The 103239-nt window shown below is 38.6% G+C and overlaps 7 protein-coding genes across 9 annotated transcripts; 1 reads left to right on the forward strand and 6 right to left on the reverse strand.

The window, feature by feature from the left end:
* Positions 1–8990: 8990 nt before the first annotated feature.
* Positions 8991–10106, reverse strand: s100w (S100 calcium binding protein W). Of its 2 annotated transcripts, none has more exons than XM_030158333.1 (3): positions 9970–10106; positions 9499–9640; positions 8991–9370 (listed from the first exon to the last, which is right to left on the reverse strand). In XM_030158333.1, the coding sequence occupies exons 2-3, from the start codon at positions 9637–9639 to the stop codon at positions 9191–9193; spliced, it is 321 nt and encodes a 106-aa protein (XP_030014193.1). In that variant the 5' UTR covers position 9640; positions 9970–10106; the 3' UTR covers positions 8991–9190. The 2 variants fall into 2 exon arrangements, with proteins under 2 accessions (XP_030014193.1, XP_030014194.1); XM_030158334.1 differs by having other exon boundaries at positions 9499–9674; positions 9970–10046.
* A 9910-nt stretch (positions 10107–20016) lies between these two features.
* s100a10b (S100 calcium binding protein A10b) lies at positions 20017–21681 on the reverse strand. Its single transcript, XM_030158335.1, has 3 exons — positions 21556–21681; positions 20519–20673; positions 20017–20401 (listed from the first exon to the last, which is right to left on the reverse strand). Exons 2-3 carry the CDS (start codon positions 20654–20656, stop codon positions 20243–20245), a joined length of 297 nt encoding a protein of 98 aa, XP_030014195.1. The 5' UTR covers positions 20657–20673; positions 21556–21681; the 3' UTR covers positions 20017–20242.
* A 1437-nt stretch (positions 21682–23118) lies between these two features.
* Positions 23119–25760, reverse strand: krtcap2 (keratinocyte associated protein 2). The gene is made up of 5 exons (XM_030158332.1): positions 25607–25760; positions 24191–24345; positions 23912–23975; positions 23746–23812; positions 23119–23616 (listed from the first exon to the last, which is right to left on the reverse strand). Exons 1-5 carry the CDS (start codon positions 25608–25610, stop codon positions 23496–23498), a joined length of 411 nt encoding a protein of 136 aa, XP_030014192.1. The 5' UTR covers positions 25611–25760; the 3' UTR covers positions 23119–23495.
* Positions 25761–26173: 413 nt separating this feature from the next.
* On the reverse strand, positions 26174–28647 carry tmem107l (transmembrane protein 107 like). 2 transcript variants are annotated; one of them, XM_030158331.1, is made up of 5 exons: positions 28141–28647; positions 27885–27952; positions 27706–27806; positions 26697–26793; positions 26174–26532 (listed from the first exon to the last, which is right to left on the reverse strand). In XM_030158331.1, exons 1-5 carry the CDS (start codon positions 28225–28227, stop codon positions 26463–26465), a joined length of 423 nt encoding a protein of 140 aa, XP_030014191.1. In that variant the 5' UTR covers positions 28228–28647; the 3' UTR covers positions 26174–26462. The 2 variants fall into 2 exon arrangements, with proteins under 2 accessions (XP_030014191.1, XP_030014190.1); XM_030158330.1 differs by lacking the exon at positions 26697–26793 and adding an exon at positions 26862–26958.
* A 316-nt stretch (positions 28648–28963) lies between these two features.
* Positions 28964–40203, forward strand: trim46a (tripartite motif containing 46a). The gene is made up of 12 exons (XM_030158586.1): positions 28964–29295; positions 30091–30349; positions 31339–31489; positions 32340–32538; positions 32614–32760; positions 32842–32937; positions 34520–34773; positions 35669–35790; positions 35876–36205; positions 36957–37186; positions 37298–37365; positions 38250–40203. Exons 1-12 carry the CDS (start codon positions 29236–29238, stop codon positions 38695–38697), a joined length of 2364 nt encoding a protein of 787 aa, XP_030014446.1. The 5' UTR covers positions 28964–29235; the 3' UTR covers positions 38698–40203.
* An 8335-nt stretch (positions 40204–48538) lies between these two features.
* On the reverse strand, positions 48539–53382 carry slc50a1 (solute carrier family 50 member 1). Its single transcript, XM_030157720.1, has 6 exons — positions 53170–53382; positions 52826–52903; positions 52516–52639; positions 52263–52424; positions 49792–49911; positions 48539–49675 (listed from the first exon to the last, which is right to left on the reverse strand). The coding sequence occupies exons 1-6, from the start codon at positions 53235–53237 to the stop codon at positions 49568–49570; spliced, it is 660 nt and encodes a 219-aa protein (XP_030013580.1). The 5' UTR covers positions 53238–53382; the 3' UTR covers positions 48539–49567.
* Positions 53383–56842: 3460 nt separating this feature from the next.
* efna1b (ephrin-A1b) lies at positions 56843–67043 on the reverse strand. Its single transcript, XM_030157719.1, has 4 exons — positions 66790–67043; positions 58393–58688; positions 58109–58297; positions 56843–57969 (listed from the first exon to the last, which is right to left on the reverse strand). Exons 1-4 carry the CDS (start codon positions 66885–66887, stop codon positions 57848–57850), a joined length of 705 nt encoding a protein of 234 aa, XP_030013579.1. The 5' UTR covers positions 66888–67043; the 3' UTR covers positions 56843–57847.
* Between the last annotated feature and the right edge of the window lie 36196 nt (positions 67044–103239).

Below are 103239 nucleotides of genomic sequence, written 5' to 3' on the forward strand. Positions count from 1 at the left end.
AAGAAAGAAAGAAAGAAAGAAAGAAAGAAAGAAAGAAAGAAAGAAAGAAAGAAGCAAACTGAATATTGATTGAGGACTGAAGGAGGATCGAGAAAACAATAAGCTTGGTCAATGGGACTGCATCTAAATTATTGAAATCATTATTGAACTTGTCATTTGTTAATCTTTTTTCTATTGTATGTAAGCAGATAATATTTGTATTTATTTGTGATGCATGAAAGCTGTTTGTTTTGTCTTGATATATTTTTTGTAGCAGTGTCAGTGTTGTTAAGGAGATTTTCAAAGTCAATGTGGATTTCACCCGATTAAATAAAGCAAGTGAAAGTATTTTTGTTTACTGTGAGGCTTTTGGCACACTAGTTAAATAAACCTGAACAACCTGTTTTGTCTCTACTGCGTGTTATGTTCCCGCCTGGGAACAACACTCAGTGGTGACACCAAGGGGGGGGTACGGGGGGCAAATGCCCCCCTAGTCACAACCTTTGCTCCCCAGCTGCCCCCCCACCCAGATTTGGGCAAATCTTTGGGAAAATTCGGGCAACGAAGAAATATGAAAAATCCTTCAATGAAAGCGTACATAACACATTTTGATACACTTATAATACAACCAGGCAGACATGCAGAGGTTGTTTCTTATGAATAATATAGTTATGGGTTCATAATGATATGTGTGCCTTCAGTTCTGGAATGCATTAATACCTCCACTTGTATTGCATTCATCTTTCTTCTACATAAGAATTGTAAAGTAAAGAATTAGCACAAGTAGCATAAGGACTAGTTTTTTATGTTTTGAACCCATCTATTAATTACAAATAGTTCTGTTAACTGTTCAGGTCTGTTTTATCGCTCAATTTAAATTTCTGCTAGAAGATTATACCGGTCGGTATGAAAGTGGACGTAAGCCTACAGATGTTGTCAGTGATCATATACACGTGCATGTAGTGAAAGCCATTGTATACATACATTTTGTTTGATTAGTTGGTTAGGCTATTAGTTTTAACTTGTTTTTATAACATTTATTAACTTGCATACATTGGCATTGCCGTTTGTTTGCTGCATGTTTTTCTGATGTGTTTAGAGAAATATATGAAAGTAGGTTGTACCTATTAAATAATCATAACAGAAAGTCTGAGTTGTTCATGCTGTAGTTTTTAACAAATACCTTGAATACATTAAGTATTATCTGATTTTACCTAAAATTGCCCTCTATATGAAGTGTAATGGATAATACAGGATATATATATATATATATATATATATATATATATATATATATATATATATATATATATATATATATATACACACACATATATATATATATATATATATATATATATATATGTGTGTGTATATATATATATATATATATGCCGCTAAAACGCAAAGCGTTAATTTTTTTGTCTGCTCCCCTAACATATTCTTTGCCCTCCAGTTGCCCCCCCACTTTTAAAATCCTGGTGCCGCCACTGACAACACTGACAACAATACGTCAAATTGTGTGAGAGACAGAGTTGTTTCATTCATTCTTGTCCACAGGTCAGATGAAAGTGCAGAATGCAAAATTTTTCAACAAATAAAAGAAAAAGATACATAATTATTTTCTATAGTGTCAGTTCTTTCAGTTGTATATACATCTTTACAGATCTAGACATGATACTGGAGATGAATTATCCTGGCACAGAGTTCATCAGCCGTTGGTTGTGGTTGATAGTGATAAGGTGGGGGCCTTTTCACATGCCTTAGGAACTTGTGTAACATGTTTATATGCAAAGTTGAAATGTATTTGTAGTTGCAATGCAAATTATAAAAGACAGCAGTGTTAATAAAATTCACTTTGAGTTTTATTTCATAATGGACAGTATGAGCACAGCATATTTTAACCTTATTTAATTTGTACATGTAAATCTGTGCCTGACATTCAGGTTGCAACACATTTAGCTATTTGTTCAAGAAATAGTTACCTGATGTTAAAACCTGCACTTAAGTTTTTTGGTGTGCAACAGCACAGGGTCTTTGTTGTTGCATCATATTCGCTCCACCACCTGCAACCTCTTCTTCCTTACCCAGGGCTTTGTCATATGTGCAGAATGTGGTTCTACATTGTTTTGATGAAATACACATGGGTGTTCCTGCAAAGGTTGTCACTTTAGAAAGCAACATGTGCCGCTCCAAATGCTAAACATACAGTGGTGGAAAAAAGTTTCTGGACATCCCATGTTTTTGTGATCTATTGCTTAAAGAATCACTCTTAACCCATAAAGACTGAGTGCTCATTTTGTGGCAGTTCCCAAATGAATTTGTCTCTCTATTGACCTTTCTTAAATGATTCATCACCAATTATTAAAATATTATCCTCTGTATTTGACATTTTCATTGTAAATCATGTATTTCCCTATATTTGATTGCCTATACTTAATTTAGAGGCTGATGAAAGCTCAGAGTAAATTCAAAGGTTATTAAATCAGAAACAGAGAAAACTGACCCCACTGTCATTGATCCAACTCCATGGGTTTTACTGGTGAATCAGTGTTGTAGAAGATGACAGTGTTTCCACATTCACTACGGAGCCTCTGAACGTCCAAATGAGCCATATCTGATGACCAAGAAAAGATGACAAACTGCATTTACACCACTTATTTACATGTACTGTTAGGATTAGTGGATCAACAGTTATTAAACATATTAGATCAGTAGATGGTTTTGGTCGTGTGGATGTTTGGGTCTTTATGGGTTAAGTTATTGAACTCTGCCAAGTATTGTTCCATTCTCCAAACACACACGTTCCCTGTGCATGTGCAGTGTTCTGTTGAGGTTAAAACTGGATGTTTCATTAGATGATACCCTTTGAAGCACAGCCAAGGCATGACATGTTGAAACTGTCAAGAATGTAGTTTTGTCACTTTTGCAGCCACACCTTTTGAAATGCAAAAAGATTTGTCCCCCAAATATTTCATGATAATATTTGAGACTGTGTAACATTTTAACTGCGTCCAAAAACTTTTTCTACCACTCTACTTTAATTCATGCAATTCTTCATCCCTGTCTTAGATGGATACCAATTAATCTTTTTGTGTTTTGAGCCAGTGCAGCACTCATTATTGATGGTTTTCTTCAGTAACAAGTATTTTAATTTATTTTAGTTACAGAGCGGTCAGCCAAGCCTTTAGTTGATGCTCCTTTTGTGCCCAGTTACCATCCCCTCAACTGTTAACAATGAATCTGCTGGTAATGGGCTCTTACAGAACAGTGTTGACTCTCCTTTCTAAACTTTACTGTCTTGTTTTATCTCTGCCTCAGCTTTTTTTGTGTGTTGCAGGCATCAGAATTTAAAATTTACAGTATGAATATTTACAATTTACTATTAAGGTAGCTACTGGAAATAATTTATCTTGTCTTAGTACTTTTGTAGTTAAACAGAGCTGTTAAATAGTGGTCTACATAAATGTGCAATTGATGAACTTTAGTTTTAATAGTATTTTAGAAAATGTACCAGCTCATAATCAGGTTTGTACTGGCTTCACCTCTTAGCACGTGGAAAATGCAACACCAGTGTGTGAAGACACGTGATTATTTTTACTTGCTTTCACATATCCACGTGTCAAGGATGGAGGAAAAAAAGGCTAACCACACTGCAACATGTCAGCATTTTTTTTTAGTTTACCTGAGGCAAAGAAGAGAGAAAAGTAGGAAGTTGAGTAACAAACAAAAGGGGTCAAGTGTCGCCCTCTACTTGACAAGGTGATGCACGTTCACTGAGTTCTGTCTCCACTGACTTTTCATAGATATCATACATATTTATTTTGCTTAGAATTTGTGTGTTGCCAGTGGATTTTTAATTGTTTGTAGGTGATACGTGTGATCTTTAATTTTGCACATTTTGCAGATATGCTTTGAAAGATGATAAGTCTCAATCTGGTATTTGATAAGAGAGCATAAGTATAGCAGTGTCCTGGAAAGTGTAAACATACACAACAAAGAGACAGCCGAAAGCAAGGGTCTCAGACTTCCAGTCCAGTGAGCACTCTGGACTTTACATTAGTGGAGAGGAAGTAGAGAGGGTGGACTGCTTCAGGTACCTGGGAGTTTACATCACAGCTGATCTTACCTGGTCAGCACATATTGCTCATCAGGTGGGAAAAGCTCAGCAGAGACAATACTTTCTATATACTGTACTGAAGCAGGCTCACCTCCCTTAAAACCTACTGATTAGGTTCTATCAGGCCACTGTTGAGAGTCTCCTGTCCAATTACGGCACCGTGTGGTTTGCTAGTTGCACAGTAGCGGATATGACAACCATACAATGATGGTGAGAACAGAGGTGATGACTGGAGGCATATTACATCCTCTACCTGAAATTTAGGATGGCTGATGTCACAGGAAAGCCAGCTGCATCTCAAAGGACCCTATACACCCTGGACACCAACTGTTCACTCCACTTCCCCCTGGAAATACATCCAGGACATTGAGGGTACACACAAACAGACTGTGGAGAATTTTCAATCAACAGGTAGTGAAAGTTGTGGGGCCGCCACTATATGGAGAAAATACTGCATGTCCCAAGCACCTTACCCCAGGAACATATTTTAGTTGGTTTTTATTAGTCTATTTATTTCATATGCACTGCATTCTATTGGAATATTTTTCTTTTTTAATGATGCTGCTAAATTGTTTTTCATTGTACTATAACAATGACAATAAAGTTCTATTCTATTCTATTCTATTCTATTCTATTCTATTCTATTCTATTCTATTCTATTCTATTCTAAACATTGGCCAAGATTAGCAGTATTTTGATACTGCTGCTCCACCTGGATGGCAATAAGGAGAGTGCAGTTACGCAGAAATACCCTCAGGTATCACTGTCACTGTGAGCTCAAGAGGAGGAGAGGGCAGATGCCCTAGATTTTCTGTTATAATTTACAAGTAAATATAATATTGCAACTAATTTACTACTGTCACAAATGTCACAACATTGGATCAAATAAAGTTGCTAAATTAAGAGATAGATCATATCTACCACGCAGAATAATTCCGGTAGTTTGTTATAACAGGAGAATAAATACAAATTATGTTATAAATCAGCTCCTTGAGTCTTTCAACATCCTCCCAAGGTTTGGATTCATGTTCATTCCTTAATAGATTTGGATGTGATTTCAATGTCTCCCCTATTATCAGAGTATTTTTACACTCGGCCTATGGGATACCGAGGTGCAGACATGAAGTGAGACTCGCCTCCTTCCATGTCCCTTAACAAAAGGGAGCACATTAAAAAGAATCGACCAGCAATCAACCAAGCTGTGATATGAATTACTTATTTATACAGAAGTAAAGAAAAAGTGATATCAGGAAGGGAATCAAAGTAAAGAAAATAACAAACAACACAATATTTTAAATCCACTATACTTACTTACCAAACAAAGAAAAAGAAAAAAAACAAACAAAATATATCACTCTTACCTAAACCCCTAACTCAATAAAAAGGAGAAAACTTGAATAAAGAAAAGATTCCCACCTTTCAGCTCTATTAACAAAGAATAGCTCTCCAAACAAAACTACTTGCTGGTCAGTTGAGGGGGGTGGGAGGACAGGAGTCCACAGGAACTAGTTTGAGTCAACCTCATATCTTTCCGCTCACTGCTGAGGGAAACCAATCATCAGACAGCGTTCCAGCATCACACCTGCGATCCATTCCCATTCAATGTATCTCCTACAAAGAGAGAGGGAGAAAGAAAAACACACCCGTACCTATGACCCTAGAAGGAAAATCTCGGCTTGGTCAGCCTTACCAAATACAACCATCACTAACAGATTATCACTGATAAAACTAACCCTTAAAAGTATCAACAGGTCTGAATGAAAGAAGGACTGAATGACCTGTGACTGTAAATAACAACTGAAGTGAGGCTATGGGAATGAATAAATATGGCAAATTTAGGAATTAAATGAAAATGTGCTTTCAGACCAGTTACTCATACTAATAGATAATGTGGTGCAGCACAATAGAAACAGCAGTACAGGCCAATACTAAAGGTGCTGTCGATCCAGGGGATGCCACAATTAGGGGAAGGAAAAAACCAGTAATTTTGACTAATATTCATACTAAAACGAGTTGGTATTATTAATTCTTAATATGAAAAATAAGCCCATAGTAAGTTAACATTCCCATATGCTTTATCATACTGCAGGTATTGCTTGTTTGCATTCTGCTATCACCATTTCACTATAATGGCAAAAAAGTTGAATCTTATCTAATCTGAAAATCCCACCCCTGCAAATGTTTGGCCATCTATAGATATCTCCACTTTAACATCAACTGCTTCTCCTGTCCCTGCCACCTCAGAAGAGCCCAGTGATGCAGCATCAGAAATGAAGGTTGCAGCAACAGAGCCTGCTGACTGCCATGTCCTCTGAGTGATAAGATACACAGAGAACTAGTTCACAGAGGTCCATTTCAATGGAAAAACAGCTTCACATTCCCTCAGCAAATGGATGGACAAAGGTGTCAACATGAGTATTTCAACAGACTCAGAAGAAGCTGGCTTATGTTCTCTAAAAAGGTGATGGCTTACACTAATTCCGTTTCAAAATGTTTTCCATGAGAGATTAAAAGTAGGGAAGGCTAAAGGACCAGAAAAATGTAAGGCACTGGTTCAAGACATACGAGGAAAGACATGGATGACAGTTTGGTCATGGTGTAGATCGTCATTCTAGTCAGTGTAGTATTTAGAATGGACCACTAGAGGTCTCTGTACAACTGCTTTTTGTAAGATAATCACAGTGTGCAATTTATACTGTGGAAACTATGTGTGTTGCTCCAAAGATGCAGCTGTAAGAGCCGATACTTTGTAGTAAATCAGATGAGCTGGCTCCCATCGAGTCAGAGGCAGCTCCCCACTTTTTTTTCCCCTTTTGCTGCTCAGCTCTCGCTCTCAGTGGCTCATTTCTGCTCATGGCAGAACTTTGTTTCTATTGAGCAGTTTTGTGGACATGGGACATGGGACAAGATCAGATCTTATCTCGAGGAACCCCTCATCCAATGAGCAGAAGACCCACTGTGACTGGTGTCAGGCCAAGGCCTCACTCTTCTCATGCCCAGTAAAGGTGATGGAGGGTAGACTGTATTGTGGTAACATCCATTCCTTCTGAGGGAATATTATCGAAAACAGGGAAGACACTCACAGATTGAAGGAATCGCATCAGGCCATCCAAGCTAAGACATCTGTTTTTTCTCAATACCAACCTGACCTGAGGAGATTTATACTGTTTGGTTACTTCGTTTGCTTCTGTTTTGGCTCTGCTTCTGTTCTGGTTCTGTTGTGTGGATTTGTTTGCAGTGTGTTGATCATTTGTTACTGTGCAATTAAAAGTTTGATTAAAATATTAAACAAAAGTAAGAATACTTTTGTGACAGAACAAATGCACAAAATTAGGTAATTATAAGGCTTCGAATAAAAACACTGAAAGCAAAAGGGTTTATCAACACACAAACCCTTCATATTTGCCAGTTTAGGCTAAAATTTGACGCCAAAAATGATACTCAATTAAGAGCCACTTGGGAGCTGAAAGAGACAGCTCTTGTTTGGGAGCTATGTTAAAAGAGCTTGTGGTGTTATTGTATTAGTTTAGTGTGCAAATACTAATAAGACTACAGTATGACTACAGCCAGGGTCTGATGAGGTCATAGGCAGCTGGGGCTGCTGGGGGTTACCTGGTATTCTGGGGCTGAATGTGGAGACTCAAAAAATAAACATCCTCACTTTTGCTGCAGTTAGACTCATGTTTATATGTCATTCAGTGACACGACAGAACTCTGAAAAAACTTCCCATCACTGGAGGAAACTGCAGTTATTTGAATCCTGTTGTAATTGTTACATGAGTACTGGGTTCTTTCATTTCTTATTTTGTGCCGTGTCTTATTTATATTATTTTATATCACTTGTTTACTGTTTTTATTTTTGTGGGTAGTTAAATGTTATATTTTGTGCAGGCTATTTATATTGCATTTTTACATTTTTGTGTTTATGTATTTCTAACTTATTCTTTTTTGTGTTGACTGTTTTAATTTGCAGCTTGTTTTCTTGAAATAAAAGAAACTGTCAATGACAAAACTACTACTACTCATTTTTTTATGTGAGTATATGTATATTGGCAATGGGATTTACTGCTATGCAGGGGATGTCCCATCAAACCTTGATTCGGGGGCCAAATTGGTTAGGGCTGGGACTGTTGTGCTGTATCTAATTTTTTTCAGAGCAATAACTGCCCTGATCTCAAAAAGTAGCTGTCTCTGGGGAAGAATCCTTTAAAAATTGTTGAACTGGATCCAGATCCAGAACCTTGCCAGGATAGCGGTATGGGACAGACCTACCTTGTCCACAAATATTCAACTTGAAATGTGCCATCATTTTTTGTGCACAGATGGGCAGAGCCAACGGCAAAAATTAGCACTCATTCTTACTTTATTGTAGTATCCTTAATGGTCAGTGGCTAAAACCTGCATAAGATGTCAGAACTGTGCAGATGTTTTATGTAGCCAGTGAATAGTTTCTTTACATTGCTGTGTGTAGGAGATGAGTGCAGGTAAAAGACAAACCACTCAACCTTAGTGACCATAAACACTTTTCAGATAGGAAGGACCCAAATGAATAGAAATATAAGTGTACTATATAAATATTTGTTTCTTTATTGACTGGTGTGTTATGAATTAAAATTTTGAAGATGGGTTAAAAAAATAAAGTAGTTTCATAGTTTCAAATGACTATTGGGACCAGTTGAAACATGAAGAGGATGTGAATCAATAGAGCAGAATGCACAAGACATTTCCAGGCATGAAACACTGCCAGCACTATGTGCACTGGAGCACATAGCGAGTGATGTCTGCTGAATGTTTGATGAGCTGATGGTGGTTTCCATTCAAAACAAAAGGCACTAAATACTATTGGACATGCAGTGTTTGAGTAATTGATAAACAGACAAAGCAGACCATGTGGAATCACACAGATTTTATTTTCCAGTGCCAAATGAACAGTTTGAAAACCAACTGATAGAACAAAGTCACACAACATATAACATCTAACCAGTAGATTTTCCTGTCATGGTAAGTCACATATATTTATATATCTATACCATATGTATTAAATACAGAATGAGGGAACAAACATTTAAAATTGTTAGTAGCTCATCTGTTTCAGTCTTCTTGGTCTTCTTTGCCCTTGGATTTCTTGCCACCCTTGCCTCTCTTTGACTGGTAGTAGCATTTGGCCAGGACACACACACACTTGCAAAACTCTCGGAAGTTCACCTCACCATCATGGTTCTTGTCCAGCAACTCCATGGCCTCTTCAATGTCCCCTGCACTGATTTTGTCCTGTAGAACACATTCTCACAGTTACACTATGAAATACAATTATGGTACCATGAGAGGCTGGTCAATCTGTGAAAAATGTGTCAAAATATGTGAAATATGTGTAAAATAACAAAGGATGCGTTTCTCACTTTTAGCTCGGGATTTTGTATTTCTTTTTCCAACACTCTCTTCAGCTCTTCCTTGTTTAACTGACCTTTTTTGCCTTCGTCATCAGCATACTCCATAAATACCTCAACAATGGAGATGATGGCAGAATCCAGACGAGCCATGCTTGAGGTGAAAAAGGTTATAATTGAGTTATTCACTGAAAAAAAGGAAACACAATCTGAATGACAAACTAACATTTGCACATTTGTATCACTGTAGAAGCTATGTAGTTCCACCTCAGAAAATGACTTTAGAAATGTCAGTTACAAACATATGTTGCAGACTAATTTTAGAGTTCATAGAGTTCCAAATAAACACTATATGGAGCTGACAAAAATATCATTAAATCACTACCCTGTTTTTCCAGCTTTTTATACTTGGTATCTAGTTTTATCTTCCACATTCTCTTTGCCTAAAAACTCCCTCCATATCTTGCTTTCCTCAATACTCACCTTAGTAGACTTCACGTAAATCAGATGAAGAGAGATGTATCACCAGCCTGGTCCCAAGTGTGACTGATGCCAGTTTGAGAGAAAAGGCCGTTCTTAAAGAGCACACACCCACAGTGAGGATACAACCACAGGCACACACACACACACACACACACACACACACACACACACACACGCACACACACACCAGTAGTGATTCATGCCTGGGAAATGTGCTCTGCTCCACCCAAAAACTAGTTTTACCACCTCAAGCTGTTGAAACACTAGGAACCTAAATAAAATATTTATTACTGCTCAGTTGTTGGATTGTGTAGACAAAATGCATTCAATTAACACTGCGTTCAAGCTGATACGTGTTCACTGGTACATACAGTCCCACACATCACTGAGGAGCTGCTCAGTGAAGCCTTGTGTAGAGAAAAAAAACATGAGTGGAAAACTACTGTCATAGATGGGACTGTGCCATTTGAAAATATGAGTAAAACATTTCGTCATTCATAGCAGTTTTTGATGTCTTTTCTTTACCCTAAAAGCTGGCCTCTGAACAGTTGAGACATGTATATAATATATTGTTGTTGTTTTTTTATTTTATTGGAATAATGTTGAAAAGTTTAGACCAGACTAGGGATGGATGGCTGCATAGATAGATAGATAGATAGATAGATAGATAGATAGATAGATAGATAGATAGATAGATAGATAGATAGATAGATAGATAGATAGATAGATAGACAGACAGACAGACAGACAGACAGACAGACAGACAGACAGACTTACTTACTTACTTACTTACTTACTTACTTACTTTCTGGATCTGAGTCTATGCAGTTAATGCTGCATTAACAGCACAATGAGGAGCAGTTGGTAAATTTAGCTAGTCTGAGTATCTGTGAAGGTTCTTATTTTCTTGTCAAGTGAAATAAATAAACTCAGTAGGGCTGTAACTCCTCTGGATTCCAAGTGCTGCTTTGTCAGGGTCTTGGTTGTGTGTTTGCACATGTTTAGGTCTGACACCATTTCTCATTCATCCTCCTCAGTTATTATGTAACTCAACCACCGTTTTTCCGTTCTTAAATTTCAACCTGGCATTTGCTCCTGCCCTTCCTCTCTCTTACCCCCTGCCAAGTCCCTTATATAGATTAGTTTTAACAGGTCAGAGCAAGCTTCTCATCACTTTGGACATATTACTTTCACTTATCGGATACTATCAGATTCTCTTTGCAGGGGAGGGATTGAAAATAGAGACGAAGGACTGTGTTAACTTAATTACAAAAAAGTTCATCTTTCTTTCATTGCCAGAAGGAGGGAAGGCTACTGTGTCACTATTGGAGAGGATTGGTACATCAGTATTGCATGAAACCTGTGTATATTGTAATATAGTCATTTTTATTGTTTAGAAACACAACTTTGACCAAACCCCCCCCCCTCAAAAAAAACATGTGTGCAACCCCCAATTCCAAAACAAAGGGATGTTGTATAACATGTAAGTAAAACCAGAGTGGAATGATTTGCAAATGTCATAAACCCATGTTTTATTCACAATTGAAGGAGAACATATCAGATATTTACACTGAGAAAAAAAAGGGTATTTTGAATTTGATGGCAGTAATGCATTGGAGCTAAAGGAACAACCTGATAGGAGTGATCCCTTCCATGATAACAATGCAGTCTGTCATAAGGCAACAACAGATGCAAAAACCTACACAGCCAAAAAGTAGTTAAATTAATTCTTGAAATGACTAAACTCCTGAACAGATTGTGGATGTAGTAGCAGGTTTCTCTACATTCTTTAATATTTTGGTTTGAACAAAACAAACTTAGGGTACTTAGCAAGGTTATATGTCTTATATGCAGTGTTTATTTTGCAAATAACAACACAATGGTGTCTGTTGGAGTTAGAAGACAGTGGAAAATGTTGAGTCATTTTGTGTATTAAACAGCTTTGTTGAACTCAGCTCTTCCTGGTCATAGGTCAGATTCAGTGTCTGTCTCTTCTGTAATAAAGAGCTGCTGTAACTAACAAACCCTTGTCTATGAACACATTTGGGATCATGCACTCAGAAAATCTTAAAATAAACCAAAAATTATTTTTAAACATGTCAGTATTTTTGTCATATTCCTGACTTCTTTATTACATGGCTGTGGTATAAGACAAATAATGCACAATGAATAAAGTGATACTAACACTGGTGCAAGACTCAGTTTGACTTGGACTTGAGCAGATGTCATAAAAGAACTCTTCATCCTGCAGCCTATCGCAATTATTAAAAATCAGCACATTTGGAGAAATAAGGTTTTCGCTGTACAGGATTAAGTGCTGTTGAGCAGTATTTGTCTCTTTAGATCAGGGGCGGGCAATTAAGTGTCCTATGGGGCCACATTAGAAACTTTGACAGTTGTTAAGGGCCGGATCAATACACTTGCAGTTCTCCTTAATATATATCTCTCTCTATATATATATACTTTACTATAATACAAAAACAGTAAATGCAACAATACAACAATAAAATGAAAATGTGGAGCACAGAATACAACTATTTAATGAATATTCGCAAAAAGACTTTTGAAAATGTGCAAAACCAGCTCCACATTAACTTTACATGAAAAACTATGAATGCATCCAGCTTTGTTTGTTGGCATATCACAGTTCCTTTTCTTTTTCTTTACCTCCGACTTCAGTAAAGGAATACTTTCAAGTCCATGTCTTGTTAAAAACTCTGCATTCGGAATCAGTCGTTCTTTTTTTTTGCTATTAGCTGACATCTCCATGAGCTGAAACTGACCAAAAAAACCAATCAGTGCATAAGCCTTATGCAAGTACAGAAAGTATGTGTGAAAAAAAAAAAACGGTAAATTAGCAGATCCTTCAAAATAAAAGCAGTGGCATTGTATTGGTTACGTCTGTTATGATGATATATATTTGCAGTGACTTTTAATTTGCCAATGACCTCATGTGGGCCAGTTAGGGTCAGCTCTCGGGCCGCATGTGGCCCCCGGGCCTTACAATGCCCGGGTCTGCTTTAGATGGAGGACAAGTATGAGGTAGTGTAAAATACAGGAAGTATGTACAGTACTGCAGTAAAAATAATTAAATACTTAATTACATTTGACCACTGTCATAACTGTAAACGATTTAGGTGGCTGTCTGGTTTAGTTTAGTTTTGGTATAATATATACAGTAACAGTAACTTCTGTTTTCACTATGGAGTCATTTAGATCTGGAGCCTGACAAAAGACAACAACATTCTTCTGGAGGGAGTATATTAAAAAGTTAATCCTTTGCTGTCCATTTTGAGGATTTATGAATAATGGCTAAACTTTTCATGTAGAATCAATCATTGGAAATTCAAATGACTCACTTGCTTGACTTGTACAGTGACTTGTTTTGCTTGATTTTCACCACAGACACATAAAACATGAAGCTTAAGCCTAAAGACGTCTGCTGTCAAGTTTCACACTGCCATTATCTGTTTTGTATGATGTCTGGTATGTTGTGCATCAACCTGTTCCTAACTTATTGGAGAGAGCTGAGTGTAACATGTACACAAAAGCAGTTAATCTGCAAATGTTGTATGAAAACTGGAGAGGTTTAACTAACTGACTTTGGAACATTTCCTACCTGTGACCTTTACTCATCTAATGTTATAGCATGGATGTCAAACTCATTTTAGTTCAGGGGCCACATATACTGCCCAATTTAACCTCAAGAGGGAATAGAAAAGAGAATAACTTAATAAATAATGAAAAATCCAGTTTTTTCTCTTTGTTTCAGTGCAAAAAAAGGTAAAAATCTCAGTATGAAAGTTATTCTTTCACAAAAAATGTGAATAACCTGAAGTTTCTTCAGGAAAAACAGATGCAATTTTAACAATGTTTTGCCTCAGCTTATCACTTACACATGTGCTTTACAACTTACTGATCGCAGTAGATCTACAAATGCACAAAACATTCAGTAACAGGTAACTGGAACTGAAAAACATAGCTTTTAACTTTAAAACAACATGTTAAGACTCAACGACACCCTTGAGTGTTAATGTCTTCTGTGTAATTTTTTCACTCTGCAAATTCATCCAGTGGGCCAGACTGAACCCTTTGGATGGCCGTATGTGGCCCTATGTTTAACACCCCTTGTTTGGAGTTTGTTCATGAAAAGTAGTCAGCATTATTTTTCCTTCCATCCTTTGAAACTAAAAGTAATGAAGGTAAGTAGGAGGAGGTGAGTCACTTTAGTGACATCTAGTGGAAAATGTAAGACACTACATCTAATTGTTAATGTTAAGTTACATCCACTTCACCAAGTAACTTAACAGCAATTCATGAATCCATATCCTGGGAGGATATTTAAAGACTCAAAGAGCTTTTTTTTTTTTTTTTTTTTTTTTATAGTACACATGTTGTTGTATTTTTTAGTGTATTAACAGCATAGTGGAATTAGTCTGTGTGATATGATCAATAAAGGGGTGAGGAGCTTCAGTCTGAGATGTTTCATCTACTTTCTCTTTCTGATTCAAATATACAGAATATAAGAATATAAGACATACATGAGGTGGACAGAGTGTATTTTGCTAAGATTGACGAATTATTTATATTTTACAGTATGATAAAATAAAATTGTTACTGTTTCTGTTTGGATCGAGGGAATTGCTGGTCCTTTATGTTGGTATCTTTCCAGCTTCAAATCCATTTGTTTACTTTTTATTGTATATTATTTTACTCAAAGATCTTAACCTGAAATTGATGTGATGCAAATATATTATATTTGATGCACTCCAGGACCAAACATTAGAAAATAAATAGAAAACCAGATGAAAGCTGTTAGATTCAGTCAGAAATGTTGCAATAGTTTGGTTTGTTCTGTCTGTAGAGAAACAGGATCTGGATTATGATGGTGAAAAGACAGTTCTTTAATTTGCTCTTTTTCTCCAATGTATTCTTCTTCTGTAGATTCATTCATTCATTCATTCATTCATCTTCTGAACCCACTTTATCCTAATTCAGGTCACAGCGTTGCTGGAGCCTATCCCAGCTACTTATGGGCGAAGGTGGGGTGCACCCTGGACGAGTTGCCAGTTTATCACAGGGCTGACACATAGAGACAAATAACCAATCACTCTCACATTCACACCTATGGGCAATTTAGATTAACCAATTTTCTGCAGATTCAGTTTACAGTAAATTTAACACCCCCTAAAGGCAAGGCTGATGATCATTTAAATAGCTTTTTTCCCCTGTTGTCGCCTTAAAATTTAATTTCAAAAGCATTTCAGAAGTTATTTATATAGCACCGAATCATAACAAAACTTATCTCACGACACTTTACATATAGAGCTGGTCAAAACCAGACTCTCCTATGGAGTCAGAGCGCAAATGTCCAATTAATATGGCATAACATCTATATTTATTTACTAAATCCTCAAATCTGATGATATAGCCTATTCTTACTGTGGTGTGTGAGTCCTGTTATTAATTTTCTGCAAAATGCCCAGTCTTTGCAGAAATCTCCTAGTCTGTGAATAAAAACTAATTTCTTGTCTATAAATGTGAGAGGGGGTCGTATTTTAATCTTTTCAAAGCCTTCTAGTGCATTATATGATCTAGTGCATTATGCAGTTGAACTGAAATCTTATAATTCAAGCTGCAATTCTGCAATGCATTTCACTGAGTCAGTCCCTTTACTGTCCCTTTATTATTGTCCCTTATGGTCATTTTCACAGATTCTGTACAGAGATATGAAAGACTTTAAATATTTTGGTACATACCAGAGAACAACACTCACAAAACACACCACATTCACATCAGTGATGACACATGAGTAGATCATGCAGTTTTGTTTTCAGGCCTTACATGGCAATAGAACTCCAACCTAGTGCAAAATGTAGCAACACATAATCAGGTCATTCACATAATGCAAAATTCCCTACTGATTTCGTGCTGTCATAGTCATGGAGGCATTTGTACTGCCTTTAATTTACAATGTGACTTTGCATTTACAGATTTTTTCTTGAGTAAAGTATTTGAAGCTTTTAAAAGAGAATTTTTTTCCTTACAAAATACATTTCGAACCTGTTGCTCCACTGCAGTACTGACAGTTATACCCACAGATAAGAATGTAATGATGTCCCTGCTTTATATCACCCATTAAGAATACACCAACTGTTATTTATCATTTAACACAGCAAATAAAGTGTGTTTTCTGAGAGCTGTTTGTATCAGCATTAAGGAACAAGGGCTGATTCAAGGAGATTAGATCACCAGATTTACCTGGTTTATTTAGTAAAGTCTGACTTAGTTCAATTCCATGCAGTAAATTTAATGTGACTTATTAAACTTTACAAATCCTAGTCTAAAAATGTAAACTAGAAAATCAACATATTTAACTCATAACTTATTAAATGATATAAGATACAGACCTACATGTGCTCAATTATTTGATAACCTATACAATATCAAATGTTTAGTCTTATGCCATATACATTAAGTCTCAATCTAAATGATCTCACTGTAAATTATGCAGAAACGATGTTGATCTATGTGCATCTATCTTCAAATTATTGTCTGTTTTTCCTGGAAGTAACCATGTTTAAAATGTATTTGTTAACATATTGGTTAATGCATTTAATACAGTATCAATATAGAACATGTTTTAAGTTGAGATACATATTTTGTAGTATGTTTTAATGAGTCAGTGTTGAAGGACTTATTGAGTTCCCTTTACAGGGTAACATAGTTGACAGGTATAGTTGACATTTTTGCTGTTTTCAAGTCTAAAATCAACATTAACACCACATGGGATATTTACAGAAATATTCTTCTAAATATCATATATACAATTGAGTAAAATTTAAATTGAAAGTTATTTATAAAGATATTGTAGTAACACTGTTGACATAAGAGCGCAATAAATACACACTTGACTCACACACTACTTTATATTAAATAACTAAGAAAGAGGAGGAAGAACATATGTTGGAGTCTTGCCATTGTTTTCTTCAGGATGAAATGACATCATGTGGAGCAGGTCATGTGATTTGGAATTAACACACTTCCTTGACAGGTGTTTTTGTACTGCGTAACTTAGTTGAAAGTGATTTCTCAGACACAGATACAATTTATTATTTTCTATATAAAATTTGATATATTGCCAAAAAAGAAATATCTGTCATGATTATGTCAACTTAATAAAAAAAAAAAAACACCATCAAAACAATTTTTGAATAAGTTCATTTTATTATTGTTTAGCTAATTAGAAGGTGTTTTTTATTAATACTTGGAGGGCTATTTAGTAGACATTTTACTATAGCTAGTCATTAATTAGGGGTCTTGTTCACGAGTGAGGGAAGGATGGAGCGTGAAATTGACAGACAGATTGGTGCAGCGTCTGCAGTGATGCAGTTGCTGTATCGGTTGGTTGGGGTGAAGAAGGAGCTGAGCCGAAAGGCGAAGCTCTCGATTTACCGATCAATCTGCAATCCTACCCTCACATATGGTCATGAGCTTTGGGTCATGACTGAAAGGACAAGATCCCGGATACAAGCGGTCGAAATGAGCTTCCTCTATAGGGTGGCTGGGTGCACCCTTAGGGATAGGGTGAGGAGCTCAGTCACCAGGGAAGAGCTCAGAGTAGAGCCGCTGCTCCTCCACATCAAGAAGGGCCAGCTGAGGTGGCTCGGGCATCTGTTTCGGATGCCTCCCAGACACCTCCCTGGGGAGGTGTTCCGGGCATGTCCCACTGGAAGGAGACCTCGGGGAAGACCTAGGACATGTTGGAGAGACTATGTCTCTTGGCTGGCCTGGGAATACTTTGGGGTCCCCCTGGAAGTGCTGGAGGAGGTGTCTGGGGAGAGGGAAGTCTGGGCATCCCTGCTTAGACTGTTACCCCCGCGACCCATCCCCAGATAAGCAGCAGACAATGGATGGATGGATAGTCATTAATTAATTATTTCTTAATCATTTATTAATGAGTGATTGTTTCCATAATTAAAAAATTATGGAATCTTTAAAGACATGATCTTAATGAACATAAAATACATTATTATTATTATTATTATTATTATTATTATTATTATTATTATTATTATCATTATTTTAACTTTTAATAAAGATGTATGCAAGATATATCCCATGGACTTCAAAAGTCCCTTAATTATATATTGACCCGTCTATAAATACAGACCTCAACCCATGTATTAGCCTTTGTCCGTCTTTTTATTGATGAGGGAGCTGTCATAGTGCAAGGAGCATCTGACAGACTTAATTAAAAGTATTATAGTGTGAGCTCACCTTTGTATAGCAACCATTAGTTGTTATACCAAACAGGGCCTCATCTTGCAGCCTTTTAGTGGGTATTCTTAAACTCAAAAACTTCACTCAGAACATTAAGGTTTTCCTACACTCACATTTATGAAAAAACTAAACTGATAAATGTAACAGTGAACATGATCAACCAGAACTAAACATAACACTGATAACAGTTGAGTTTATAACTTCATTGACCACTCTAGAAAAGTGGATCTGTGAGCTGTGACTGACCTCTAGAGGCTGCTTTAAGAATAATGCACACCCACAACTGAGTCTGTGTTAAATTAACCTGATTGTGTGACTGTGGACTGACTTTGGGCTCTGATTCGTTAGGTTCGTTGAGATCAGGTGGTGGGCTTTAGACCCTGCTTTTACGGAAAAGTCCTCAGGTGGTGGTAGCAGAACAAATGCAGAATCCACCCTGGATTATCTGTAGTCATTTGATAAATGCAATTTACCAAGGAACAGGCTTCTGTTGTGTACTTTCATCTTCAACCCATGAAGACCCAGTGCTACTTTTGTGCCAGTTTCCAAATGATTTTTTACAGAGTTAACCCATAAAGACCCAAACAGCCACTGGTGACTTAATCATCTATATGCAAACTGTTTAACATTTATTGATCCACTACTTCTGCCAATACATGTAAATAATTGGTGTAAAATACAGTTTGTCATCTTTTCGTGGTCATCAGATATGACCCATTTGGACATTCAGAGGCTCTGTAGTGAACGTGGAAACACCGTCATCTTCTCCAACACTGATTCACCAGTAAAACCTATGGAGTTTCATAAATGACAGTGGATGGAGATACTTGGTTTATATCCAATTATTGATATCTCTGCCGAAAAAGGTCACTTTTTCTTTGGTTTTCTCTGTTTCTGATATAGCAACCCTCAACTTAAATCTGAGGTTTTACATCTACATGATCATTAAATTAAATATAGGAAAACACCTGATTTTCACTGAAAAAAGCAAAATACAGAGGTTAATATTATAATAAATGGTGATAGACCACTTAAAGGTAAAATCTAGAAAAAATTCATTTGAGAACTGCCACAAAAATAGCACTGGGTCTTTATGGGTTAAAGCTCTGAGTAACTTCAAAGGTTATTAAATGAGAAACAGAGAAAACTGAAGAAAAAGTGACTTTTTCTGCAAAATCTGTCATTAACTGAATATAAACCAAGTGTATCCATCCGCTGTCATTGATCCAACTCCATGGGTTTCACTGGTGAATCAATGTTGTAGAAGATGACGATGTTTCCACGGTAACTATGGAGCCTATGAACGTCCAAATGGGTCATATCTGATGGCCAAGAAAAGATGACAAACTGCATTTTACACCAGTTATTTATATGAATTGATGGGATTAGTAGATCAACAGGTATTAAACAGTTTAGATCAGTAGATAATTTTGGTCACCAGTGGTTGTTTGGGTCCTTATGGGTTAATATTAAACAAACAAAAAACTGACACATCCAAATTTTTGTATGTGAAAGTTGTATCTCTAGACGTGACAGTTTCAGATGTAATTTTCATCAGTTTTGTAGCTGGGTAAAGTTAAAGAACCATGTTTCCAAGCTTCACAGATGTTCTGCATGAACAATTTTTGGTTGTGTTGAGGTATGTGTGACAGGATAAAGGTATTTGATGAGGTTGCAACACAGGACTGTATGCATTTAAGGGAAAACATAAGGAAAGAGACCTGCCAATGCCATATCTGAGGAAACACACTCAATCCCAGCACATTCCTGTATTCACTTAAGATTTATTGCTCACATGTTCATCACATCTGAACCTCATCACTATTTTCAGTATCTCTGGTACAACTCCTGAGATATTCAGTCATCAATCATTAAAAAGTAATAAGACAAAGTTGTTTGATTGCGCTTATGTTTTACTAGTGAGCCTGGCACACATTTGCACTACACAAATTGATTACTCTTAAAATATCTGACGCAAAACCCTGTCTGTTCATTTCTTGCACTTCTTCTGCTGGAGCACGTAACACCTTTCACAGGCCATTGAAAGCCCATTTATAAGGACAAGGAATTCTTGGAAGTCAATTTTTTGATCTTTGTTTTCATCAAGATCTTTGATGATCTTGTCCACAACCTTGGGATCTTTCTGGGCCTGAAAAAAAAAAAAAAAGACAGAGAAAGAGATCCAATTTAAGCATGCAAAGGTGATGAAAGGAAAACACTGCATAATGTAGACTCAGATTACTTGGCCTAGATGCCAGTTCCTTACTTTCAGGAAGGTGGGCAGCTCTTTCTCCACTAGTTTTTTAAATTCCTTCTTGCTTAACATCTGTCCATCACCGTCTTCTTCAGCATAGCGGTGGAATGTTGTTAAGAGCAACTCCATGCTTTTTTCCAGATCAGTCATGACTGCAGATACAGGCACTGAAAGCAGAAGAAAACTGTTTACTTAAGCCCAAATTTGAGGCACATTCCACTTTCTTTATCACTTTGTATATTTTACTTTCACTTGTTCCGCTTGCCAATATAAGGACCTGAATGCAAATCTTTCTTCTGACCTGTTACTTCAAAGCTATTAGGTGTTACTTTGTGAGTCTTACACACAGAAGTACATAATGATGTCTCTACCATGTCATAATTTCTTCCCCCAGGTATGCACATAAGCCATGTTTTACAGCATTTAAACTACTTTTTAATCTTTTACACATTACTACATCAGTTTGTCTGGGGTTCCTTTACTCTTATTGTGTTCTTCTCAACAAATGTATGTATGAAATAGACTTTAATAAAAGGAAAAGGCAACAATAAATCAGTGAGTTACTTCATCCAAAATGAACACAGCATCAGGGGGTGGGTGTTGGTTTTCTTGGCACTCAAAGTAAATTCTTGGGATATTACACTTTTTTTGGCACATAGCGGAACAATCCTTATCTCATGGCTCACACTGAGCCTTTGCCTCTCCCTTTTCCTGATACTTTCACACAATCTGAAACACATGAACCAAAAGGCAAAAGTAAACTCAGACAGAGGGATCTGCTAAGACTTGTCAAAAGAGGAAACCGTGTGCGTGATGTGCAAAAAACGCTCAAGTACAATATAAAAAAGAAAGTTTACTTCATATAAAGACTACATCTAAGAAGACTTATCCTATAGGCTATTGTTATGAGTGGGATGAACTGTTTTCAACCTCCGTTACAAAATCATTGCTCTGTTGAATATGATCAGTTCAGAGAAAAGCGCACAGAGTCAGTAGGACAATTATTATTATAAAATGACAAAGTATTGGAACAAATATCAAGAACTTACCGAGACAAATGCGCAGACAAGGTTTATCCTGAGGTCAGAGCAATGCGGGACGGACAACCTTTAATTCCACAATTTATAGTGTGTTCGACACGCCCAGTGTGATGGAAGGAAGGAGGAGGAGATGGTGCGTAAAATAAGACATGTGCAAACACCACCCCTGCACATTTTTTTTTTTTTTTTTTTTTTTTTTTTTTTTTTTTTTTTTTTTTTTTTTTACCGCACCACTGAAAAAGCAACATCCAGACCACACAAACAAAAGCAACACACACCCAGGGGTGCCGTCATGGATTTGGGGCCCCGTGGGGAAAATACATATCACTTTGGGTCCCACCACTTCGATGGGGACGTCGATCAATATTTTGCTTTCAATAGGGTTTACAGTTTTGTCTAACATTGAACGTGCAAGGCATCTTTTACGATTTAATAACATATTTTTAGTAATAACTGTAACAGAATTTTTACATTGATGTACAAATACAAATTAAATATAGATTTACTTTTTGAAATTTTTTTTAAATTTTCTGCCAGAAACAAAAGAACAAACGTGTTTATAAGCACCCTGTGGAACAAACATTGTTTTATATTTTATGCTTATCGTTTAATAATTTCCGTATAAAAATGACTAATGCTCTGTTGTTTTCTTGGGCCCTTGTCAGTCATGGGTCCTACACCGCCCCAACACACACCTCATTCTTGGTGGTCATGTAAGCACAAATAGACACAATCTGCAGAGAAAACCTGGTACACATCCAGACTCTAAAGACCCTTTTCTTTTTGTCAGTTACAAACTACTGTTAACATAAACTACCTCAGGGTCTCTAACTTAATTATGTCTCAGATACAGCTCCCATCCCCCTCTCAACATAAAGGCAAACCTCATGTGCATGCCATCTATTGGCACAATGGACAGTTTAACATCATGTCCCATTTTTCATGATTCTGTAGCTTGGATTCATGCTTTGTCTGTGCATCTTCCTGTCCAAATCACACATTTGTTTACATATTTGAATGATACGTGATGTGTTCGTTTCGATTTATAGCCTAATCATCACCAAAATATTGAACATTTGCTAAAATTTATGGCGCTTCTGTTCTAAATCAGTTTAATCAAATTGTTTTGTTCTACATCCAGCCTCATATGGCAACAAACAGTCTGAGCCTGGTGCCCACAACTCAACTATGTTTTTTTTTTACCTTTTCAAGACAATTTTGACTGCAAATTTGGGAAAACCTAGGGGGAAAAAATAGAGCTATCATTTCAGAGCGAGAAAACTCCTGGTAAGTCTTGGCAACACACTTAATTATTTCAATAAATTGAGGTTTTACTCTCTACATACAGTCATGTATGGCATAAAGTTTAGTAAAGAATTTCTAACCGACACTGAACAACAATGAGAATTTTTCATCCATATACACCAGTGTACAACCAGAGTGTGTAAAAGCATGTTCTCTCCTTGTCTGTGTGGGTTACCTCAAGTTGCACTACTTAAAGACCTGACATCCACTAATTTAACAGTTTGATGTGCAAAATGAGTTAGAATTTGAAAGAATAAAAACAAATAGACCATTTTTCACAGAGTTTAATTACAAAAATTGATGACAGAAGAAAAAAAAAAACTTAATCTGCTGATGAATGAACACATTAAATCTCTTTGCAACCAGCTGAAATGAAGTCTTGAGAAAAAAGTTCACAATGGAATGTAGATAGCTGTTTGTGAATTTTACAGCCTTTGAGACACCAATTGCATTTACTCCATGATTCATATTTAGAAAATGCTGTAAAAAAAACAAAACAAAAAAAAAACAAAAACAAACGCGACTAAACAAATGCAACCTAAAAGTAATACAGTTATAATTGCTGTGTTGCCCTGACCATTAGCAACTTTTTTAAAACTGAGTGGTTGACTGGATGCAAGTGGGATCTTTTACAGATTCATCTGTTAATTCTTCCTTTTGCCCTTGCTGGCGGTCTTAGCCGGTGTTACCGTGGGCACAGCTGCTTGGTAAAGGGCAGCAGATACTTTGTTGATGTAGTACAAGGCAAACAGGGAAAATATGAGGCTGTAAAAAAAAAAAAAAAAAGAGTAACAAAACAAAATACACGGGTAAAATGAAAATACTTTTATGAAGTAGATACAGGCTATGTAGTCAATTTATGAAGTGGGTGCTGATGACCTGCAAATTACTCACCAGGTAGTGACACAGACGCGATGCACCAAACCAGAGGCAAACAGTGACAGGCACAGGCACAACAGAACTGGTGTTTAAGAGGAAGAATAATAAAACAATTAATCAAAAATGTAGAATTTTGTGAAACTGAAAACTAACTTTGCATTAAAGGGGTCTATTCACTTACTCTCTGGGAATATCTTGGCTTGGAATCCCTTCCCAAAAACCAGATTTTCAAGGTTGTTAAATGCCTGGAATAACGTTTAGGTGGAATACAACTTAAATATATCGGCGTCACAGTCTAAACAAAGATTCCTGTTTCTTGGTAGCTTTCTGTTTAAAATATTTAATGCCAAACACAGTAACAATTCCATTATGCACTGGATATTTTATGTTAGTAAAGCAAGAGAACATAAGCTACTGAGGGGAATCACACAAAAGCAATTCAACACAAGCAAAAGGATACAGTGAGGGAGCAGATGAAAAGGACTGATCCCAGGAAACCTCCCAGGATGGTGAGCCACTCAGTGGAACCAAGCTGCTTACTGAACATCTGCATCCCAGCAAATACTAGGACTGACAGCAGACTGGACAGCACCAGGGATGTGCCTGTATTCACCGCTTAAATGGTACAGAAACAATGACATGTCAGGAAAACTAAGGGTGGTCAAGTAAAACTGGCAGAGTCCAATATATATATAATAAAGCATATGTGAACAAAGCAAAATCTAAAGACCTGTAATTTGCCATAATTTCAGGTAGAAACTGTGAGATCTAGATAGCGGTAACCAAATACTTTATTTTCTTTTTCTGGAAATTAATATTTCCACTCCACTACATTGCAGAGGTAAATTATGTACCTTTTCCTTTACTACATTTGTTTGGCAGCTTTAATTCCCTTTCAGATTGAGTTTTTACCTCTGTCTTGTCAAGGAAATACCACATTTCTCCAAAAGCGAAGATCTGAATGTTTGGGTTTGTCATAAATAGAAAGATTGAGCATCCATTTATCACTTGACTAACACTACATTAAAACCCTTTTGGATATGCTGAGAAAACTGCTGAAAACAGGCCTGTTTTCCTAAGCACATTAAAGTTGAGAGACGTAGTTCTCACAGAATGGGGACACTACAGCAGTCTAAAGAATATGACATACTATAAAAATAAAATCACCCAGCAGTTTATAAATGAGGTATGTTGAGCTTAACCATAAACATCTACAGCAGTAAACTACAACACACATTACTGCAGCAATTTGAAACCCAATACAATCATACATAATTTACTTGTCATTATATAAGTACATATTGCTAGAAGCAGTTAAATACTTTTTAAACGCAAGGTTTTAATGCAGAACATTTACATGTAGGAGTATTTCCACAGTGTAGTGCAATTAATAATCTGAATACTTTTCCCACCACGTCCATACGACCCAGTGTTGAGAAGACTTTCTGGTGCTCAGAATAAACCTTAACTTAACAATGTCAGCACTAACAGAGTTTAAATATTAATTAAATATCAGCCATATAAATTAGAAATTATTTTTGTGGTTTACCCCACAACGTAATGCCACGTCAGTGTTCCCACGTTAACATTTCCGACTTTCCATTGAACTGACCCAACCCGGCTTCATACCAGTAAAATCTACAACTGTAAATATATGGCAAACCTTGCAAATCACATCTCCTACTTAATGTTAAGTAGTCTGAGGAGTGAAGTAAACCTGAACCAAAACCGCGTCGCCAATGCTATGCGTTAACATTAGTTTAACAATCGTTAGCTAAGCTAACTAGCACGGCCGTGGTTACTGGAGCCAGGTACACTACATTTAAGCACTTACATATACTGCTTTTCAAATACAAAGAGAATGTGCAAAACATACCCATGTCTCGTTAGTAAGTCAATGTTTTCTAAATAAATGGTGGTGAATCAGGTTTCACTTCTTGGAGGCAGCTAAATGTCCCGGCTCCTGGAACTATAACCTGACAACCCGGACCGAATAACAGGTAGGACCAGTGGGCGGAGCCGGAAACGAAGGCGGGTCCTGTGCCATAGGTCAGACACAACACAGACAGGATTTTCATGGACGTACTGAGACCTTTCATCTACATTAAATGCAAATGTATGTTAGATCCAGTGAATAACAAACTTTTCAGTTCCACTTTGAAAAAAAAAAATCCTGTTAATTATGTTCTCTCTTTTTTTTAAAAAAATCTACTTCAGAGGCATTCTTTATGTTTCACTGTAGTTTTAAGTAATGTTTTCTGTAATTATACATATATCATGTGTCATGCAATACAAAACTTTTTTGTCTTATCTAAAAGTTCTGCCATGACTAGGAATAAAGGATGCATTTAGTGAGTAATGATTTTTCTGTGTGTTGTGAAGAGGGTGCATATGCAAGGCAAAATGATCCCAAAAGATAAAACACAGAGAACAAAGAACATACAGTGGAGTAATTTAAGTTACAAAATGTATTTCAAATCGAAGCAGCAGTAGAAAAGAAACTAATTATTTATACATAGACATTTTTTGGTAGACATCCTTAAAAAACTAACCAACCTGACAAGTTAGAGGTAAAAATTACAATGTGAATGATGCAGCTATTTCATTTACAATATATGAAAACACATTTTTAAAAAATACTCTTCACTGGAAATTTTAACAATTCAAGACCTTTAACTGAAACTAATGTTCAAAAACATACTAACATACTAATTTTGAACAATTCATATCAGTTATAAAGGCTTCTTCTTGAGTCCAAAAACAGCGATAAACAGGATAATCTCCACAAATGTAGGAAGCACGCTAAAGGAGGAAACAGAGAAAAAAATGCAACCACAAATATTAAAGACAGTACATGTCATTATTCAAATATTGCACATAATCAAAAGTTATTTGTCTTTAATTATACTATCACTCCTCTCTGAAATTGTACGTATGCCTGCACATCAACAGAGACACACACCAACCTGCAGATGGCAAATATAACCCAGTATGTCCAGCATTCCCACTTTTCAAACACAAAAAAAGACAAGGAGACAGCTGCACTGCAGTGGACAGCCAGTGCTGGTTGAAACATCAGTCAGGAAAAACAACTGTCTCAGAGACCTAACATGTGCATTATGTTCACCAACCTGCAAATGGCAAGGATCCACCAGTAGATGTCACAGTCCCACTGCTCAAACAGAAAGAAAAGCAGAGCCACTGAGGCGCTCGCATGGACTCCTGTGGCTATAATAGGTAAAGACCCAAAAGCACAGGTGTATGGAGTCATGGAATCAAACTGACACTATTTTGTTGGGCTCCTTCAAAGCCACTATCACTTAAAATCCACCTGATAATAAAAAATATATTTTCTGGGAAAAAATACTTCATGGTCTGATTGAAAATGATAAAAGATCTACATCTCCATTCACTGACATAAATATTGGAAGAAACTAGAAGAAATGTAATATTTCCATCATAAGTTTTACATCATTTGAATGATGTTCAATTTGTATTGTTTTTTCATGCAGTTAATTTTTCTCTCATTTTCTTTTTATATTTTCATTAATTTTGTTGTATTTCATGTCTTATTTTTTTTATATAATAGTGCCCATTATCAGTTTCTTTAACCTTCCTTGTTAAATGGAATGATGCTGTGACATCACCTTGTCTAACATGACTGACAGTTTATGTCCTCTTATAGGATGATGAGTGGCTAATGTGTGTATAAAGTATGTTATACATTTTCAAGAAGTTCCAACAAGATGGTTTCGACAAACTGAAACGCTGTAATAGTGTGTTAAACAAGCATGACAGTGTGGAGCAGAGCTGTATGATTATTTTCAGATGCAACTTCTACTCCACACACCAGCTGCTCATTTAGGCGTGTAGAAAATGGGAAAAAAAAAACTAGTTCAATTATTGTGAAAACCCTAATATTAACAGCTACATGCTGTCTACATACATGTGGTGTCACATGCAGAGTAAGGATACACAGGAGACCCTGGCTGCAGTTGAACATGGACACTCCTGAGAAGAAACCAGCCAATTCTATAGCAAACAGCCCCAGAGTGACTGCTAGTCCCACCACCAACCTGAGAGAACACAGAGAAATATATTACTACTGAGTTTGCATTTGAGTGTGTGAAAGTCTGTGTCAGAATCTCTCTTACTTTTTGTCTTCATTAGCATATTGTTCTGGAGTGAAATCCAAAGGCAAGCAGGCCTTTACATTGTTTTCCTGTTAATCAAACATTATAGACAGGTCAGTAGACTGTGCAAAAACACAAGCTCAGAGACAGTGAATACATAGGCTATGACATATCAATTACTTAATCCATACAAAAAAGTTATTATCACCCTAACTAATCAGAGTTACGGAGCACTTTACACATAACAACTTAGTACCATTTGTTTGTGTGTACTTACCCTCGACCAAAAAATGGTTATAACGATGACAAGATGAGCGATGATGGTGAGGAACCGTGCTGGAACAAGGCTGGTAACCGCGGACATGCTAAATACCAGGAGTCAGACAAACTATGCTTAAAACTCCTGCTGAATAGGGAGAAACATCTCACGTAATGCAGTTTTTCTACAGGTTTTCTGTGGGTCTTCAGCAACTCAATGCTAATGGCTAACTGGACTGTGTAATAGTTTAAGCTAACTTAAAGCTAACTTTGTTCAGAAGACACACAGCTGTTCACTGTTCAACTTAAATTCGATTAATAAAGTGATACTTAAGCTAACATTTCAGTGTCGTTACCACTTCTGTGTACACTACTGCATACAAACGCCGTCACCTATAGCTTTTACATTTACTGCGTCGTCGTTGCTACAACAACTGAACTGGGTGCATCCTTTATTACTGCCCGGGTTTACAACCTGGCAGTACAATATGGTTCTGGACACGGACACATTTAAGAACGGACCTTTCTTGTTTTCGTAACACAATACCTCCACCTAATGGCGTGTTCAGAAAGTGGGCCAACGATAATTATTTGACATCTTATGTGTGATGAATTCAGTGCCTGGTTCCGGAGCTATCAGACTACTGTAGAATGATAATATAAATGTTAAAATCTAATAAGAATGTGTATGTGTGGTACCATGTGGTACCCTTACACTAATAATGGTTTGAAATATTACGACGGCCCCAAACACGATGTTTTTACGTCATGAAGTTAGAAGTAATTGTTAAAAACATATATAAACAACCAACTGTGCACATTGTTCCTTTGGTCAATGCGGCTGTGGTTTTAGGCTCCAGAGCCCCCCACTCCCCCCCCATCCATCCCATTTCTACAACGCGTCCTGTCCGCTAGGAGACAGACAGCACCGAACGGCGTGTGCGCAGCAGCACACAGCAAGCACCCAAACCACCAAGTCTGTTGTGATCACCAGTCCAAGGCCAGGCTGGCACTATTTATAAATCTAACACACTGGAACCAGCTCAGGTTGACAGGTAAAGGATTTTAATTACCATCCTACAGAGACAAACACATACGCCGGAAGCGTGAAGGCATGGCCGAAGCGGAGTTACAAACGTTTACCTCTATCATGGACGCATTGGTTCGTATCAGTGTAAGTGTAATCCTCGTTTTATAATGATGACGAATTTTAAACGCGATATTATGGGTTTTTTTTGGTCATATTTCCTCTCCTGTCTGATTACAGTAGCCTTTTAGATGTAGGAATGTGAGGAATTCCCTTTTTCTTTTTAATGATAATCTACAGCTACAGCACTATTTCAGTACAATAAAAGCAAGGCCAAAAATGACATATCTAGTGAAAAAATGGTGTAGATTTGTGACGTACATAATCCACCAAAATTTTGGCTAACACTAGCTTTAAATGCTTACGGGCCGCACACGATGATAAGGCAGGGATGATGCAGGTTGTCATAGAAACCGGATGCAGTGCTGCAACACTGAGCAGGCCTCAGCAGTCAGATAGCTTTGTGTAAATGCTAAGCCCACGGCCAAATCGAGGAAAAGAACAGAAACCTATATTTATTCTATTGATTTAACCCTCATGTAATCCTCCCTCGTGGTTACAGGTCTCATTTCTCAGAGCTTTCTCAGTAAATTCTGCATCTGAATTGTTCCAAAGGAAAGTGGAAATACATGACTCCATCCATATCATAGGAGTCTGACTAATTCATGAGGTCACAAAATCCAGTTTTCTCTGCATTTATGTACCTTCTGCTTTGCGTGTCTAAAATCAACCCAGCGCTGGCATCGTTTCTCTGACATCTCATATACATTTTTCAGGTCACAGGAGGTATTGAATGTATAGAGCAACCTTTACTAATTCCAGTGACTCAGCCTTTGACTACTTTTTATCCTACTATTGAGAATCTCCTTTCCTCTCCCTCAGTCCAACATGAAGAGCATGGAACGGGAGCTTCACTGCCCAGTGTGTGATGAGATGGTGAAGCAGCCAATCCTATTGCCTTGCCAGCACAGTGTGTGCTTGCTGTGTGCGGCTGAAGTATTGGTGCAAAGAGGCTATCCTCCTCCAGACCTCCCTCCTGAGCCCAACTCTCCAGCCTCTACACCCAACACACGCTCCCCACGCCAGGCACGCAGACCCCCACCCAGGACTCCTGATCGCCTGGAACAAGTCCTCAGAACAGGTTTGCAGACAATACATCTCTTGGTGTATGCACGTTGGGGTTTTTTGCAATTTAAGGTGCTTTAGAACCCAGTTTTCATCTGTGTGGGAGAAAAACTGTATGATCTCACAATCTAGGTGACCAAAGAGTGAAGTCATCATTTAAAAATGCAACGATGTGTAGGTCACTGTCCTGTTACGTAGGTGATGTAGCTGACACATCGGTTCATCCAGAGCTTTACCCATTAATCTCCTGACTTATTTAAGTACATGTAGAGTAGGGGGCACAGAGTCAAGGGGACAGAAAGGGCACTGAGCATCAGTCGAGCACACAGTGTGTGTGTATGAGCATTAAGCATCCACTCCTTAATGAGTAGCTCTGGCATCTAACCTTTACTGATTATTATCAAATTTACAAAGAATGAAAAAATATAGAAAATGAGTTGCAGCTCTGAAAAGTATGGAAAAGTAAAAGATACTATGGTCAAATATTTGTGTTTCTGCATTATAGCCTCTATTCTTTTTTTCTAAAAGCACGTAGAACACAACATTTCTAGAACAGAATTGATCTAACAAGTGGAATGTTTTTCATGGCATTTGGGGTAGAAGGCCAGAGCAGCTCAGTTACAATTGTCTGTCAATTATTTGGCAACATCACATCATACATTATCAAAAGGTAACCCATCTGCCAACTGTTGAATTTATAAATCATTTATTTTTACACAATAGGCATCTGGTTGTGTGTCCTTAGATGTTAAATATGGTCTGATCTACAGTGTGGAGTTTTGAAATGGAAAATGTGCCAGAATCCTTGATTAATATGCAGTGGTTTTATATGAGAGGGACAAACATTGTTTTCCTGTTGATGATGAGAATGAGGAAGGTCATTATATAACATTGTTTTCCTGTTATATAATGACCTTCCTCATTCTCATCATCCATCCTCTGTGCTCTTTTCCCCTCTTCATCTCCATCCATTTCTTTCTCTCTACACCTGTGTCCTTCTCCCAGTGTGTGGAACGTACCCAGGGCGTCGACGGAAGGACGCAGCCCCTCCCCCCATGCTGTTCCCATGTCCTTCCTGTCAGCAGGATGTGGAGCTTGGAGAGAGAGGCCTGACAGACTGCCTCCGCAACCTCACCCTGGAGCGCATTGTAGAGAGGTATGTGCAGGCACAGACCTCAACAGACACACAGTAAATACAGTGTATAGTGAAGCTCAGTCAGATTATTTCAGTGACTTTCAAAGTTAACTTTGGATGTGTTGTAATTTCATCATTCAGCTTATCCACAAAAAATAGAAACAATGTAATCAGAGGTTAGAGGAAAAATCCCTTTAATCAATCCTGCAGGCAGTGAAGTAAAGCAATGACTGAAAGACTTTGTCAATACTCTCTTATAAATGAGACAGGAAATCATTTGTTGGAGGGAGTTTCAACAATGAATCTTTCTTTTACTCCTGATCCAAGGCTAAGCCTGACTGCAAGTTGCAGTTCCAGCCTAAACACTGCAGTGCAAAACAGCAACACTAACAAAAAGGTTCAATCCTGAACTAAGTTATGTTGTGCAAGGATGGAGTGGAAGACTCCTCTTCCTCTTTCCGTATCACTTCATGTAAAGGAGATCAAAGTGAGCAGAGCTGCTTTTGAAAAAGTATTCAGAGATGCTCAACAGACTTATGGGGATAGGCGGTTTGCCAGTTTCACACGCAGCAGTTTGACGGGTGCAGCTGCTCCCTCCCCAGGCAGTGGTTGTGTTGGTCAGGAAAGTGTGACGATGCATGTTTTACTGCGCAGGATGCACTAACAAGGCAGCTGCTGGTGATGTATTCAGGTCAGGCAGCTAAAGAGTTGCACTCATAACTACTGAAAAGAAAGCAGGGCAAAGTTAGATGAGCTCAATCTTCCCTCTTTTGGGTTTAAAGGCCTCATTTTTCACTTTCTTTTTCTTTTAGTACCAGCAGAATTGCCTTAACCCTGCCCTTATCTCCCTGCCCCTCTGTTTGCCCTGTAGGTACAGGCACACAGTAAGTCTGGGCAGTGTTGCCATCATGTGTGGTTTCTGTAAGCCTCCTCAGTCTCTGGAGGCCACTAAGGGCTGTGCTGACTGTAAGTCTAACTTCTGCAATGAGTGTTTCAAACTCTACCACCCCTGGGGAACCCCTCGAGCCCAGCATGAACACATTTTACCTACCAACAGCTTTCGACCGAAGGTTTGTGTCTTTTTTGTGTAATTTATACCTTCTTGTCTGCTGTCACTGTGTTTTAATCCTCTTCTTGTGCTTTAGGTCTTAACCTGTACAGAGCATGAGCAGGAACGACTGCAGTGGTATTGTCGTAACTGCCAGAAGTTACTGTGCCCATTTTGTAAGCTCCGTCGTGTCCACCATGGACACAAAGTGTTGCCTATAGCGCAGGCTTACCAAGCTCTCAAAGTGAGTTTGTCAACAGTCATTGTGAACACATTAACACTGAAGTCAGCAGCCATACTATGAACTTTTGTTCTGGTCCTTTAGGACAAAGTCACCAAGGAAGTCAACTACATTTTGGCAAACCAGGAGGTAATACAGGGCCAAATCACTCAACTGGAAGCTGCCATTAAACAGATGGAGGTAAACTTTTTTCATCCCTTTGCTTTGTCATTGTATTTTACTCTTGTCTTTGTGCAAATATCATTTAACATCTATAAGGAACAACTATTATTAACCCTTTCATGCATGAGTTATGAGAACCTTAATCAAGATTTTTTTTCCTGAGTGTTTTAATTCCTCTTTTGGCATGAAAAAAACAATGCCATTGATTTTTTTTTTTTTTTTATGAACCTATTTTTCATGGAGTTGCAAAAATGTCCACTCAGCTAGACTTCATGCATTTAATTTTTGAAGCAAAAAAACATGTATTTACTGATATACTGTGTGAAAACCATGGATTTTTTTTTATGATGCTAATCTGTTGTTTTGTCATTTTAACATACTCTAATGCTAGTTATTACTCATTTTATGGAGATAATATGCCAAAAAAAATTAATTGTTTAAAAAATCCCTGTTAATTAAAGTCTAATAATAATCACAAGCAATTGATATACACTCAAACATGTTACTGCAGATCAGGTTTATCAAGAACAGCAAAATTACAGTAATGGTCTGAATGTCAGTGTATGGAATGGTCCACTGTGTTGGCTGATATGGAACTAAAACAATAAAATCCAAAATTATACAAGAGAACTGCTTTAAATAACTGTCCACTGTAGTGACCACTATGCATGACAGGGTTAAATTATCCCGATGAAGGTCATAATAACAGAAACATGTTTTACTGTTAATATGATAAAACAAAGAGGAGATATAGTAAAAGGCTTTTAAAATTCATTACCCTTCTGTAAACCTCAGATTTCTTCATCAATGTTCAACTAGTAAGATTTCCCAAAACAACATCAGGGACTCTATTCTCTATTCTTTCTTTGATTAAATATGGATCATTTGCTCTACTGTAATTTATATTCGGTTCATTTGCAATGGCCATTCGATACTAATACCATTCAGCATAGATAGGATGGGTTTACTGGGCTCTAACTGGATTATTAACATAACTGTCATGCTATTGGAGAAGGAAGAATTGCTGAGATTGTGTTGTTGTCACTAATGAACACATGCAGCACTTAAGCACTTCAGCACTTTACTGGAACTCAACAATGGGGGAGCTAATTTTAGATCATTTGTACGCTATATGTATATATTGTGATTAGTAGTATAGTACAACTTCATTTGATAAATCCAAATATTTTGTTTAGAGTTTCCTGCAAAATGAAATAAGCAATTAAATGTTAAATTTAATGGAGCAAAAAGTACAATATTTCAGATCCAGTGGAGCACAAGTATCAAGAGGGATAAAATGGAAATAAATAAAACCCAAGTGCCTCACATTTGGTGTAAAGGGGCCTGCATTGTATCGTCTTTCATCCAACAGTACAATTGAATAGCTTACTCTTCCATCCCACTACTGTAGGGATGGGGATTATCATCATGCCCCCTAGAGGCCTAGAGCTTTATTACAATGGCACATTTTGGTACTGGTGATTGATATACCACTGTCTCTGTGTTCGTCACACCTAATCTGTCATTATGTTTTTGCTTAGCAGCAACAGTTTCTCCACAGTTGCTTACCCTTTGGGTTTCCCTCTCTGTGTTTGTGCAGGCAAATAGCACAGTGGCAATGCATCATCTGACCCACTGTATCCGTGAGCTGGAAGCAGCAGTAGTAGAGCGTCAGGGAGCTTTAGTCCTGGCCCTGGAGGGGTCTCGCAGCAGGAGGGAGGAGGCCTTGTCTGTCCAGGTTTCAGAGAGGCGAAGCCTTCAGGAACATGCAGGCCTCATGGCCTACACCCAGGAGCTGCTGAAGGAGACTGATCCACCCTGCTTTGTACAGGCTGCCAGAGTCACTCACAACAGGCAGGTGCAGCAAAACCCATTCAGCTACATGTTCAAAGGAGGGATAAATGGGTTTGACTTATTGATATCTCTGCAACTCTCACTTCTTTCAGTGTTAACATGTTAAATTAGCATAAAAGTCTCGCACAGCCAGATTTATTTCCACACTTCATTAACACTGTGGCAGCTCTGAAGATCTGGCACCATACATTATCATCTACAACAGGGGTAAAAATTCTCTGGTTTGTTTGGCCCATTCTTTAAAAGTCAGTAGTAGGCACAGGATGTAGTGACAGGGACTTCACAAAATAGTGTCAGGAGAGAAACTAAACTAGCAAATTTTTTTTGCAGTTTTTAAACTGGAATTCAATGATTTCATGTTGCCTTAATTGTATGTAAGTGTTTATTCTGTCTGTTCTTTTGTATTGTACCGATGTGCCTCTTGGCCAAGTCTCCCTTGAAAAAGAAGCTTTATCTCAGGGGACTTTCTGGTTAAATAAAGGTGAAACTAAGTAAATAAATAAATAAATAAACATTTTCAGCATGTAGTTGCAGCTCAAAGGTTCTTATTCTTAACTTTGGTGCAGATAGTAAAGGAGGAAATCTCCCTGTCCTGTCACTGCATTATTAAAATACTTACACTTCTTCCACCAGAGTGCATCCTGGGAGCCAGACTACCAGCTTAGCTGAAATACCTTGAATATTTTTTCTGTGTTGTCTTACATCATCTTCACGTTGCATTTTCTGAGAAAGTAAATACAGTTTGCTCAAATCAAAACTGACATTGGACTTTTCATTTACTTTTATTTTTCTGTTCTAATACATGTGTTCCTTACACTACACTCCGCTCTTTCTTACTGGTCTCCCTTTTCCTTCTATTTCATGACTTTTCTTCACTTTGTCTTTGTCCTTTCAGGCTGGTGAAGGCTATAGAGAACCTCCAGTGTTTCTCCCTCTCTGTTGATCCGTCCTTCAGACACTTTCACCTCGACGCATCCCGAGAGATCAAGCTCATCAACAGCTTGGAGTTCATACACGGTTGGATGTTTGATTCTGTGAATGTGTGTAAATTTGCATAACTTTTGAGCAGCCATACTAACCTATTTTTTTCTTCCCTCCACAGCACCACTTGCTCCAGTCATCGACACCCAGAAGACACTTGCATACGATCATCTGTTTCTGTGCTGGCGCCTCCCTCAGGACTCGGCTCCAGCTTGGCATTTTTCTGTTGAATACCAGAGACGAACAGGAGTAGTTGGTGCCACATGGGGTGGCACCAGGTCCCCTAATGCAGAAACAGCATGGCAACGCCTGGATGAAGTGAGAGGCACTTCAGCTGTGATTGACCGGCTGCAAATGGACAGTGTGTATGTGCTCAGGGTGAGAGGCTGCAACAAGGCTGGGTTTGGAGAATACAGCGAAGAGGTTTATCTCCACACTCCACCTGCACCTGGTGAGATCCTACTCCTGGTGCATTATATCATTCAGCCTTTACATTTTATTTACATTGCCTTTCACTGCCTCCATCTGTTCACTCTTCTTAAAGGCAGATAGAACGTATGGTTTTATACAATAGATCAATGTATAAAGAAAGGAAATATAAGTAGTTTGATCAAAATATCTTGAAATAAGATTTACAAGCTTTAAAAAATGGCATTTTTTTTGACATACCAGCATTCATTTACAATCCAGTTGACTAATTTCTCTTTTTCTCTCCATCCTTTATTTTCATTCATTCCCCATTCCACTCTTGTTTTTTCTAGCTTCTGCACTAAATCATCCCTTTCTGTTCTGCATCTCAGTTTTATTCCAATCAGTCTTTTTCCACCGTTGTATCTTACTCCAAATATATCTCTCTGCATCTAAGAAAATCATTGTTCCTTTGGATTTTTTATTATCCCTTATGAGACTACTTATTATTCACCATCCCCTTAACAAAAAACAAACATAATCACATAGTTACTGTAAGTTTCTAGCATTCACTGGAGAAGTCACATATTTTTCCTTTTTCTTGTGAACACACATTTCCTCTTTATCTTCCCTTTTACTCTGTGTTCTACCCTTGCTCCTTCTCAGCTCTTGTACTGTTACATGTTCAGAGTGTCGTCAGTTTGTGATCTAACCCCTCCTCCCTCCTGCCTTCTTTTGCGTCTCTGTCCCTCTTTAACCCTCCTTTACCCCTGTTTCACCTCCTCTCCTCTCAGTTTTGAGTTTCTCCTTGGACTCCCGCTGGGGTTTGCATGCTGACCGGCTGGCTTTAGGTAAAGGCCTGACCTATGCCCGCAGTGTGCCAGGCCTTTCACTCCTGCAGGCTGCAGATCGTGCTCTTACTTCTTGTCATTTGACTTCTGACCTGCTGGTGGCTGACTTAGCTGTCACTCAAGGCAGACACTACTGGGCATGCTCTGTTGAGCCTGGTTCTTACCTAGTTAAGGTAAGTGGGATGCAAACTAGGTTACTTTTAATAGTTCTGTATAGCCTCTCAAAAACAGACTGTTTGGCTCAATATAAACCACCATGTTTCTGTCTTTTCCCTAATGTACAGGTGGGAGTAGGTCAAGAGACTAAGCTACAAGAGTGGTTTCATCTCCCTCAGGACATGGCCAGCCCTCGGTAACTCTCAACGTAATGTAACGTAACGTAGCGTAACGTAACTGTTGTTATTCTATTAAAAAAAAAGCACATGCACAATGTTGATTTCCATATTACACTCAGACATTAGCAAGACTAAGGTGAAACAAATCTACTTATGGCTTTGGTGTTATATAATGCTGAAGATTTTGCAAGACTACTTAGTGGATATTGTTTGTTACATAAAGTACTCTGTGAACTACAACTGGGACCGGTTTCGACAAGGGAGTGTAGCCCTTAACCACCAGAAGAGTCGCACATGATGACTCTTTATACTTTTTTTTTTTTTTATATTTAGTTATTCAATATATATGATCTAAATTTATATTTTAAAGTTGCAACTGTTTGTAACTTTACTGATACCAACTGCTGTTGAGGACCAAGTATTGTTGTCTGCATTTGGTTAAAAAAAAAAACAGCAGTTTTTGCCAAATATGCCTTAAATTATATAAACTATGTTATTCATTCTCTCAGGTTTCACATGTATTGTGCAGAGCAGTGATATAACCTAATCATATGTGGTCAGAGCTTTGGTTAGATTTACAGTTCCAGTAAGTACAACGTCTGAGCAGAAAGACTCATTATTCAGTGATAATGTCAGTAAATGACTGTATATTCTGGCTCTAAAGGGTTATACTCTGTAGCCACAAAAATTCAAATCATGTGCTGAAAATATTTTGTAAGGGAATAAAAGTAGAAGGAAATTAAACATAAAGCAACAAATGAATGGAGGTAAAAAGCAAAGCTATGTCTACATCTTATTGTGCTCGAATACTGGGTCACACTGAATGTGTGTTTCTTCTGTTCACCTTCTGTCCTTTTTCTTTTTTAATCTAATTTTCTCCTCGACCTGCACCTCCTCCAAGCTGTGACCCTGACAGCGGCCATGACAGCGGTGCAGAGGACGGACAGGACTCCCCTCCCTTCTGCTTTCTCACCATGGGCATGGGTAAGATCCTTCTTCCTCAAGGACATAGTCACACTCAGAGTCAGGGGGACAGCCAAAGCCATGGAGCAGCCCACTCCCACAGTAGCAGTCACAGTAACTTGCCTCATCCTCATACTGCCCCTCTGCCACCACGCCTTGGGGTATGTCTGGACTGTGACAAAGGACGTGTCACCTTCTATGATGCTCACTCTTTGCGTGTCCTGTGGGAAGGACATGTAGACTGCTCAGCACCTGTGTGTCCGGCCTTCTGCTTCATCGGCGGGGGGGCACTGCAGCTGCAAGATCTTGTGGCCAATCGGAGCATTGAGGAGCCTCCACCCCGGAGGGTAACCATCCAAACACGTGCAACAAACCTCGGCAAATAAAATGTAAGGGAGACTGTTCATGAGCACAGTTCATTCACTGATTAAAGTTTGTGTCAAGTCTGTGGAGTCAGATATGTTTCTATTCAACTGATGTTAGATCATGGATCAGTGAAATGCCTTGAACCTGTCAAACACCGGTATTTGATTGACATGTCTCAGTAAAACTAATACATTTTTCAGATCAGCGTGATTTTAAAGATTTCACCACAGTTATTGGTGTTCTTACTCTTGCATTTGTACCTGCCTTGAAAATATGAAAACACACCCCTGGCTGTATCTGTTTATTAATTCCTCCTGCTTTCCTTCTCCACATCTTTACAGCAATGTATTTATGGATTTATGGCTGAATGATTTTAAGACTATGCAGAATTCATTTGACCACTTTTGTTACCTTTCTACACAAATTTGTTTGCATTATAAAAAAAATAAATAAATAAATCTGTCCTCCTTTTACAGTTTATAATTTGTCCTAGAATGACTGGACAACAAAATTAGCATGCAAGTGGAAGTACAATTTAAAGCATACAGTATGTGCAGATAAATAAGAGTTACCATGTAAAAGCACCTCAAATGTACTGTATGTCTAATTTTTTATATTCTGGATTATTTTTTGTAGCCTCAACAAGAATTAACAATGTGTACATATTGCAGAATTAGAGAATGTGAAAACACTGATTGTTGAATTGTAATTTTCTGCTGGCTCCATCAGGATCACGTGTCTCTCCTGTGTCTCAACAGCCTTGTTGGTATTTTATATAGTAGCTGTTTTGCATTTCAAAAGGACATGTGTTGGCATTTCATCTGGGGAAACATGCCCGCTGTTGTTTTCAGATTACAACAAAAATCAAAGAGAAAAAAGGTGTCATTGTACTGGCTTGCTAATATGTGAATACTTGTCAGTGTTGTACATTTTGATGGAGTTGAAAGATGTAGATGGCCGCCTTCTTTTCTGTTAAACTGTGGTGTTTGAGCGATTTGCACATACATATTAACAATCTAACAAAAGGAAATGGGAGTTGAGCCAACATTAAGAGGTTTTGCTGACTTAAACTCAACTTTTATGCTATAATGTTCTTTTTATTGCACTTGAAAGTAGCATATTTACTCATCAAGATGAGTTATGCTTCAGTTATGAAACAGTTAAATGCATAAGATTGTCTAAATTGTAATATTTTCACATTGACTGGCTCTGACTGTATTTTGATACATTCAGTATTTTTTGTAATGTGTGTGTATGTGTGTGCGTGTGTGTGTATGTGTATGTGTGTGTGTGTGTGTGTGTGTGTGTGTAGTGGGGCTGTCATCCAGATCAATAACTGTGACTCTTTGTTGTGTGTATGTTATGGATGAATTGTCTGAACTCTACTCATTTTACAGCACAGCACCTGAATGACTTTAGAGTGTAGCATCTTATGAATCACAAATCTCCTAACTTAGACTTTGCCTTGCTGGCAGAATGTTTCTTTTCATATCATGAAAAAAACAATAAATTACTGATAAATATAATATTGAGTTGCTTTGTCTCAAATGGTGAACGCTATAGACTGCATGTGAACTGCTCAGTGTTTGTTTAAAATCAGTTGATTGTTGATCATCTGCAACGAAAAAATGACAAAAAGTCACAATTTTATACCCTCTGGTTATGCAGGCAGGACTTTAATTTGTGCATATGTTTTAGTTATTCTAGATTTAATGCCTTTAACAGTCTACACAAACTGGTTTTTCTTACTCTTAGATTGAAGTTTTTTTTCTTCATCGCCTGTCATGTTCTTACCCCAAAGTAAAACTGATAAACATGTTTTTGGTCAGTTTAACCGCTGCGTGCTATGAAGTTGTCACATTTTGAGTGTCTGTAAACAGTACTTGAGGCAGGATTAGAAAAACTGAATCTCTTTGTTTAAATGTCACGGAAATTTGATGTCTCTGAGTAAGTTGTGCCTACCTACATGTAAGGACAAGTGCGCTCTTAATCATTTGAGTGTGCCAGAGCTGCTGGAACAGGTAAAGGGGACGTTTTGTGCCACAGAGTGTAAATAAAATAATCCTCTTTTGTTGCCATGGCACGCATATGTCATTTGATACAGAACGACAGAAGCAGAGGAAGGTGGTGTGTAGCTCAATGTTTGTATCCTATGAAGAACAGCAGACGAAGGCAGAGCATAAACAACAGCGCAGTTTAGTGGGTAAGCCAGTTGGACTGGTACATAGAACATTATTTTAACAAGGTATTATCACTCAGACAGTGTGACATAAAGAAACATTCCTTGCAGATCAACATGTTAAATATAGACATTGTGTAACACCAGAGCGTTTGCACATTTGTCATTACCTCTTGACTTCAATAAGGCACTGTTTCAATGTCTGCTGCAGGGCTTTGCATTATCTAGTTTTACCAATAGGGGGCAACATTGTCTGTGCTTTGTACATGTTTCTTCTTTGAAGAGGGGGTTAGTCAGCAACAGGTGCACCTTGTGTCAACACCGACTTATCTGGTCACGAATCTGTGATGACATGTTAGATATTACAGCTTCAGTCTGGTTCCTTCAGCCTAATCCTTTTGTTTGTGTGTTTTGATAAGTTACACTTAAAAAAAAAAAAAAAAAAAAAAAATCTCTCAGCTCCCTGTTTATGTTCTCTCTCTCTCTCTCTCTCTCTCTCTCTCTCTCTCTCTCTCTCTCTCTCTCTCTCTCTCTTTTGTATCTGTTTGCTTAGAAATGAAAAAAAGGAATGATACATTGTATTAGTGAAATAATACACCAGACAAAAAGAAGGAAAGAATAGGTTAACTATAAAACTTTGGGAGGTAAAATAGTTTTTTCTGCTCTGTTCCTAATCCAACCTCTGCTCTTGCATAATTTCTCAGTAACAGAACAGATGAAGTTTGATTTACATGTTAACCAAAGATCCTCCTTCATAGGAAAATGAAGCAAAAGTGTCTTGGTGTTTAATTCCCCTGAAATTCCAGTTGAATTGTGTTGTTAAACTTTCCTGGTAAAGTCAATTAGTCATTTAGAGTCAGAGGGTAATCAGAATAATCAGATGACTCAGTATTCATCAGCTCTTGCCTGTATACCCACAGGCTTGTAAGCGTCACCTGACTGCTGCTGTGCGCTCAAATAAATATATAAATAAAAACAATCGGCACCATGGATTAATTATTTTTGTCCCTCTTCATACCTGATTTATATTTAGTTAATATAATTGTACATATGGCAATCCTTCAGCAGTCTCTATTCCAGTATTTCAGCATAACATGGAATTTACAGATGTTTTACCTGCTGTTTCATTTTAGATATTTCTTGTCTGTTAAATATATATCTCAGTACAATGCAGTTTTTTCATCCTAAAACTGACTAAGAAAACCAGTTTCGTATCATTACCTGGTTTTAGATATGACTGAAGCAAACTGATAAAAATGCTGAGTGCCATGCAAACAAAGTTACACACAATCAGATGTAGCAAACTTTCAAATATGCATACAGTGCAGGAAGCTGCAGAAATGTTTGCTAATGCAAGCACACGTTCCCAGTCCCCTGAACAGCTGTGTCTCCTGTCTTTTCTCAGCACCTCTGCAAATCACAGTGGACGTATAATGTCCTACACACACACATATAGACACACATCTCTCACCATAAAAGTTACTGAGTAATTCTACATGTTCCAACTGTAGTCTGTACTGTCTTTCCAAGAGACAAAAACGCCTGTAAAACTGTCAGATGAAATGAAGGTCCCCCACCGGCAGAGATTTGTGAACATCAACAGAACTTTTTTTGTATGTCACTGCTATGAACCCCCCCCCACACACACACACACACATACACACACACCCATGCAATAAAACTCAAATCCATTTTCATGGTTGCCATTCAGAAGTAAATCCAACTCATTACTATAACACTTCGGTACACAAAGCAGACAGATGTGTGTGTTCTGCATGGAAGCCAAAGTGAGAGAGCATGCTCAGACAGGACCAAAGCTCCTCAGGCTCCACATGTATTTATGTGTGAGAGACATTTTTAGACTTGAAAAACATCAGTTCTCCATAAAGCACTAAACTGCACTTCACCATCTGTTTATCTTTATATTAAATTGTGAAACAATACATTGACACAACATATTTTGGATTTGACTATTATTATTGTTTTTAAATGAGATTAAATCAGTATTGTCAACGATACATGTAATAATGCATGTTGGTCACTGAGTTCTGCCAGTAAAACCTCAAGACTGATTTATATCAGAGGTGAAATGTGTATGCTCACCCATACTGACAGTGTTTTTCATCCATATGCTATCCTCCGACAGCTTAATGACTAGCTGTCTGCATATCACTTCACTCACTGTTCTCAATTATGAAGGGGAGGAGAAGCAGGAGGTGGAGGAGGAAGAAGGAGAAGATAGCAAAACAATTTGAGACACTAAGACAGAACATACTGAACCAAAGTCAAACCCTCTGGCAATGGTAGGATGTAACCGAGTATTTGTCTCATGTATTTTACCTCAGATTTGAGGCACTTATAATTTACTTTGAATTGTATCTCTATACTTCATACTCCACTACATCTCAAAGGCAATATTATACTTTTTACTCCACTACATTTGTCTGACAGCTTTAGTTAATCTGCATATGTATTCACTTTCACCCATGAAAACCACATAAGTTTTGATTCTACATGTTTTTCCTTTGTGGGTAGGCAGAATTCTCATCCTTCTTGTGCGAAATTCATTCATTTTTTTTTTAAATACATTGTCCCAAAACTGAAAACAGGCCATTTTTCTGAGCTCATGAAAAGTTGACTTTTTAGGAATACACTGACGCTACAAACATATGAGTTTTTGGAAGAGGATAGATTGCTGCTGATTAAACTACACAACAGTATATAAACTGAGCTCAACATTAAACATCTATGTCTGTAAAATGCAACACACACTCTCCATACATCAAGAATATTGTACTGATAATAAATATAAACTGTCTAAGGATAGGTAAGGTTTTACGTGCAGATCTTATACTTGCAGTGAAGTATTTTCACGGTGCAATAATACAACTTTTATTTAAGTGAAGAATTTGGATCCTTTGGACACAGTGGAGGGTGACTCATAAACCATTTCTGTGGTAGGTACAGAGCAAAGGTCTTACAGCACCAACTGGGAGCAGGGAAAGAGCTGAAGAGTCACATTTTTGCATGTGTAATTAGGAGGAAAAAGGATGGTGTGGCCTTTGTGTGTTACCTACGATGCCTGCATTATGCTCCTGGGTAAGCCTCTCAGCTGCGCAACCTCCAGGTCATGTGAGGAAAAATGCTGATTATAAAACCAAAACAAAAATGAAGCTGGTAAAACTGGGAATAGAGAGACACTTGCTTCTCGCTGCATATGGCTACCCGTAAATACCTTCCACACCAACTGCATTTACAAAATAGGGAGTGCATGCATACATCAGTAAATACCTATGATGTAAAGCTTTGGTATAAATGTTAATTTGAGAAGTTTTATGTGTGTTGCTTTCTGCCAGTCAGTGAAATATTCTGCATTCACAAGACCTTTAAAGGTTCTTTTTAAACATCTTGTGAGCTCCTCACCCTTTTGCTAATAAATCTTGTATGGCTGACAGGTTCACAAGGCCAACTTGATTATCAGAGCAGATGATCTAAGTGTACAAAACATGGCAGTCAACTATTTCATAAATGTAGGAGCAGGACTGAGGAACAACTGAGTTATTTTAGAGGAGTGCAAGGTGGAGGAGGATACTGATAGTCTGAGTGAGAAGGGAAAGAATAAGTTGACAACAGCGAGACGTATGGTTTGGGGGAAGACAGAAATGACTGTGGAATAAATAGAAGGACAATAGTTGACCGTGATCATTTGATAAACAAGTCAAAAGAGGAGGGAGACTGAGATGGCTGGACTGGGTGAGGGGCTGACAGGAAAACTCAGAGAAGCACATTCCTTCTTTCCTTCTTGTTCTCTTCAAAACAGCAGCTGGGACAGGTGTGCTTTTACTGACGGTAGAAAGTGCACAGGCTGCTGACTGCCTCCCTGTGTGCTGTGTGTACGCTGTGTGTGTTAATGCTGAGTATGCACACTGTCTGGCTGAAGACTGCATGTTAGCACAGACTTTGTTGTGTGTAATTACGGGGGAAACAAAACCCATACATCTGAATTTGCCCATACTGACAAAAATAGACATATACAGGCACACATGGTGTTTGCGAGGGAGAGATTGTGGGAGTGTCTGCAAAGAGACAACATAACGTACACGCCTTTAAGGATGTGTGCAAAAGTACAAGAGTCAGCTTGTGTGTATTGTTTAAGGAGACAGTCTGTAGTACAGGAAACAGAGGGATCCTGTTTGTGAGTTAAAGTCATTGTTCAGCTGATTACCCCCCCACACACACACTACACACCACTACAAACACCCATATACAAAACATAGGCCTCGTGCTACAACTTGGCTGTGGACCAAAGACGTGTACACAACAGTGCAAGATCCATGCTTTGATTTCCTGCCTGACACTTACCACGTTGTCTCTTAAAAAAAGCCTAAGTTTCTAACGAGGGGCGAGTCCAGCCAGTCAATCTGGCTCCACGTATTGTCCATCCAAATGTACAGATGTTTGTCTATTTTCACTTGAAGAATGAACACCCAATCTGCCTCCATCTTCCTTTGGACTCATCATCTGCTCTTTCTTTTTTTAATCTAAAATTCCCACAACCTTCCTCTTCCTCTTAAGTGACTAATCTCTACTCTCAAAGCCCCCACATTGTCTCTGACCATATTTGGGTTGTTTATCACAACAAATTGGCACATCTTTCTTAATGGCAGATGTGATAATTTTGACTCATTAGTCTACGCTGTCCTGTCCCAGTTTTATTCATTGTCTTTTATTGAAAGTTGTCATGTTACAGCAGAATTACGAAAAAGCTAAATTCATTCTCCTTTGAATTTTGTTATTCCCGTTCCAAGTTATACTGCTCTCCACCTTTGTCTGATTTATAGTCCTCCTTTCTGCTTCATCATCTCCTGCCCATATTTCTCTTCTTTTCTTTCTGTTCCCTTTTTCAACCATAGCTGATTTATCTCCAACCTCCAGCCTCTTCAGCTTAGCTTCTCTCCTACATAACACTCTTTTCTAGTACAATGCTGTGTTGTGTCTGTGTGTTCTCTGTCAGGCGCAGACTCTTTGAGCTCAGGAAGAGGGACTAATGTAACACACACATGCACATGGGATGAGAACCTCTGGCATGGCCTTTCCCACCACTGCCCTCTCTGTATCAACACACTCACACAAGCAAGCTCATTCGCACTGCTGTACCATCAAACAGCCTTTTGTCTCTTCGCGTACAATCTCACACATACACACACACACTCAGTCGTGTCACACTATCTTTGTCAGGACACTGACAGACATAATGCACACCCTACCCCCTTATCCTAATTGGGAATGGGAAATTACAAGATTTTGTTGATGCCCATGCCATTATCAGTTCTGCTTATTGGACCATTTCTTTATCAGCTTCTTTATTGATGCACAATCAATTTAGTCATGTGGAGCAGAAAGCTAGTTCAGCTTATTGGTACATTTTCCATTAATGGAATTATCATTACATTACATTTCAACTCGCACATCTTTTCTAAATGAAATAAAGACACACTCAGGCCTGTCTCCTCTTTTCCATTTGCATTCTGTCAACTTGCTTTTTCCATCATTGTAGATGTAATGAGCTGACGTCATTGTTTTGGATTGCACATCCATCATAAAAACATGCTAGTACTGATAAAATAATTGATAAGGACACATACAGTTCAAATGGATTTAACCCATAAAGACCCAAACAGCCACCACCAAGCAAAACCATCTACTGATCTAAACTGTTTAATACCTGTTGATCCACTAACCCTATCAATACATGTAAATAATTGGTGTAAAATACAGTTTGTCATCTTTTCATGGTCATCAGATATGACCCATTTGGATGTTCAGAGGCTCCATAGTGAACATGGAAATATCATCATCTCCTACAACATTGATTCACCAGTAAAACCCCTTTAGTCTGATAAATGACTGTAGATTGAAACACTTGTTTTCACATTCAGATATTAATATCTTTGCTGAAAAAGTAACTATTTCCTCCTTTTCTTTGTTTCTGATTTGATAACTCTCAACTTTAATCAGAGCTTTTATGAACATCTACATGATCAGTAAATTAGACATGATTTTCACTGAAAAAACACAAAATACAGAGGATAAATTATAATTAAGGGAGTTAAATCACTCAAGAAAGGTTAAATCTAAAGAAAAAAATGTTGGGAACTGCCATAAAAGTAGCACTGGGTCTTTATGGGTTAACAGGAAGCTGTAAGCACCTGAAGCTGATCCTCATTTTCCATCTCTAGTCCAAACTGTAGCCACAACAGAAAATCTAACTCAAGCCTAATTATAACCTTAAAGGAGTTATATATTCTATTTCTGATTTTAAATATACTAAAATCACTAAAAATGTAGCATTAGAGCATTCAGGAAACACTTCTGACATTATGACATTATAGTTCAGACTAAATTAGAACAGTTCTGTCCTTGTTTGGATGATTCAAAACATCTTGCAGTGCAGCTTGTGACAGCATAAACCATATAGAGGTGATTATAGAAATTTTAACAATATTATACGGTGGTGCAGCACTCGTGCCTCACAGCAGGAAGGTCCTGGGTTTGATTCCAACACCAATCGATGGGGGTGGGACCTATCTGTGTGGAGTTTGCATGTTCTCCCCAAGTCTGCGTGGGTTCTCTCCGGGTACTCTGGCTTCCTCCCACCAAAGACATGCACTGATAGGTTAATTGGTTAATCTAAATTGCCCATAGGTGTGAATGTGGGAGTTATTGTTTGTCTCTGTATGTCAGCCCTGTGATGAACTGGCGACTTGTCCAGGGTGTACCCCGCCTTCGCCCGTAAGTAGCTGGGATAGGCTCCAAGCGACCCCTGTGACCCTAGTGAGGATAAAGCTAGTTCAGAAAATGAATGAATACCGGTTACTTAATGTTTTGTGTATTTGTTGATCCGCAGTGATCTGTAAGTTGTAATGCACTTGTGGAAATGATAAGTTGAGGCATAGTATTGTTAAAACTGCACTTATTTTTCTTAATTTCAGGTTATTCATATTTTTGTGAAAGGATAGTTTGTGCATGTAAACATTTTCAGAATTTAACTTTTTTGCACTAAAACATAGAAAAAAAACTTCGGAGTTGTCATTATTTATAGGTATAGACTACTTATTATGCTATTATTTTACCGGTCTGGCCCACTTGAGATCAAACTGAGCTATACATGGCCCCTTAACTAAAATGAGTTTGACACCCCTGATGTAAACTATCATCTGATGCAGCATGTGACGATTGTCAGACACGGTGTTAGTTTATTAAACTGAGATTTGGTTTGAAGAAGAAAATTTGATGATCCCATAATAAAGAAGATTGTAAAACATTCACTTCACACGTTATTCAGTGTGTGATACAGTCAGTCGAGATAATTTGTTGGTAGTTTTGATAGCCTTGACTGCTTTATGGTACAAAACTTTCCCTTTCTGTTGACAGTTTGGAATATCATAACATCCATTTAATGTACTGAAGACTAGACAAAACATCCCCACAATGTCCTGCCAAATAAGTAAATATCAAAGTTTGTCCACACAACCATACAAAAGCATGTGCACGCTTCTAAACTACAGCACAATCTTCTTTCTTTTAAGGGGCCAAGCGTAGCTTTTTCTCTTTGCAGAGCTAAACAATGTTCCATCTCTTTCATCTTCCCACGTTGAAAAGAAAACCACTGACAAATGTCATTCTTGGATAAAGCAAAAATATATTTACAAGGTACCTTTTAAGATCGTACATCCTTTGGAAGTGAATGAATCAGCACTGGCACTCAGCTATTTAATTTGCATAACATATGTTGCTATTACAAATAATAATTTAGAGAGCCATCTTAGACTCTATTGCCTATCATAACCAGGCACAAGAAAAACAAACACCATTCAGTTTTGTAAACAAACCTTATGATGATCACTTGCCGTACATTTTGTTTAATCTCTTGTAGAATAGTTTATAAAAAATAGCATGAAAGTGAGACACCAAAAACAGTCTGTATCAAAACATTTCACATATAAAATGTATAGAAAACTACCCTGAACAAGCATTATTTACTGCCACTGATATCGGTCAATGTCCTGTCTACAAAGGGTTACAGGTACAGATAAGGCATGAGTACTAAGTTCTCACTCTGGACATATGACACCCCCCACCCCTACAACACCAGTCTGGGGTTAAAAAAACTTTAAACTAGATGCTGTAGGGTTCCATACAACTGAAGAGAAAACATAAAACATATATGCAATGACACAATAGCAGCGAGCAAGTTACAACTCCACAAGAATCTTTGGCCAGTGAGATTCAATCCAGTTTACAGGATTGAGCACAGATATCAACTGCCCTTCAACCCTAGTTCACTATGACATGCCATTGAGATGTAATGGCAAACTTCATCTAACAGAAGGCACTTCAAGGACACAGAGAAGATATGGGTCACAGGTTTAACAAACACAAAAAAGTAACATAATAATCTGTTGAAATTCATCATTTTAGATACATACTTGTGCTCCACTTACCATTCTGAATGGACTAAAACAACATATTTCAGACAGTATCTCCATTGTAGAAGTGGAGTGACTGGTAACAGTTTGTTTCCACCTATACCACTCCGTCTTCCTCTATAGTGAAGACAAAGTGAGTGATAAGAAAACTTTGCTGCCGCCTTTGATGGAGTAACAGAGCTGTCGTGTTTTTCCCTTGTCATAACTGTTTTCCTTGTATTCTCACATGTGCATGGACTTATATGGAGATGAGCTTTGACTGACAGATGCAAATCTCCAAAACAGGTAAAATCTGATGAGGCTGGTGAGGATTCCTGGTGTGTTTGGAACCTGAAATAAGAAATAAAGAAAAAAGAATAAAGACAAGGCTGAGACTAATTGTTTGACAGCTGTGTTCACTGGTGCTAGACCCAATTATTTAGGCCCACCTTCACTATGTGACTTACCACTATGTAATAGTCATCTAGCTGGAGGCCGTAGAGCACCCAGGAGGTGGAAGTGAAGAAGGTGGCTACAGTCAAAGGGAAGGACAAGCACTGCACATTACCACTGCGTATGATGTGTACCTGAAACAAAGGAAAAACAGGAGGGACAGCCTGGTAAAAACACTATTAAACTGCAAAGACCCATGTTTACAGGCTATGTTTATAACACATCAAAATATAAAATCAAAAATGTTGCTTGTGGTGCTGAAACTTCAAGCTCAAACTCTGCAATTGCCCAAAGCTTTATGTAGTGATAACATTTTTGGTAGTTTTGCCTTAATGGTGTTTAACTTTGCATTATAGTTTCTGCTCTATCAGCCCAGGTTTCAGAAGATAGTTTCAGCAGAAAAGGTCTGATCAGAACAACTTTACACTATGTGTCTGATAAAGTTAGCAGCTGTTGAACACAGGAGCATTTAAAGCTAAAAGAGACATATATTTCATTAAGGAGTTGATACTGACAACAAAAAAGCTAAAATGAGAATCAAAAGTAGAACATTTGTCAAGAGGCCAAAATCAGGACCCAACATGACATTTACATTGCTCTACAACTGCTGGACACATATATTAATGTATTAACTCACCAAAAAATTCAAGATATATTTAGGCACAGTGACATTGCTACAAAAGTGGAAAAAGAAACATTAACATTAACAGTTGTACAGTTATAAAAGTTGTACACCAGCCAGGTTTTCACCAAAACTGCAACACTGCAAAGTAAACTGCTTTACTTGGTAAGAAAATACAAAGGAAAACATCCAAGAAGTTCACAATAATCTCTTAAACAGGAAAACTGTCAACACATTTAACTCTGACAAGCACAGCAGGAAAAAATGAACAAGTTTGCAGGTTTCTGTTGCTGTAGACTAAGTTTAAAATGAAGTTTATCCTTTGAATCTGGATCTCCAATTTAATGTGTCTGGACAGATATGAGGAAAAAGGATGGTTTGAAATTTGCTCCTGTACAGTAATATCTGAGATATAATATAAACTGTACGGGGAAACCAGAATTCAAGGGGATGAAGTGCAAACACACAGAGACCTGAAAATAACAGGAAGACACAGATGAAGCAAAGAAAGGCAGGAAACTGAGTGGGACAGATGGAGGGAAGGAGACAAACAGGATAGTGGAGATACCCACAAGATGACACAAAGAGACAAAAGGAAAGAGGAAAAAAGGGATTTATTGCTGCACTGCAGAACATATACACGTGTAAAGTTTACACCCAATTCTGGAGATACAAAGTCATTTACAGTAAGTCCTGAAAACTTGACTGTTCATTTGTCTAGTGCACGTTTGACCCATTGTCTGCATACATACAACACTGGAAAAATAATAAAGAGAACTTTCTAAAACCTCTGGAATGAGGATGAGTGGAATGAATGGAATGAATGGAATTATCTGATCAAGAGGAAAATGGATGTTTGAATGCCATCAGACAAGTGGGGCTGTTTACATTTTTTACATCTGGAGGGGCATAAAAGAGAAAACAGTCTGGTAGACCGGTGAAGCTTACAGCCGCAGAAAAAATGATTAGCCCTTCAATTTCTTGTTCATTGTAATGCCTGGTACAACTAAAGGTACATCTGTTTGGACAAATATAATGATAACAACAAAAACAGCTCATAAGAGTTTCATTTAAGAGCTGATATCTATCCATTTTCCATGGTTTTCTTGATAATAACCAAAATTACTTAAGTTCTTACATCAATAGCTATGGCACTGTACTGACAAAAACACTGCTTTTAGGCATTCCATGTTTTCTTTTCTGTCTGTTTTAGTCACATGATACACACAGGAGTTAGTAATTGATAGCATAACCATTGTTTTGGATGACTTTTGATGGTCTAATAATTTTTTCCCTGACTGTATGTCAACACAAATGAAAACAGATGAATGAAAATGAATGAAAATAACAGGCATTACACCGAATATTGATTCCTAAGGTAAAGCATTAATACTGTGTTGTTTTGAACTCAGTATGAACATTATCTTTGTATTATTCATCCCAGATCACCAAGTATTACACTTTCACTTGTTATTTTCTACAAAGAAATGCTCTAAATAATTTTTTTTGTTTGTTTTGAATTTGGGTGAAATGTTGTCAGTAGCTTAAAGCATGAACAAATACATTAATTTTACACCAAACACACACATATAAATAGTAAAAATAGTGGTGGCTTCATTTTTTTCAGAGCTGCTTACCAACTCTACACTTGTTTTTAATGGGTGTGTTCATGAAAGATAAGAATTTGTTATGTGCTATTGACTTTATAGCTTAATCACTTGTTTAAACTTGTTACATAGACTACGTAAGAGAGTTTTATATAACCAGCTGATGAAAAAATATTGGATTGGTTGGATTGGCCTCGGTTTTCTACTGCACATGCAATCTAAATGTTATGTTTTCTGTGCTGCATGGACACTGTACCAGGTCTGTGAGTGGGGACAGGTACATGCTGACGGTGACCATACTGCAGGTGAGGCCGAGCTGGTTGAGCCGAATGTCCCCCTGAGGAAGAAATGTGGTGAAGTAGAACCACCCGCAGACCAGCACCGTCCCTGCCACAAGGGTCTGGGACATCACAAGCCTCTGACAAAACAGAAACAGACGGATGCTGCAACAGGTTTGCACATTTCAACATGACATTTCAGTGCAGTTCCACACCTGAATCCACACTGACCTTTTGTTTAGTGTAGCCAATATACACGACGATGTAAAGGATCTGGAGTAAAGCCCCAATAACGTTGACCAGAACAATTGTCTGATCTTTCTTCAGGGTCCCATAGTATAACCATCCCAGGTTACTATGGCAACAAGAGGAGTATTAGACACACTGAGAAGAGATGGACAATGGTGCTGAATTGCATATACTATTATTGTTATCAGATGCTTTTGGTTTGGACATAATCATCATAACATAATATTCATAATAAATTATTCACTGACTTGAAAAATGAACTGAACTGATCACAACGAAACATTACACTCACTTAAGACAAGTGGTGAGGAAAGGGAGAAACTGGATATTGTCAGCACTTTTGGTTTCTCTCATCGTCTTTAGGTCGGTCCTACAAACCATAAGGAAGCCCACATGAGTAGACACAGACAGACAGGCAGATAAAAATACTTGCCACGCAGTATGTTGCACATTCCATCACAAGATACAGTAACAAGCTGACATGAGACAGGCAAGAGGAAACACTTCAGAAAGTCTCGATTCTCTCCAAGATTTGTCTCGCAGCCTCTTTGATCTCATGACAAACATGTCTCCAGAATTGTATAAGAGTGAGGAATTGGCCTGATACCTGACAATACTTGTAGAAATTTAACTTACAGTCCAGTCGAGAACATCCCGACTGTGAACACGATGCAGGCCCATGACAGAAGCTGCAGCAAATCCATAGAACGGACGGAAAGAAACTAATGTATAACCCAGCGAGGTGTTCTGCGTGCAAAGTGTGCTTTTAATTGTCAATAGTGCCAAATTTGCATAGGGATTAAAGACGGAAAATGAGTATGCTGACGTCCTCCTCGTTCTGCGACTATATTTCCGTGTTTGCTGTGGCGTAAATTGGACTTCTGCACTCTGATTGGCTGTTGGATAAAAAGGTGGGGTGAACATGATCCAATGATGTGGTGTAACGATGCCACACGTTGGAATGACGTCATGACGTTGAAATCTGGGAGGTCCGATAAACTGGTTTTGAAATAATAATAATAATAATAATGATAATAATAATAATAATAATAATAATAATTTAGTTTAGTTTAGTTCAGACACAGACATAATACAAAACATATGGAATAAAAAAAATATAATAATAATAATAATAATAATAATAATAATAATAATAATAATAATAATAATAATAATAAACCATACACAAATAAAAAATCAAATAATAGAAAAAAAAACAAAAAGCAACTGTTGTACCTGAAAGGAAGTAGGAAGAAGCCAGTGCTTATCCAGTCCTACCCCCTGATTCCAGTCCTCAGATTGTTAGTGCTTAATCACTTGATATCCAACATAAGATAATAATAATAATAATAATAATAATAATAATAATAATAATAATAATAATGTTACATTTGTTGTTGTTTTTTCTACATATGCTGTACATGTTCTTATACTGTGTTTTGTATTGTGTGCTCATAATGTGTATCTAAGTGTTTAAGTTTGCATCTTCTTAGCTGAGAACTACCTCTCTAAATTCCATTATGGCTACACATAATGACAATAAACATTCTTGAATCTTGCATAATAACTGTTGTTTAATCAAACTTTAATTTGGCAAACTGTCAGTGCACTGGTCTTAGCGAATTAAAAAACTGAGATATTAAGTCATCTGAGATATTCAATAGTTTCAACACATGTTTCAACACAGTTTACATACTTTCACTTTTCATATGTACTTTATACTTTCAGGCCATAACCTATACATCAGACTTTGTTTGAAAGAGAAAAACCTGTTTCAGTGTTTAACATGTGGCTGAAACACAACCTATCCAGAGTTCAAATACGGCTCATGTAATTCTAACCCTAACCCTGAAATAGGTCGCTGGTGACATGGTGGATGTTAAAAGGTTAAACAGAAGAGAAGCAAAAGTTTACCTTTGAGAAGCACAACTATGGTTTTTCATAATCATGTGCACACAAAGAGGACTTTAATGCAAAAAAAATAATAATAAATAATAATAATAATAATAATAATAATAAAATAAAAATCAACTTTTGTTTGTTTTTGTGTGGAGTGGCTTTAACCCTGCTGGTGTCTTATAGTTTAAAGATTCCTGAATAGAACTGTGCACATGGGGATCTTTGTATTTTGCTTAAATTATACTTAATATACTTCTACTGTGGTTGCAACTTATGTTATAATACATTCAGAATTTTTGTTAATACCGTATATCAGGATTTTTTTTTTCATTTGAGATATTTTGCATTGAATCTTGTGAATTTTGCAAAGTTCTCGTAAAACAAATGACAATCATTCAATTTAAGGATTAGGATTTCAAATTCAAAACAGATATTCTTGCTGAAAATCTCTGATCAGACATTAGACAGTTTGATTCCAAAGCATTTGACATTTTTAGGCTACATCCACATTTAGGAAGAGAACTCAAATGTGTATTATGTGCTGAATTAACCTATAAAGACCCAAACGTCCACTAGTGACCAAAATCATTCACTGAAATGAAATGTTTAATACCTGCTGATCCACTAATCTTATCCATACATGTAAATAATTGGTGTAAAATGCAATTTGTCATCTTTTCATGGTCACCAGATATGTCCCATTTGGACGTTCAGAGGGTCTGTAGTTACCATGGAAACACTGTCATCTTCTACAACACTGATTCCTCAGTAAAACTCATGGAGTTGGATGGAGATGCTTATTTTATGTTCAGTTAAAGATATATTTTGCAGAAGTCACTTTTTCTTCAGTTTTCTCTGTTTCTGATAGAATAACCCTCAACTTTAATCTAAGCTTTAATGAACATCTACGTGATCAGTAAACCAAATATAACAAAATACTTGATTTTCATTGAAAATTTGCAAAATACAGAGGGTAATATGATAATAAATGGTGATAAATCACTTACGTAAGGTTAAATAGAGAGAAAAATTCATTTGGGAACTGGCACACAAAGTCACAATGGGTCTTGATGGGTGAAACTCTTTAAATTTTTTCTTTAAATCTTTCTTAGCTCCTCTACCATGAGGGACTCTCAGATCCGTGAGTTCCAACACTGTGGATCAGACTTTCAGAGCTGAGTTTCATACAAACCATGTTTCAATTTCCACTTTTCAAAAACCTCTCAAACCTGACCTTTAACAACAGTATTTGTTGTGTAATTTTCTTCCCTTCTCTCATTCAGTTTCTTTTAGTTCTGAGCTTTTTTCTGTTAAGTTTGCATCCACTTGACATTTCTTTTTTTTTTCTCTTTCTTTCTTTTTTTTTTCTTTTTTTCCAAAATGTCATTATCCTTAATGTCACTTCAAACTGGATCTGGCAACTGTAGATATGGGATTCTTTTAGAATAATTTTTTACATGCAACATTTAGACAGATTATTAAATTCTTATTCTAAACTTTTAGCAGGAAAACTCATAGGTTACAAAAGGTTCATTTAAAAAAAAATATCTGCAAGAGTTCTACTGGAATTTGATGTTTATTGTTTGGGCATTTTATGGTTTGTATGTAAATATATTTCATCCGTCATTGCACAGTACTGTATGATATCATGTTGAAGTAAAACCTTACAAACTCCCACATTGCAGTAAATACCACCATGTTTGGTCTGTTCATTTAGTCACGGGTTAACTATGTACTGACCTACTGTGTAGATACACGGGTGCTACATTGCACACGTTTTCTGAATTTGTTTGATCATCTGCAGTGAATTTGAGCTATGACGTTATCCTGGAAAGACAAACAAGTCGGGTTTTTTGACCCGGTTTTGGATGTATATGTTTCATGGTTTTACATGGGATGGTGACATTTGACAGTTTTCAGTCAGCTCAGTGGTTTTCTGGTATGAGGGTTTGTACAGTGTGAGCCTCCTCATTCCACTGTAACACTGTTCAGCTTTCCCTCAAAGGACGATGTAAGGGGTACTAAAAGAAGGGGCAAAAAAGGGGGAAAACGGACCGAAAGAGGTGAGAGTGATACATTCACACCCAGTCGTCAGTTTGCTTGTGGGCCTCTGTCTCTCCACCGTTGCTCCTTCGTTGCCCCCCTCTCGTCTCTCGTGTTTGGTTTTTAGACTGAAATCTAAGCCAGGGCAAACTGTGTAACAGGGGATGAAAGGCAGAGGGGTCAGAGAAGATGGGATGAACAAATAAAGGTTGGGAAAGACGCGGGGGTGGGTTTGTAGAGGGTGCAGGACAGATTTCATCGGACAGGAGATGGATAGCTGTTGCCAAAATATGGTGTCATACATCAAATGTTCAGTGATGTCAGTGGGATTTCAATCCAGCAAAGATATAAACACTACAAGACAATGTTGACAACATCAAGATTATTTTTTTTATTACACTAAAGCTTTTTCACATCTTAAAACAGTTTCTTATAGTTTTTTCTCTGTACAAATTTACATATAAACAATTACAAAAATGACACAGGTACAGTACATTTAACAAGAAAACCAAACTACAGATTTACACTTAATTGTTTTCTGCAAAGTCCCTTCAGTTAGAGATTTGATGATCTGCAAGTTGGATCATGTCTGCAAATATCAGCCAGTGTACCATGATAATGTCAACACAACAGAAATGAGTGAAGAGCCATAAGTACGGAAGAAGCTCAGCTCCTTAAAAAATACCTAGTTTTAGTTTTGTTCTTTGTCTGTCTTAGTCTTGCAGGTCACATCCCTTTGTGAGAGCACACAGTAGACTGGTTACTGCAAGAAAACTGATATATACAGTATATGTGGATGAATACTGTACTCCAACCATGTAAATGGTGTTTCAGCATAGATCTGAGGAGACACAACAGGGAGCTGAGTGCTACATGAAAACATGACTAACATCCTAAATAATGTATACCACTTTGGCAGTAGCCAACAGTTTGCAATACACAAAACTGATGATTTCTCTACATGTAGAGACAGAAAAGTGACAATGACACCTTAAGATGAAATACAGTGCATATATGTGTACCAATGACATGGAAAACAGAACAGGATAATGTAGTCCTCTCATCATATTCAATCTTACATTAACTTTTTTTATCTGTTTGCTTGCAGTTTCGTTCACAATTACCAAATCAAGTGTGCATTTTAAATGGTCACATTTGAGAATTAATATTCCCATAAAGTAAGAAAAAGTTTCTTTGAGGTCCTCTTCTTTGGAATGATCCACATCCCACATTCACGCAAACAAACACATCAAACACATAAACACGCGCTGCCCATGCTGTATAAAAAAATCTGTATAAAAAACTCTGTGTCCATCATCCCAGTGACCAGCACTGGGTTAGCATTGTCTCTGGTATGACGTCCTGTTCACCCTTAGTGCAGCATCACAGCTAATAGGACTGGGATCAATGTAAAGAAAAGTGAGAGGGAGACCAGCTGTGTTCCTGAACTGCCGATGCTCCTCTGGACATTCGGCTCCATCGCAGCAGGGTCATCTGAGGAAAAAAGAAAAGAAGAAGAGTCTGTATTTAATTTCAACCTTCAGGCCAGCAAAACAAACCCAGCTGGGCTCATCTCAAGAACAGAACTCCTGCAACTTTGCATCTGTCTGGTAATTTTTATAGGAATCCTCACCTGCTGGGAGCCGGTTAGAGGGGTTATGCACTCCTCCAGAAGGAAATCTGATTTTTCCACTATCCAAGATCTTTCCAGTGTCCTCTGCTTTGGATTTGTTTATGTGAGTCTTTCCCATGGAGCCTTTATGGTCGGCAACATCCACTTTAAGCCTTAGACACTCCTGACCATGATGATGCATTGGCTTAGCTGGAATGAAGCAAAAATGAAGGAGAAATTAGTTGGATCCAAATGAAACACTAAAAATGCCAGTGGATTTATTTACATTTGTAGGGAATACTTACAAATATAATAGTAGCTCTCCCCCTGTCTGAACTCCTTGCCCAGGGTGAAGGGGGTAAAACGCTGGAACTTCTCAGAGAATTTTTCGGGCACGTGGGGAGCGAAGGGACGTGAACACTCCCAACGAAGCTGATCAAAGGAGTGGGGTTTACACACTTCATAGTCCTCCTTCTCCACCATGTACAGGACATAGCGCTCAGCTGCGTGTGATGGCACCTCGCCGTGGGTGTAGTGTGGACAGATGATATCCAGATAGTCGTTGATACGCACTTCCACTGTGTACTCATCCCACAGGAAGCTGCAGAGAGACAGGAAGAAAGAGGAGGTTACTCACAGATGTCCTTACACTGTGTTTTAGTTCAGAAAAATGAAAGACAAATTCATCTCAGACCTAATCTTGGGAACACACAGACAAAAAGAAAACAGACATACCCACATGAATAAAATGCATTATGACACCGGTAAAGCCAGTAGGGCGTAAGTCAGGTGCCATGTGTTTGTGTTTCTATGTGCTTGTGCAAACCCGTCACTGTGACAGAATTAGAAAGTGCCTGATCAGGCTGGACTTGTTCATTTTGTTTTTAATGAGAAAACACACCTTGCATTTCATAAAGCCCTACCACAATCCCATTTACTGCATCCAGATTCCTTTATTTCGCCTTAAGCAGGGATTCACTTCACACTTGCTCACGATAAATGAGATTTCATATGACAGCTCAACCCCCAGATTCTTCTATTCTATTAGTTAGTCCTTCACGTTTGCCTTCTTCATACCCATACACATAAATGACTCTTTCTGTGAGGGCTTCCAACTGTTTTCAGTTTTCTTGCTAGTTTTACATGTGGATGTTTATCCATAAGTACTGCAGCTCATGTTGTGTGTCCTTACTCTACTGTGCTGTCTCTGCATCTTTTTTTTGTCTCTTTCTCACATCATCAGTGAAAGAGACAGTCTGTTACACTCTTTTCATCTTTACCCTTCATTTAGTTTTATGGCTCTTTTTAAGCTTCTGCACCTCCCTTTTGCTCATTTGTGTCTTAATGGAGTAAGGAACAGTAAAAATCTAAACATAAGAATAGGATTCATGGGATTTACATCTTTGGTTACTCTTAAAAAGTAGACAGAATGCAGTGAAAAACTAATTTCCAAATGGGAAAAAAGGTGCTTTAAGTTCAGTTGAGTTTAATGTCTTGATCTTTAAAATCATGAGTGTAATGTCCCTTTCCTTTGACATGATCCATCTTAGAACATACTATGTTGTTGCATGAGATAAGTGCCCTATTGGGAGATTGTCAGCCAAGAGCCAGGAGGTGAAGAAAGACTGATATGTGCACATTACTCTGATTACACCCATAGGGGCAATGAGCTCTAATCCACTAATTGAATCGGTGCTTAAACTGAATATCTGCAGATAATGTGGATGTTTGTGTTTGTGTGTGTCAGTGATATGTTTCTGAGGGTGAAAGTGACAACAGCTCCAGTGTGTCTGCCATTGTTTATGTGTGCTGTAAGTGTGTGTGCCCTGGCATCAAAGCATGGGACGTAGTGGCTCTGACCCCCCCTCCTGTTGTTGTGACTCTTGTTAGGACCCCCTGGCTAAGTCACAGACAAACTGGCTCCAAACGTGGGCCTCTAACCCCTCCTTCCTGCCTCTGTATGTGTGTATGTGCATTGGTTAGTGCTAACCTACCTGTCAAAACATGTTTTGTTAGCTGAGAACAGGCTCTACTCTTGTTATCCAAGACTAATAGGCTGATCACCACCCTCCACTTGAAATCAGTGCACCCTTTCCAAAAAGGTTCTTTGTGCTCGCTGCTGTGCAGGTGTGCATGCCTTTGTTTGTCTGTATATTTGTGTGTGTGTTTGTAAGGGTAAGTGTTTCACATAAAGTAAAAGATGCATCTGTACCAGCCTAATTGGCCAAATAATTTCTACTCTCATCTCGTCCAAGTCTGCTGCGTTTTCTTTGAGTAAAAACAAGTAATAACAGTGTCAGAGAAAACAAGACACTTGGAGCTCTCTAGTGGCATCTTCTGAAGTGAAGAAGTATTTGAAGTTGTATAGAGTACACCTTTTCCCCCACACTGTGCCCTTGTTTAATGGCCTGGCTGACCTTCACATGAAAAAACAGGCTTGTCAAAAGCCAACAAAAAAAGATAAATTCTGTTGCTAATTTCATTCACAGTTCATAGTCGTGCTTTTAGGAAAAGTCTCCTTTATCCTTTTTACCTCCTCATTTCCCCTCCTCCTCCTCTACTCCAATGATCTGGCTAATTAAAAGCTGTTAGGGGTCTGGGCCAATGTGTTCTTTAGAAAAGGAGGGGAGGAGGAATGAATAGGGTGTAATTATACCCTTTCCCTCCCCAAAGAAAGAATGCCTGAAGGCTACAGGGCCCCTTCAACCTCTGTACCTAACCCCCTGTGGAGCTTTCACTACTTTAACTGGTGTAGATGTGTGTCATTTGTGCTCACATGATGGAGGATATTTTAGGGCTTTTTTACAGCAGCTTGTGAGTTGTCCTAATTTCTTTAATATCAAAAGAGTGTTTTTGTGTAGACTGTGTGATATTTATGCGACTGCAAGTCAAAAACATGGCCTCCTGATACACATCACCAGCACACATTTCGTCTAACACGATCCCTTACTCTCCACATTCCTCATGATCTGTATCTTTTATCATCAACATTCTCCATTTCTGGACACGTTTTTATCTCCTTGCTTCTTCCTTCACTGCTGACTGACAGTTCGCAGCAGAGTGAAAGTTGCACTAATGTGACGGTTATGACATATGTGAGACTAAAGGAGCCAGGTGTGCGAGTATGCCAACATTGCTGCAAACCTACTTTCCATTCTGCTTCCCCTTCCCATGTATCAGTTTGTGTGTGAGTGTGTGTTTTCATGGGAGAGAGAATCTCTGAAGACCCTTATTCAGGGCGACTCATGCCCCGGGCTCAGGAGCACATCTGTTTATCAAGGCCTTCTGTGCATTGGAGAGTGTGTGTGCAGGAGTGTGTGTTGACTAAGGTGTGGGTAAACAACAAGGGTTGAAGGTGGCTGTAGTCTTTCTTCCTCGCTCCCGCAAACAGGTCATTTCTCACTACTGAGCTAAAGTAGCTTTTGCATCAGTGGGTAAGGTGTGTGTGTGTGTTTGGGTTGTTTAAGGGTATAAAATAGTTATAGCACTGGTGGTTATGACAGTAGGTGAGTTGTTCAGCACTTGACCCCCTTAACCAAACCTTTGAAGTGTTGCCATTGTCTTTACACTGTTCTTTTCTTTTCTCCGTCTGTCTCTGCCTCCATTTGTCCCCTGAGCTCTGACTGGTTTCGGTCAAACATCTGAAACAGGAAGGCTGTGTTTCTCTGTCTCTTTGGGGAGAGTTTCATACTGGCAGCCGGGTCAAGGGGTTAGAGTTCAGGGTTGCAGCTCTTCACACACGCTACAATCTGAGTCAGCGCTAAAGGTATTTGTTTCACACACACTGATGGAACAAGTGAGCACTGCTGAAATACTAAACAGATGCATCCGAACACCATGTGCTCTGCAGGTAATCAGTAGTAAGTGTGCACACACAGGAATGTTGTGGTTTGAATGCTTTACTGTGCTCTCACATGGTGCACTCATCAAATTTCCAGTTGCACTCTTAGACACTTTTACTTTGAGGTGCACACTTAATACCCTATTAATTTGCTGTGGTATGGCAGATTCACACCTCTTTTCACACAGGCTGAGGAGCTGTCAGTAGTTATAATGGGTTTAGCTGCTCACTAGTGGGCTAATCTATTAGAGCTGATCTAATATACAGTGAAATGTCTTTCTATATTAGTTAGAGATGCCATCTACCTTCATTCGTTCTTTATCTTATTGTCTTGTAAAAGGGACTATTTTGAATATTTGATTGGCTCTACTCACAGGCAGCTATAAAAGCTGCTGTCCCTACTCTGTATAAAATCGATCCTGCATACAACTATGGACTTTCTTGTACAAAACTGTGTGTGTATATGTGCATGCACAAATATGATGTTTAAGACACAATTCCTTTGACCCTATAGGATGAGAGGTTTTCAAATTGTCAACACTGCTGTTTCTCACTTATTCAGTTCCAAACTTCTCTCCTCCCTTCATCCATCACTGTCCACTCTCTCCTCCCTCCGTCTGCCTCTCTTTTCTTCTTGCAAAATTAGACCATCCCCCCTCTCCCTATGCTTTATTCTGTCCTGTCTCTTAATGCTGACATAATATACCAGAGCTCTTCATCCAGGCTAATTTCTCAACACAAACCCCTTTCTCTACTTCACCCTACTCTCACCCTGCACCCAGGCCTCTACTCCTCCTCTTTGCCCCCCCCGCGCCCCAGATCTTTTCTCCCAGTACCCTTTCTTCAGCCTTCCATTTTGCCACAATGAATAGAAAAGGCCCAAATGGTATCATGCATGGTCTAATATGTTGAGGGGTTCACCCAGAGTTAATCTGTGTGCATGTTTCTGTCTGTCCGCCTCAGAGATAGGGAACATGTTCAGTAACTTCTACTAATTTACATTAAAAAATTCAACTTTTTACAATTCAGCAATTACAGAAAATAATACGGGGTCAAATACTTCTTTAACAAATGTCCAAATGATATAAAACTGTTTCTAATTCTGCCCTTTAGGAGGCGATGGTGGGCAAGAAGTGGACAGCAATGTCAAGGTATGCTTGAAATGCTATGAATGAGCAGTGTACACATACACACTCGCATGCTTGCCCACACATACTATGACAATGTTGGGTGAAAGCAGGCCTCTCCAATGTTAGCAGAGCTACACTGAGAGGTGCTCTGTCCTGCTCTGGTGGAAAACTACTGGGGCAAAACAGAGGAAGGTCTGTGAGAAAGAGGGGGAGTGATGGAGAAAGGGGAGGGGGAGGAAGTCTGGACCAAAGATAAGGAAACGAGAGGAAGAGCAAAGAGAAAACAGAGGTGTATGGATACTGTGAAAGGGAAGGAGGATGTCTCTGAACCTGGAACTCATATATATTATAGTTGAAGTAATTAATTGGATGTAGCCTCTGAAATCCCCAGGTGGTGCAGTGTACTTTTATATATTAAGGTTTACAGTGCATTTATGAGCATGTTAGGTAAGAGAACCGTTACATTAGCAGGTAATGTACACAAAGCCTTCTTATATTGAAAAATCCAATGTAATAACCACAGGTTTACATATAACACCTTATACAATAGACCACCTGTCTATGTGCTCCTAGACATGCATATAAATTCACAGGATATGGCATAACAGCACAGATGCAAGTTACATCACTGGATCACAGAAGCCCATAGGAATATATATAGAATAAAAAGTCAGTGGAATTATGCTTTTGTGTCTATGGGTCAGATGGTTAGATTATAAACTGAATGTAATCTATGTTAGTGTGTGCGTTCTAATTCTGGTGAGATTAGACGTGGGCAACCAGACGGGACATGGGCTGGGGAGGGGTAAGCAATGGGGAGAGTTCAAGAGGGCAGTGAGTGGGTGGGTGTCATTGGTCACCTTCACCCTAAAGTTTCCCTCTAGGCCACACGATCGTGTACTGTACGTGTTGAGGCAAGCCTGGCTGCTTCAATAAGAGCAGGGCAGACAGAACCAGACGCAGACTGAGATAAACAGAATATTACATTACACCAAACTCCTGATAAAGATATTTACACAGATAATAATGGGAGAATGACAAATAAACCCAGTCGACTAAGGAGGGATGAAAGCCACCAAATAGCACACACATATCAGATATAAAGGAGCATTGTGTTAATAGCATCCAAATCTTTGCAGAAAAGAAAAGATCTTTAATAGAGTTAGAGATACAGGGCTTAAGGCCAGCGGGTGGAATAGGAGGAGATCCAGCTGTTTCAGAGAGGAAAAGTAGTGGAGATGGGGAGAGGAACAGACAGGTACAGTGGGAGTTACACACACACAGCTGACAGAGTTGAGTATAGTACCCGCGGCTGGAATGCTGGCTGGAGCTAATATTAACATCCAAGTCCTCCCTCTTGCCCCCAGTGTGTGTAAGTGTGAGTCACACATTTATCATGTCTCGGTAAGGCTGCCTACGGTAACGGCCACTCCCTTTTTTCACTCTGACGTTGTGGAACGTAGACACACTCAAACATGCACAAACAATCACGTACCCTCAGTCCACAACAAAAATAAAATCACTTCCCGTTACAAGCTGGTAAGGTGCAGCACAAGTTCAAGCTCTCTCCTGACACATGCACAGACACGTATTGTAAAAACAAGACCAGACCGGACTAAGAAAAACACACGACTCCAGCTGTCATGTATGAGAACTGCACACACACATGCATGTTAAGTATCAAATTCCTACAAGACTTGAAGTACGGGATTAAGACATAATCATTAAGTCTAACTGACAAGTTGGTGAAAAACACACACACACGTGCATTATGTTCAGAGAAAAGTCTATCCTCCTGAACATGAATGGGCAGACTGCTGCCATCTGGTCACTGTCCTACACCCAAGATAAATCACTGCTCCTCACAATCACACTAAGAATCAATTAGCATCAATTATGCACAGCCAGCCGCTGTCAAAGGTCCACTGATGGATCTACAGAATTCTCAGAACAGGTGACTGATTGATCACTGGAGACAGTTTGGCGCAGGTCGGCTTTTAGCCAAGCTGAAGGAAAACCAGAGATAAGACATAAGACAGAAAAGGGGAGAGGACAAGATAAAGTGAAATGAAAATAGGAGTTTGAGGACAGAGAAATAATAGAGATTACACTGTTGGATCCCACAAAAATATGATACAAGTGGCATGTACAGGTGAGACAATAATGGGTCTGCTTTAGCTTTTAACTATCATTATTCTTCAGACAATAACTTTCTAAGAAAAGCTATTACAGTTCAGCTTTCAGAGAGGAATAAGAAGTTCAAAGGTCCACAGAAGTACAGCAGAACATTTCAAATGTTGGTGATGTATGAAATATCTGTCTGTGTCAGGGGCTGTGTTTAGCCATCCACCAAAAGAGATTACACTTATATTATGATTTTTTTTTTTGTTCAAAGGGTTATGCAACTCCCATTTGACAAGAAAATAGTCCAGGGGCGGATTAGAGACAGCAGACACAAGATCTGACTCTGTATTAGACCACCAGTATAATTCCTTCTTGCTGTATCATGCCTTTTTTGGTGTTGACCAGTCTGTCTTGTTTGAACCACATACTTTGTGTTCTACTTCCCTCTTTATTCAGACTCAACCAAAAGTCTGTCCTCTCAGATTTCCCTCAGTGCAGCCCTTTAACTCTCCTATCACACCTGATCTGGAGTTCCTCCCCCTCTCTGTCTGAGGTGACTCAGGTGAAACCCAGGTGGGTCAGACCTGGGCTGCTTTGACTCACACAGGGACAAACCCATGACACAAGCACTGCTCATGACGACAAAGATGGGCTCCTTTATCCAATTATCACGACAATTGTTTTGCTTGTTACGAGGCTGTTTTTTTTTTTTTTTTTAGCCTGCGTCTATTGTCATTGTTAAAGGGCAATTAGAGATCCAGTAATGTAATCAAACCAAGACTAAAAGGCCATAATGGCTTGTGCCCTTGTTTCGCCTCGGAGGCGGATTTTAATCGGGCATCAGTCCTTCGGTTTCAGCTCGATTATAAAATGATACTGTCTTTCAAGTGTCGGGATCACTCGCTCCGCGCTAAAAGCTCAATAAATCGCGCTGCGATATTGCGCATCTGTCAAGTTCCATCGATTCCACTGAGTGGTCAGATAGCATTACATTTCCGACCTCAAAACAAAATAATCAGCAATATGTGCCCCTTTGGCTGACTCACACAAAGAAAGACACTTTCATAAACTTACCGGAGATTTGGTATGGAATCAATTATTATATTAATAGTCTTTCTGTGAAACGCAGGTGCAGACAGACTCTCTGGACAGGCTTGTACTTGTCAGTCTATTTATGTCCATTTATTACTATTAGTATGTCTGTGAATGTGTGCTACAGTTAAATATAGTGATGAATCTGTCTAGGACCCGCTCCCATTCTTTGCTTTTACGCACAGCCTGTTCTCCATCCTGTTAAGTTTAAAGGTAGACTGACTTTAAGCGTCACATGAATCCATGCATTGTCACATGAATAAACAATAACGGCTCACTTGTGGCATCTCTGAAGCGTGAGGAGCCACAGGACATGAAGTGAGGAGTAGTAGTAGCAGGATGAGACTTCACCAGTGCGTAAATGGAAGAGAAGTAGGAAGACACGCGTGGAGGCATCACCGTGCCGTGAAAGTCAGAGAAGCACAAACATCCTCTGTAACTAACACAAGGGAAACATGCAATCCCCAAAACACACAGTAAAGGTATATCTCACACATGCACAGGTCGGTACTAACTTTGGGTTGGAGCTGTTCCAGTAGACGCTGTGTCTCTCCGCAGAGGCGAACCAAGCACCGATGTTCAGCGCCAAACACACCAGACACACTACATCCATAGCTCTTCTTCTCCACAGGAACAGTAGCAGGAGTCGATAGAATAAAAAAGCTTCTGTCACTGAAAACGGGAATTTCTTCCTTCTTCGGAATCAATTAATACTAGACAGGACAAAGTGACACGGCTAATGAAACACTGTTGCAGTTCTGTGCTTTACAAGAGCGCAACTTGTCTGTTTTGTTTCAGAAAAGCTCCGCCTACTTGGCTTCCAACAGCCAATAGAATCAAAGGTCTCCGCCCACCCCCGTGACTGAGACGCGCCCTCCAGCAGCTGGCACTTTAGACCAAGGAACACAGAAGAACACGAAAACATCTCCTCAGGACCTACAATAACGTCTAAGAAGCGTGATAAGGAAATATTGATCAAATAACAACCATAGTGATAAGATAAAATATTAGAAATTGAAAACGCACAAATACTCCCTAATAACAGACTAACCATGGACATGTTAACATTTTTATTAGAAGAAAAATAATACAGTTTGAGAGCCCACTATACAAAAAAGCCTACAACTTCATAATAAAAAGTAACAACAACAAAATATCTCAGAATTGGACTAGGACGACAGTATGTGTACAGGAGAAAACGAATAACCTAGTGGCAACAAAATGCATGTAAATAAACCAACTGATACTACATTAAGCATCATAATGGAGGATTTCAGGCTCAGAAAGAGGCTTAGTGCCATAAAAGTCTCTCTCTAAATAGATAGATGGTAGAGTATCACACTCGTTTTCATGTTAAGGTTGTACACACTCGAAAATCTTCCACTTTATTTAACACAAAACAGCAGCAGTAATTCATCCAGAGAATTTCTCCAGCGTCCTGTTATGTTGGCTATGTTCTCTTTGTCATGTGTTGTAACCCTGTGACGTGTTGCTGCTGGGATGTGATGCATGGTGACTTATTGCATGTAGCAATTCATCATTTCATGTTGAGTTATTTTCCATGCTACAGCTTTTTGTTTTATCATATTTCTTCTCATTTTGGAACTGCACTGGAATGTGAAAACCAACTATGCTGCTACACTAACGCTGTCAAGATACCGACAGTATTTGATATAAATTTCTGGCTCTGATTACCCTGGAGGTTGTATTTTTCAGAGCCTTTTGTGCCTATCACTGTATGTGTTGCAGGTTGTTGTTGTTGTCTAGACACGCCGGTGTACTGATTACGTTTTGTCAGACTGTAAAGAATTATTGCCATCTTATCAGTCAGTCTAATCTTGTGGTCTCCGTGTAGTCGCATCCCCCGACAGGTAACTTTAGAAAACAACCTCACAGATGGGATGGATAAAGGCCAGACTGTGGGGTTTCAGCGGGATTGTGGACCCAGCAGGAGAGGGCTTCCCCCAGGCTGGGATGGAGCCCAGCCTGGGTTAGCTGGTTCAGAGCTCCAGAACTTCAGGGATACAGGACTATGCATGTGTGTGTGTGCGTGTGTGTGTGTGTGTGTGTGTGTGTGTGTGTGTGTGTGTGTGTGTGCGTGCGTAGACACTCTGACTGTCCCTAGGCTTGGCTGGACAAGCACATACACGTCTTGGCACTCTGACAGAGGATCTCTCTCTCTCTCACACACACACACACACACACACACACACACACACACACACACACACACACACAGACACACACACACACACACACACACACACACACACACACACTGTAGGCAGTGGGGGTTAATCATTGCTGAGTGGGCTTTTACATATCTCCCCAAAAAAGAAGAGAAGAAAGAGGCTGAACAGTAAGTAGGACAAATAATATGTGATAAAAAATAGGTAAATGGGGTAAAGGTGAAATTTAATAACAAATATCCTCGTACAACCCTCCTCATTATTTCAAGTTCCTATTCCAATGATACCAACATTAGAAGTTGCCTTAAACCTGTATTGATTTCCTCTTGGGAATGCCTGAAATGCAAATACTGTTTCGGCAGAAGTTATCCAGTGATTCACAGGGTTCATACTACCAGCAACAGGATCCCCCAATGCTCACTCATACAACGTAGGAGTGGCTCTCACTGTCCGTTTATGCCAACCAGCTTCCGCACCACAAACATGGGATCTCCTTGTGATGCATTCATGTAACACATGAGAATACAAGCAGAGAGAAATATAAATTTAGTAATTCTCAACCCACACCACCTCTCTGCTGCTATGGCCTAGAATCAGATGGTGGGAATCTCCCACCACATACATTCAGGGTGTGTGCACATACATACTCTACTTGTACACAAACACACAAACACAGACGCATGTCAGCATACATGTGTTCTCCATGTGACTGTTGTTGCTAGTAGAAACCGCAGATGACTCTCAAAGTGAGACTTCATCCTTTAACAGCCAGGCAGACACGCACAGGCGGGAATGACCGATGTTTCTGCGAATGACAGTAGAGCAAGAAAGAAATGAGAGAAAAATGGATGGCACAGAAAAGAAACTAGAAGAAAAAAATGTCTGAGCCCTTAGAAAGCCTGACAGTTCTAAAAGTGGATTAAAGCAAATCGGGGAAGACCTGACAGCCGTACAAACCTTTCAGTGAACGGAAACAGCTTGTTTATTTTCTAGGGACTTGTCTCCAGGCGTCACAGTATCTGCCACTAGTTGTTCAACATGCATGGAAATCCCACAGTTGCATAACTTGTGTAATTAAATAAAAGACTTATGGTGCTACCTGTGCCTGGCAATGGCTCTGTTTTTTCTCTTAACCTCAAAATCATGACATATTGTAAGGAGGGAGGAGGGAAAATGGAGAACTGTAGGTGTGTACAAAGCTAAACAGAACAAAAACAGATGGTGTTAGATTATATCCACCCAGCTTGAATAAATGTTTTGATAAGAGGGGGTAAGGATTTGTGGGAGACAGCTATTACAAAAAAAAAAAAAAGTCCCAACAGTCTATTAAATTTTCAGTCTCGTTTCTGTCCTCCACTACTTCCTCTCCACTCTCATCCTGTTGGCCCAAGGCAGAGATCTGAGCTGGTCAGGGATCCCTTCTCAAGATGTGGAGAGCTTTCTTCAAATGCACACACACAGAAATATGAAGCAGGACTTAATAGAGGAGCAGTGAACACCCTGAAATGAGGTGGAGTGAAATGGAAAGAACATATTTAATAGATAAAGGACAAGTGGAAATATGTGGGTGTTACCAATACCAAATCATATCCAGGATTGAAACTGGTTTGGTTTAGAAACTGCTTTGTAGTTTTAATGTGTGTATACATATCTGCTCAATAACAGGCAGCGCTAGCATATATTTTACTGGACTTTTAACAGTGTTGTGTTTCCTGTTGCTGTATATATTGGTGTTTAGTGACAAAAAGGAGATGTTATATGGTTGATCACATTTCTGGATCTTTTTGTCCTAAATGTATCACGTCATCACTTGTCCCACCCTCGAGCCTCCACCTCAGCTGCCTCTCCCACAGAGAATAACTTCAGCTGGCATTGGAAAAAGAAGGTCATAGGGAAGATCAGCATTATGATACAATGAACAGGGACTAAAGGGGCTTAAAAGGGCTAAATCACCGTAATATGTTCCGTATCGACTCTAGATCATCACCCACAGGATTTGAAATAGTTTCCTTTTGTTCACCTAACCTTTGTCATTACTGCTAGCTTAAGCTTGTTAACACTTGGCATTGTTTCAGCTACATATGGGCAGCTTGTCACCCTGCTGCCCTCTGTCCCTTTATCCTGGGCCTCCTGCGGCCCTTGGCCCTCTGGCTCATAGCGGCACACTCCAACAAGCTGCTCCTTCTCCTGCACCACAAAGGCATGTGTCCCAGCCCCTATTCACACCCATTCATCTGCATACAGGTGGTCCCCCCTTTTCAAACATAGCAAGGCACACTTCTGCTTAATAGCGCTCCATGTGTCTGGATTTAACCCAGTAGGGGGGTAAATAGTGATCTGCTCATTGATACACTCTTAACTGTTGTGCGTTTCTGTGATGCTTTCTGCTCAGAGCATCAAAGGGGAAACTGCAATGCAGGCCGAGTTGTTTCAAATGGGCAACACAAAAGCAAGCTGGATGAAAAAAAAGACACAGACACACGTGCAAACAAACTACAGCGTTGCATGTGTGTGTCGGTAGGGGGTAAATGAGCCTCCTCCTCCCTACTGGACGAACACTGTCTCACTATTCAGCCCACAGGAATCATTAACTCGCCCAGTCAACAGGCACACTTCAGTCATTCGTTCTTTCCCCACCGCTCCGTCCTCCTTTCTGTCTCCCAGGGACTCTTACACACACACACACACACACGCGCACACACACACACACACACACACACACACACACACACACACACACACACACACACACATACACACACACACACACACACACACACACACTACTACGGCACACAAAAGCACAAACAAACCCCAGTGAAATATTTAACCGTGCCACTCAGCTTGCATTGCCTCTGCTATCATTTGTTATACTGTATCTCCTTGTCTGTCTCCCTGCCTGTTCTCTCGGCTCATCTGTTGTCTCTGCTGTCTCCCTTTCCTTCCCTTTCTTCTGTTCATCTGTTCAGTTATTTCCATGGAGTCCTCATCAGCCCCCGGCCAAAGCGTACAGACTACAGCTCTCCCTGATTACTTTACTTTTATTCTCTGCCCTTTTCACATTGACTAGGTCTTGGTGTTCTCTCGTTCGCCTCCTCCCTATTGCTCACTCAGTCCCTATTTCCCTTGTCTTTGTGTGATCCGGTTTTCTTCTTGTCCACCTCCCTCCTTCACGTTCTGTCTTTTCTTATCCCTGCAACGACCCCCATCCCACCCTCCCCACAACTACCTCCGGCAGTACATTTGTTAGAAGAGAATCCATTATCCTCCTCCATCCTCCCACCCTCTGTCCTCTTTCTCTGTCTGTCTTTCTCCATCTTTCTTTCTCCCTCTCTCCTCACATGCTCCTGGCCCCGGCCCTATATTCATTAACATAGTGTTAATGATCCCAGATGGACTGACATGTACTCTATGGGGGCGAAGTGTGAGTGGCTTCTTCCAAGGGTGCTTGTGTGGGGGCGGTTGTGTGTGTACGTGCATACATGGCTGCTGGTTACATGTTTGTGTGTACATATATGTGCATGACTGTCTACATGCATATGAGCATGTATTTGAGTATGAAAAAGGTTGCTTGTTTGTCTCTCAGCAGTTGGCTGCTGATGATATGCACCTCTGATGCTCTTCTTTCACAAAGCCAACAATAGACACAACCATACTGCAGCTGAGAAAGCAGAATAATTTGTTCTGTGTGGCTCTTTTCAATACAAAGTTAGTGAAAAGAGTTGTGATTTTTCAGAAATTCAAATGCATCTGAAAGGATGTTTCCAGTCATTTTGACTGAATGAACTTAAAACATTTCACTCTGAAATGACAACTAAACATTTCATCATCTCAAAAGAGGAAACTGGCACATCTGAGTCATACTTTAATGCTAATTAGAAAGAGAAAGATTTCACACCTTTGGGACTAGTCTCTCATCTTTACATTAGGATGCCATTAGGAGGATCATTCAGAAACCAAAACTATGCACTGCATATTTTAGAACAGCAAGCAAACAATCAGGAGTACTTAAATATCTGTACATGATCTGAATGATCCATCTGTCCTCAATGATATTATTACAGTATGTACATTTTGCACAACAGACTCATAATAAATATCCACACATGACAACACAGTATTTTGTGGATCATAATTCAAGTGAAGCTGGACTCAGTGTGGTGGAGAGATGCACACTGAATAAGGTGGAGGACATCTTGGTCATTTCGGAATATCCTCTTCACCACATTCTAACCAACCAGAGACATAGCTGCAGTGGGTGACTCACCTCACTAGGATGCAGGACTGAGGGTCACAGAACATGATTTAACCCCACTGTCATCACAATGCACAGTTTTAGGACACGAAGGGCCAGATCTACTAAGATCCCAATTTGAGTGTACTAATCTGCGTGTGCAATCTAGAATTTTGCGTGTGGGGTTGAACTGTAGTTTGCGGGTGATTTACTAAGAGTGATTGCATAAATGACAAAAGGTGCAAACATGTTGGAGACACATCAATTTAAATGAGGGTTTTTCGTGTTTTTTGTTGGTTTGCAGCATGGCGAGTTTGGAGAGACGAAAGCGCAAAGCTAAATTCGACCCTATAGAGGTGTTGGTAGATGAAGCAAATAAACACTGAAAGGGGTCATATTTTGCTAAACCCACTTTTATTTGTCTTTGGTACATTTATTTGTGTATTTGGACCCTAACAGTTCATAAAGTTTGAATTTGGACCCTCCATGTGCTGCAAAGCTATCTTTATATTCATTTTGGCAAAAATCGAGTGGACTTCTACAACCTATTTTAATTCCTGCTTAATTTGTTACGTCTATAATTAGTTACATTACGACATTTGCACATATAAGGTCAAGACTTCCGTGCAACATTTCTCTGAGTATGACATAACTGTTTGTCAGCAGCAGCAGGTTTAGTAAAAACCGAAAATATGTCCAAACTTCGAGCCGATTACCTAAAATGTTCAGTTGTTGGTTGAACAGGACAGAGCAGCACAGTCAACAACCTGGAGGGGGTGGGATGTGAAGTGGCTCATTTGCATTTAAAGGGCGAGCGCTCAAAATGACCTTTCTGGTGTCATAGGTTTGAAGATGGACCTGTGGAGTTTAATTAATGAAGAATTCAGACCCAAACATAGCACTGACAGTTTATGTAGACCACAGGGAAATGTTTTAAAATGCATAATTCCATTTAAAAAAAGCAGAATGTCAGTCCTTTAAATGAGCTGCAGCAAAGAAATCTGACAATCACACAAAGGAATTCTATATAGGAGAAAATGTGTGAAAAAGTATATACTGTTGGTAAAATGATGCGAACAGTGGATGAAGTGAAAAGAAGATATCAAGACATCAGAAGAAGAACAAGAGAAAAATTGGCATATAATAGAACGTCAGCAAATAAAACAGGTGGGGGCATAGTGGATGAGATGCCTCTGACCAGCATTGAGGAGCAGGTGCAGTTGACTGGCTCCAAATCTGCTCTGACTTCCTCCAACAGCTTCAAAATGACAGGGCTGGATAGATGATATGTTTTAATGTGTTTCCACATTCATTCTAAAAATGTTCACACAAGGGGGGAAAATGCGTACTCTGTGTCTTGTTTCATTATTTCAGTGTCTTCTTGCGACAATAACTGCAGCCATGTGTGTGCAATTATGCATATAAACTGTCTGCACCTCCCTTTGAAACGTGTTAAATATAGACGCAGTTTCTATCAGCAAACTAGCTTTCGGGTTTAATAAATCACTTTGCGTGTGCTAAATTAATATTTTATTAAAATTAATTTTATTTTTAATTAATTAATTTTTATTAATAAATTAATATTTAGATTTTCTCCTTACAGGACATGCACAGTTGCATGTAAACGCCCCATATGGCATATTCATTGCGGCAAACATACTAACTGGATGTAGATGCACTATTTTGCACCTTTGAAAGACGCAACCCTTAGTGCACACTGTTAGTAAATCAGTTTGTAAATTTTTTTGCGTGTGTAATGAGTTTGCACATGTTTTTATACACACAAACTTTTAGTAGATCTGGCCCTAAATTCCAGAGGCTTTTCTGTAAAGAATTCACTGATTTCTTGTCTTGATTTAATTTTTTCTTTCGTTCTGTCCTTGAGTTGATGGACAGATGAATTTCCCCCTTGTGTTGACAAAGGTCATCTGGATCTGGATCTCTATCTGTACAATATGTCCAAAAGTACATGAATATGTCTGTTCACTTACTTGGGTTTAATTTTGTTCTGGGAATTCCTTGAGGTTTGTGCTATTCTCAGTAGCACTATTCTCTTTCTGGTGTAATTTTAACATGGCAAAACTTCTATGCACAAAGTATTCGTATAAAAGAATGATACTCAAGTTAGGCTCAGAAGGCTTTAATTGGCTTTTGCAGTTCTCTGACCTCAACCCCATCCAACACCTTTGGGAAATTTCAATGGTAACTCAAACTATTCATGCATCAGTATCAAGTGGCATCAATCTCAGACCACACTAAAGCTTATACGGCCAAAAAAGATTAAAAGTCATACAAGTCAAATATTTTATGCAAAAAAAAAAAAAATCCCAAAGTTCACAGAGTACTTTACTACATGCACGTAGTAAAGCATTATATTTATTCAAATCAGTAGGTTAATAATTAACTAAATTTTTTATTTTTGTGACATGACCCCACAAATATGTATGCTATGCTAAATGTGTCTATTGATAGGTTCAAACGATCAGCATTTTACACAAGGCAAGAAGTTAAAACCTTGCTGCTAACCAAGTTTAGGTCTTGCAGCACACACAGAACGATACACACAAACACACACAAACACACACACAGACACACTGCTAAGGTTACAATGTTACAGATGCAAGGGCAAAGTGCATGTATGCACGTCATGGATACATTAGCATTCTTTAAATGCATCCACACACTGCCTCTGACCCCCTCCAAATTTAGTTTACTGCATGCCTACTAGCGGCATAAATCCCAAGTTACACACCATAAACCAAGTGTCCATCCTCCATAAGCCAAAAAAAAAATAAACACACTAAACAACCAAACTTTCTTTTCTCTTTTCTCTTTTTTCTTTTCTTTTCTTTTCTTTTCTTTTCTTTTCTTTTCTTTTCTTTTCTTTTCTTTTCTTTTCTTTTCTTTTCTTTTCTTTTCTCTGTAGTTCCTCCATCCCTGCCATGCTGTCGTTCTCAGTGCCTCCTGTTCAGTCTCTCTGTTCTTTCTTTGTCTCTCATTGGCACACTCAAGATCGTTGCATAATCACACCGTCGATTAATTATCAAGAACACTCAGTCTAGCGCTTGCTATGTGAGGGGCTGTCCCTGTTGCTTTCAACATGTAAACAAAGTCAACAGTCACTCACATGCACATTCACCCAGAGTCAGTCACCACAGTAAACCACAATCTCTGCATCTTGTGTTTTCTGTATTTGAGTAGAAGTGTGCATAGAAACTAATGTGCCACTTGAAAAACACCTGTAGAGAGAGTTACCAAAAGCAGCCAAATACACCCACACTCAGCCATTCAGCTGCACATCGAAAGCTATTATGCTCCTCTGAGTTCCATTTCATATCCAATTCCTTGCTATAAAGTCTGTGTAAACTGTTCACTTTGAGCAAAAGCTGGTAATGATAATGGTAAAGAAGAGGAATGGCTTTAAATGGGTGCGCAGATGTGATTCTTGATGCGACTGTCTAATGAGAGACTGGAAATGAATTTAGTGAGCTGAGTCCATTAATAATTGATGCACTCTCTAGTCAAACAGGAGATGGGCATTTGTTTGTGTTTGTGTGTACCTCTTGGCAGAATAGTCACCATGGTGATCTAGGGGTCTCCTAAATGACACAAGTGGGCGGTAGCAACATCTAGTTCAGATTAACACTTACAGACACACTGGAACACGTACATTTTATGTACTCATAACAACTTTGTATAATGCCCACATCTACAGGGCACAAGGGTCACTGAATGTTTTAATGAGTTTGAAAATTATGTGAATTATATGTATGCGATGGCCTTCGCAGTCATCAGATTTCAACCCAGCTGAAAACCCATAGACAATCATCATCAAAACACCAAATAAGGAAATTATTTTTTTCTATTATAGTTCACAGAATCAGTGAACAAGATGTGTTGAAGCTATTCTTATTCATTTATTTCTTTCCTTGTTACCTATTTATATTTTTGAACAATTGTGGACCAGAACCTCATATATATTTCAAAGGGTCTTATTTCTGATTAAATTCCAGGGCCACAAAGGATACTGAGGTCAACTTTTCAACCTCCCCCCAAATTCTGTGTTTTAAATGACCTTAAGATGAATTAGCGTATGAAGATTGTCAGTGGTTAATTCTGACATTTTAAAGTTCAAAAGTACTGTTTAAACAGAATATTCTTTACCCAAATTATATCATGTAGAGAATACTTTACATTTAGTTACATTTAGATGATAATATAAGTTTACATGTTGTGATTTTATTTTAGCATTCAAAAGTGACCGTAATTAGTTTGGTGGATAAGAAAAATATCTTAAAGGGATGTGCTTCACTAAGTGAACTTCGCAATCACAAGATTAGGTTGCTGTCTAGTCAGTCCTCACAAATATTCAGGGGGTAAACAAGACCACACACATAAACACATGCACTCACACTCATGCACATGCTAGGAGGTTTGGATGGCTTATCCTTGGCAGATGGGTTACATGCCCAACATGTTCCTGCGGGAGTTTCCACAGTGCTGCCAAACCTGATCAGCAGAGGGTCATTCACACACACAGATAGGCATGCTCTGCTTGACTGATTTATGGGGTTTCAGACACTAAAATGATCCAAGTTACCTATGTGCGGACAGGTTGTATGTCCAGCTTTCTGATGACAGCAGGTGATGGGTTGAAGGAAGGTCAGGTCAGATTTTGGAGGTTATCTGGAGAGTTAAAACAGGCAGTAAAGGAAAGTTCAGGCGGGGCGGTGGTCTCCTCCACGCTCTTAACAGCTAACAGATGGTGTCCTCTACCAGAGTGGACTAATGGAATAAAATAGCCTGATTCAGTTAGACACAGGCACAAACTCACATTGATCCTGCAAGAATAGAGGCTCAAGAGGTTCTGAAGGATGTTTTTGAGATCTGTCAGTTGCAAGGAAAGGGAGGTTCATTTAAAGGAGCTTTTTCATCAGGGACTTGACTCATTCAAATAAAATGTTCTTTTCTGATGTGGGCTTTTATGGGACTGTCAGAGAGCGAGTATGCTTACGGCTAAGATGTCAGTCATGGTTGCATCATGCAGTCAGCGCAGCCTCAAACTGGATGATATGCACTCTGATAAATTATGCAGCATATGTCTCTTGATCTTACTTGATTTTGACAAAGGCATTCAGGCTGCAGATCAACTCCAAACAAAGGCATAATTGGGTGTGCAAGCAAAAATGTAGACTTTGTGATCATTTTTGGCTTTGATAACAGCCATCTGCATAGGCCTGCTGGCCAAACCTGTCCAAGTGTTTGCCTCGTATTTGTACATGAAATCAAAGAATCTTACTGGTTGAAACCTTGGGTGTAACACTGGGATCAGACCTGCAATATGGATTGATTATCCACAGATTATGTCTTGTATGTTTAAATTTCAAACCTCAAGTCACATTTTATGAAGTTTTGAAGAAAAACTGTTAGAACCATCAGTGCTAACACACTTAAAGCTGCCTATTCCTCCCACTGATCAACAATGTCTGTACAGTGAAACCATGTAATCGAATACAGGCCTCCTGCTGGAGGTCAGTTTAGGTGTGGGATACACTTAAATAGCAGGTCAGAGGGTTACACAAAGAGCCGGCGAAGAACAGTACACTACAGGATTAGCTCCTCAAAGTCTCTATTGTTACTCTCATGCGATTAAAACCAATCCCATTACTGCACGTACGTATATGAGAGTGGAGAAGGTATGAAGAGGAAGCTCAATAAGTCTGGTTCTAACAGGCTTACGGTTCAAGTCTGTGAGCCTCAAAAGCCCAAGGATCATTTCTCTGAACTTTCAATATTTGTCGTCTAATCTGTCCGGCACCTCACTTCTAAAATTTTACATCTGGTATTGGTATAATGTAAATCAAAATATACAGTAGATGAGAAATGGTGCAGCAGAATGAAATCCCGTAGCTTCTCTGTGGACTTACGTTAAAGTACACGTGGGATCCCTCCTCTTTTTGCTCCTTTCTGTCAACAGACTATACAAACTAATCCTATTATTTCATTTTATACTTAAGAGGGTTAACATCACTGGCCTTGCCTATCACAGGGATGTCAGTGTTGTGCATGTGTAGATTCAGCTCACTCTACAGTGTGGTACAAAATGAAAACAAATGTGAAGTGTGTCAGTGCTTTGGCCTAAATCAGTCACAGACAGATGTCAGATTTGAAAATGATTGTAGCAAACAAAACACTAGCGTATGCCCTTATCAACATCACATCCCACTGAATGCTTAGATGCCTGTCTGTGTCAAGTATGTGCAAATAACATGTAAATGTACATCATGTGTAGGTGCATTTAATAAACACACTTGACCCACATTTCACATTAGGTCCTCTTAGAGTTTTCAGTCTTTAAGGTTACACATCCAGTGTCCTTCTGTATATATATGTGTATGGGTGGAATTGCTCCACACTGAACAAAGAAAGATGTCTCCTTACAACTTTATCTCAGCTCTGAGCCATTCTGCTTCTCTTTGCGCAAAAGGAAATTATGATTCTTTACCGCAAAATATGTCTGTTTAATGTTACCCTGCATGACTTAAGAGGATTTCCAAATCAGCGCAAGCCAAAGGTGCATTTAGTATTCAAGTTATCCACCATGCGACACTGATATGGATTTCAATAAAATGTCAACTTTTGAAATCGATTTGTGCTGCTGCCCTCAACCCTGCACTGTGCATTTTGGAAGTGGAAAATTGGTAGAAATAAAATGCAGCAAACTTGAAATTTCATTAAAGTAAGTTTGGTAGATGATATGAATGCCAAATTAATCACTGAACCCTGACGCTCCGGTAAAGCTCTCAAGTTAAGCTCGCTCAAGGTTGTCATATTCTGCAAGGTGTGTATGTTTGCTGATAAGGAAGTCAACGGTAAATGGTCTTTGCAGTTTGCATTTGTAGGAGGTTTGATGTGGCTTTTTTAAATATTCAGAAATAGTTTAGCCTGGTGGGTCCAGTACACACTGTGATGTGTGTGCATATGAGCTTATGGCCAGTGTAGAAGTGGACTGTTTGCTCTGTTATTTTCTCACTATTCTGGGAGAAATCTTAATAGCAGTTCTTCATTGTGGTTAGCTCACTGTGGTTCAGTGCTGTTCTCGTGTGCTCACACTCTTTCTGCTACAAAAACATGCACACACAGTCATGGTCATGGGGTCAGTCCCTATAGTTTTGCATCACCTCTTTGTTGGCCTCAGCTTCATCATGACTGCACTGGAAATAATTCCCTGTATACAACATGCTGCCCACAGAGTTGCCAGTTGTACTCCCTCTCCAGCTGTTTGTCTTCTAAGTGTCTGTAAAAGCAGAGAAATGGCTCAAGATACACAATAGGTCAGCTCTGCCATTTCTAATTACAGAATGGGACGTGGCAGAGAGAAGGTTGTTAATGCACTGTGGTCTGTTCAGACTGACTGCTATAATTACAATCAGGCTGGATTCAGCCTGGCATAGCCGGGCCCCGTCTATAGGGCCGAGGTGTTAAACCACCCGTGGCTCTCATTAGAGGACATGGGCTAATGAGAGAAGTCCACACACATACACTGGGTAACACACAAATACACACGTTATGTCCAAAGTTCACTGTGCTTTTACTGCATTCTGGCAAGCTTAATTTCACACTTTTGCCTCCGGTGACACACACAGACGCATGCACCCTGAGAGCGGTGTGATTTTAAATAGAGTTATTATGAATGGAACTGGGAAAGAGCCAATTAAGAGTGTGTGATTCTAATTATGCCATTCGTTTTACTGCTTGCCAGTCCACGAGGGAAGTAGAGAGTGCAAAGAATGAACACAAGGGAGAATTTTTTATCAAGAAATAAAATGGCAGAAACTGGTCTAAGAGGAATTGTTTCCAGAGATACAAGGAAAGTTGAGGACTTAAAAAGAGAGACAGAAAGCAGAAGGAAAAAGAAAGCCGGGGGGGGTGAGAGGGAAGGGGGGTAACCTGATCTCTGTCCTGATAAAGCCAAATTTATTTTGGAAGGTAACAGAAACAGCTCCGTGTCACTACGCAGATCTACAGGCTGAAGAGGAGAGGACGGACTGAGCCTGATACTGACAGAGTAAATGAGTGAAAGAGCCCTGTAGTATAGAACAACATGGAAATTGTCAGGTTAGAAATAAATGGTGACAATAAGGAGGAGAAAAAGAGTGACAGAATGGTAAATACACTATTGCACATAAAGTTGGAATAAGATATTTTTGCCTGTTTTCGTGAAATGATTGTGATAATACGATTTATTCTTGATAGATAAACTGTAACTGTAATCACTTCACCTGATCAAAGGTCATTACTGATGTGAATAAATAGGAATAAAAAGAAAAATGTGTCTGAAAACAAAATTATTCCAACTTTATGGGCAACAGTGTAGATGAATAACTCAGAAGGATACATCACCATTATGTGCATAAACTGGTGATGTCATTTTTAGGCATCAAATCGATGAATGTTTTTGTGGCACACACCCACTGAACATGCACTGAATACTCTCCAGGGTCTGGGTGGTGTTTTTCTGAGTGTTTGGGTGGGGTGTATGTGCTTTAGGGTTGAGTTGTGCTGATTTCTGTCTGCGTGCTTGTTGGCACTGTAAATGTTTCTTTTGGATTGGTATTGATTTGTCTGCAGAAGATGACTTAATTTGTGGACAGACAGCAGTCTAAACACGCTTAGTATCACTCAGATTGTTTCTGTCTGACCCTAAGAGGAGATTGGATGAAAAAAACAAAGCGACAAGGCTGTGCACATGTACAATATGTTGAACTTGTCAGTGACCATCCGATGGGCCTGCCCTGACCTACATCTACTGTCCATAGTTTCAGACAGCTAACAGTAGGGTAAGCCCTACTTATGCACAACATTACAGACACCTTCTGTAGCTTAGAGGATCCTGGTCCAGTGCCATTAGTACAGTGTTAATACAGCTTCCAGAGCAAATGAAGGCTGTCGATTTACTTGTGTGAATTAAGCAGAAAGATGGGCAAAGAACAAACTGTATTTAGGGCAGTTTTTCAGCCATTCATCCCTGATCCTCGTGTCCTTAATGCATGGTCCAGTCCACTAGAGGCTCCACAAATTAAGGACTGGTTATTACAGTCAAACCTGGATTGGACTGCCTGGTCTCAACGGGTCAAGAGGATCAGACAGATTCAGAGAGACAGAAATTAATTGACAGATGCCTGAGACACAAAAAGAGCAGACAGAAAGCACTCTGCCTTCCACGCCTATCAAAAAGGCAGTTTTTTCTTGTTTCTGTCAAACCTAAATTGCAGAGACATGGAAGGCTAGAGGAGGTTTATGTAGAGACAGAGGGATATTTCTATAGGGGCAGAATGAAAGGTGAGAGGGAAAGTCTGCAGAGGATGGCAGACTGTAATTAGGTCCTGTTTCCTACTGGCCAGTCAGTCTGGGTTACCTTGACAACAACAGGCAAAGCTGGGCACTGTCACGGGACATATGGTTTAGAATTGTTTCAGGTTAGTTAGGGTTTCTTAATACACCTTAGGGTTCACTTGGAAAATAAGGATTTGCATCTTTGACATTTGCCTAAGTCAGTGACATTGCATACGTGACGTAACACTCGCTTTGTGCTGATGATAACGTGACGTCCAGTATGTGCTGTTGCTGTTGTTGAATCACATGTGTACAGTCTACGTGCATTAAATCATGACAAACTCTGCATTTGTGAGAGCCATTACACAGGTGTGTGTGCACCTTGTTCCAGAGCAGATAAGAGAGCCAAAGATATAACACAAGAGGAGAGACTTGTTATCATAACTCAATAAAACTTTTATCTTTCAAGTGCATGTGCAAAGTCCACCTCTGTTTCTCAAGATGGGACTTTGGAAGTTGGGTTGTTTTGGTCGGGCAGACAATGTAAGGTGTATACTCCAAACCCTCTTTCTCTCTGTGTCTGAAATGGAATAAATTAAACTCCCACAGAGACAGGCACAGCAAAGCTCACAGGCTCACACAGGCGCTATTGTCTCCTCATCAGACCACCATTGTCTCTGTTTGTGCATGCATGTGCATAGTTATTGCCTTGTGCACCAGTGTGTGGAAGGTATCCATCAGTGTATATAAGCATGTGAGTTTATGTCTGCATACATTCCATTATGCCAAACAAGAGTTAGCCTGTGGACTTTGTGGTCGCTAGACTCAAAAACCAACATGTGCTCATGTTAGGATGTGAATGTTTTGACAAGGAAAAAAGAGTGTAAAATGCTAAAGCAACATCTATTGTATATGGTCTGCAAATTAACTGAATGTGGAAACAGTGTAATTAGAATATAAACAGTGATATAATTGTAGTAAGAAAAAAAGAAGCAAACAATTCTCAAGTCTAAGTGGCTTTTTTGTCTTATCACACATTAAACAAGGTGACATCATGCCTACTGGAAAGGCGGGTTACTGATACTACACTATTTACATCATCCAGAAACACTACTCCTGTTTACCTCCCTACCTGCTCCGTGTTCCTTCATCTGACTCAACCGTGCACATGCTGCTGTGAGTGATCATTTGTGATGCAATGGTGTGGTCAGCATTATTACTGTCACTGAAACTTTAAACCTTGTGCTACTGGAGGCGCTGCAGTATGAACCAGTATAACAACTCCAGAGGACACCCTTAGATGCCTGGTAATTGCAGCTTGTATGTTCTTGTTGGTTTAGTCTTTGTTGTTGGAGGATTTGATTTGGTTTCAGGAGACACATGCTGTACTGAGTAAACAGTGAACTGTCATAAATCTCAGGATCAACAGTGGCGGAGAATGTAACTAAGAATCTTCTTTATTATAGTGTATCCCTTTGCATAACACCCAAGGCCACAGCCATGCTTTTGTGCCAAAGAAATGTTCTGATCATCAAACATTATGATGAAACTATGACATGCTACATTTCACATTGAACAGCTTAACCAAGGCTTATGTTTGTCATGAGACGAGCGTTGTATGTCATGCCAGTCCTTATGGCATTTGGCATGCTACACATTCACATTTTCGATCTTTCACGTGTTATTATTCAACACCATTTTATGACCAGTCAATTTACACCAAGATCTCCAGTTCACATAACCCTCACCCTAACCCTCAGTATGTGTTATTTGACACATCGATTCAGGTTGGACAGGGGGCTAATAACAGTGTGAACATGCACACGGAAAGCTTATAATGTGTACAAATAACATGCCAATTAAAAGTGGCATGTATATTTAGGTGAGTCATGATATCATGTTGTTTGTCATGCATTGCCTCATTACTCTGTTACCTGTAAAGTACATTATATTCACCATCATTTCAAACAGACACAAGGTGGATGCCCTCTATTCTTTGTTATTTATGGGGAAACAAAGGTACATTTATAGCATCCTAAGTGGACTTACTATAAGTCAAGCTCTAGAGAAACCAGTGTGGCCCAGCTCTCAATTCTAGGTCAAAGAAGATCAAAGGTTATGCCTGTATTTTCCCAGTCCTCCCCATCATTTTATGCTACTATCAATCACCCAGTCTCTGTTTGGCTTTGCTGCCATTTCCTCATACCACAGAGCTCTCTGTGTCTGTCTAAACTCTGTTTGTTTCTGCTCAGTGATGGATCCGAACAGAATTCTGTTTGTGTCCAAAGGGAAACAATTAGTTCAGTGTGTGTTTGTGTCTTGTGAATGGGTTTGTTCGTGTGTGCACCGATGTGAAAAGAGCAAGTGATCAAGGTCATCGCTGAACAAGCGCATTAACTAACCATTTGTTTGGACTGAGACAGAACCAAATAGGAAAGAGAATGTAACATGATGAGTTGAGGGAACGTTTACAGATCATTTTGTTTCGTTTGGACATCCTTGGCTTTCGTGTCACTAACACAATCTAACAGATAAATGCAGACCCACACACCTGAAAACACATGTTAGATAGTTTCATATTACCATGACCCGATGGAACTAAACATAATCACAGTCATCAGTGCTTCATCACACCTTCACTGTCTGCTTTTCAAACACCCTGTGTTTGTTAGTACTGATGTACAAATAAGCTTAACAATAGAACACACCAGACCCTGAGGTATACCCATAAATGAAAGAGATATAAATAAAATGCCTAGATATGATTCTGCTATGTTATGTTCAATTATAGTGTTAACTCATAGGAAATGACTGTACCTGTTTCTGACTCAAATGGGTCAAAGGTTTCAGACACGAATCATCCAAATAATGCGGAATCATGTACATGTAGACTCCTGTTATTATCTATAGATGTGTGTCAGCTAACTGAACTAACATGAGCTTACTAGGCGTAATGTGTTATCTGTAAAATCAACCATTACCAAGTTAAATATTCTGATTCAATAATTTAAAATGCAACATACATTTCTTTGCTCTTTGCAGACAGTGATGCATTTTCTACAGTATGGAATAGGCCCTTTAAAAGACCATTTTGATCTGTTTTAGCAGGATAAGCAAGATGTTTCTGCATTAATGGTGTCTCATCTCACATATGACTGTGTGACAACAAGCCAACATGCATACTGTCTGCCACATTACTTCAATACAGAAGTAGCTGGGTAGAATTCAGACATCATTTATTCATTATTTATACTTTTCTTTGGTACATGTGGCACTTTTGAATGCACAAAGCAGATACATGATCATCATATAGGCTATATTTAGTGTTTATGTGTATTTACTCAGACCAAACTTGGACCTGACCAGAAAATATTTAGCAAAGATTAACTAAAAAAGCAGATTAAACCACAGCAGTAGCTAGCAAAAGTGGTTTATGGTATCCTATCAAACCTGAACATAAAGGCCACTCACCATTTTTCATTGCTGCCAAACAGGGAATCCTCTGCAGAGCCATGGAGGCGCAAATATGAAACTCTTCACTGACAGCGGTCTCGGTAGACCATGATGCAATGCAGCCAAAAGACATGTTGTTTTGAATAATGGGCACAACAACTCTTACTTTTCCTCAAAGGAGAACTCTCTTGCTGTTACTATCATTATCACCTCCACTATCACCAATGCAGCTGCCACCTCTGTAAAAACAATGTCTAGATAAGTCCAGGCATGTTTGCCCAGAAGTGATGAAAGTGGTTCTGGGAAATGTAGGAGCTCTGTTGCGAAAGACGTTATAGAAAAATAACATCACAATGCACTTTATAATAATGTGAGTCACTACAGTTGTATTGAAGATCAAAACAAATGATTGTCTGTATGAGTAAGGAAAAGATGAATAGTGTTGTATGTATTTGTATGAGCACACATTTGTTAGTGTAAGACATTTGTTTTGTGCCAGCATGTCCAGATGTTCCCATGCAGATTATTGTTTTTCTCTCCCTCTATCCCTCCTCCATCATACTTACCCTTCTGTCCTGCCCCACTGACTTACTGCTGCTGATATATGTAATCCCCACCTTTTATCTCCTTTCTCTCTCCCTCCCACCCAGTGTCTTCATTATGTATTTGTCTGTCCATCGCTCTTCCCATTTAATCTCTTCTCCGATACAAGTGATATTTTTGGACCTGTCATGTACAACTCCGCTGTGGACGGAAGTGTGCGTATTTATAGCAAGCGAACTAGAATGGTATAACTTCCTATTAGACATGTGTGTTAATATGCTGTTGATGCCAATATGAATCAAGGACAGCCTGCAGGATGTGTGTTAATGAGGTGTTTGGATTCATTTTAATGTACTGTGCTATATGTGTCAATGGGTGTGTATGCTTCGCTTTGTGTTGTTTTATCTGGGTCTGTCTTTGGAAGTATGTTCCATCAAGTAATGTATCCGTCCTTATTAAGAACCTAAGGGAGATCAAATCACCCCTGGTTCATTAACCGACATCAATAAGTTCTGTAATAATTAACCTGTTCATCATCCACAGCCCAAAATAGATGTTTTCAACTGGGTATTATGTTTGTCAGATAAAAGTTAGGAGTATAAAAGCAAGGAAAGAAGTCAGGTCTTCGTGCAAGGAGAAAGTTCAATGTCCCAACATGCAACAGTCTGATGTGGTTTTGATTCATTTATGAAGTGCCGGTTGTGGATGAATTGATTATTGTGATTTGAGTGGTGTGGGAAACTCAATCAGTAGCCTTCAAAACCTCTCCACACTCCACACTGCAATTTTCTTTACACTGCACGTCTTTGCAAGATTTCTTAATGAGAGGCCAAGGTGATATGTGTTGTTTGTTGTTTGGAGTTTCTTGAGAAATGTGTTAATTAAGTTTGAGTACATTTTCTCCTCTCATTTATACACATGAGGAGGGTGCAATATGGAAAACATATAGATGATGCAAACTACAGCCTCAAGCTCAACACCTCCCTGACACAAACTCATAAGCTCTTTAAAAGGCAAGATTTACTCCTACTATTATATAACACTTGATTTGTAATAACTTGTGGTTGTACCCATTAATTTTGCAACCCACTTTATATCTTTTTAAATTAAAACTTATGAATACACAAATGCAGTCCATAATCATCTGACTTCCAAGAACACTACCCTAAAAGCAGATCACATCCTTCTGTAAGCAGAATTCACTTTTCAGGACGCACTGAAAAATTTATCACCGTGTTTTCTGCGAGTAATGATGCACATCATCATCAGGCTTTTAGTCGAAAAAGATGACACAGTAACCAGATATTCAGTCAGCCCCTCTGCAGTAACGTACAATGTGATTTCATTATACTGTAGCCCTGGTTTTGAGACTTTACATAACTGATTAAAAAGGTTATATTCCGTAATGCAGTTTTGCTGATATTAATGCGACTTCTGACAAAATGCACTGCACTGCTTGATTGCATAAACTGGTGGTTAAATATAATCACCCTGTTTGCATCATGTGATTCTAACTGAGAAAATTGTGGACATGCACACAATGTGGTTTAAAACAATAATAGTGCTGCATTTTAGAGTTAAAGCCTACAGAAACTCCACATACACCTTGTTATTCCAAAACTTGAGTATTTTGCATCATCATGGACAAAGAATTTCTGGGAAAATGTCTGAACAATTGTGTCTAAAGATAACCGTGGAAAACAGATGTTTTATGGCATTGTATAAGCTTGATGGTGCACAAAATCACATAAGGAGATTTAACAAGTGTCTGTATTTCATTTTTCTGTTTTCAAATGCTGCTTTTGGAAGGCTGATACTGGATGAGGCAAGCAGAAACATACATTACAAATCTGATGTTACAGGTTAGAGGAGTGAATACCTGTCCTTCAGCTGCTGCATTTATGGAGGCCCACAAAAGGAATCTGTTCTCACATTACCTTGCAGTAGCACTACGCCTACCAGAGACTAAGAAACACTAATTAAACTGCAGAAAAACACAACGTATGTACAAAAATAATGAGACTTTGAGGACAGCACCAGTATTACTTACACAATTTGATGTATAAAATGCAGACGCCTTGTAATCATTGCAATCTTTACACTATAGAATGTGAGCAGCCTGAAAAATATCTGCTTTTGCTTCAGACAGTTTCCATTTAACTGTTGTATGAGGCTGCTGTATTTATTTTGTGACCAGCATGAAAACAGCTCCCTAAAGCCCACAACAGAAAGGATGCATCAGCAGAAGTGGCTGTTTTGATCCACAACGCGCAGCCAGTAGTGAACACTATCCGAGCAGAAAATATGACAAACATGACAATCAAAAACTCAGACAGAAAATGTGGATGGATTTGGTTGTATGTTATGATTTGGTTTTCTTTTTTCTTGGAAGCAGTCTGTGCAGGAAACAGATAATACTAACAGCTCATTGCTTACACTGAAAAGGGAATTGGACCTGATGTCACAAGCATAATTTGTCTTTACATAAATATATGAAGATCCTTTCTAAGAAGTTTTTCTCTAAATTTCACCTTAAGTAATTTATCATTTATTTTGATGTTATGCTCTGTATTTTTCAGTGAAAAGCAGGTATTTCCCTATATTTATCTTACCGATTATGTAGATGTTCATAAAGGTCAGTGAAATTTCAAAGGTTTTTACAGAATAGAGAAAACTGAAGAAAAACTCATCTACATTCACTAAGACATGTCTGATGGTGCTGAGATGTTGAGAAACTAAATTTGACCTGAAATATTTACACATATTGATAGGATTAGTAGTTCAACAGTTACATTTTAGACCAGTGGAGGATTTTGGTTGCTGGTGGATGTTAATGTCATAATAAGATTAACAAGTGGCAGTTAAAGCAGCGTATGACTTTCATCACAATTTTTTTTCGAATGTGTAAAACCCCAGTGATAGCCCAATTATCACTAATCCATTAGTCTTTCCGTGCTTACACACCTGAATCACTTCCCTCGTGGTGAACAACTTTGAAGATGACTCCATCATAAACACAGTCTGCTTGTTTACACAACAAACCAATACGTCATACGGGCCTTTTCAGAAATTTAGTTGCAAAGTGCATTGTGGGAATGGGAATTCCACACAGCACCAATTTCACTGTCTCTTCATGAGTGCTGAACCCAAATGTCACCTCTACCTCCATCCACCAACTAGACATTTTCTTTAAAACAACCCTGGTGGACTTTAGAATTTTACGTTGTAGTGACCCGGCTCGTTTTCTTGCTGTATCTGTGAGAAACCGCTTTCGCTTGGTCACCATTCCCACAGTGCACCTCGTGACAAAATGTCCGAAAAGGCCCGAGTGACGATTTGGTTTGTTATGTAAACAAGTGGACTGTGTTTAGGATGGAGTCATCTTCAAAGTTGTTCACTGTGAGGGAAGTGATTCAGCTGTGTAAGCACAGAAAGACTATTGGCTTAGTGATAATTAGGCTATCACTGGGGTTTTATACATTTGAAAAAAAATTGTGATGAAAGTCATTCACTGCTTTAAGACAAAAATGTGCTGCAAATTAAACAATGATAAACCTGAGCCTTTGTCAAACTATATTTATAAAAGAGCCATTTTGTGTTGGGGCTACAACGTGTTTGTGAATTTTTGCAGAAAACATCTCATATTTGTGACTGTGGGTTATTGACATATTATGACAGTACAGTGTTTCAGTGAAACAGACCAACAGATGATACAGATTGACTCGGTTCATATTATGAAATTTTGTGACCTGACTGAGATAAAGGTCAGATCAACTGTACTGAGAGATTTATCACAGTAATCATAATAACAGCATTATACAATGATCCTCGTAATACTCTGCATCTCATTGTCATTATCATAACAGTTGGGTTATTTCTGGTATTTGACTGATGTAAAGGTCAGGGGTGAGATAGGACCAGGCCAGAGCAGTGAAAAGCCTACGGACTGGATTATAAAACCATAACGAGCCATAGGCTACAACAAAATCCCATTATTAGTACACAACTCGCATAAACATGTCAGTGGATTTATGTGGATCATTTACGAAAATGTGTCCAAATGACTGCAGACATAATTAAATCCTAGAAAAACATGAACCACCATTCTGTAAATTTTAGATTTCTAACATCTGGCATTTGTCTTCATATGTCAAAATCTTGACCCCAGAACACAACTTTGTTTCAGAAGGTACAAAGGGCACAGATTATGTGCAATACAGCTCAAGATAAACCCTAAATCCTAAGGAGATTTTAAATTTAGAACTTGAGGGTTGATTTGAGGTGACTTACCCCCATAAAACTGAAGGGCGGTCTGGGACACAAGAAGAACAGCTTTGAGAATCTCAACATGAAGCTACTGCAACATTAAGCCAATGCTGATTCGTAATTACATGAGATAAGAAGATGAATGGAGGTTTAGTGCACGTCTTGACTAAATGAGAGAGGTTATTTGTGTTCCAGATGATACACTTATTTTACAAGCTTAACTGTCTGTGCAGAGCATCAGGGTCAAGGGATGACATTTCCCTCATTCTCTCTCATGCTTCCATGTGCGAACACATACAAGTGTAATTAAATATAGCAGGATTTCCATGCACACGTGTGGATGTGATACAGTCATACATTATAATGATGCAAATTAAAGCCTCTGAGGCAAATGGAAAAAGTGTATAAATTAACAAGTGTATGAATGTGTGTCAGGGTGAGAATCAGAGAGAAATACATACTGTTTGGCTCATCATGTGTGTTTTTTTTTTTTTTTAATTATTGAAATAATGTGAGAGCAAAGCATTAAATATTAACTTGAATAAACAAACTAAAAAAATAAGAATAGTGAACGACTAGTAATATGACAGTAATGTCAGCTTTTCTCCCCAAAACAGGTCTAACAAACCATCTCCATGAATTTTAAAGTTGCTGAAATGAATTAAGAATTAATAAATTTAGGTGACAGATAAGGATGTGCACTGATTAAAATGCCTTAAAAGAAGCAGAGTTTGCACTTAATGTCTCCTTGCTGCAGAAACTGATAAGGTTTTTTAATTAACTCCTAAGACCTGAGGTTCATTTAAAGTATATTACAATGAAAAATTGACAGCATGTCATTATCTGAGGAATACATGAATGCTTGCAATTTAACATGTATTTTAGTCTGTTTTACATACAGTGGGATGTTATTCCACCTCAGATGAGCAAAGCTCCCAGGAAGATGATTAATTCAAAGTTCAGAGTTTAAATAATGTGAATATAGGATACAGTTTTTATGTCAATATTTAAGCTAAATTAGAGGCTGACACCAGTGGTAAACACATGGGGTCTGTCAGGATAAATGATATTTAGTCTAAAGTCATTGTGTCACATAATGCTTCTCTAGCAGTTATTATAGCTTCAACATGTTCATTTCTTTTTATTTTTTCAGGCCTTGATGTGCTTTCATTTAGTCAGTTTTGCTAGTACATAAATATTGCAGTTTTATTTTCAGGTATTACTCGATAAGCCTTGGTTTATTGAAAAAGATGAATGTAGGAGGAAAAAAATTCATGACATTAAATATGGTTTTAATCTTGTGCATCATGAACCATTAATACAGAGGTAGAATATGGATGATTTTGTTAGTATTTTTTATTTTTTAAAATTTCATTCCATTTCTCATTTCAATGTTTACTGAGTGAAAGTTTCATTCTTATATCACTGTCATTATGATTTAACTGCAAGTTTTATTTTTTATTTTACAAACTGTAATACCCTTCCTAAATGGACAACTCTTACCCTAGAACTATTTTTGTTGGTGACTTAATGAAGACATTTTTGTCTACATTCAACCTTTCCTATGTGATTTGTTACCATTTATTATGATATTATTCTCTGAATTTTGGATCTTTCAGGGAAAATCAGGCTTTTCCTGTGTTTAATTCTTCGACCATGTAGATTTTCACAAAAGCTCAGAGTAAATGCAAAGGTTTTAGTGTAATATCAAAACAGAGAAAACTTAAAGGTGCGGGAGACTTTCGTGACCAATTTTTCATCAAATCTGTTAAACCTCAGTCATAGCCTAAATGCCACGAATCTGTAAGTCTTGCTGTGATTACTCACCTGAATCTCTTGCATTACAGTGAACAATTGCAAAGTGCCCTCCACCATAAACAAACCATGTGTTTACAAACAGAGCCAAAAGGTCGGGCATTTTCAGAATTTTGTCGCAACGTGCATTGTGGGAAAGGGAGGTTTGCGCAGCCGCCGGACAGCGGCAGCGCAACCATATGATATTATATGGATGAAACAAACACGATGCAGAAATGGCTGAAACGTGGAAACGGCTGGAGGAAAATGCATGGAGGGGAGGGAGCTCCTGCCATTTCCACGTTGTGTCTATAGCAGCTGCCGCTGCCCGGCGGCTGCGTGAACCTCCGTTTCCCACAAAGCATGTCACGACAAAATTCCGAAGATGCCCGAGTTACCCCCCGGCTCTGTTTGTAAACACATGGTTTGTTTATGGTGGATGGCAGTTCAAAATTGTTCACCATGATGCAAGAGATTCAGGTGAGTAATCACAGAAAGACTTATGGATTCATGATACTTAGGCTATGACTGAGGTTTTACAGATTTGATGAAAAATTGGTCACGAAATTCTCTTGCAGTTTTAAGAAAAGGCAGCTGTTTCAGCCAAATACAGGGTGTCCCAAAAACATGTATACACACTTTAAATAATTGTAAAGTAGGTGTTTATTAAAATTCATTTAATTTTCAAAATGTAATAGAATTTACAAACATCATTTTATTGTTTTGTCACCGCATGTTCTCAAACTGACATCCGTTCTGGTCCACACACTGCTGACAACGCCAAGCAATGGAATCGCGCACATCATTAAACAATTCCCTTGGTATTTAAGTACATTCACGTTCCTTTGCCTGCTCTCAATTCAGCGACTGTTGCAGGTCTCATAGCGTAGACTTTGTCTTTTAGGTCTCCCCATAAAAAAAGTCTAGTGGTGTGAGATCTGGTGAACGCAGAGGGTACTCAACGAAACCCCTCCATCCAATCCACCTGTTTGGCAAGTTCACCAGACCTCACACCACTAGACTAGACAGGCGATTCCATTGCTTGGCATTGTTAGCAGTGTCTGGACCAGAATGGACACCAGTTTGAGAACAGGCAGTGACAAAACGATAAAATGATGTTTGTAAATTCTATTACATTTTGAAAATTAAATGAATTTTAATAAACACCTACTTCACAATTATTTAAAGTGTGTATACATTTTGTGGGATGCCCTGTATATATAATATGAAAATAAAAACAAGTGTTTTCATGGTCACTACGGAGCCTCTGAATGTCCAAATAGCCAAGACAGACAGACAGACAGACAGACAGACAGACAGACAGACAGACAGACAGACAGACAGATAGATAGATAGATAGATAGATAGATAGATAGATAGATAGATAGATAGATAGATAGATAGATAGATAGATAGATAGATAGATAGATAGATAGATAGATAGATAGATAGATAGATAGATAGATAGATAGATAGATAGATAGATAGATAGATAATACTCCAGATGCTGCAGTGCGCTCAGTGCTTATGTGTCCGCTCAGCTGATTGTTGACTTGTTTTGCATTTGAGAGACTCATGTAGATAAAAGTGGAAACAGGACTCTGAGTGTAACAATGTGTTTAAAGGGACAGAGGAGTACACAGTCAAAATGAGACACATGAGAGATTAAGAGGAAATCTAGGGACAAAACAGCAGCTAGCCGACACACCATATGCCCCATGGCCCATTATCCACCACTTCAGTCTAGCCTGCACTTATGTGCACCCCATGGATTTTCAAAGCTGAACTTAGCCCAACAGCAAGTAAAGTAGAGCATTAAGCATTTTATTTTGCTCCCCTTTTCCAGACGAGTTAATGGGACAAACAAATGCTTTCATTTCATAGAAGCACATATGGAGTCCTTTTACAGGTAAATGATAGTACAAAATTATTGTGCACTGTATAAAAGAAGCACTCTACCCTGACCATTTGACCACTGATAAGAAACAGCAAATCTGGAGCTGAAAAATGAATATTTTTAAGTTGTTTTATCACTGACTCAGGGCCACGTTCGCTTAGGATACAACAATAATGTCCAAACTGTACATTTTCACAGTCCACAGAAACATGTGGAACATCCCTTGACTCCATCTGTTTATTTTTTCCAAAATCATGTATGGCATTAATTCATGAACATGTATAAATAAGCGCCTCGTGTTGCTGCTTCCATTAGACTTGAAATTTGTATCTCATTTATGATACTGGAGTGACACCAAATGTAAAGTCAAAGAGCAACATTTTAATGTAACTCACTGAATTAATCTGCATGGAAATTACAACATTTAACCAAGTAAGCACAGATTTGTCGCATTCCCCAGAGCATCTGCACCGAGTCATGTATCAGATCATCATTACTGTCATCGAGACCTGACATTTGGGTTGTGAAGTAAACATATTTTTTCCACGTGTGACATGAATACATGAATAAATGCATAAATTATAGAGCAGCGGTCACTGTGGCTGCTGCAGGTGGCTGTGCAGTGCCTGTCCACATGCTGCAGAAACCAGTCTGGAGACACAGCATGTGAAAAATAACAATATGTCGGGCCTCATGGCAGTCTGTGTGTGTAGTAGTGTTTGTGTGAACTTAGTGAACTTAATGTACAGTATATGAACATGTGAGGGCGTGTATTTGTGTGCGCATGGAGTGTCACATCTTTGTCGTCAGAGATTATAGCCACCATATGTCACTGCACATGCCGCTTAGAGTATATGAGTAGTATTTATTGGTACAGTTCCAGGTTTTGATACACGACAATGATTTCACAGATTTTATGGAGGAAAAATGCACAAATGTGGATCTTGAATGTATATGGCTGATACCCTGGCAAGGTCTCCCATGTAAAAGAGAATTGTGATCTTAGTGGTTGAGTAAAAATAAATAAACAGATGTAAAGCTTAAAAAAGGAAATAAATAGAATCAATGCATTTAATACATTTACGTTTTGTTTTTGTTTTTTTTATTTTCATGTCATGTTAATGTGAGTTGTAAGGGGTTGTAGTTTAAAATAATAGCTCACTAACTGTTGAGATTAAGATTCTTCTGAGTGGCACTTTGGAAAATAATCACATTAACCTGACTTTGAGTTTGGGCTTGTTTTGCTGAAACATAACTGAATTTGGTTTTGGTTTTGGTTGTGGAACAGCTGTCATTGAATTTCAGATTCTCTTTTATCAGAGTGTGACTCTTCTGTTTACCTTTGCAGACCAAGCCTTTAAAATAGGTGAGAGATGTTTAAACAGACAGTCTATTGTGTTTCCTAAACTGGTATTACAACGTTGTTGTTATTGTTGTCACAAATACTACGTCATGATAAGTACAGGATGGAGCCATCAGTCCGGAAATCTACATGCAGGTAAGCTGGTGATAAATGGGTTGAGAAAGAGGACAAGACGAGTTGGACGACCACACAGCTCTGATTAATTAATTTGATTAAATCAATTAAGTGTATCTGATCCCTGACCTGAAGTTCCTGGGAACCTGCACAAGTTCCAATACCAACAAGCAGGAGCCCTATGAGACATGAGGACTGCAAAAACACACACAACAGGCACGTGCTCTGTAAGTTCAACATCTGAAAACACACCTTGCATTGATTAGACTATACAACTATTCTCAGTAACACCCCCCATATCACCACATGTGCATGTGCAACCACAATGTTATTGTTAATATGTAGATAATATTTAATTTTATTCTATATTTATATAAATACCAAATTTCTTATTTTTCTCTTATATTTCATTTTTCACTTGTTTGTGGTTTTTACACTTTTCTGCACTTGCTGGTTGTGTGTTGCTGCTGGTAACTGTGAAATTTCCTCTCAAGGTGGGATAAATAAAGTCATATCTTATCTTATGTTATTTCATCTGTGTGTTTTTCTAATATTTTGACCTCACACCACACAGGGAGGCTTATGAATCAAATTCAATTTACATATTTACCCTCCAGCCTTAAGAGTTTTATTACAGACTCATCTTCAGTGTCTTTAAATGTAAAGTTTAAGTATATGTCTATAGCATGGATTTGTGGTGTCAGACAGAGCGGCGGAGTAAATATAACCCTCCCATCTGTTAGTGCTGTACAGATGCTGTCTCAGAAATAGAGGATTAGCGCTAAACTTAGAGAAGAGAGGGACATGTGATGAGAGGACGAGGGGAAAGCCAGGCAGTGACTAACACCAAAAGCATAAATCTGGGGGCGACTGACAGCGTCAGAGCAGCCGGAAACCAGAGAGATGGTGAAGCAGGCAGTGCAAAGCTGTAATGGGGCCAAACACGCTACATCCATGAGAGGGATCAGGAATTGGGAAAAGCTCAAATGTACAAACAAGAAAGAGCGACGGTAAAGAGAGAAATGTGCTGTGTAATGATGAATATTTCCATGACATCCCATCAAAGCCTGTATCCACAATGTAATGAAGTCCACATGATTGAGTTGATTCTGCAGGAAGGAAATGTGTTCATATCTGCTTGAGTGTATACAAACAAAATTGCCTCTTCTTCACATATGTGCCAGTTTCTAGCTTCACAGAGTAAGTCCAAACTAAGTTTTCAAGTCAAAGATGGTGCTTTTCAAGAAATCAGATGTAAAGAGGAGTGTAGGGCAGCTCTGAGAGGCTGTAATCAAAATCTCATCTGTTTTGTCAGATTGAGACGCGTCATTACATTGGCAGAGAATTAAGGTCTGCCATTTCCTGGCTGATTGCAGTAAAACACTGAAGAGGCATCCAAACATGCAGCATGGGCGGCTTGTAGGCCGTTCACGTTGTGTGACATGTGAAAGCCTGACAACGTTGTAATACCACATAAGTATACTATTCACTGAGAAAACATCAAGACAGCATGAAAAGTTATAGAGTAATTGATAAATATGTAGAAAAGGTGATGAGCTGCAGCTGTAGATGTTCATCACTTCCTGCATCAGACCAGCACTCATGGCTTTCAACATCCATTTCCAATACAATCTTCCCTGTATTTATTTCAAAGAAGCTGCTATTTAAGATCTGCCCGCAAAAAAACAGGTCAAATAAATGTAAAACTTAAAGTGAGAAAATGCCCCATGAACTGGTTATTACTTGATTTGATGTAGAATTGAAAAGTAGAAACAAATTTATATGAAAATGTCAAAGATTATTACTTTAACCTTAAGGCTTTTACCCGGAGATTTGAGAAATGGAATGATCAGCACCAGTGATCAGTGATGAAATTGCATCTTTAAAACCCAGTGGGATCTCTGTCAAGCTCAAGTGAAGGTTGTTTTGGCAACAGCCAGACAGGGGCATTACTAGGAATTATGGGTATTGTGTGAAGATGGGTTTTTTGTTTTTTTTGTTTTTTTATAAAAAAACACAGTTGTGAGGTTATTGCAGAGAAAAACAAGGACAATAAATTTCATAGTGTTTCATTTCCAACAGTAGCCTGATCAACCTGACTCCAGTCTAATCATTAGACAGACTTGATGATTAAGCAGGTGGGCGAGGAGGTTTGTGAATTTGGCCCCAGGTGCCGCAACGTGACATCAATGACTCAGCAAGCTTTCACCTCATGTGGTTCTGGAAAAGATTCTGCATCACTCAGTCTTGTTAACTGTAATTACACCCTCACATAAAGTAAAACACACATACACACACATGTTCCATGTCAGCTTCATACATAAGAACGAAACAGCGTGCGTCTACATGTTGATGCAGTCACCCGTATGTTCAGTGCAAGGCCTTGGAAAAAAAACACCCTTATCTGATGATGTGTAGAAAGAAAGACATGTTGATATGGTTATGAGGAGGTTTTAATCAGGAGGCATAAGGCAGAGTAGGAGGAGACATGACGAAGGAAGCATGAGGAGCAACCAACACAGATAACATGTCTGCTCATAGAGGATGTTAGAGCCTTTGAACTTCATATAAAGTTGAAATAATTTTGTTTTCAGACACATTTCTCTTTTTATTCATATCAGTAATCACCTTTTAAAATGTGCAATGATCACATACTGAGTCCAGTTACTCTTTATTAACCCATAAAGACCCAAACAACCACTGTCAACCAAAAGCATCTACTTACGTAAACTGTTTAACCCTTTATCAAGCAAGTGACTGTTTTTGGTAATTTCCACATATAAGACAGTGCCAGTTACAATGAGGACAGTGAGGTCATAATCTCTGGTCCAATGTGGTCTACAGGGTCTGTAAGGTGCACCTCTGCATGAACAGTGAGTGTACCTGCTTTGTTAGGTACCATGAAGTAATGGCACTAATGTAAGGAATGATGTTCAAAGGGATAATGTGGATGTGGACAGGTGTCTGGATCAGCACTTATGTTGGTCTAATGTTCTAAAAGTGATGTTATAATGTTTTTTTTCTCACCTTAGATGTGTTTTTCTTGTATTTTTTACCTCCACCAAGGGGGTTATGTTTGGTCTGTCTGTCTGTCTGTCTGTCTGTTAGCAAGATAACTCAAAAAGTTATGGATGGATTTGGATGAAAATTTCAGGAAATGTTGATACTGGCACAAGGAACAAATGATTACATTTTGGTGGTGATTGGGGGTGGGGGGGCCACAGGGGCCCACTGATCTGCCTTGGTGGAGGTCTGCGCTCTCTGAGTGTTTCTAGTTTATATATAATTCTTGTATTGTTTTTTTTCTTTTTATTTTTTTGCCACTTATGGGTAAGGAACCACGGTGGTGCAGTAGTTAGCACTTGTGCCTCACAGCAAGAAGGTCCTGGGTTCGATTCCAACACCAGTCGACGGGGGGGGGGGGGGACCTTTCTGTGTGGAGTTTGCATGTTCTCCCCGTGTCTGCATGAGGTTCTCTCCGGGTACTCCGGCTTCCTCCCACCATCCAAAGACATGCACAAATAGGTTAATCGGTTAATCTAAATTGCCAATAGGTGTGAATGTGAGAGTGATTGTTTGTCTCTATGTGTCAGCCCTGCGATGAACTGGAGACTTGTCCAGGGCGTACCCCGCCTTCGCCTCTATGTAGCTGGGATAGGCTCCAAGCGACCCCCGTGACCCTAGTGAGGATAAAGCGGGTTCAGATAATGAATGAATGAATGAATGAAAAGAAACCAAATATGGTAACTTTACTGACCTTGATCTTCTGCATACTAATTAAAAAAAACTGAAAAATTTCACAAAAGTAATAAATTCTTGTGATTTCCTCCAATAACACACTAAGGTTTAAATTTAGAATTTCAGAGTATTTCTATGAGTGACCTCTAAAGTGTTAATACCTGTTTAACCCCTAATTCTGTCAATACATGTCAATAATTGGTGTAAAATACAGTTTGTCATCTTTTCATGGTCATCAGATATGACCCATTTGGACATTCAGAGGCTCCGTAGTTACCATGGAAACACCATTATCTTCTACAGCACTGATACACCAGTAAAACCCATCGAGTCTGATAAATGACAGTTTTTGAAGACACTTGGTTTTATGTTCAGTTATTGATATATTTTGCTGGAAAAAAGTCACTTTTTCTTCAGTTTTCTCTGTTTTGACATAACAACCTTTGAATTTATTTTGAGTTTTCATGAACATCTATATGGTATGTGAATTAAATACATGATTTACATTGAAAAATGCAAAATAAAGAGGATAATATTGTAATAAATGGTGATAAATCACTTTCAAAATGTTAAATAGTGAGAACATTTTATTTGGGAACTGCCACAAAAGTAGCACTGGGTCTTTATGGGTTAAGAATAAATCACATTGTACAATCATTTCATGAGAAGAGGGAATATATTTTATTCCATCTTTATGGGCAACAGTGTATATGAACAGGTTGTGTGTTGTACATGAACTTGGATTAAAAACCAGTATTAAAACCATATGATTAATGGTGAGTGGTTCATCACAAACCAGTGGTTTGATACTCACACTGACTGGTTCTTTGGACTTTAATTACTTTGTTCATTGGTACTTTCAGAAGGAGGGGACGTTCCTTACTTCCATAGTATACAAAGTCAGCCGCAAGGTTCCTCTCAAACAAAATACTAATAAAAGATGTGCATGATGTCATGAAGTAATGTGGGATCATGGGAGTTGTTTTCACCCTCATGACAGATGAAAATCAATCTGAAGTGACTCATGCAGAGATCACATTTACAGACATTACCGTCTAAACACATTATATTTAGTGACGTGTATTCACATTAAGCCATTTCAGACTCATGAAACATTGGATATAATGTAAGCACGCAAGTCATCAAACTGTAACAAAGGCCTCATTACTTTACTGTTTATAGATATTTTAATATAGAAATGTTAGATAAGCCAAACAGAGAAACAGGGAGCTCCAGAAAACAAAGAACATGATCAAATAATAGTCCGACATTAAATGTGAACACTTAAAACACCTTTCAAATACATGATTGAGATAATCTTTCATTATCAATTGTCTATCTATTTGTCTATCTATTTATTGCAATTAAATAAAGTACTAATTAATCTGGTTTATAACTTAAATCTTATAAATACACTGTATGGACAAACCTATTTGGACATGTTGAATTCAGGTGTTTCTTTTCTAACAGGGGTGTGGGCTTCGAAACAGTACAGACAAACATCATAATACAGTTTTATATTGTTATAAATATCACTGCATTGCATTTGGTTAGTTTTGTTGAAATTGTTATCTTTGCCTTCAAAATGCCTCAGATATGTTTTTTACTTAATTTCTCTTAACATTGATTTTGTTCTTTTTCTTTTATCCATGACTTTGATTTTAAATGTTCTACCTCTAAATTTATAAAAATATTTTTCATGCTCTGACTATAAATAATAATTTTCTAACCCAACTAACCATCTACTTTCTTTACATCTCACTTAGGAAGAAAAATCTCCCATTAAACTTTAAGGAAATATTGATATTTATATCTCAAATCAGCATGAACAGGACATCTTACAAGCTGTAGCCATGATGTGTCCTAATATTTTTGTCCATATAGTTTATAAACATCAAATAAAGAGAGAATTTGTTTTGTATTGAATCCTTTAGCTGGAAGACATATAAATGCTTCTTACAGATTTGCTTGTACTGATTATTATTAGATTTAGGTTTTGGATTTGGTTAGCCAGAATTTTAGACAAGTATTGCCTAAAAATAACTTTGGTGTTAAATCAGAACATGTTTGTTTTAATATAAAACGGGGTTGATTGTGCAGCACAATTAATCGCAATGTCAGAACTCCTCACAAAAGAGTGAAACGCTGTGTATGTTTGTGCTTTAGATATTGGTAGAAGAAGCCTTATGTAAACAGCTTCATATTTACAAGCTTGTTCATGCATAACATTGCTTTCTTGGTAAAACAAACACAATCAGTGAATGGAGATTTTTTTTCTCTCTCTCTTCAGCCTGCCTCAGCGTAATAATTGAATGTAGATAGAAATGCTGCATTCGTGGTCCTGACTGAAAGGCCTTGAGTTTCAACAATTGCTTGTTGAATTCTTGGATGAATAGCAGTTACATAATTTTTTACTGGTCAGTACGTGGAGATACATGTCCTTGGTTTGTTTGAGCCACATTCCCACAAATGGAGAATCATAGAAAACCTTCTCCACGAACTAACTTTACGGAGAGAGTTTTGAATGCTGCAAATAAGCAGTTATATCATAACCCAGTTCAATAAATCTACATGTTTAATCCCCGCAACTTCAGTTACACAATGAGCATTGTGGCTTTAATGGATTTATGTATTAAGAAAAAGGATTAGAACTTGGGGGCATTAGGGAACTGCACCTCTCCTCACTGAGATCTGACTGAACAGCATCACCAAGTGGTCCGAGTTGGATACTGCCATGCAGATCTGAAAACAGATGACTCTCCCCACTCAGGTCAATTTGTATTTATTAGACAGATGTTAATCCTGTTAACTCTGCCTCTCTACTCCAGTTTGTATCTGATGTGTTGAACTTTAGTCACGGATCTTTCAGGGGAAAAAAACAGCACTTACAGAAAGGTTGAATCCAATTTTAACCTGATGGTGAAAAGTCTCATCTGAGAATGATTTCATAAACATAACCTCTACAATCACGGTAAAATGAGTCAGGGAGATTCTCAGAAAACAGAATTCATGTTGGCAGAATATGAATGTCCAGATGGGTGTTAGTAACGGTATCCATCCTTGAAGTCTGTTTCAGTCCAACTAAAAGTCTGAATCACTGGCTCATATCTCCTCCACTGGACTGGTGATGTGTCTGCTTTAACAGGAAATGATCTGTTTTTAATGATTACATCAGCATTGTACGAATACCAACATATTGATTTTGTTTGACTGTTCTGACATCCTCCACAAGCTCTACTTTTCTTCATCCATCCTCTTCACACTACCTCTATCTTACCTGCATCTGTCTATCATGTTCCTTGAGCTGTTACTCACCTGTGACCAAACCTGTTGCATAAGTCTGGCTGTGCTTTGACATCAGTCGAGGCCTTATCCCATCCTTCCATCAGCCAGTTCAGACATACAGGTACGCATACTGCAGGCCTGTCCCATTGTCATTCAAATGTTGATCTCGTGATTGAAGCACTTATCTCCCCTAATCGGAGCGTGTAAAGGTATTACTGCTGAGGGACAGTGTCGCCACACCATCTTTGATATGGAAAATCACATCTGTGAGCTTCCAAACAACATTATCTACAGAGAAGTGAATACACAAAGTAAAACCTTTCCTGTGACCCCCTTGTCTGTTGTCTTGGATTTGCTCCATGCGTATTCCCCTTTTCTTCAGGTCCTCAAAGACAGAAAAAAAACCAGGAAGGTGAAGGGAGATTAGGATGGGAACCAAATAAAGAGGCAAACACACATTTTGTTAAAAGTAAGATTTGTAAGCTTATTATTTTTGTTATCATGATCATTGTTATAACCTCTGTTATGGTTTGTTCAGTTTACAGTTTATTTTCAAGTTCATTTAAAGTCATTCCAGTCAAAGGTAAACATGATTGTAATTGTTGTTTCCAACACTATTAAATGCTTTTGTTGTTTTGCCAGACCACAACCAGTCACACCCGCACACTCACACGCACATGGAAAGAGCAGAAAACAAAGAGACTGTTGCTCATTCATCCATCCAGCCGTTCATCCGCTCATGCACACATGAAC

Source organism: Sphaeramia orbicularis, chromosome 16, assembly GCF_902148855.1.
Source record: "Sphaeramia orbicularis chromosome 16, fSphaOr1.1, whole genome shotgun sequence".
NCBI classification, from domain to species: domain Eukaryota; kingdom Metazoa; phylum Chordata; class Actinopteri; order Kurtiformes; family Apogonidae; genus Sphaeramia; species Sphaeramia orbicularis.

Bases quoted from the DNA above. Each gene is read 5' to 3' on its own strand.
- trim46a (XM_030158586.1), top strand. From the start codon at position 29,236: ATGGCCGAAGCGGAGTTACAAACGTTTACCTCTATCATGGACGCATTG. The intron at 34,774-35,668 runs GCAGGTGCAGCA...TTGTCCTTTCAG, and splicing joins GCCAGAGTCACTCACAACAG to GCTGGTGAAGGCTATAGAGA. The intron at 37,187-37,297 runs GTAAGTGGGATG...CCTAATGTACAG, and splicing joins CTGGTTCTTACCTAGTTAAG to GTGGGAGTAGGTCAAGAGAC.
- slc50a1 (XM_030157720.1), bottom strand. From the start codon at position 53,237: ATGGATTTGCTGCAGCTTCTGTCATGGGCCTGCATCGTGTTCACAGTC. The intron at 52,640-52,825 runs GTGAGTGTAATG...TTGTTGCCATAG, and splicing joins TTCCTCACCACTTGTCTTAA to TAACCTGGGATGGTTATACT. The intron at 52,425-52,515 runs GTCAGTGTGGAT...CTGTTTTGTCAG, and splicing joins TTGGCTACACTAAACAAAAG to AGGCTTGTGATGTCCCAGAC.
- s100w (XM_030158333.1), bottom strand. From the start codon at position 9,639: ATGGCTCGTCTGGATTCTGCCATCATCTCCATTGTTGAGGTATTTATG. The intron at 9,371-9,498 runs GTGAGAAACGCA...TGTGTTCTACAG, and splicing joins TACAAAATCCCGAGCTAAAA to GACAAAATCAGTGCAGGGGA.
- efna1b (XM_030157719.1), bottom strand. From the start codon at position 66,887: ATGGATGTAGTGTGTCTGGTGTGTTTGGCGCTGAACATCGGTGCTTGG. The intron at 58,689-66,789 runs GTTAGTACCGAC...GTCTCTCTGCAG, and splicing joins TGGAACAGCTCCAACCCAAA to CTTCCTGTGGGATGAGTACA. The intron at 58,298-58,392 runs GTAAGTATTCCC...GCTTCATTCCAG, and splicing joins GGAGAGCTACTATTATATTT to CTAAGCCAATGCATCATCAT.
- tmem107l (XM_030158331.1), bottom strand. From the start codon at position 28,227: ATGTCCGCGGTTACCAGCCTTGTTCCAGCACGGTTCCTCACCATCATC. The intron at 27,953-28,140 runs GTAAGTACACAC...TTTGATTAACAG, and splicing joins TAACCATTTTTTGGTCGAGG to GAAAACAATGTAAAGGCCTG. The intron at 26,533-26,696 runs GTTGGTGTGTGT...TTCCTCCTTTAG, and splicing joins GTTATATTTGCCATCTGCAG to CGTGCTTCCTACATTTGTGG.
- s100a10b (XM_030158335.1), bottom strand. From the start codon at position 20,656: ATGACTGATCTGGAAAAAAGCATGGAGTTGCTCTTAACAACATTCCAC. The intron at 20,402-20,518 runs GTAAGGAACTGG...TTTTTTTTTCAG, and splicing joins AGCTGCCCACCTTCCTGAAA to GCCCAGAAAGATCCCAAGGT.
- krtcap2 (XM_030158332.1), bottom strand. The intron at 23,976-24,190 runs GTATCCTTTTGC...ACGTTATTCCAG, and splicing joins TTTTCATCTGCTCCCTCACT to GCATTTAACAACCTTGAAAA. The intron at 23,617-23,745 runs GTGAGTAATTTG...TTTTTTTTACAG, and splicing joins CGCGTCTGTGTCACTACCTG to CCTCATATTTTCCCTGTTTG.